General features: G+C 38.3%; 2 protein-coding genes across 3 annotated transcripts; one reads left to right on the top strand and one right to left on the bottom strand.

The window, feature by feature from the left end:
- Nucleotides 1-96: 96 nt before the first annotated feature.
- On the top strand, nt 97-1,107 carry POU4F2 (POU class 4 homeobox 2). The gene has a single exon (XM_015623782.2). The coding sequence runs from the start codon at nt 97-99 to the stop codon at nt 1,063-1,065; it is 969 nt and encodes a 322-aa protein (XP_015479268.1). The 3' UTR covers nt 1,066-1,107.
- A 15,678-nt stretch (nt 1,108-16,785) lies between these two features.
- On the bottom strand, nt 16,786-134,002 carry TTC29 (tetratricopeptide repeat domain 29). Of its 2 annotated transcripts, XM_015623585.2 has the most exons (12): nt 133,938-134,002; nt 131,047-131,143; nt 128,591-128,674; nt 114,916-115,139; nt 105,113-105,298; nt 89,391-89,603; nt 86,728-86,813; nt 71,304-71,395; nt 65,360-65,483; nt 62,115-62,349; nt 19,179-19,245; nt 16,786-18,796 (listed from the first exon to the last, which is right to left on the bottom strand). In XM_015623585.2, exons 1-11 carry the CDS (start codon nt 133,945-133,947, stop codon nt 19,208-19,210), a joined length of 1,389 nt encoding a protein of 462 aa, XP_015479071.1. In that variant the 5' UTR covers nt 133,948-134,002; the 3' UTR covers nt 16,786-18,796; nt 19,179-19,207. The 2 variants fall into 2 exon arrangements, with proteins under 2 accessions (XP_015479071.1, XP_033369737.1); XM_033513846.1 differs by lacking the exon at nt 105,113-105,298.
- Between the last annotated feature and the right edge of the window lie 2,304 nt (nt 134,003-136,306).

Genomic DNA, 136,306 nt, shown 5'->3' with positions numbered 1-136,306 from the left:
CCCCCCTCCCTTCTCCAGGATTTCTCTTTTAACATGCTGGGAAGGTTTTAGTGGCACGGCGGAGTGCGCGGGGAGGCGAATTCCCTGCTGAGCGTTATGTGTGCCTTCTATTTGCAATTGCAGAGCAATATATTCGGCGGTCTGGACGAGAGCCTGCTGGCCCGCGCCGAAGCCCTGGCAGCGGTGGACATCGTCTCCCCGAGCAAGAGCCACCACCACCACCCGCCGCACCACAGCCCCTTCAAGCCGGACGCCACGTACCACACCATGAACACCATCCCCTGCACCTCGGCCGCCTCCTCCTCCTCCGTGCCCATCTCCCACCCGTCCGCCCTGTCGGGCACCCACCACCACCATCACCACCATCACCACCACCACCACCAGCCCCACCAGGCGCTGGAGGGGGAACTCTTGGAGCACCTGACGCCGGGGCTGGCGCTGGGGGCCATGGCGGCCCCCGACGGCGCCGTGGTCTCCACGCCGGGCCACGCTCCGCACATGGCCGGCATGAACCCCATGCACCCGGCGGCGCTGGGCATGGCCCACGCCCACGGGCTGCCGGCCCACATGGGCTGCATGAGCGACGTGGACGCCGACCCCCGCGACTTGGAGGCCTTTGCCGAGCGCTTCAAGCAGCGCCGCATCAAGCTGGGGGTGACCCAGGCCGACGTGGGCTCGGCGCTGGCCAACCTGAAGATCCCGGGGGTGGGCTCCCTCAGCCAGAGCACCATCTGCCGCTTCGAGTCCCTCACCCTCTCCCACAACAACATGATCGCCCTCAAACCCATCCTGCAGGCGTGGTTGGAGGAGGCCGAGAAGTCCCACCGCGAGAAACTGGCCAAGCCCGAGCTCTTCAGCGGCGCGGAGAAGAAGCGCAAGCGGACCTCCATCGCCGCCCCCGAGAAGCGCTCGCTGGAGGCCTATTTCGCCCTGCAGCCCCGGCCTTCCTCCGAGAAGATCGCCGCCATCGCCGAGAAGCTGGACCTCAAGAAGAACGTGGTGCGCGTGTGGTTCTGCAACCAGCGCCAGAAGCAGAAGCGCATGAAGTACTCGGCGGGCATCTGAGCCGGCCGCGGAGCAGCACCGACAGCATCAGCGCCACCGTCACCGACAGAAAATTCGATAAACAACGAGAACAACAAAAAGGAAAGGAGGAAAACAACCCCAAACAACCCCAGCCCACCCCGCCGCCCGCCCAGCGCCCAACTTTCGGGGGGAACTTCCCCGCGGAGCCGCGCCAGGACCCGCCCCGGCAAGTACCGCTGGTTTTTATTCCTAACAGACCTCGCCCGGGTGGCAGCGGGGTGGCCACGATGCCATGGCTTTCTCGGGACCCAAACTTGAATCTAGAGTTGAGGCTTCGCACCGCGAGAGACGTCTCAAAAGTATTTTGATTTAAATAATAATAATAATAAATAATAATGATAATAATGATTAAAAAAACAGATGGCAGGTTTTTCTGCATTTACACTGCGTATTATAAATATATAAATATATATATATTTTTACTGTGGTTATTATCCTTTTCCTTCTCTGAAGTTATAATGCTTAGGGAAAGAGCTGATCCTGCTGTGTTCACTGGTCTTCAAAAGCTATTATTAGATTACTGCCAAACAACCCCTTGTAAATTATTAATTTATCTCTCTAGCAACTTCATTTTGTGCTCATTCTAATTAATTACACCTCTTTAATCTAAGTCTTGATAAAAGTAAAAAAAAAAAATTGTTAGTGAGAATCAAATATTTTGTGTTGGTAGGATTTATGAACGTGAGCTTTTCTTCTTCTGAATGTCCCTTTTGGCCATCTGTAAATTGTCACCTGAACCTAAGGTATTTCTCTGGCGAGTATTCTTATTCGTACGGCGTCGGCACCCTATAGTAGATGTCCTACATTATTTGTGTAGCCTGATTCACTGTCCGAGGTATTTGTTTACCGCGTTACATATTTAATGGGGATTCCCACATTGTCCCCACCACACGCTGCTCCCGAAGTGAGAAAGGACGTGGCCGCGTAGGGGGGGGTGGGGGTGGTGGGATTGTCGCTTCGGGTTTCTTGCCAGCACAATATCCGTCTTTCTCGATTTCAAAGGTCTATCGCGACGGTATTCAGCCCGGGCTCGGTTATTTATTTATCTATCTATCTATCTATCCGATTGGTTGTTTATTTATTTATTTATTTATTTGGTTATTTATTACCTTTAATCGCAATGCTTTTCCACGGAGGAATGTCCCTTTTTGGAAGTCTGTTTGTAGAAAAGCCAAATTAAAATTTGTAGGGAAGGGGAGCGAGCGAGGGAGGCTGCACTGCTTGTAAATTCACAACCGGTTTGGTACATTTCTTTTTGGAACAACAACAATAAACTGAGGGTACTCGGTTGGGTACCTGTATGTATTGTAAATATTTCATTGGCGTTGACGCACATATAGATATATTCTTACAGATTTCGCTGTATCGCTGTTCTATCCGAGACTGTTTGAAGTCTTAAGTTCTGTACATGACCCGATTTCGTTGGGTTTTGTTTGGGTTTTTGTTTTGTTATTTTTTTTAAAATTTTGTTGGTTTTGTTTTGTTAATAGGAGATTTATTTATTCTAGTAATGTACTAAGTTATTTTTAAATGTTGTTAAATCGTCTTTCATTAAAAAAAAAAGAAAACAGGATTTTTACGTTTTATTGGCAAAGCGCGTTTGCTGCTTCTTGTTTTTCCACCGCAGCCCCTGCCCGAGCTCCGCGCCGCCTCCGGGCAGGGGGGAGCGGCCCCGCTCGGGGAGCGGCCCGGGGAGCGCCGGGGCAGCGGCGGCAGCACCAGGGACAGCTCCGCTCCCGCGGCTCGGGTGTGCCCAGGGAGGGGGGACATGGGGCTGTGCGGTGTCCCAGCTCTCGGAGCCACTCTGTGCCCCCCGGCGAGGGGGAGCAGAGGGTGCCCCGCAGGCTAAGGTGCGAAAATAACCCCCAGATTTGAAGAGGGAAAAGTAATTTCCCCGCGCGTCGGTCACAAAAGCCGGGAAAAAAAACCCCGACGGCGGCGGGCGAATGGGGGAGGGAGATCATACACGAACCGCGATTAAATATTCATATTTCCGCCCAGCCACCAGCTCCAGCTGCAGCTTCAAAGCCACCCGGGCACGCCGAGGGTGCCGGCGGCTCCGCGGGCGCGGAGGCAGAGGCTGGTGTCCCGAGGTCCGGCGGGCACAGGCGCCGTGTCCTCGCCGGTGTCCGCACCCCGCCCTCCCCTGTCGCTGTCGTGACCGTGGTGGCCCCGCGGCGTCACGGCTCAGCCCCGCGGGCGCGCAGGACGGGCTGCCTGCTCCTCCATCCGCGGCCGGGGCTCGCAGCTTTTTGGGAGGGGGCGGCGCTGTCCCGCGCAGCCTGCGCGCCCCGCCGGGACCCCCCCAAGCGGGAAGTGCCTCCCTGCCCCCTCCCCCGTGGGCTGGGCTGCCGCGCAACCTCCGCGGGCGAGGGGCTCGTTCTGAAAGGTGAGGTAGGGCAGGAGGGAGCAGGGAAGGACGTCAGGGGGCCGGGGTTCGGCAGCCCGGCGGGGGCAGGGCCCGGGCGGCCCCCGAAAGCGGCAGAGCCCCCACAGACCTTGAGCAGGCGAAGGCAGCGAGCAGCGAACAGCCCCTGAACCGCCGCTGCACCCTCTTAAATGAGCCATTCACTTAAAGGCTATTACGGGCGAATTAATAAATTACACAGCGAATTATTAAATCCAGATAATTACAAGGAATAAGTAAGTAATCATTAGTTATCTCAGCTAATTACTGTGGGTCAGAGCGAGCGAGAATGTGAAATCCTCCTCGGGAATTGAAATTAACTTTGCACTGTGAGTCTCTCTGCTTGACATCCCCAGTCTGTAGGCACATGGCAGCTCCCCTGTGAGCTGGGCTTTCTATTTAACTTTGAGAGAATGGAAATAAAATTAAGTGGCGATGTGATAATAGGAAGCTGCTTAGAAAGCAAACGCGGTGGGTTTTATTTTTTACCTTTTACTGCCTGGAGATAGATCGCTCTCTAGTTTGCCAAATTAAAAACCTGGGGCAATTAGCCGACTTCTCCCAGTACATGCCGGTCCTGCACTTGCAGATGATTAACAAACGAAAAGGCACGGAAGAGCCGGGGGGCTGAGGGGTGTGTGGGGGTGCAGAGGTGCCCGGGATCCGGGAGAACCGGGCCGGGCGCCAGGCCAGCCCCTCCGCTGCCCGGGCCGAGCAGGGCTGAAGCACCAGCGCGCTTTGTTTTTGGAGACAATAAGCTGACGAGCTCTAATGAGGGTCCTCGTCTCTTCCGTTGATCTTTCGCCAGATCCTCCAGGAGCCCCCCTTCTCCCCCAACACCCATCGACAGCATCACTTCCCGGCTTTCCTTCACGTGCGTCTTTTGTAAACAACAGATCTATAGGCGGAGATGCTCACGCTGCTCTCGCCGGGCTTCGCCCGCATTAAAACAACAACAACAAAAACAATTGCTGTGCGTGCACGGCGAGGAAAAATATCTCGGCTTCTTTGCCTTTATCAATTGCAATTAGGTGGACAGTCTTCCCCCTCTTTCCTTGCTCCAGTCTGGGATGATAATTAAAATTTAATGAAGCCTGGGAGTAGCAGAGCTCTGTCTGGGGACTGTGGAATAGAATATTTTAACTGTACATTTACACCAAGTGTCTGGCTTCAAAGACGTGACTGCTTTTAATCTCGAATTAGAAAACCACAGACCTGAAATTAAATATTAGCCACCCTCGGCTCCCCTTCCTTCCCGCCACACTGTCACGCCTGTGTTTGCCAGCCTTGGCCCACTACACGCACACATCCGCGTCTCGGGTCTCCAATTACCCTCGCGTTAATAATAAATGGCTTTGCCGGGGTGCGGGTTTTCCCCTTTCTTTTCCTTTTTTTTTTTTTTTTTTTTTTTTTTAAATAGGGTTAATGCAATATTAATTGCTCGTAGCTGCTATAAGATTGCGCCGCGTTTTTTCAGGAACAAATCGATGGATCGGGGCGGCGAGCGCGGAGCAGGAGGCGCAGCCCCGGGGCCGCCCGGGTGAGTACGGCTTCCAGCGGGGCCCTCCGCGCCCGCGCAGCTCCCGCGCCCCTTTCCGCCCCGCCCCGGCCCGGCCCTCCTGAGGATGGGGGCGAGTCGTCCTTTTCCCTCCCCAAATCCTCTCTCGGGGGAAACCCCAGCGGTGCCCACTCCCGGACCAGCCCGGCTGGTTTGTGATCCCGGCGCGGTGACCGGAGTGGGGAGAATGGGGGGACAACGTTTCCCTCCCTCCTTTATGGTTGTTGTTATTTTGGCAGGTGAGACCCCCGAGCCCTTCCGGAGGAGGGAGCCCGGCGGCCAGGAGGGGAACCTGCCCCGCGGCTGCGGCTCAGCGCGCCCCGCAAAGGTAAAGAGGGGACTTGGAGGGAAGACGAAGACACCGCACATGTCAGAGGGGCGGGGGGTGGGGGATAGAAAAATAATTACAGCCCACCAGCCAAAAAAATCCCCAGGTTTCCCCAGACAGCCGGGACCCCCTTCCCGGGGCGGCGGAGTTGCTGACCTGCTGACACGGCTCCTCCGTGCGGGAGCATCCCGGAGCCCGGGCAGGGCCGGGGGTGGGCGGGCAGAAGCCGCGGCCGCTGCGCGGGGTGGGTCACGCCTTCCCTGGCCCGGGGCCGGGCCCTCAGCTAGCACTTGTTGAGGAAAAAAACAAAAAAAAGAAAAAAAATTAAAAGCGAGAAATAGAAAGAAGCCAACCAAAACGAACAAACCAAACAAAATCCTCCCCCAAAACTGGCCACGAACCCCGAACGAAAACAACAGAGGGAAAAAAGAGACGCTCGCAGGGCTCCGGACGGCAGCTGGGACATCCCGGGAGCGTGCGTGGGTGTGCGGGGTGCGGCTCCGCAGACAGGCCCCCGCCCCTGCCCAGCCCTCCGCGGGGAGCAGTGCTGCCCGGCCGGGTTGGTCCGGCCCCCCCCCGGGCGCTGGGCTCTGCTCCCCGCAGCGGCACAGCCGGCCCCTGCCCCCGCCACCAGCCCCAGCGGGACCAGCATTCGGCCTCCTCCTCCTCCCCCGGCTCCGGGAAGCGGGGCGGCCCCGGGGCATGCGGAGCGGTACCGCGGTGGCGGGGGGCGGTGCGGGCGCGGAGTTTGAGCGGCGGCGGGGCCGGGGGCTGCGAGCCCCGTCGGGCTGAGGCATCGCTCGTCGGAGCGGCGGGGCTGGGCATGGTTCTCCTCCCCGTTTATACAGAACAGGATCATTTACATAAAGTCCTTAAGGCAAATAACTGTTGGGGCTCTAATTTATATCTGATCGAAAATTAGCCGTCATTATGCGCTCCATTAGCAGCGTCTTTAATGTGCTTCTAAGCACCATTTGTCAAGCGGCTTGTTAATATCCTTCAAGTCTTTAAAGTTGAGAGCTCATTAAAGAGTGCGCTCTGTTATTGATGTAATTTAGATGAGTTTGGAGGAGCGACTGAGCCGCGGACAACCTGGATGAGTGGGGCGAGGCTGGGGCTGCCCCCGGGGCCGGGGGAGCAGCAGCCCTGCCTCGGTGGCCCCTCACGGTCGCCCCTCACGGCGGCGCCGGGCCCGGCCCGGGGCCCGCTCCGTGGCGGGGCCGGGGGAGCCTCTCTGGGCCGAGGCGGAGCAAACCCCGTTAATGATGTGCAGACATGACTCCATCGGAAGAGCATAAAGGCCAATAAATTACCTCCGCTGCTTATCTGAAAATCCATCTATCCTGTCGCCTTTTTTTCTCCTTCCCCTCCGCTGGAGGAGATCGCGTTCGTGCAACTCGCTGAAGCCGCCCCTCGAGGGCGGGCTGTGGGGCAGCGCTCTCCGGCCCCCCCGGGGCCCGGCTCGGCCCCTCCCCTCCCCAAATCCTGCCGAAACCAGGTGTTTGTAGGGGCAGCCTCGGCTGAGCTCTGTGTCCCCCCCTCCCCCGGGCAGTGCGGGGGCTGGCGGAGAGGGTCCTCCCCTGCGCGGCCGTCCCCGGGCTTCCCCCGGGCAAAAGCAATAAAGCGGGTAATTAGACTGCTAAAGACGGATGTAAATAACGGGGAGGAGGCGGCGGTGACAGGCGTGCGACGAGGCCGCTGCCCCCCGGGGATGAGGAAAGGAGCCTCGCAGTGCCCGCCCCGAGGCTCCGTGCGGGGTGCCCGCTGCCCCGGCGGCCGGAGGGCACCGGCAACTCAGGGGGGACTCACCACCCATCAGAGAGTCCCCTCGGCCCCCGGAACCCCCAGGGCGTGCAGGGCAAGAGCCAGGACGGGGGGGCTGTGGTGGGGGGACTGCTGCAGGTATCAGCTGCCTTTCAAACCCCGCTGCAGCCCGGCAAGCCCCCGCAGGGCCTCCAAGTGACCTTTCACACAGGCTTCTGTCAAAGGGGTGTCTCCTTCACCCCACGGTCCCAGGAACACAGGGACACCCTCGGTATTTTTCCTAGAAGTGTGATGTGTGAGCAGCCACGTGTCTGACCCAGCCCTGCTCAGCTCTCGGGCAGTGAGCCCAGGGGTGCTCCCCATCAGAGCAGGGTGAGGCACATCCAGCCCTGGCCCTCACATGACAGATGGCTGCTCCTGACACATCATCTGCACCTTGCCTACTCTAGCATGAGGTGTCCTAGTCCTAGAGCCTGAAGATCACCAGTCCCAGAGCCACCACTTTTATACTGGTCCCCAAAGCTCTTCCAGAGTTCTTCCTAAAGGGCAGAGGAAGAGAAAAATACCCTCAAGGCAGTGATCAAGAGCACCACCATGGGTGGGCAAAAGCATGAGGCACAAAGAGCCACCAGGCAGCCTGGTGATGAGTTGTCCTTGCAGGTGTGCCCTTAGTGATTGTCACCAGGAGCACACAGGAGCTGCAGCACAGTGGCACATTGCCCTGAGCTTGCTGGCCTCTGTTTGCTTTGTCCATCTGCGTGTGGCATTTGGAGACAGATTCCCCTCAGGGTGTGTGTGGGCACACGTGGGTGGCCTGCTGGATTTGAGGAAGGCTCGTTGCGTGATGGGAAGCCCTATCTTACCCATCTTTTCACTCACTCATAGCTCTTCTCTTGCCTGTGGCTCCACATTGTTTTGGAGGGAAAACCATGGAAGTAGGCAGGATAAACTTTGAGAATGCACATTTTTTAGGGAGGACAATTACAGGGAGATAGCTTTGTCTGTATTGAACAAAGCTGTTCCAAGCCAGGATGTCATAGACTTGCCTGTGCCAGATGGGGAGGGAAACCCATGGATGAGTCTCATGTTACGACCACGCCAACACTTTATAGCAGCAGTGGCTGCAGCTCTTACAAAAAGCAGTTCAGTTTCTTGCCATAGTTTGTGGGCAGAACTTGTGGATGTGCAGCAGCAGATGAACCATGTCCTATTCTCACCCTGGACACCCTTGTGGTGAGGCTTCTGGAAGTGACACACGTGGCAATGCCCACTGGGCAGCAGCAGGGAGCCCCCCGGGCCAAAGAAGGGTGTGATGAGCAGGGCTTGTGCAAACCTCGGCATAATAAAAGCCCCCACACCACAGGTACACACAAACATACAGACACAGAAGATGTTATGTAAAAATAGCCAAAAGGTGTCACCTTGTGAAATAAGTTTTACATCCTGAGTTGGAAAATTTCTTTCCTTGTTGCTCTTCCTTTTGGTGATACCGATTCTTTAAGAATAGTCTTAAAATGCAGTGTCTTTAAAAATGACAGTAAATGGACACATCTGGTGCTTGATACCCTCATAAATTTCTACAGCAAAAAGTGTCTCACCACCCCCTCAGTGAAAATGAGGGCATGGGATCCTCGGAGGCCACCCAGTTCAGCCCCGCTGGAGCCTGGGATAGCACCACAGGTCAGCATCTCCTGGCTGTGCCTGCACAGGGAATGCAGCAGGACAGGGCACCAGGCTGGCCACAGACAGCTCTGCCTCCCCTGTGCTGGCTGGAGCCAATGAACACCTTCCCAAGCAATGCCTGGCCATGGGCTGGGGTCAGTGTCTGCTCCAAGCAGGCTGCTCAATGGTGCTGTTTTGGGGGGAGGCAGGGGAATGGAGGAAGGGGATTTGCCGTCACGCAGTGCTGCTTGGCCCCAGGCTGGAGAATGGCTCACAGCTGGTTCTGCAGACTGGCAGGGGCGCAGCTGCCAGAGACCACCCACCACTCACTTTAGGCTTTCTCTCTTCTGTAAAGTCTCTTCCCTGCTGGGGAGGTCGGGCTGTGTTTGGTGTGGATATGAAGACCAGAGCCTCTTCCCCCACCCAACTGAGCTGCTTTGTCTCCCTGATGCAGGCAGCAGAATGTCCAACCTGTGGAACAGTCTGGATTAGAGCCAGACAGCTGATGGCTCAGCCCCCACTCAGGTTTGCCAGGCAATGGCACCACGACTTGGTGAGGTTCTGACCTCTCCAAAGACCCCACTGCCTGTCCTTTGGATGATCCCAGAGCAGCCCCCAGAGCATCCCAGTGGCCCCACACGTGTGCTGATGAACAGGGACAGGTCAGAGATGGGATAGAGCCACGGGGCTGCTCTCCCAGGCAGCCCATGGGATGGAGAACAAGGCAGTCCTGGGAAGGTGGGGAGAGGGTTTTCCTTCTTTTAGACAGCTGTTAAAATGTTTTCATTTAATCAGCCGCAGCACGCACGGCTCAGTTAAACAGCTGGCACCCAGGCTGATGCGCGGGGATGTGTAATTTTGATTCCTACCTTTCTGCTTCAAAGCTGTGTCGTTTTCAGCACTTTGATCCAGAGACTAAGCTTATTGTGGCATATTTATGTATATGACATTTTCGTTCGCTCCTTTATTTATTTATTTCTGCAAAACACAGCACTGACAAGGTTTCTAGTGCTGAGGCAGAAGTGCTTTCTGAAGGAAAACACAGTCCCAACTCCAGCGTGTGCTGCAGGAGTCCTGTTTTATACATGGCACAGGCTCCAATGGCAGGAGCCATGGCAAAGTGTGGAAGTGCTCATGCAGGAAAAGGAAAAACCAGGACGGGGGTGAGTGATGGTGTATTTAATGCTGCATTCCAATGGATTGTTTTTTAGTTTTATAAGGATGCATTTTTCTTGAGTTTTACAATTCTTTCAGGGTCGTGATGGCAACTCAGTGCTTCTGCCCCTCCTTGATAGCAGCATAATGATCCCTACAACATTCTCAGGAAGTAGGGATGTGCTGCTATCCAACCTCACAGACGAGGAAAACAGAGAAGTTCAGGATGGATGAGGAAATGGAAAGAGTTTCCCAAGTCCTAAGAGGGCTCTTAGACCTGGGACCAACACTGCCCCATCTGACAACACCCCCAAAAAACTGAACCAGTACCTCCCTTGAATCTCACTCCCAGGCAGTATGAGATACTCCACGAAATATCCATTTCTCTCAAAAGCACAGCAGTTTTTTTTTTAAAGCTCATCCTCAGATGTACTGCAGAGGGGAGGTGAAAGCTGACTTCTCTGAATTTGGGCCTTTATATTGGGTTCTCTGGTGTCAAATAAGGCACAAACTCCAGCTGATATCAGAGGATGAAGCATTAATAAATCCTCTTGCCTGGGGCTTTCAGTGCATGTGATTTTCTGTCTTTTCCCTTGTGTGGGACACACATGGGGTCTGTCACCTCTGTCGTCCACTCTGCTGCACAAAACCTGTTGGGATATACCCACAGCTAAACCCCTTCCCTATCTGTACCATTGGCCTGAAGTGGGTTTAAAACTCTTTTCAAACTGGTATGAGGCTGGGGAGGTACAAACAGAGGCACAAACAGGGACAGCCATGTGGAGTGTGGCTCCCCCAGGAAGGGAAAGTGGAACAGGGAAGCCAGGTCCCATCCATGACTGAGCCCCCTGAGGAAGAGATGCGGCTCGTGTGGACATTTCAGCACCTGGGGCACCTCCTTCACCCCTTCCTGCTTCCCAGACAGCCTCTGTTCCAACAATCTTCATCCTCCCAGTGTAGGAGCAGCCCAAATGCAGCTCTGATGGCTGAGGCTGGCATTTATTACGTGTGTCCCACTGTCCATGGACACATGTGAACACAAACTGCCCTGTTATCCACCTGGAAGCAGGAAAACTGCTTCCTGTAGAAACATTTTAAACATCCTCAGCAACAGTTTTAGTAGGTTTTGGGATTCACATTAAGAGAGCCCTGATGTGTTAGAAATTTAACCGGGAAAATGCAAAGATTAAATTAAAAAAATGAAAGTTACTCCTTGAAATTCCCAGGGAAATTGCTGGGGCTGTTTGTTTCTCAACTTTAGAAAAGACTCTTTGACTCATACACCTCCAAACTGAATTCCTGGGCAGTGCTGACACCAACTGTTCCTTCAGCCCTCCAGAGCACCTCCCTTCTTTGCCCCTATGTGTTTTTGTGAGCCAAGTCTTCTTGCCCAGAGGAAACCAGCAGCTGGCTGGTCTGCTTCCTTGGGTTTTGTGTCAGATCTCAGTGAGATCTCAACAAGGTGCACGTTTTAGGTATGACAATCTTTGAACTGTCCCTGATTGAACAGAGAAAAATCATCTTTTCTCACATAATGGTACCTTACATCTGAAAGAGAAAAACCTCCTCCTATTACAGGAGAAATATAACACTGAATATGATTCATTTTCAGTCCAGGCTTTCTAGGAAAAAGATGTTGCTCCACCTTTCCTCTCACTTCAAAACTGTAGGCCTTGCCTTGATCTGAGAAAGCACTGTGCTCAAATTACTGGCAAATACGATAAACCAACATCTCAGAACACGTGTAGTTCTTTATTTTGAGGTACCTATAGGCACTTTTGGCCGGCATTTCATCACACCTCAATCTTCTTTCTACCGAGGCAGAATCACTCAGATACACTGTAAAACAACATTGCTTGCTACCTTACACCCTAGGCAGTGAGCTGTAACTAAGATGCACGTGTGCAACCTGATATTTTTTGTGCCAAACACCTCTGCAAAGCCAGCTGCATGACAGTGTCACATATATAAGTAATTGTATTGCCCTGCTGACACCCCCTGGGTAGAAGTACCCTGCTTTTCTGAAGCTGAAAATCTTCCTGGAGTACAAAATTGCCAGAAGAATAAAAACTGTAATTACAAATCTTAACTAAATATGCAGTATTTATGTGTCCATTTCAATATTACATTTCCATGGCAAGTTTTTCCATTGTGTGTCGTTCAGTCGTGTTGGGACAATTTGTTTAATAATGTAGAGGCACTTCATCATGGAACAACATGTGAGTTGATTTACAGTTCCATCTTTTAGCAGCACACCTGTAAATTGCTATAAATAATGCTAACCCCTATTAAGGAGACATCAGGGTGCTTCCAGACAGAGGGAATTAATGGGGCAGCAGTTGTGGATAACCCTGTGTGAAAGCATTGCCAGTTGGGGTTGTTCCGATACACAGACCTGCACAGTCCACAGCCAGACCTGAAGGGGAAGTTGTGGGAGGTCCAATCAAACTGTGGAATGGCGAAGTTTGGAAGGCATTTAGCAGCAGGCTGGTGTCCAGAGATCAGTGACATTCCAGGCTTAAGCACCTTTGTTTCTCTTGGGGCTGTAATGGAATCTTTACAGGTAAGATGTTTGCAGCAAAGTTTAGTTTGAAAGAGCTCCTCATTTTTACTTCTCATCTGTGTCACATCTTCATTTAGCAGCAAGGATAAAATGAAGGAAGGCTGTGAAGCATTGGAATTGTGGAGACAGAGGGGAGACTTTGAATGAAGGTGAAGGAAAAAAATGTATCTAAGGAAAAGCGGGGAAGAAAGTGCAAATAGGGAAAGGATACAGTAGGCTCAAAAACATCAGATTAACTGTAGTTTCTATTTGTGTGTCAACGCAAAGCCTTTAAACTGGGGGATGAGAGATTCTGACTTAGTTCTGCTATGAATATCCATCATCCATTTCAATACCTGAAATTTTTTTTTTAATGATGCAATGCTGTATGTGGCAAATGATGAGAAAGGAGGATCAAGCTTCTAACCTAGGACTGGCCATGGCAAACCAGACAAAACTTGGAAAGTACTTACCCTAGATGAGTGATCATCATGCAGGGAGGTAAAAAAACAGCTCAAGATGGCAGGACCACATCAAACTATGAAATAAACCTTTTCAGCTCACAGCGCTGCTACAAACACTTGCGTTTCAAGGGTGTTGAAGATGATTTACAGGTAGAAATTCAAAAGGCCCCAGTACAGAGGCCAGGAAGCAAAGGTATGGTGACCCATAATTTGGGGCTGCCACATGCAGATTTTTACTTCAGCTTGCAATACCTGTGAAGACATTGAAGCCTTTGCTTCAGAAGTCAAGAGTTGACCTGTCCTTCTGTTACAGGGGAGCTGTTACAGGAAGGAGCTTTAGCACACACCTGGAATGATCTTCAAAGGCTCAGAAATCAGAGGGAAAAGTAGAAGAGCTTCCTCTTATCTTCCTTGAACACAGCTCTGACCTATGCCTGAGACTGGACCAAACTCACTCTGTTTTAGAGGTGCAAATGCCTCTTCCTGGCTCATGTAGTCAACACCATGACAGGCTCATGAGTCTGGGTTTGGTTCCACAGACTCTTTCAGCTGATGAAGATCATCAAATATTTCCAGCACCTTTTTCCTTCGAAAAAATAGTTAACTCCAGTCTCACAATCCTGAAGATATTTCACTTTCGTCTGATATTAAGAAAGGTACAACAGGGACTGCAGGAGTGCATCACAGCATCTGATGGTGAGATTAAACCCAGCAGCTTTCAAGGGAAAGTGCATTGTCTCACTGATGGAAATATCCCAGCTCCCTACAGTGGGACGTGGGATCCAGGAGAAACTGAGAGGGTGACTAAGGCAAGCGTACTTCTTGCAAATATATTAGTTTAGGTTTTTTTTTAATCTTTTACTTTCCTCACCTTTACAGCTTGTTCTTTTATTTACTTTGTATAAACTATGAAGTTTTGTGGCACAGTTAGTTTCAGAAAGTTATTTTCTAGGCATATTCCACTATCCTGAATTTGAAGGAGATAAAAACCCTAGAACATGAATTATATGAGTGACCCCACCAAGGAAAACTGATTAAAAATCACCTGCTCCAAGGTGGTTTGGTGGGTGTATGGAAGTGCAGTCCTGAGCAGGTGCTCATGCTTCTGCCAAAAGCAGTGCAGAACCTGAATGTGTGTGTGATGTTGCCCTCCAAGAACACAGGTTTGTAGAGGTGAAGTAAAAGAAAACCCATAATTCATCAAAATATTCTAATATCACAGAGCTCCTCTGAGACTATCAAGGCTCAGCACATGTGAAAGCTCATTGCAATTCAGAATGTTAAAGGGGCTGCTGTGAGGGAGAAGCAACCAGGAGATTTAAATCAGGTAATCCTGAACTTCCCTTATAAATAAATTTTGGCCTAATCTGTACTGCAAGCAGCCAGAAATGCCAAGGAAACCTTTTTCCTGGTATTTGTGGGGAAAGAGAGTGTCTAATTTCCTCAGCCAAGTGACACTGAGGACCTGGGAGGCAGACAACTCTTAAGAAAGCAAACAGCAAAGAATAACAGTGACCACTGACTTCAAGGAGAGCTCTTGGGAAGATGTTTTTAAAGGCATTGCTATGGTTAAGTCCAGATTTAAGTCAGTACAATTGTAAACTGTGAACTTTTGGCCAGATGGGACAATGTTTTCTGACAGTTGAGGAAGAGTAGGAGCAATACTGCCAGGGATAGAACAGCTCAGTGCAGGAGGCAGCAGCCTTTCAAAGCTGATGTACCTCTGTGTATGGGTAAGTATGTCCCAAATGAAGGGCTGGATGTGCTGGTTACAAAAGCTACCTCCCAGAGACAAGGGCTGCCTCTCATCTGCCCATCTGGTGTAGGAGATCTCAGTCCTAGCTGGGTTTGGAGCTGAGTAGGAGTCAGGAGCTACTGTCACTCCCAGACACTCCTTTTAGGATGCTCAAGTTCCCAGTTTAGTCCACATGCTACTGAAAATCTGCTGTGCACTGGTTTTCTGTCCCCTGTCTCCCATGCTGCAGGAGACCAAGTTGCAGAACAGAGCTGCAGAATGAGCAGCTGCTGGGACTACTTGAGACTTGAGGATCCTCCTCAGCTCCTGGAGACTCCAGGCCTGAATCAAAAGAGGACTCACACCTAGAAATACCCATCAACATGTTTCTCTTCAAAGACAGCACACACATTCTATTAACTTGTAAGCATTTGTGTGGCAAATATAGAGGTACTATGAAGTTATCTTTTCAAACAAGATACAAGATATTTATTTTTTATTAAAAAAATAAATAAAGTCCTCAATCTATTCTTTGTAGAGCTGTCTTCAGAAATACCTGTCTGAATCTCAGGATAAAGTCCTTGATGCACACCACTTTTGAGGGCTGAGTTCTCACCTCATGAGTAATAGCTGAACCTCACAGAACTACTCAAGACTTTAACCTATTTCTTGCATTTTTACATGTATATTATTGCTTCTTCCAGTTACAATCTACTTTTTCCTATGAGGAAACTAACATGTGGCTTTATTAATACCTATCATCCATCTTATTTATTTCATCTACTTCCAGGTAATTATGTATAGGGTATTTCTTAGTCTATATTTGGATGGTCTATTTAGAGACGAATGGATTCCTTCCAGAATGGCAATGACCTTTTTGTGACTCAAACATTAATTTTCTAAATGGCATCACAGGTGAAATACCTTATACATCATCATAATTAACAAGATACTCCCTTTTAATGGTCAGAAATCGTGTTTTTCATAATTATAAACAGAATCCTTTCTCTCAAGCAGTATCAAGGACACAACCTTCCTCTCTGCTACAAAAACTGTTAGTTAATACCATTGGATGTACACACAGCAAAACCTACTAAAGCCCTATTAAAAAACCTTAATTGTCAGCCTAACACCGTAGGCACCCACAAAATGTAGGTTTTAGAGACATCACACTTCAGAGCTATTCAGATATTCATCTGCTATAATACGTTTGACAAGTCCTGGTTTGAAATGGACTGGCATTATAGGCTAAATTGATCTGCCTGCCTTCCTAACTTTGTTGAAGTCAACTCTGCCTGTGATTTCTGAGAGCCCAGAGAAAGTGGTAAACTGCAATCCATACTCTCTAATAAGTCCTCCTTCCTCATTGCAAATTAAGGGTCAGGGGATCAGGCACTTTCTGGTAAAACTTGGAGGAAGGCTTGCAAGGATAAAGAAGAAGTCAGGGTGGAGAAGAACTGTGTTCTATAAGAGGAGCTCCTTAAAGGAATGAAAACACTTCTCCTGTAACGAGACAAAGGACAGAAGTTCCATTACACCAATGTGAGCTCTGATCCTCGCAGATGTTACGAGCAGGACTGTGTCTGCCGAGATCAGCAAAGGGAAGTGATGCTGGGAGAGCACTGCTAATTCAGAGAATGGTGATTTTTCTAGTGCAGCAGCACTGGGTCGATACTTCAGCCGAGGACAGCGAGCTTTTAGCAGTGCTGTGTGAGCTGTTCACTGGGGCTGCCGTGACCCGTGGAGCTCTGACTGCTTCCAGCAGCTGAGAGCTTTATTCCCGGATCCTGTCCAAACAATGACGTACAGAACAACGTCCTGCCTACCCTCCTGGCCCCATTAATTTGAAGGGGGAAGAGCCTTAGTTTTTCCAATGAAAAAGTCTGCAAGGGGCTGAACAACACCTGCATTCTGCCAGACTGAGAGCTACTCATCAGACAAACTACTGGCATGGGAGACAGGTAGATTTAGCACAATAAACATAATTTGCTCCCAAAGCTTCCTGACTTTCAAGAACAGAATTCACATTGCTGTAGGATGATAAATTTCCCCTTATTTTTATTAAAAGCTGCATGATGAAAAAGTGTTAAAAAGTATGGGAGCGTTGACACGGTAGGGGATTAATTCATGTCAGTTTTTCACAAGCATCTCAGAGTTATCATGTAGCAATGGGTGCAGATTGGCAAAAAATAGTGAAAATCATGGATGCTATTTAACATAATTAGATGATAACTTTTGAGACACATAAACAGAACATTCAATTCCTGCAGAAATGTACATGGGGTTAAAAGCCATTAAGAATTTAGAAACTTGCCCTTGATAATTTGATAATTTGATAATTTGTCTTTTCTAGGACACTAGTGTAGTTTATGTTATTTTATGTACTTACTTTTTTTTTTACTACGAAGGCCAAATTCAATTATGTAATTTCTTTCAACAATATTTTGATAAAAGAAATTCCAAATATATAAAATTAGCAGTCATGCTATACTTAAAGAGATTAGAAGAGCTTGTAGGTTAACAGGATTTTAAGATATTATTTGCAAAATTGTGCTGGTTTTAGAATGTTTTTCTTACTTCATATCAATATTATTAAAATATAAGGGGGAAACTTAAGTGGTAAACAATACAGATGTTGTTTACATTTAATTCAGAGTCCTGTTTCTCTTTCTGGTTTCCATAAAATGTTTACCTCCTTTTAGCACTCAGAAAAGAGATTTGCTGCCTATGTGTGTGCATAATTGCACGTGGGAATATTTCTGTACAACTTTTCAGCCTTGCAAAAGCCTTCTAAATTAACATTGTTATAATAAACATGGTGTTCAGACAATAAAGACCTATAAACAACAGAATAAAATTATTGAGCTATTTGTGTTTAAATTGCATGTATACAGCATTTTGGATCAAAAATAGTCTAATAAGAGCTGGTTAATGATACATTTTTACTATTCTTTAACAGGGAGAAACCCTGTTGTCACATGTCAACCAAATACTTGGATTACAATGCTGAAGAAAACTGTGAATTGAGTTATTACTATGGCAAAAGCTAATGCTTGCTCAAACACCACCATAAAACCTGATTATAGGTCTAATGGACCTCGCTACAAACTCTGAGTCTGCAAACCTCCATTTAAAGAAAGGAATGGTCGGCTGCTGGGAGTACTACAGCTTTGTTTAGTTTAAAAGAAAGGGTTTGTTTTCTAATATGTGAAATTATGAATCACCAATTTTCCTAAATAAAATTCAAAGGTTCCAAGTCCCATTTTTATGTGTATTTTGCAAAGTGATTTTTGTTCTCTACTTAATGCCAACAGCGATGGTAGCAGGCTCTGAGGACTCTGAGTCCTTGGAGGACTGTGAAGACCACAGATGTCAGCGGGTCATGTGTGGAACTCACTGTCAGGATTTTCATCAGCTCAAAATGGACACAATTTTTTTACAGAGTCCAAAATCAGTGCTTCAGATTATTTAACAGAAAGAACCTAAGCAGAATTTTAGTTTACCTGATGTTGTAAAGCACAGAGCCACAGAATGGGTCAGGCTGGGAGGGACCACATCTGGTTTGATTGCATCCAAATGGATTTTAAACAAATCTGGTTGTGCTTTGAGTCCAACCTGTGTTAAAGATTGGATCAAAATTGCACCATAGTGTGCCACCAGGCTGGATCAGTTCTATTTCAGCTACAGCTGAACCCCAACCATTATACATGAACTACAACCACTGCTAGCTCTATGAATAAGTTTTCTGAAAAGGATCACAATCTGGGATTTAAATAAAACTTTCCAGACACATTTGGATCTTGATCTTACAAGGCATTGAGCATCTTGGATTCCCATTCATGTTTAATATCTTAACAGGAGAATTTTGACTTTGGAAGACATTAAGCAATGGGGGCACAAAGTAAAAACTTTCTATTCTACTACTCTTTGTCTTTTTTTAATATTTATTTCAATAACAGATGCTTTTTTTTTTTTTTTGATAATAGCATTTTAATGGCAAAACCCTAGCTGAAATTCCTACTTTGTTACACTGCTCTTCAAGGATCTTCCTGCAGTCATCATACTTCAGCTTCTGAGTCAATAAGCAGGCATCCTCTAGAATAAAAAAACAGCAAATAGAAAAATATTAAAATGTCAGAAGTTTATGTATATACATTGATATCTGCATGTTTTATATTTGGGGCTGGAATCTGATTAATCAGATTTGTTTCTGTCTCAAAGGCTTATTTCTGTAAATTAAAAGTAATTACTCGATCAAAGGTAATTAAATTCTAAAACTGGGAATATGTGTAAAAAAGACTGAGGGAAGTGTGAATTCATTAATTTATGAACAGGAAAAATATAATTATTTAGACATACTAAAACTGAAATTATGTGTAATTGCCTGTCAAAATCAGGTTAAGCATTGATAGCAATAACATTTAGTAAAAATCAGCAGATTGGTATAAAGTCTGTGGATTAAGAGCAAATACTGTACCAGGAAGATCTAAAGTCTTGGACAGAGGCTCACAGAGGTTTTGAGGCACTTGTTTCCTTATGAGGGTCTGTTATTTAAAAAAAAAAAAAAATAAAAGTGCTTTAGTGTTTAAGACTTTCAACACTTTAAATGGTTAGAAGTCCTAAATGATTTAATTGAAAAACCTGACCTATGGTAAAAAGCCACAAGAGAAGGAAATCTAAAAAACACAGAGGTGGGTCAAGTAAGATATAATCCTAGAAATACAGAACTGTCAGGGGTTTCTGCTCTCATTTCTTGCACTCCTGTGCAGCAGCTGTCCAGCAGGACAGGTCTGGGTGGGACCAGCTGGGTCCAACAAGGGAGATGCATTTGGTAGAAGATGATAGCCAAGGCAGCACTGAAAGATGGCAGGCAGGAGGAACACCATGCAGGGGAGGAATTGAGCAGTGCAGGAAGCAAGAGAAGGCTGCCATCTCTCAGTGGGGTTCTCCTCATGGGATGTGATCCAGGGAACAGGTGGCTGGGAGGCTCTGGCTTGACTCTGCAGTTCTTGACAGCCAGAGTTCATTTGCTCCAGTGACGCTGTCTCATTCCTTCCTCATTCAGTTTCCACTCCAAACTTCCACCTCCTGGCTGCACTTTCTGCTCCATTCCCAGGGGTCCTCCAGCAACACACCTCCCTCTGTGTCATTCCACCTACACCACCCCTAGGGCATTCCTCCTTATTTTGGGAGCTACTGATCTGCTTCACCTCCTCAAATGAGGAAAGCGCACATATATATCTAGTCCACCCCTGACATCTATTCTCCAAGGCTTCTGAGGAAGCCTATTTCACAACATCCCTAACCTCTCTGTTTCAGTGCTTCATAGCCTTATTGCTCAGTTTCTTCCCTAATACTTAAGATAAATATTTATTGCAATTTAAACAGATTTTTCTCTTTGTTTTGAAAGATTTCTCTTGATTTTTCTCTACCTCTTGCAGACATGAAGAGCAATGGAACATGGTCTTCTTTCACAATAACTCCTTATAGCTTGAGACACTATTTTCTTTTCTCTAATCTTCCCTTTTGGAGGCTAAGCAAACATATTCTCTTCAATATTTCCATATTACATATATATCCAAGAATATATCCATATAGTATCCATATAATATATCCAAGAGAAAGGAACTCATGTTTTCTTAACTGGATCCTCCTCAATTTGTCACTACCTCTTTGTTTGTATGGCATCATAATTTAACTCATGACCAAAATAAATCATCCAGTTCTGGTGGGGGTGAAAAATAATGTCCAAAGCAGTGTCCCTGCTGGTGCAATGTCTGGGACAGATTAAAACTACTGGGCCACTGATGGCTCAATAAAATTTATGTTTTGTCATTTCATGAGTTTTTATTAAGTATAGTTGCTAACAAGCACTTTATCCATAGTTGTATGCAAGTAAGAACAGGATAAGTAAATCTATGAAGAATATCTGAGAATCAGCATTCCCATGTGGAGTTTCATTTTGTATGAGGGCAGTGTGTGTGTTAGTGGTTTACTCAGTATTTAACAATGTAGTTATTCCAGGTGACACGACCTGAAACTAGGCCTAAAGAGGGAATTCCTTTTCTAGCAGACCAAGTCTTAAATGAAAAAAAATGTAATAAAACCTGCACAGCTCAGTTTGGTTTAGGAACTCAGCCAGTGGGAAGCAGCCCAGAAGTGCTCACAGGGATCAGAACTGCACTGTCCCACTCCAGCTTCACACCAGTGCAGTGTTACTGCTCTTTCCAGTAGATGTACTTTAGTGGAACAGTGGCTCATAGTGGGTGACTCAAGCCCAGAATGTGGCTGGGTACAGAAAGGTGGGTATTTTCAGGCAAACACACAGAAAATTGTTTCTCTGATAGCTACAGACACTGACACATGCAAGAGACGGTGGGGATGTGCACATGACAGATGGGGACTTACAGCAGAAATTGCTTTTCTCAGGCACCTTTTGGCCTTTTGCCTTCACACTTGGACACCAAGCTATTATTGGCTGATTAACAGTTCTGCCCTCCCAGCACATATTAAGCATATCAAGGATAACTTATGGACTACTGAGCCATAAATGTTTTCTTGGCATTTGTTTGGCCTATGCTATTTGGAAACAATAAAAGCATCTCATATTCATAATGATAATACATATATACCACCACAGATCACACCATCAAGCATTCTCCTTCCATCTTATTGTGCAAAATGTGGCGATAACATTAATAGAATGTAAATATAATTAATCATAATAGGATGTCCCTGACAGATTATCACTGCTGTTGATAAAATATAATTAAAATAGTCTGGTCGGATTTTCAGTGCAGCTAGAATTGGCATCTCTTCCTTCTGTTTCCATGTGTCTATCTACAGAATACTACACTTCTAAAAATCTCATTATTTCATGATGTTTTGGAAGTAAACAATGCAGACCTGCAAGCCCTTTACATTATATGATTAGTGAAAAGCCATACAAAAGAAAGAAGGCCACACCCACGAAGACTGAAGCTACAACTAACTCCAGAGAGGACAGGAATTTTAGGCACCATTCTCTCAAAAGATTATAAAGAAAATGAAGCAGATGACACCTGAGATTGCATGTCCATGTGACGGGAAAGCATTCAAATCCAAGGTTTGCATTATTCAAAGACTGTTGGACTTTATTAACAAGAATTCCACTGAAAGTTCCACGAAGTGATGATGTCATAAGAGGACTGTTGTTTCAGGCAGATGAAACTAGTTTTTAAAAAAAAAAAAAGAACATTTTTTTCAGGAGAATGACAAAAGTAAGAATGAGTGTAGCATGCATGAGATGATGACCCAGAAACCATTTTTCACTGTGTTTTCTAAATTAAAAATGAAGTAGGGTCTACTGAAAGTGGGAGGTGGTGGACTTGAATGCAAAGCAGGGGCTTCTTTGTGCACCTCCTCACTGGAACTCCCTGCTGCAGGATGCTGAGGATGCAGCAGTTTTCCCTGGGTTCAAGAAGTATGATGGCAAATAGAGGGAAAGCCCATAGCTGCTCCTATTCCTCTACCATAGCTCATCTGCTTAAGCAGAATCCTCCAACACATCACCTCACACAGGATATGGTAACATGCTGTTATGCTTTCACATGGATTCAGGTGTGTGTACAAGACTCTGTTTGCAGCTCCTGCTAATGAGACTGAACTCTGACTATAGTGTACATACAGAAGTAACAATATAAGGCAACACAGCATTTTCATTACATCTGTTTTCCTTTAGCAGAATTACTTCCATGTATTCAGATCTACCACTAGCCAATACTGCATTTTTTTGTCAATTAAGGGAGAGAAAGCAAGACTGTCTCGATGTATTCCAATGTTGGTGTAACACAGCTGATGAGATATAACCCATTATTGTATTTTAAAATTTACTAGCATTTGTAAAGGTCATGCAGCTGCTTTGAGTTATATAATCTGAAGAATGATGTAACGGTGTAGGAATAGAGATAGAGCAGAAAATAATATGACTGCCAACAACATGCTCATCCCATACTTGTAGATGATCTTCCTATGTATTTTTCTGTCTTAGTAAATGAAAATTGATGCAATGCCTTTGAAAAGCATGTTGGGCCTACCTGTTTAACCATGTATCCTGACTTGATTCACTTGGAATGGAGGCAGCTGTACTTGGAGGTTTTGTTAATATGAAGATTAATGAATTTGTACAATTTGGGCATGCAAAGCATTTCTATCAGGCATATTCCATTTAGAATAAGCAGTAAACCATATATAAGGGTTGTGTCAAAGTTTACTGAATAGGGCCCTTGGTAGCTAATGTAACATTTCTCCAACAAATCAAAGGTATTGTTCTATGCTCACATGAATATACAGTAGCCATTACCTTAAATTTAAAACTCACTGTGAGCAGCAAACACACTGTGGGGATATGAAGGCCATATTGTATCAGTGGAGTCTGCAGAGATTTTCTTCATATGGCTTTGCCTGGTTGAAATATATGTTGCAGTTGAAAGCTAAAGGGATTACTTTTGAATAGTCATCACAAAGGTTGATTATATTCGTATATCATTTAGCTGGACCCTGCAGGCTATTATTCCATTAGCTGTGCTGGCCCTGCACTGTCAAAAAGTTGATCGTATAATGTAAAAAGGGTCCATGCTATGTTAAGGTATGTGGAGTAACTTGAAGCAGTAATCTTTTAAGAGCAGTACAGCTCTGTACTTGAAGGTAGATTGCATTTAAAATAAATACCCTCAAAATGGAATAAGTACAATAAACCTACCTCTGTTTCCTATTTTTCCTTCTTCGAATAAGCTGTATGAAATTTGAGCAAGTTAATTGCACCAGGTAAGATATTGGCTACGGAGTATTTTTTCATGCTCACAGCCAAAGAACTAGACCTCAAAAATAGCTGCATCTTTACATGAAAGCCTCGCAGAAATGAGGTTTCTGGTGAAATAGTTTTGCTGTTTATGCCTCCCTTGCACATGCAAACACACACACATTTTCTTTCAGTGCTTAATAAAATGGATCTTCAGACTGTTCCATTATGTGGATGCCTTAATATTATTTTATGCTAAAGCATGGACAGCGCATTAGATTGAAAGCATCTTGCTGTTGCAGGAGGCAGAGCAATCATGGACTATCCCTAGATAGCAAATGCTCCCATTGGGGAAACAACGCCAACACGGGCTAATGAATCACGGCAGTTATTAATCACAGGCATTTGGAAAAGCCACACATAATAGAGATGGACTCTCAAGATTAGGAAGGCTAGAAAGTGGGACTGAGAAAAAGACCAAAGATCATCCAATTGCATTTTAGAATAAGTTTATGGATGAGTGTTTGCTTCAGTACAGTTATGCCTGTGCTTGCCTCTGTCTTTCTAAGCAGGCAGAGAAAGCAACAATTTAGGCAGCTCGGTTCTCTCAGCTTTCAGATCCTTGAAGGACAATTTGGTGAAAATAAATAAATAATAAACATGCACATACAAAACCCTTAGGGCTTGTGGCCTAGTTGGAAGTGAGACAGTGCTTCTTTTATTAGACAAAGTTGTTTAATTTAGATTGTAAAAGCAAGAGTTGGTTCTCTTTCAGTACACCATATATATTATTCAGGGCAATGAATGAGTCTTTACGAGTACAAATGGGAGCCTTTAATGAACTACAGCAAGCACTTGAGCAGGTAGGTTTCTCTGAATAAAGGCTTCACAGGTGGGCAAGTTTATGAATGAGAAAGAGAATTTATTTTATAAGCTTTTGAAGAGCCTACTCAGACTACAGCACTATAAGGAAAGTGCAAGGCTTTTCTGATTTGGGTGAGAACACCTAACAGGAGTATAAATTTTTTCCTGACTAATAACTTCCATTATTCACTTATTCATATAACAGTTCTCAGACAAATTAATATTCCTCTCTTACATAGTTTGGGTGTGTTCTAGATGTTTGTACAACAATGAAAACCACTCTTGATCTTACATTTTTCAGTTCTGTGCATTGTTATACATTCATCTGTGATATCTTTTGCAAAAACCATTTGTTGAATATAAATTTTAAGTAACAGCTCTATCAGGCCAAATTGTTGACTGCAGAAAGAACACCAAGTATTTTTCTCAAGGCCAAAATATTACACCATGTCTTTTGTGTATCTGGAAGTTAGAGATCACAAGAATTCTACACAAATATTGGCAACACGGAAAAACAGCTTTGGAAAATTATAATCAAGAAGATCACTTCAAATACGAAGAAACCTAAACAAAATCACTGCCAGTTTTTAGCTTATAGTTTTTCCTTTACCATCAACAAATTCTACATTAAATCCAAACTCTTAGCTTAAAATTTCACTACAGCATCTTGTACAGTTAGCACAAGTTAGGCAGTACAGGCTCTACTCTGTACTTGCCATTCAGTGTCTTGACACTTTCTCAAAGTTTTCCAGCAACACAAAGCAGGTAAGCATCTGCCCAGCTGGTTAATCAAAGTTTCTACGGTGCAAAGTAGACAAACTTTACAGAGTGGAATTCCTAAATGGCCTAGAGAAGGGTTTCTTTTCTTTCAGCCCCCATCCAGATGCAGAATGATCACAACTGGAAGCTACTTGCTGTCTCCTAAAGACAGGACAAGTCCTGGGGGGACCTGCTGAGAAAGTAAACTTCAGAGCAAAGGGTGTCTGCTTACTCTTGTGGTAGAAGCCAAACTTGCATTTGGCCACCCTGAGGGGCTGGTGAGGAGAGAACACACAAGAAGTATAAAAATGCTCTATCTCTGCCAACATGAGCTATCACTAAAGATTGAGCCTGAAATCTACTCAGAAATCCATATGAAAGGAAACCCTTACCTTGCTCACAGAAGTGGCATTTTATTGTCTCAAAGAATGTCTGCCAGTATTTTTAGAGGCATTCCTATAGACTTTTACAGAAATGTCTCTATCTCAAAGATATATGTATCAAAGCTTTAACACACATCTTCAGAGTTATGAATGAAATCTACTCTCATTGCAAATGGCAAAGAAGCAGTAAGTGGGCTGATGTTTCTGACAACAGATTGGTCATAACAGAAGCGGCATACTTGTTCCTAAGTACAGGAATTTTTTTGCGTGCAGAATTATCATGGCTACTCCACTATAAAAAAAAACAAAGTCAGGTATATTGGGTGCTCAGTAAATAAATACAGTACAGTAGCTGTGAAAACACAGATTTCAGGCACAGTGGCAATTCTGACACCAATTTATAAAAAAGCCACTACACTGAAACATTTTTGTTGTCTTCCCCCAATTCATTACAGCCCTTGTACTGTAAACTGTAAATTAAAATCCTATTTCAAGTAAAAAAGTTTGAAAAACTATTTTAATTGTAAAATGAAAGACTCTACTGGAGAATCTACTTTTTGCATTTACTGTGCAACTTTTGTGTATGACTACACATAAAGCCTTTTCCTTTTTCCTTTTCTCAGACATAGTACAATTTGTCTGTTAAGTATTTGGTATAAAGGCACAATTAAAACTTGCAAGACAGCATAGTGGGATGGTTCATACCTGCCTTTTGTGAACACCACCTTCTACTCATTGAGCAAAACACTGAGGAGTTGCTCACTGGCAGTGTGTAATATTTATTTCCAAATATGCAGCTTGATGTGTGTTCAAAGGACCTGACTGTCACAGAGTGGTTAGCACCCCCTTCTCTGAAATTCAGCTTCTTCAAAGGTGTCCCAAGGGAGGAGAGCTGGAAAACAGATTACTTAAACACATCTTCTTGCTTAACTGAATGCCATGATCATGCCATGAGGTTCAAATACAGTATCAGACTACTCTGACTTAAAATATCTCTGATTTTAGCTCTTTTTGCTTTATCTCTGTATTTTGACATGAGCGTCCTGTGTAATTTTATTGAGAGTTTCTTGTTCTGCAGCTTTCATTCTTTATGTTGTGGTTTGGCTCTGCTGTTTTCTGGCCTCTAAAAGTTTACCTCTCTTCTCATAACTACATTTGTAAGAGCACTTTTTCATGGTTGAGACTCAGCATCTCCAGTGATGACTCTGCCTGGTAGCTTGACAACTGTTTGTCATCTGAGGTCTCTAGAATGCAGGATTTTTTGCCTTGCAAACTGTCTTCCAAGAGTTTAGCCAAAGGTATCACCTGGGTACAGAAGCAGAAGCCAGTGAAGCAGAGAAATCCCAGCAAGGCACCTGCTACAAGGGAAAAAGGAATGCCATGGAGATTTTTTTTCTCCTTACCTGACTTTAGCTTTACATCTTCTAAGGCACCTCAGGCATGACTGCATCCTCTCTGGCTGAGGACATGCAGGGAAGTGTCTGGAAGATGATATTCTTTAAAAAGAAGGTATGTAATCCCTTATGGAAGCATTGATTTTCTTGTGACTGAGCTTGTCTGGGGAGGATATTGCTCCCCTCTAAGACTGAAGCAAAGTGCTCCTACTTATCTTTTAAAAATAACCAACAAAACCAGCTGCTGGAAATAAAGGTTTATGCAAGGTCCTTGCAGCAACACGTGCTGACTCTCATGTGCTATGAGACATGCCTCTACCATGGGCACTTGGGAGAATCTTTGGGAGAATCAGCCTTTCTTGCTGATTTTACCAACAGATTGAGACCATACAATCAGAGATCAAACCTAATTCTCTTCACCAGGCATTGGGAACAATACCTTTGCTGGCCACAGCAACACAGGGTGTTTAGTTTCTCCCTCCTGGTTTTTGAATTTATGGCCATGTTCTTCCAGGCAACATGTGACAACTTGAAAGGCCACTACTTGTCTTTACAGATAAGTAGAGAGCTCCAGCTTCCACGCCAGTCACCCACTTCTTTTGATGAGAAATAGATTCGCATGAAAAAAAGATTACACTGAAAAATGGAAATGGATTTTCTGTTTTATTAGCAGTAGCACAAGACTTGTGAGCTACTTTAGAAAGTTACAGAACTACAGAGACTTTTAAGAAAAAGCCAGCAGAAGCTAGAATTTAAAAATAAATGCTCTGGCTAGTCTGGGCCCAATTCTCAAGGGATTCAATGCAGCTTCACTGAAGTTAGCATGGTTATGTCAGCTTTGCCAAATTGCTTCAAAACAGATCTTTTTTAGAAAACATTTGACTTCAAAAATTCTAAATTCACTTTGAATTATGCCATACCAGTCACATTGTTTTGCTATAGGAACAGCAGAGATTAGAAGCATGCAGCAGCAAGAAAAATATCTTCAAGAAGTAAAAGATGTCACCCTGCCACTCCGCTCCTTGACCACAGTGATGACAGTCACCAGCAGGTACTCCCAGTGTGGAGCTAAGTTAAGTTAAGTGGGTATTCCCACTTAACAGAGCTGAGGGGAGGCATGGACTTCTAGGTGCAAGGGAAAGAGAGCAGCAATGAGTGACCTGGCTTCTTTTGGATGTTTTTCCACAACCACAATGCACGGGGAGAAAAGGAAACAGGGTTATTTAGATGTTGCTGCTCAGCTCTGTCCCTCACAAAGGCACCAGTGGAAGTGCGGGCACACAACAGCTGCTGCTGGTTTGAAATGCTCTCCTAAGATGAGAGAAACCATACAAAGCCACCAGCTGAGAAACAGGGAAGGAATTTTTCCCCAAGACACAAGTCTGATAGGGATTCTGGCAGATATTATTTTTTTATAAACTGTTCCCACAATTGAGGAAATCTGTTATGAAATTATCTTAGATTTGAAAATATCATAGCTTCCCCAAAATCACAGTCAATGAATGAACGGTGAACTTGAGATGATTTCAGGTGTCTGAATCTATTACAGACTGGGGGACCCCTTGGCTGTGCCATTGTGCCCCTTCATGGGAGGATGTGAGAGTCTCTTTGGAAGCTGGGTAAGTTCCAAGCACTAGGTAGAAGACTCTGGGTACCAGTAATTTGGTAATTAAACATCAATCTATGCTCAGATGAATATTTGGTGCTTTGACATCAGGTCTTCCTATAAAAAACAGTAACTGGCTTAAAATCCATGCCTGGATCTGTATGTCATGATCAAACCACAGTCCTACCTCATAGCAAAGCTCACAAGGTGTAATAGACAAAATTAATTTCTATAAATTGGAATAAGACAGCTCTACTTAGAGGTTTCAGCATCTCTAGGTCACAGGCAAGCCTGCCAGGCATGGCAGTGGGTAATAGCCCTGGGAAGGTTTACTTGCCCCACTGCAAGTCTCCCTGGTGGACTGTTTGCTGTGGTTCTATTTAATTCTTAATCTCTGCATCTCTGTTTAATTCCTAGCTGCTTTAGAGACCTGTTGTAACACAGCAGTTAAAAAAATATATTCACATGTACTGCCAGGCCTCCCCAAAGAGCACTAACTTGACACGTAGGCCGTGACAGCTGGGCTTGGACTACTAAGAAATCTAATCCAGGGTTTCCATCATCTCAGTTGTTGCCTTTCTTTCATTACAGTTTGACTCAGCCCCTAATGGATTCAGCTTTATAAAATCAGAAAAAGAGGAAAAGAAAGCAATTTATTCATGTTTCACTAGAGCTCACAGAAGACATGAATTTTCTCTAAAAATGCAAATTATTTTGTGCCACACAAGTGAGACTGGGCAGCTAAAGCTCTTAGAGGAAGGGTCTTTCCCAGGGCTAATGTTTTTATACCCAGTGATTGAATAAATCGATCCCTTTTTTATCACATCTCTTCTGCTCTCCTTTTTCTTCAGAAGAATGTAACCAAAGGTGCCAAAGCACTCTTTTTAATTCTAAGAAAACTGATTATGCGTGTTAATTTTGTTTTTAATCCCAGACATATCAAAATAAACACCACAGGCATGCGTAGCAGAAATCAATATCTCTTAAGCATCAAGTTAGTAAAAACAAGGATTTAGTAAGAATCCAAGTTGTAAAAGACTAATGTACAAACTAAGCCCTTATTTATGTAATGTGTCATTATACAAGCTCAATATAAACCTGAAAGAAACTATTCCAGAAGAACAGAAATGGTTTACTTGCACTGCATCAAAAATGACCCCATAAGACCTCCTTTACTGGGCTAGCCCAGATATTTAATGTGAACATATGTTTTTAAAGGATTTCTTGTCTTATGTCCAGTCATTCTTGTTAATTCATGGGACAGCATACTGCAAATGTGCTTTTTTCTATGTTACATAAAGCAAAAATTACATTTAACAAGTGCAAGGTTGGTCATAAAAAATAAATAAAAATAGACTCTTAAAAGCTGGGAAATCACAAAGTGAAGCTATCAGTCATTCTTATTGAGAAGGGTGAGGACAATGTGAAATAAAACTTGCACATCTATGAAGAGACATTCCTAATATGCCAGTACATGCCTGTTATTTCCCATTCTCTATAGTTGCTTTCATTGGCCCAATATTTCTTCCTTTAGGGTAAGCTGCAGTGCACGTTTGATCTGGATTCCCTTTCTAGTCATTGGCTTCCATTTCAATAGTAATTAAATTAAACAGTTTGAACCTACCTGCAAATTTGTTTACTGAAAGAAGAGAGAAGTCAGTTTTTGTGTGTTCTACTTCTGGGTAAGAACCTTAAACTGCATGTTTGTTTATCAGTAGTGTTATTTGCTTATATAATTGTTTAATATGCTAATAAAATAACTTTCAGATTAGTTTTCAAATAGTAATCCAAATCTAAGTATCAATTTTTGCACCTTATCCATATGCAAAATAATCAGACCATTATGATGAGTATTTAGTTCTCTACGGTTTTAGTCCTTCCTGAATGCAGAGGTGAGAAGCAATACCACTTCAAAAAAAGGAATATTCTCTTCTTTGCTGACACTAAAAGATCTCAATCTTGCATCCATTAATTGAACTTTTCTTCCAAGAGTTGGTATAAGATAGCATTCAAAAAGAGGAATCACTCTGTCTCCTAGGATGTTGTTATTTTAGAGACCCCTAAGTTCACCTAGATCAAAAATATAGACATCTCAAATACACATTTCCTTTATATATTTACATTCAAATTATTATTATTTTTAATGGCAAAGTAGCTTCACAATTAACAATTACGTAAAAGGCAAGTTTATTATGATTTTTTTTTCTGATTTTGTAGGAACAACATGTCACAGATAAAAATAGTTACAACTCAGTTCCCCACAAGCTTTTAAGCAATGCTTTAACAAAAAAATATATTTTTATAACTTCATCTGAAGTTTAATCTCACAAATGATTTACAATTCAATAAAGACAAGAGCTTTATTGAATGCCAAACAACTGGCATCTTAAAAGTAGTTTTAGTAGAGAAGTTTAAATTATGAAATGAGAGTTTATTTTGAAGAGTTCTGGATCTGTTGATGGACAACTAAATTTAGTAAGACAATGCTAATTAGTGATTTTGTATATAATATATTTGTTAAGGACATACCTATTCATCAAAAGTAAGTGTAAACAAACAACCTAATATAAGCCAAACTGGTTCAGGTCTAGACTAAATCCTGATTGTAAAACTTTCTAAGTCACTTTCTTAACCACGGGGGGTATAATAGCAATCAAAGTTTACATTTATACCTACGTACTTTTATGTGTTTTTTTTATAAATGTATGTCTTCACTATATACAGACAGTAAACAGAAAAAAACAGCAGTCTTAGGGCACTGAAATAAAGGTTTAAAAGTTAAGCTGTTGAAAAAAGGACATTAATTTTTTTGTAATTTTTTTTCCAGACATTTAAATAAATCATGACATCTTAATTCAAGCATACATCATACACTTGTGAGAAAATATGACCTGGCAGAAATGTAAAATGCCAGCTTTGAAGATAATTTTGAAAGCCTCACACAACACACCACAGAGCACACACATTGTGTCTGCTGAAATTTCCAAAACAAGCCAGCAAGCCTAGAACCTTTCAGGACTCCTTCAAAAACTGAAGAAAAGGCAAAAATGAGCCACAAAGGATCACAAACTGAATTTTTTAATATTTCTTTCAAATCCCTGACACTACCTTTTGGGCTACTAGGTAAAACTTTCAGAACATACAACTCTTTCCATCTTTAAGTGCTGGTGCTTTCTACTGTTTCACCACATTTATGCATTCCAAACTAATTCTGTTTCTCCCTTTCCCTCAAGTACCCAAAGCCTTCCAGGACACTTTCACTGAACTATTCCCTCCATTTGTTTCCCCAAAGAGAATGTTCTTCCAATATCTAATGCAGTGCTGTTTGCCTGATTCTGCAGACAAGTTAAAGCAATATCCTTGAATAAGCCTCTCTTTCTATTCCCATTTCAGTTCGGATGTTATCTCTAAATTCAAATAATGGCACTTTGCTATCAAATCAAACTTCATCTCTAATCATTTAACCAGTGCTGTGAGAAGAGAAGAAGGAGTGAAGTCCCTATCAGGAAAGCATTGCAGGGAAAAGATGAAAGAAAACTCTGAAGACAGCAAAAATGTGAAAAGATGATGAAGGGAAAAAGAGTGGAAATGGTCATTAACAATACAGATTTTATTTTTTTTCCCCCCAAAAAACAATGAACAAGACAATACAGGGAAAACCAGTAAGTGACTAAAAGTTTAGTAACCACGTGATGTTGTATTCTGTCACAGAGTACTTGGGAAACTTCCCCTGAAATTTGAAAATGCAAGAAGGAAGGTACAGATGTCCCTAATATATAGCTCTCAATTAAAAGCAGAATCAGGGCCTCTATAGGTTGACACAACTGTCAGAAATTCTCCTGGATAGCCCAGGAGGATTGTAGCTGTTTTGCAATCACTCTGTATCCTCCTCATTTGCCACTGACACAGAAAGCTGCTCTCTGCTACACCCCACAAACATCAACTTGAACCCCTCACTGCACCTATGAACAGCTGATGACTCCCTGGCTTTAAAGTGAACTCTAATGTGAACTTTCATGGTGCCAAGATATCAGAGAGAATTTTCTAAAATACAACAGCTGGAAGTTTTCAGGGCATGGGCATACAACTTAACCCAGTGCTTTATTTTATGATGACCACACAAAAATAAGAGAGCACTGATATCAGGTATCACATCTCCACAGACTGCATTGTTTTCCTACATCTATTTGTGTTCCTAAGAATGAAATAGTGGGAAAAAGCACAATTACATATCTCTTTTTTTTTTTTTTCCCCCAGAAAAACAAACACACCACAAACAAGTTGAATGAGAACTCTAGGAATAAAAGATAACAGCAGAAAGGCAAAATGTATTCTTGGGATAGTGGTCACTAAAGAAGACTTCCAGCAGAGATCAGCATTTTTGTTATCTAGATAAGAGAGGAACAGTCCCAAACCAAAACATTGTTAGAGTAGGATTAGAACAAGCTGAGAAATCAATCAGGCAAGAAAGTAGTATTTGCTCAAGAGGTTTAAAGGACATGCAACAAAGGTATTGCTTAAAATCAGCCTCAGTAGAAAAGCGACATGAAGCGCTAAACAAGACATTAATTAGAACCAAGAATGTGCCATGGGAGGAGAGACCAGTAAAAATCTGACTTTCATACCAGGCAAATTAGCTACAACTCTAAGAAAGGATATGATCCTTAAAAGTAAATTAAAATGTTATAATGAGGAAAAGAAATCAAGATCGTTTTTCTAGAGGTCTGCTGAGGTTATTTTGAGGAATACAAGAGAACTGAATGACTATTACCTGGTTGATTAGATTCCCAGAATGCTCCAGATATCTTCCCTGGATTAACAACTTGTTAAAGGTAGAAAATAAAGATAAGAATAGATGGATTGATTTTCATTATGAGGAAACATCAGTAGTGAATTCAACAGGGATCTAAGGCAGAATTTGTACTGTAAACATTTTAAAAAAACCCCAACAACAACTCAAAATGTTAGTGAACAGGGTGACAGAACCTACTGCTGACAAAAAATTATACAGGGTGATCAAAATCAAAACTTTAAGGAACTTCAAAAAGAGTTTATGACTGGGCAATAAAACATCAGATAAAATTCAGCATTGATAAATGCAAATTGATGCACGTATGTAAAATGTCCTTTATGCACAGGGAGATTGGAAGCTTCGGCTTGATAGAAAGATGACTGACAGCAGGATATAAAGAGATGTATCTATTTTCATGAGTGCCATGGAGAAAAAGAGTGAGAAATGATAACTTATTTTCTTAGAGCAAATGTTGAGGGGTAACAACTGAAGCTGCAAAACAATGGGCTAAGGGCAGATCCAAGGAAGTTGCATTTTAGCTGCCAAATTCAATGGGGTGCTTTGGCTGCCAGTTATGTAGCAGAAACGCACTGGAGAAGTTCATGGATAAATACAGAAAAGCCTATTATATATAATGGGACCTAGACTCACCTTCTTCAAGAAGTCCCTTGTTACTGAAGATATGGAGAGAATACCACACAGAGCTCTTCCTCCCAAATTTCCTGTTTTTATATTTTTCCCTAATCTATTAGCCACTGCTGGACAGGCTCCAGGCCAATCAGGCCTTTGATCCAGCCTACTACAGTCTTTTTTCCATACATCATCTTAGTATCAGAAAAGCATAATTATGGAGATTAGAGAAGGGTTAGCATAAAAAACCTACAGAGAAACACTTCCAATTGTTCCATGTAGGAAAGAAGACTTAAATGACCTCTGCTAAACACTACCAGGGGTTTTCATCACTCTCATCTTTTGGTGACTAAAACTCATTCTATAAAACTTGATATTGTCTGAACATAAACATCTATTTCACTTTCATTCAGAAGCTACTAACGAACGATGGTTTGGGAGTGCTGATCCCTCCAAGCTATCAAAAGACTATTTTTCCTTGCAAGGATAACACTAATTCTGCCTGTGGTGCTAATGTAAAAGCATTCAGACTGTTTATCTATGCTTTTAGCAACAATAGAACATATCAGCATTGCCATGTAAAGACTGGATGCTAAACTGTCACCTCCACTCTTTACCCAAGATCTGGATCTTGTGCTGTATATACTGAAACTGGGAGCACACCAGTTGTTAAAAACCCCAAGACAAGCACTGATATTTACAAACAGGAGCACCATTTCCTAGAGTGAGAGGAGGTTGCTGGCTGGTCTTCAGCTTGCAGATCATCTGCAGCTGCCCTGTGGGAGGACAGTTTTTATAAATAAAATATTTGGGAACAGCGGTAGTTACAGCAATATTACAGAGTCCAAAAAAAGATATCAAAGGGCAGTGTTGCATGTGTTGAACAACAAGTCTGTGGGTTTTCTTTCCCCAAACAGCTGTATACTTCTATACTGTGAAAAATAGAATTTTAAGGTAGTTTAAAACACCATACAAGTCACATTTTTAAAAAACTGGTGGCATTGTTTTTGTGTACACATGGAATTAATTTTACCCATGCAATTATCTATGGTTGTTACAATTTTTATGTACTTTGCTTACATGACTTGATGCTTTTTCTAGTAACTCAGAAACTGCCTTGACTCCCCACTGATGTGGGAATAAGCCCAATTCCTATGTGTTTATGCTGAGGTGGGAAGGACTTAGGTAGGTACAGGCTTCACATTTTCTCTGCTTAAAAAAATTATAGCTTTAGGATTTGGGTAGTAATATGGCAATGAAAAACCTTCTTCCTCTGCTATTCTTTGTCATGTTGAACAGACACAATTTACTGAAACTTGTGTTTGAATGAATATGCTAAATAGTTATTGGATAACAGGTTTATGATACATTTATCCTTTACATTGAAAAAAAGTGGGATAGACCAGAAACCTGCAAAAATGTACAAAAAGAAGTTCATCAAAGCCTGAAGAAAATTCCACAACACAGAGTATCTGCCAGACACAGAGGCAGGAATACAATGTGATACACAATCTCAGTTCTTTGTAAACAGAACATTACACTGAGCTGATTGATGTGAAAGGCACAGGTGATCCCACAGCACGCTTTGGGATTAAATATTACTACCGGACCTGTAGATCATTCAGTAAAACCTGGCAGAGGTTTTAATCCTTGCAAGTATTGTTACTGCATCACTGTCCAGACTTTCAGTGAGACAAATAAAAATATCTGGATTGATCTTGCTGTTTCTTCCTATACCATGTCATTTTCTTCAATCAGAGGCTCTAAAATACAGTGAAGCCTCGATTTTGCATGATCAAGCATAACTGTGGCAGCAAGTTTTGTCAGAATTTTATGGAAAACCCTGAGATTTTTAGGATTACACACTATGCAAGTATGAGTTGTTGAAAGACAATAGTTTTGTAGGCAGGTTTGAGTCAGATTTCTCAAAGAATCTCTGGATTTCATTACACTATTGGTATCAGTATTTAAAAAAAAAAAAAAAAATCTGGTTTTCTCTGACATACTAATGTGAAAGTGTTTGGTTTGGTTCTTAACAGTTATTGTCCACAACTGAGCACAACAGCATTGGTCACAGAAGGCTTGGACATTAATCTTTTAAAATCATGCAATTTTACTTATTACAAAAATTAATATGTAATATGTAATGTAATATGTAATATGTAATTTAATTTATTACATAAAATAATATGCTCACAAAAAAAAAGGTCTCTAACAGTTTTTGGGATGAATGTGTGAGTGATAAGGTTACCCCTGTGGTTTCAGTGGTGCATTTCTGTAAAACAGAGTCACTGCTCTCTCTGTCCTTCTAGTAATCACAAAATCTTCAGAACTAACCTTTCCATCTAAGCTTCCACTGCAGATTTTGTTTCCTGCATATATTTCAGAGCTGAAATAGGAACCATACAGAACATTCCTGGATGACACTATCTAAGCTGAATGTCAAAGTCGTCTTGTATTGCTCTGGGTAGGGTGTAGGAGTCGGAGAAGACCTTAGCTAGGCATCATCCCTAAAGAGGGTTTTTGTTGTTGTTTATTTTTTTAGCAGACTTGTGCCTGTTGTTCCCCTTTCACTTATTCTATCTTTGGTGTAGTATAGTATACATAATTTAAATAACCAGGGAATCTCTCTGGGCTCAAAACCACCTGCTGGCTTATATTAGCTAATTAATGGTGATTTATCCAAGTTACTAATTTGAGTGGAGCTGATTGCCTTTAGGAATTTTGAGAACGTTGTAAGAATTTTGATTATAATTATGCTTATTTGATGGGCAGTCTACTTAAAATACTTAAAATAAAAATTGCCTGCCAGATAATTTTTAACTGTGCCAAATGAATGATTCTGTGCTGTTTTCCTACTCGAGATCATGTAATCGGGTAGTTTGTTTACTCTGATGCTCAATTTCATCTTGGTCTGACTCCCTGTGATTTTCTCTTTTCTATCAGCATTTATTTGCCTAGCTTTGAAACAATGACTGCTTGAAAAATAGTCCTGATCTTGAACCTGTGGAGCTTAATCATTTTCACAAAAACTAATATAGCAGATTCATTTTAGCCAAACTTCTCTGTCATGCTGACCCGATTCCCAGGGCCTGAAAGTGTGAATTTAATGGTGGTACAACGTCTGAGGTAAGAATATAATAGAAACCTCTCAGCAGTATATCTATTGGATCAGTGTAATTTCTTTTTTCTCTACTGGTCTCAATGTCTCTTAAGGCAATCTAGTCTGCAGACAGCAAAGGAGACCAGCCTTCTCTTTTATTGTGATCCCAATGCTACTTATACTAAACAAAGAATCAAGTCCCTCGATAAGGTAGGCAGTAGACATAAGCACATAATCCTAGAGGAAAATTTACTCTATTAAAAAACTTATTCTTTTGCTGTGAATTCAAGAGGATGCTACTTGGAGGTCTATCCTGAAGAACAGAAGACAAAGTTATTACAGCTTAGCTGTATTGCTAATTCTTTTTAACATTTTCCTTTTAAACATTAGAGATAAGGATATTTTTATCTTAATGATTTTCAGATACTAAAAATGAGAATTATACACTGTATTCTCTGGTGGTAGATATGTTGCCTTCCAGAGCACATTTGTAGATGAAAATTCAACAGAGCTAAAATACTTCCCCAAACTGAAACAACTGTTTCCAACGTAACTCAAGCATGATCAATTCTACTTCTGGTAGATTTACTGTCATAAAAATATTATTATTGTGCAAATTCCTTCTACAAAAACTTCTGTGATAAAGGAAACTTAGGATGTGATTCAGCATAAATGTGATCTCACAGGTTTTTCTTTATACAAATCTTTCTGTTAAAGCCTTGCCTGCTTGCCTTGCTTGCCTAAGGAGGTAGAGGAAATTGTAGACAACTTTCCTAAAAGTCTCATTTAATTTTATATGAGAAAGTATTTGAGAAGCTATAATTTATGGAAAGTGTCTTTAAAACTGTATTTCTCCATTTAAGCATTTAATTCCACATCTTTGACAGAAATCCAAGAAGTGCAAGATAATAAAGAACGGTCCTGGAATAATACTGCTGTTCAGAATCAGAATCAAGTGTACCTGGGTCATTTTGGTCAGACAATTTTTTAACATACACTTTCAAAACTTCAAAAATTGCACACATTTCCTTCTCTCCCTAGGCTTCTTATAAATAAAGTGTATATTTCCATTGGGAGTTCTGGGCAATCAACATCTCAAACTGCTTTAAATATTTAGGTATGCTTTTCACTGCCTAATTAAAAATAGCCAGTATTAAAGAGATATGACCTTAGGTTTCAGTGAGCTCTTTCCTTGAATAATGAAAGATTAAGAGAAGAATTAATGAATAGCTGTGCTTTTCTGTGATTATTTAAGAAACAAGAGAAAAAGATACAACAGAGAGAAAAGGTGAGTCAATATTTGCAAAGCAAATCAGTGGCATGGAATGAAATAAATTCCTATCTCAGTGCACACCCTCAGAGCCTTATCCTCTCCAGATATTACTCTCCATGTGCTTTCCTGGTAGTCTGAGTCCTTACCTGTGCTGACAAATGTTGCTTACTATGAAAATAGACTTTCATCCAATTTAGGCTGCTCTTTATTGTTGTGCTTTTCCTCTCTGAATAGTTTTCATTGAAATAAAGCAGAGTAATTTTTTTCCTGTTCATTCATAAAAATTACTGTTAAGTAAAACAGAGACAAAGGACAGAGGTGTTAAAGTTCACTTCTGCAGTTGAACTTGTTCAGCGAGATGACAGTAAAAGCTACAAGGCTTTTGTTGTCTTCCACGGCAAAATAACTACAGCTACTGTTAGCTTTTTCACACAAAAAACACACCTTTTTTGGCAGTGAAGACAAAGCCAACTCTCCCTCCAGTTCCTCTACAGTCTTTGATCTCTTAATTCCCATTTCTCCTTCCCCTTGATGTTCCAGCCTCTCTGATCTCTGTTCATCACTACCATATATGTCTGTATAATCTCCCACCCGTAATAACTTGAGGACAACCAGAACCCCATCCTTCACTTCTGGCAGACATGCATTTCTTTGGAAATAAAACACTAGGCAATCTTGCAGTTTCATTTTAGACCAGTTCATCAGTGATGTTTTGATTACAATTGCCCAGATTCAGTGAGCAAGTCAGTGAATCGTGTCTATGAACACCAGACTTCAAGATTTTATATTAATGAAAAAATATGTAAAAGAAAATTCAAGGGACTCTTTGTCACATCATTTCATATTTAAAGTATTGTCTGATTTAGCTCACTCAATTGCTGGTCACTCACAAACATGTGAGTTTTGCTTGTGTTGATAACATAATTCTCCATTTTAATTTTTGATGTGTTTATCTAATATGTGTCCAAGAAAAAAGACTAACCTTTCGGTAGCTAAATGAAGTAGCTAAGCTTGAAAAACCCATGATACAAATGAAGTGTTTGCCATAACCACATACTAAAAAAACAAATGAAAGTATAAATTACACACAGTACCCTCAAAATCTGTCGCATCCCACATTCTGAAAAGATACATGGCATTGTGATATCTAGCTAATGCATACCTGTTAATATTCCCTATTTTCAAACAAGGAGTTCTCCCAATTCCTTCACCACAAAAATGATTATGCTGATTAATCAAATTAAATATTGTTTACCTGAAGCGACACTATAGAATTAAATGATCTTCATATTACTAACCCCCTTCTTCACAACTGTGAAAACAAATAGAGCTTAAATTCAAATCTCTGAGCAAAGGATGAACCCAACTTCCCCTTTGTAGAATGTACTTTGTTTAGGCTCTATTCACATGTAAGACATCTAGGACTGCTTGGTATTTTGAACACACTGTATTTTCCACAAATTAACTGTGCAGCTTTGGATTTATTAATCATTATTTTTAAAAAGACTTTCTTGTGAAAAAATGCCCTTTAATGCCCTTTACCTCATAGGTACTGTCTTGTGCAATGTACTTATTAAAAAGAGCACATCCCTGTAGCCCAGAGGGCTGACAGCTCCCTCCAAAGCTGTACTGCTGCTCTGAGCTAATCTCCAGGGGCTACTCGAGAGTGATGCAGCCTTCATCCCCTCCTACAGAGTCTGAACAGATCATGCCTATAACAGTCTCAACCTCAGCTATCCTGAGAAATGCTTTTCCTAAGGTGGTTACTGAACTCCCCTTCTGGTAGAGAGGCAGTTTGGCTGAGCAGAAAAGGAAAAAAAAATCACCTATCATTTTCAAAAAATTTCAATTTTGTGAAAGAATAAGAGCATAGATTCAGTGCAACTGAGGGCTTTTTTCTCCTGCTCAGACACAGGTAACATTTGTTTCCATTATATCACTCATCCGTGACTTTTTATCTCACATGATGAAAATATAACAAAGAAATAAAACTGCCAAACTCTGAGCCTTATGACTGAGACAGGGAATGCTTGCAGACAGCACTGAAGAACAAAAAAGCACTGAACAAATGCAGTTCAAAAAGACTGATCATATCCTGAGGTACAGCTAGGGCTTTTTTGTTGTTGCCTGTTAAAAGTGGCATAAAATCTTTAGAGATTTTTCTCCTCCAAAGATGATATTTCTCTAGTTTACTAGATACACTGTTTTGCTTTGCATGAACACCCTCTTTGACATTAAGTTCAGCCTTCAGGCTAGCGACGCTTATCTCTGTTTCCAAAAATCCTCATATTTGACTGTCACATTTATTAAGTCAGACTCTGAAAAAACTTCCATCAATCTGCAGCTCTTTTCTCTTTCTCTTCTTCCTCCAAAAATATAAGCAAATAATTTAAATGCTAGTAGGAAACGGCTGAAATGATAGATACAGTTTAACCATAAGGCATTGCGCACAACCATTTTTCAAATAGTTGTCTGAATTTCAAATCTATAAATATTTGTGATTTCTAGTGGCCAGAAAACATGGAAAAATACTCAAATATTTAATATGTTACAACATACACCCCATGCCCCAATTTTCTATTTGCTTAGTTTCCCTTGAAAAGGTCTTTCTTGGGTTATAGATTCCTTAATATTGAGTAGAGAAGGAAAACATTACAGACCCAATAGAATTTCTGTCAAATTCATCTTACTCATTAGCTACCTATGGCTAACTTTGAGTTTACATGGAAAGATTTTTAAAGTGAAAAAAAGAAAATTATTGAACATCATACTATATTGGAAGACTTGGCAGCAAGAGAAACAATCTTGAGAGCGCACACAAAATGGTGAATGACAAAATGGATCTCTTGGCTGACCCCAGCAGGTGGGGAAACAGGCATTTCACTTGCAGCATGTAGTCATCTTTGAATGCTAATTACCAGAGGTTCTAAGACTCCAATAATGGGGAGACATGAAATAGTCCTTGGCTGGAAAGTGGAGATGAAAAAGGCTGTTTTTTTATTTTAGCCAGAGAGAAAAGAAACAGGTGATGGAAGGAGGAAAGAGTCCAAACTGCAACTGTGAGCTTTATTCCAATAAGTGGATTTCACTCTCAATTTTCATAGCCCTCCCAGACATTAAGCCTGGATAGGAAGCTGATTCCAGGCTTTCCAATAACCAGCAAAAATTAATATTGTTGCCATCAGAATCAATGGGATGGAAAAACTTGATATGTTAGTAGCCTTGGAATGGTTTCTGCAGAGAAGAGCATGGATAAGAAGAGAAGAAAGATCTGGAGAACTTCCAGAAAGGCAAGGATGAAGGGATGCACTGGGGCAGGCAAGGAGTATCTTTCAATACCCTTAAGCCAAGAAGTATTTTGGAAAGCTGCTTTACAGAAAATACCAACATCTTAAAGCTGACTTCACAGATGGGCAAACTGAGACACACAGAAATGGAATTTTACCACCCTTTTTTAGCAAATGAGTCTTTATTGCCAAATAAAATGCAGTTTTTTGTTCACAGAAAATCCTTCCTTTTTCTCATTCCTAGGCCATGACATCCTGTCAAGAGCATTTCACAGGCTTACCTCCAGAATTACAGCATGTTAGGAATGCTGCTGCCTATATTCTGCTATGAATGTCAAATACATATATAAATCACCCTCATCATAATGACAACTCATGAACCAATGAAAAAAGTTCCTACAATGTTGTAAAGTTTTTCCCAGTGGCCAATCAGAAGCATCCTTCCATTAACTGCAACTTTCCAGTCCACTACTTTTAGTTCAACCTATCATGCACTAAGAAAAAAGATCATTATTTATTTTATGCCCCTCTTCAAATTCTGCAAAGCTCAGACCTGCAATTTTGTTCTTCCCTGAGTCTCTTCTATAGACACAGGAGCTCAAATCTACCATTAAATCAATATCTTCTTTTGGTCATGATTTTTAGCTCCTTTTCATCCTTCCTGCACCTTCTCCAGCTGCTCTGCATACTCCATAAAGCATGAAACCCAGCACTGCTATGATACTAAGCTGAGACCTTATTGGTGTTGAGTGGAGTGGAAGGATTACTTGAGTAGTCATCATTTTTTAATACCCCGGGAAGATGTCTGCAGATTTCACAACAGCTCAATGCTGTTCATTCAGGTTCAGCTTGTGATTTACTGCTACTCCTGATTTTTTCCCACCCTCTACAGAACTGGTACCTGCTCCTTTTTTTGTAATTCTGCCTTTGATTACTCCTGATTATCTATACTCACACAAACACACACATAAAGCTGAAAACATTACATGTGTTAGTTTGCCAAGATCATTTAGAATTGCACCATCATGAACAGAATGCTTATGTTCCTTCCCTAGTTTGTGCTCTCTTCCAAGGTAAAGCATACTTACTATTCCAGTCTCCAGATAAGGAGTGGAAATAAAACCCATTACAGACTCATATCCTTGCAGAATAGCAAGGTAAACGGGTTTCCATTTTTAACAACAGACACAGATAGCTTTATTTGTCAGAGTTTTTTTTTAATAATCATTATTCACCCATTTGATAGTAGATTCATGCAGTTCAGGCTTCCTTTCTTGCTCATAAATGTTGCATATAACACTGTATCAAAAGCTCCAGACAGAATATATCAGATATATTCTCCTTATTTTAACTTCTTTACCTGGAAGTCCTGTTTCTTGGTAATTATTTTGGCTTGACAAAATTAGCACTAGCAAACCCATTCTGGCTGTTGCAGATTTCACTTTTTTCTTCTAGATATCTATTAAACATCTGGTTGTGGGTTCTGGTATTTTTCCAAGACTGGATCTTAAGTTGATCTAGCTGAAATTTCATGGTGGCTCCTCCTTTTTCCCCTTTCTAAAAACAGCATCAGGTTTGTCTTTTTCCACTACTCTTGGAGCCTGACTTGAACTCCATCAGTTTTCACAAATGGCTAATGACCTCGAAATTGTTCCAGCCAGTTTTTTAAGGGTTGTAGGATCAAGTTTCTGCAGCCCATCGGATCTGAAGATCTATTTCCTCTAAGTACTCTCTAGCCTACTTTCTCCTGTTGTAGCCTAGGATCTTACTGATCTGTTTCTTTTCTTGTGGCACACATAAACTCTGTTTGCCACATGATCCCAGCTGACCTTTTCAGTGAAGACTAAAGCCAAAAAAGCATTAAAGCACACTGGCCTCCCCTAGGTCATCTATTAAGAGTTTCTCCCCTCTGTTATAGGGCAGATTAATACTGTCCTTGACCTTCCACTGGCTAATAACATGCTAGTGGTTTGTTACCATTGATGGCCTTTGTTAACTGTATCTTTGCCACAGCTATTCTTATTTTATATTTTATCAGAATGTGAATCTTTTCTCTTCTGACACATATTCTACTTTTTCCATCCATTTCTTCAGTCTGTGTAATTAGAAAACTCCAAAAACTGTTATAGTGGTATATAAAAGGAGATGTACTTCTTGAATGCACCAAAACATACAGGTCTGCCTGAAAAATGTCCTGATGTTATGAATTTTTCAGTATTAGCAGGAATAGAGGTGCTATATAAACAATGCTCTAACCATTTATTGATCGATGCTTTAACAACATCTGACTCTGCTAAAATCAAAACCAGATGTCTAGAAACTCATTGTTTTATTTAAACTCGATGTTGCACCACTGCCAATATCAGACACTTGAGTTTAGGGAAAAAAACTGGTGCTGACAAACAAATTCACTGGGAAGGGAATAATATCAAAATTAAACATATCTCAGCACTGGACTTTTGGCATGCTTCTTAGTGCAGCTACTGAGAGGTGGGTAGAACAGAAGCAGTTCCCCCAGGGTCTGGCAGCAGTGAGGGCACCATCTGGGTTCTGCGGTCTCAGAAAGTGCAAGGGGAAGGGGAGGGAAAACTCAGGAAGGGGGATGAGAGGGAAATATTATGAAGGGAGATGACTGCCATGGCAAGTGAGAATAAGAGAGAGGGGGAGAACAAATGTTTTGCTTCCTTTGGGGGCCTAAAAACTCCTGGTATCTCCTTGAAATGTGAAATTTATTACTTAAATCCCATAAATTATTTTTTTTCTTCTCTAAATTGCATCTGAAAGTAAACAACAAGTAAATGAGCACTAATTAACAGTTAGCCTTTTAAATACTATTTAAATCTTATTTGAATCTTTTGACTGAACTATTTCTAAAATAAGGGTCCACATCTGACCCTCACTGCAGTGAAACTATATGGGCAGGGATTGCTTACATGAGTAAGAATCACAAATGTATTTCCTAATACACTTGCACAAAAAAAAAAAAAAAAAAAGGGTCCATTTTTCTACATGTTTAATGGATGCAATTTGAAACAATGAAGAAAAGGCTTCAAAAGTGATCTTATTTCTGTTTATCTCAAGTTGGAAAGAAAACAAATTAATAATTTGCAAAGCACCAAGAATTCAACCTTGAAATGCCTCTGGTCATCAATTGTTGCAAGAAAGGAAAAACAAAATGCAAAAGGAACATGGGGATTACATTTAAAAACCAAGAAAAGAACAGCTTCTATACAGAAGAAATGTTTGCTTTATACTTTGCACAGATGCTGTACAAGCAAAATTCTCAGTATATTAATATAAACTGTCTGAAAAAAATTCGACCTGATTCCATAAGACCAGCAAAAACAAAACAAAGGGAAGCATGACGTTTATGGGTTTTTCCTCTAGCACAACCATGCAAGCTGAGCTGTGAAACTGTGATGGAAATATTAGAGCTGTTGTTCCTGAAAAAACGCAGTGATCATTTCATTCTTCCTGTCTTTTAATGCTCCAGGGTTTTGGAGACGAATAGGAGCAATAAGTTCACTTTGCAGAATTAATGCTGTAATTCTTTATCATAAGAGCAGAGCATTACCTCAATCTGATTTTTCTACAAAATGGTTCAAAGTCTATTTTTAATGATGGCCCTAATTTGTTAACACCTTTTAAATTATTAATCCCCTTTATATTCAAGTAGTTATTGCATGTCATAACAATGTATCTATGCAGGGAAATTTAATAGTATTTTCTGCATGTCAAGAAAAGGCTTGTTCTGCAAAATGCTATTAAAACTGATAATGAGCTAAATATTTGCCATAGCAAACACTGAAATTACTATATCAATCAACTTTGGTTCTCTTATTCAATAAACAAAATTTAACCTATTAACTTTGCCTAATTTTAGGCAGGAAAAAGCTTGTTTTCAGGCATATCTTGCCCTTGACTTCATATCTTTATCATCTGATAACTACATTTTCCTGGCCAATTAAGCCATTGTTTTGAATCAAATGTAGCAATATAAGCCTTTTATTCTGTCTTGAATACAACTATATTACTGGATCCTGAATACAATTTTCTCGCAGCAAATTTAGACTACATTTTAAAGCTCACATATATAACAGGATGATGATAAGCTATGTTCCTGAAGACACCCTTCACAATAAACCAAAAAAAAAAAAAAAAGGATTTATGAGGAAGTCAAAGGGTAAAATAAAACCTTAGATTGCAAATCTCTTAACTCTTCAGCTCTCCCCAGATCTATTTATGTGGTAGGATGCTTGTGTTAATATTTTCAGAAAAAAATAACTCCAAAAATACAAAAACCTGCATGCAAGCATCACCGCTGACAGGCACGCCAAGGAGAGCATCCTCTTTCATGAGCATCTGAAGCATAAATCTGAATGCTGATTGAATATCTAACACCCCATTCAGTGACAAAAAAAAAAGAGGCATGTTCCATCTCTGCCGGGCACACACGAGCTGGAATGGTTTATTACATAAGCCGGGAGCCTCGCCTCGGCAGAGAGTGCTGCTGGGTGATGCTGCTGCTCACGCTCAAGCGGCTGCACTCACCCGCTCGTCGCTTCTGTCACTGCAAATTGTTGTGTGATCAAGAGGGATCAAAGCGCACCCTCTAGAGGCTAAACACAACCCCCGGCACCCACGCTCCCTGCCCGCAGCCGGGAGCTCTCTCTGCCCCCACCACACCTCCTGCGAACAAAATGACCACGGTCAGTCGTGACAGGGTATTAAAAATATCAACTTTGCATTGGTGTCTCGATGTAAAACGCTGGAAAGGAAGGACTGCTCTTTTGCGAGTGCACCCTGCATAACATTGCTGTCCGGGGCTGTAGGGGGGTGGAAATTTATTGCAGAATGAGAATATTTTCGTTTTTTGTTTTTACTCCTGCCTACAGTAAGGGTCATGCCTTGCTCAGGTTGGACTCCATCATGAAGCTCATCAACTTCAAGGAAATGTAAAGGAAGCAAAGTGAAGTCAAAAGACAGGATCCCTGAGTTTCATGGAAAAGGGTGGATGTACTAAATACAATAAGCAGAGTCACACAATGGTTGGGGTTGGAAGGGACCTTTAAAGGTCATCCAGAGCAGGGACTTCTCCAACCAGATCAAGCTGCTCAGAGCAGACCTGAATGAATCACCAAAACATGCATCCAACCTGACCTTGGATATTTCCAGGGACGGGGCATCCACCACCTCTCTGGGCAACTTGTCCCAGAGTCTCGCCACTTTTATTGAAAAACTGTCTTATTTATATCCACTCTAAATCTAAGCTATTTCCATTTAAAACCATTGCCACTCATCACAGCAGGTCCTGCTAAACAGATTGCCCCCACCTTTCTTAGAGGTTCCCTTCAAGTGCTGAAAGACTGCAGTAAGGTCTCCCAGGAGCCTTCTCTTTTCCAGGCTGAACAAACCCAGTTCTCCAGTCCTTCCCCAGGAGAAGTGCTCCAGCCCTCTGGTTGTGTTTGTGACCCTCATCTAGACTCCCTCCAACAGGTTCCTATCTTCCCTGTGCTGAGGACCCCAGAGCTGAAAGCAATAATCAGTGGCTCTTACTGAAAGACAATTTCTTAGTATAGAATATTTCCAATTAAATGATGGAGAGCCACAGCTGAATGGAAATTAACTGTTCCATAAGTGTCATTTAAGTAAGATAAAGCTACTTGTAAAGGCTCATGCTCCTGGACCTTTTTCTTCAGCTTACAATGAAATTACTGCTTCTTTTCTCATATTTCACATCCTGCTAAATAAAGCACCTATATGAAAGAATGCCTATTTCATTTAATTAGGGGCAAGAACAATATTAAGCTATTTTTCCTATATAAATTATTTCAAGAATTGACCTAAAAGCACCAAAATTCCCCTCAGAACAATACTGTCATGTTAAATCTCTTACACTTTGCTCTCCAACACAGAACTGTGTTCATTAAAAAACAATTTTCTATTGGAGATCTTAATTTTTATAATGATTAACAAAAATCGTGATTTTTCAAAAGAAAATCATGGATTGGTTGTAAGTACATGTTAAATTGTTTAATGATTTCCTCTGGTCATCAAGATAGACCAAGTTTTTAGTCTTTTTACTTTATATACATGAGGAACTGCAAACAAAAAAAGTTTGCAGTTCCTCATGTATATAAATGCATTGATGTAAACAAGGCTGAGCTTGTGTCAGGAATTTGTGTGTAAATGCAGTTAAATAATAACAGCAATTATCCTCCTAGTGAGCATAATAAAGCCATGAAATTCTGAATTCCCTTAAGGTTAAACTGAAAAGAATCTCCCATTTACAGAGATTGCTGTTGAAGGTTCAGAAACATTCTCAGTTTCCTTGTAGTGACATGCAATACATAAAAAATTACCATTAGTGGATGCAGTTTCAGTTAAAACTGATTTAAGGAAGGCGCTTTGTAGTATCAAGTGTTTCTGCTTACAGTGCTTCTCATATGACAGGAAAACGAGGATAAAGAGTGACTTTGCAACAGGGAAGTGTTGCTCACTTCTGTCTCACACTGTGCCAATACAGATAAGCATACACTGGAGTTACACCATGCAGAGATGTGGCACGTTATATGTATTTCATGCAGTCAGGAGATACAGGGTACAGCATTCCACCAAAATCAGCCAGTGGAGATGACTTTGGAATAAGGAAAGATCTATGAAGAGCTAGAATTAATAAAATAAATAAAAAAATATTTAATTTATTGGGGAGTGTGTCTGTGAATAACCCCTTTTAAAATACAAACTATTATTTAAAATATTAAATAAAATACAAAGTTTCAGCTAACTCCTGCAGTAACCAAACTTATCACCTGCAGACACGTCAGAATCACAATTAAAACAATGCTGATGGAGGAAAACTTTTTTATCTGTTTCCAGAAACACAAGGTAAGAGGTGCTGCAAGAGCACAATCCTTCAGTCTTCTAAGTAATGATTACTTCAAAAGCTCTTAAGCCCTTGCTTTATCCATGGAATCTGAGATTTTCAGGAACATAGGAAAACTCAGTCTAGTAAAATAAAATGCAACAACCTCCTTAATATCTAGACCACAAAGTTCTATATACACAGTATTCACAAGGTCAGGGGGAAAAGAAAAGTTTTCCCCTTAACTGAGACAGTTTACGTCAGACACGAGCAGGTCCCACAAAAGCATCCTCGGAGACAAATACTTGAAAATGTTTACAGATAGAGAGGCACTGGAGACTAAATGGTTATGAAAACTTGAGCAAGAAGCTCAAGTTTATGGAAATCAATAATGGAGAACATATCTCATTTTAAGTCTGACAATTTTCTTCTTTTTTTCCATTAAGAACACACGTCCCCAAACACAATATAACAACCAAACCAGTGTGTGTCTCTGCAGTGCATGGTGTACATGTAAGTAGGGGAGAGAAACATCCTTTTTCTCCAGAGAAGCTCCATTAATCAATCTGGAGATTTCAGAGCACAGTGAGACAACTGAAATTGGTAGAAGAAAATCAAACACACCTCTATTTCACATGGAGTGAAAAAATGTATGGAGGATCAGCTCACTGCCTGGCCATAACTATTTCCACAGGATACATTTTCTGTTCAGCTATGATGAAGCCATTTTTCTGAAGCAGAGTCTCCTTGAGCAGAATGTTTGCTGGATGCAGTTTGAGTGGGTTTTATTGATCATTTGATCTAGTTGAAGATTGATGCTTTTTGTACTCTCCTCCCTTAGTTATAACTTCTGCAAAAGACAAATACAGCCTCAGATTTTCCTTTCCATGAATGAGTCATAAGCAAACAAGAGCCTTGCCAGCTTCTAACTTAGGTTGAAGTGTCTCTGTAGGAAACTTTTTCTAATGAAGGCAGCTATTGTTAGATCTTAGTTAGGATAGAAAAAGGAGCAACATTTAGAAATTAGTTTGAGTTGAGGAATTGGAGCAAGGGAGCTGTGGCAGATAGTTTTAAAATAGATTCCAAGATGAGAAAAAAAAGAAAGCCAAACTCTTAATTAAAAGTTGCTATGGAATGGGGAAAAAAAAAATCAATGAAAAGGGAATAAAAGCATTTGACAAGGGCTCAAAAGGTAAGTTATATGGCTTGTAAATATTTTGTTTTTTCATTGCAGAAGACTGGCAAACAGTAGTTGGTGTAGTTTTTTGAGAATCCAAAGTTATGAAGGCACACAGTAGTACTATAATTATATTTTTTGAGGATATGGATTGAAATAGTAAACGCTGAAACTAGAGAAAAATTATTCTGGATTCTTGAAATATCAAAACATCCAGTCTAGAATGGATAAAGAGTTTGTTCCATTCTCCTATTTGTGCTCATAGAAAAAAACCCCAAAAACTCAATCATAAATAAGGATCTAAAATATTTTATTTAAGATCAGTTGAATCTCTAGGAAGAGTTGAAGTATGAGTGGATTAACTCAGTAAAATGAATGGAGAAATCCATCTGCTTTCCTGCTTCAGAAACTTATGTAAGGAGAAGAGTCCTGAATTATGTACGAGACTTTGAACAACAAAGCTTCACAGCACTTAGGGAGACCATTTAAGAATACACAGCATCCCTTGCCCCTGCACTGGTTTATTTCTTGGGCATGAAGCCCTGGTTCTTCCTGCCCTTTTGGAGTGGATACCAACCTACTGTGCTCAGCTGAGTGATATGGACTAGTCCTACTGGGCACTATAACTGGAAAATAAACAAAAAGGGAAACAGAACCCTTGCATCCGCTCTCTACCTCCTTCCACCAGTTGTGTTCGTAAGGAGGAACTACATTCCATCATATATAATTTATGCTTAGACTAAGTAATCCTTATAACCATTCTCTTCACTAGAAAATTTTCTTCTAAACACCAGTATGTGCCAGATAATTCCTGTCTGAGTTTACTGCAAATGTGGAAGTGATGAATTTGAAGAATAGACACAGTGTTACAATTACAGACAACTTTAGACAAATGAAAAATTTTCTGGTTTATTTCTTCTTTCTACATAATTTTATCCTTTAGAACAGATTCCTTGTGGATGCTGTGGAAAATCAATTGCCAGATTTTTCTAAGAACAGACAAGAAAAACTTTTCTTGAAAATTACAAAAATTCTTTGTATTGTTGCTCCTGTATAGGGGCTGGAGAAGATGACTTCCTATAGTCCTTTCCACTACTATTTTTCTATGATCCTATGCTTATTGTCCTGGCTCATTAAATACCACAGTTCTGGAAAAGACTGGAGATGATTCTGCCAAGGTGATATGGGCATCTTCAAATTAACCCCACAGGCTTTGGCACTGAGAAACACAAAGACTGCCAACTGCTCTCCGCTTTTTCCCTAGCCTGCCTCTGATCCTTCTAACTGGCATCAAGTCAAAGTAAGACTGAACCTGTACACTTCTGTGTTGAAAAGAATCAAAGTCCCAGAGTTTACAGAGACAAATGATAAAACAAGATTATTTTATATAGCAGATTATATCTATGTGGAAACCAAATGTAGGTTTGATTGTCTTATCCAAGTATCTCTAAGTAAAAAAAACTTCTGTCTCCATGTCTTATCATATTCAACTCCTAAGTCTGAGGCACTCGCATCTTTACAAGCAGTGAAGATACCAAATCTCTCCATCAGAAGACAATTATTTCCCCTTTACAGACCTTATTAAGGACAAATCTCTTTCTAACAGTGCCATTAAACATGTATCAAAAGAAACCTGGGGAGCATACCCAAAGAAGGTGACTGAGAGGTGCTTTACAATACTGGGAAGTTAATTAGATGAGTTAACATTGATGATAATTTAACAAATGAGCTTAAAGTATTACAATACAACTGGAAAGATGCAATGAAGTAGCAGTTTGTTGTTATTTGGCTTACAATTTCAAAAGATGCAAAACATTTGTTGTTGTGTCAGCCTTACTGACTCCACTCAGCTTTCACTGTTTTACTCGGATATAGACAGGCTGTTAAATGGTGAGAGCCACAAGCAGTAGGTTAAGTTATTTCACATACATAAAGTCTGACTCGAGGGTTCAAGGCTCAGCCTGGCAAGATAACAGCATGTTCTACAATTATGCAGATAAGAAGTACTTGAGCAAACAGCATCTGAAGAAATGCCCTGCTGAAAATGCCACAGTATCAGTATGACAATGAATAGCATCAATAGTGATGGCTGCCTCTTTTTGCAAATATCAGATGTCACAGCATGCAATTCATCTGCATCCAAAAGATGTTTTCAAACTTGCACTGTAAGGAATCTTAGTTCCTGAATTGATACTCAATTCTCTCTGAAACTGAAAGGGCTTGAGAGATGTCACGTCTTGTACTGGAACCTCCTTCCGGTACTTCCAAAAGACTGACAGTGGTGTCTTCAGTCCAACCAAGGAGGAGCATAACAGTGTCCTGCTGTTTTGATTCTGTGGTAACAAAATTGATATGAAGAAAGAATTTTACTGCAGTTTGCACAGTATTACTTTATACTGCATATTGTGCAGGGTATTATCAATTCCAGATGGCTCAGGGAACAAGGGATTTAATTTGAAAGAGAAATGTTGCAAGAATCTAAACACAGAACTTAACTATAAGGTTCTAATGATTGAAATGTAAGGCCTAGATCTATTGCACAAGGTGCTATTGCGGACCAAATTGTAAACTCTAACGTGATGCCTAGAAATCATAGAAAGACCTAAATGAAATTAGAAATAGCCTGAGTACATGTAGCCTACAAAACTAAAAATAAATAAAAATCAAGCAGCTGTAAATACAAGAAGTATTTACACATGCACACACTGTATGCACACAATGATGCGTGTATTTATATATTTTGTAGGTTTAACTGAAGAACAGAATTCAAAATGCCCGTAAAAATCCATACATCTGGGTGCAAACCCTCTAGATTTCTTTTTCAAATGAGGAACAAAAACCCACTCTGAAAATAAACTCTTATTGTCACTTCAATATAAGGTTAAAATGGATCCATTGCCGACTTCATCCATTTGCCAATTGTTGACAGCTGTCAATACAGGGATTTGATTTCTTTATCCCAGCAACAAACATTACATTTGTATCTTCAGAGAAAGATCTTGACTGTGAGCTGCAGTTTCACTGCCCCAACTCAATTACTGCATTCTTGAACTGCAATGTATTCATTTGTGGGCAGTGGGGCAGCCAGTGGGAGGGTATTGATTGGAGTATAATGTCATGTGTAGCAGCGAGAGTAAGATGAAAAGTGTTTTCTGCTTAATGGGTTGGTATTAAGTAGGTGGGAATGGCTTCTAATTAGCCAACAATTGCTGTGTTTCTCAGTTTCCCTCCCTTCCCTCCTCCTGTCGGTCACCAGCTGCCAATCTCTCTCTCCTTTTCCTTTTTTGTGTGGAGTTCATTGCTCACTGCAGTGAAAGCCTTTGTTTAAAAAAGAGGGCTCCCAGGGTCTCATCTGCCAGGGTACAGCTTGCTGCCTGCGATGAGTAGCAACTGTCAGTTTATTTTATCTCAACCTTTTCATCATTCTGCTGAAACTGGTCGAGGGAAACCACCTGAGAGACCTGAGGATTCAGTACCTACAAGTCATTAGCCAGGACTGCTCAGTCTCTCCCCACACAGCAAGTCAACTGAACACTGCTTAAAATATAGTCCACTTTAACCCCATATTTTCCTACAACGTATTAGGACTCCTCCTGCATCTTCCACATTCTACTTGCATGATCATTCCTTAAATATACTACGATTAGGGAGTAACATTTTTCAGTGTTTCCCAGCAAAAATATTCTTTAGAAATACAAAATATAACATACTAAAATACAGTTATTAGAATAGCCTCAGTCAGAGCCTCGTTCTTATTTAGGTTATGTTCTCCAGCACGAATATCATACCTAGCAACTCCCCCAGTTACTTGAACCTCTGCTTGTCTTGAAGTTTTTGATAATGTATTTTAAAGGGGCAAAATCTACTTATAGTTACAGTTGTGCGTCCATCCTCAAGAGAGTAAGCTTTTATGGCCATAAAAAGGGCAGTATTTGGTCCGCAATTTTTAACATATATGCAACATTCTCCTCTCTTTGCCATACAGTTTCTCTCTCTGTAGGTATACACGTGTAAGTTCATGTACTCCATATGCACACCCATCTTCCAAATGGCTAATGGATTGCATTACAATCATTAAAAGCTTATCAAAGTACGTGAGAGAAAGAAATGTCTTATTTTGAACTAAAACAAAATTAAATGTAACTAAATCAAATTCTGTGTCATTAGCCTGTTACAGTCATCAGTGACACTTTCAATACAGCAACCGAAGTATTATTTTTCCTTGTTCGAACAATGAGGCTTTTCAAGATCTATAAGAGATGGCAAGAACAGAAATCCAGTTATCCTTCAATATATCAGTTGATTTCTTAATGTTTGAAATTGTAAATGTTTCATCTCAATTCTCTTCTTGCTGCAGCATAAGTGCACATACTTTTATGAATATCAACAAAATGAAATTTAATTTGATTCAATACTATTCTCAGAACTGAGAACAAGCTTACTCCTGGAGAATTACACGTTTCAAGGCACTGTTTGGCAGACTGAAAGGTTCTGGAGTCAAAGAACTTGGCTCTATTAACATCCTGAAGTGACGTTTTCCAGCAGAAGCCTGAAGTGTGAGGTAAACAGAGGACTACAAGGGCTGCACCCAGGATAAGAACTCAGTGGATACTGTGTAGCATATGTTCCTCTCCCCTCCTGGTTTCTAGAAACTTGATTTCCTTGACACCTCGGGTATGGTCTGAAGTTCCTCTTTGTCAAATTCCTTGGGTGCACAACATGAGCTGAGCAAGATTACCCTAGAGCACAAGCATCCTCCATTTTTCAGCTTCAGTTTTCTATCAGCAGCAGGTGAAATGCACAGCACTAACAGATGCCCAGTTGGGATGCACACACACGGTCAGACAGCTCTGTTCACTTCTCTGTTCATGTGACCTATAAATACCAGACAGTGAAATCCACCTTCACAAGAAGGACAGGGCTTGAGTATCAGCTTTCATAGACACTGGCATTAGCAGATGAATAAACATAAGGTTTACTTATGAGGGGTGGGTGTTGGGCACTTGCAGTTCCCATTTCAAAAACTGCTGTGGAAGATTAATTCCCCACAGGAGTTGACACCAGCTACATTATGTTTGACTAATATCCATAGCAGCTCAATATCTCCAAAATTAAAAAATATGCCAGAATTTTAAGAAAAAAGGAACTAGATTAAACCACTGTAGCAAACATGGAAAAAATATGAAAAAAACTTTGAATATGAACAAATTCAAATCACCCTCTCCATATCAATTACTCTATCGGATATTTATTAATGTCAGTATAGGTACCTGTATGACACACCATGAAAAATACTGAATAATTATTTGGGTCTATGGCAAGACCTGTATGAGGCTTTCCATGGGAATGTTCGGCATTATAGATAATATTGAATGCTTAACTGAGTGAGTAGGAACAAGCAGATGAGCCTGGAGGCATGGTCATCTATTTAAGTATGCATTTGGATCTTCAAGCTAATTAATCACTCAGTTGTGTACTTAAACTTAGTCAATCCATTCCCACAGGTGATTAAGACCTATTTAAAGGCCATTTTGATACTTCACCATTTTCTATTAACCAACTTGTCAAGATACTCAATAGGAAGTGTAATTCTTTCCACTTCATTCTCTGATCCCAATGTAATAAAAACACAGAGCATGAAGAACAGTGTGAAAACAGTAGGAAACACTGAAAAAAACTCTCTAAACCTTCCTATTGATTCCACTACAAGCACAAAAGATATACCTAAGAAGACATAAGTTGCGATGGCAGCTACTGGGTATAGAGATAACTGACTGACATTCCTTAAACATTGGCATAAACATGTATAAAATTGGAATTCAGAATGAAGGTGTAGGGGAAAAAAAGGAGAAGGAATAATTTGCAGTATAAAAGTGAAAAACAGGCAAGAAAACTCAAGAGAACAGACAAGGAATGAAGAGAAACAAAAAAAATAATAAATGTTTCAAAAACAGTTCAAAAAATCACAAAATATCTCTGGTGATTACAGAAAAGAATAAAGAGAGGTGGATTTTTGGGCAAAGAAATATGGTTTCATAAATACATAAAATTGTGGAAGTACAACATATTTCAAAATACATTGGCTTATTCTAAATGTACATCATTTAAATCTTGACTATCTTCAGACCACAGAGTCTTAATACAAACAGCAATTTGCTACTTTATAAGAGGAACATAAAAGAATGTATCTAGGCAGGGAAAAGGATCTCGGAAAAAAATCTTCCAGGGATGCAGAAAAGAAAGCTGGCTTGGGAAACCCAGGAGAAGGAAGGTGTTTGATACACTCCTGAGATGACCTAAGGCTTCTGTTACAGAACATATGCACTGAACAGAGTTTCTTTGTCTTGGCTTTGATTTTCTGTGTCCAAAGATTGCTGGGGAGCTTTGGGTAAGGAAGGGTTTGGAGCAGAGAGCTGTTTTATGTTGGCCTGAGGTCTAACCTGGTTGTCATGTCTGTAGACAGCACCAATAATAATTCTTTATAATAATTCTAAACAATTCTTTATGAAGTCTAAATGACAACAACCATCTCAATATTAAATAAACACACAAAAGTCTGATCTCTGGCTCTTTATGAGGATCCATTCTCCTTCCTGAGCATCAACCCACTAGATACACCTCTGCTTGTGTATACAGCAAAGGAAAGGATGGGCACATGGAGGGGCCCTAGGGGCTAATTCAAGAGTTCCTACTTTGGCCCTGCCACCATCAGGGCACTGCCAGAATACAACTGCCAGCTGTTCCGTTTCGTGATTCTTCATCGATGCTTCAGTCAAACCTAAAACTTCTAAGTGCCTCAAATCAAGGATTTCTCCAGAAGTGGCCTCACATGGCTGGGCAAGAGATTAAATTTCTTTTTTGCACCATTAAATGTCGTGGTTTTAAACCAGTAGCTAAACCCCATGACAATTCCATAAAATCAAGCAGGACTGAACTTCTGCCCCGAGAATTTTTGCTTTTTTAACTGGAAAGGAACTTCACTTATGTAGAAGAACCAACAATGCAGTGCACAAAACTATGCTAGTTCAGTGCATAAAGCTACACTAAAGGGTCTGACAATATACTGCAGCTTGAACATCACTTCCAACTTTTTTTCCACAAGAAAGAACAATTCACCTTATTTAGGAAACCATTTTGTGCTGTTCTAAGGAGCTTGTCTGAGAAAGCACAGCTGGATGCCAACAACATTTAGCACAGGATATGTCTAAAGGAAATGTGTGGCAAGATTTAGATGCCACACATTGGTTCCATATGAAACATCAGATGGCAAAAAGCCTAGATAAGATCCAAATTCCCCTCTGGGTAAAATGTTTTTATATAATTATTGATGACAAGAACACTCACAATCACAGTCAGGGTGATAGTGATTTTTTTTAACCTATACCACTAATTAGTAATAAAAAAAGTGCCACCTCTCAGCAAGGACTAGGAGAAACTTCTAACACATTAATCCATCGTTAAACATGAAAATGTTCCATGAACCTTCCTCTTAAATAGGGTACAGAAAATCCACACACCTGACCTAGATCTGATCCTGTCTAGCAATTCCCAATTACTTATGTTGGTATTTAACATAAATCACAGTAAAACCCCCTGGATATTGCATTTGTACAAAGCATGAGAACACTGAATATCAGCACTCCTCTCTTTTCAGACAAACTTCAGCCATCAACAGAAAATAGAACAAGCTACTGCACTCCTGGCAAAACTGACACAGATATTTATACTGTGTTCTTAAGCTCTCCAGTGAGAATCTGGTGCATCAGCCACTGACCACAATCTGCTGAAAAACCTCCCTGTCACCTTCAGTTCTTCTCTTCACACTTGATTCTTTCTGTAGTCCAAGCACCAATCAGTCTCACTTGCTAAAAAAATCAGTGTATCTCTAACCACACTTAACACATATTTAAAAAACAAATCCCTACTAATAATAAATAATATAACATACATGAACCACATAAGCTGATTTTCAGAAACACACTCGTTCCATTCCATGAACATCTATACACAAGCATGGTCTATTTCAACACTTAGCTAAGACTTAGTTAAAAATTTTAGTTTTAAGAGTGTATCTAGCATTAATATAAAAAATTACTGATATTTTTAAAAGCTAAAGGTGAGAAGATAAAATTTAGAAAGTGATGAGTGCTAGGTGATGTGAATAAAGAAGAGGCAGCACAAGTTTACCAAATTTTAAAGGAAAAAAGACAGAATCATCCCTCAACTTTTTGTTTTCCTAGTAATTTTCCTAAATATATATATTTCAGAATCTTTAACCACTGTATTTTTCCAGAAGAGAGAAAATGATTCTGTTTGAGAAATGCTATCCTGTGAATTGTAGGGGAGTGAATCATTTGAACTGCTTTCAAAACAGGCTTACTAAGAAGTGAGCCTTTGTGCCTCTTGCACAGGGACAGCCTTGGAGTCTGTACTGGGTCACACACGTCCTTTATATAATTTAAAGTCCTAGTTCTTATTTACCAGTTTGAACAATAATGTCTATAATTATATACATGCTATATATAATGAACAATAATGTGTATAATTCCATTACTTAATGTTCAGTTGCATTTTCTGAGAAACCCCAAACGGTGTCTCTAAAATCCTTTCAGTTTCTCCCTGTCTCCAGACTAGCACACAGTGCACAGACTGCTGAGAGGGAGGAGGTAACATTACAAGTTTTCCTGGAATTAGTGTACTTTAGACAAATGAGACTGTAAAAAAAAAGAAGTTTATCACACTATGAAGCAGCCTGTTCTGCTGTTGCACATGATTACCAAAATGGCCCAGAAATTACACAGCTCTGGTAAGTTACAGCAGAGAAATGTTAATTGAATTTGTTTAGCATAATCCTTGATCTCATATCTCACTTCTGACTCTCCCATCCTTTATGGGTAATCCTTTTATTAATGAAAGACAAATACACATGTTCAATCTAAAATGCACCTGGTCACATTGCCGTTTTCCAAAACACTAGAAATTTTGTGCTAGCCACAACTTTTACAGAAAAATGACTTTAAAACATCTTAAAGAGCTTTCAAAATGTCAGTCAGTAGGAAGAAAATGTAATTTTTTACAAAACACAAAAAGACACAGTCACACTATGGAATGTACCATTCCTTACATCCATGAGAGGAGGCTGGAGAAATAATATTGAGGGACTACATATTTGGGAGTAAGAACAAAAGCTCATGGGATTGTATTTTCCAAGCTATAGGTTTAGCTGGTGCATGCATTTTAAATTATATTGAAGGCTGCTCAGGTGTGGAATACTAGAAATAGTCCTGATCATGCTGAAGTTGGTGGTACCAGATAATTCTGTTGATCATAATACTTCAGAATAGATGACAATATGCAGTATTTAAAGCTATCATAAAAAAACTCCAATAAAATAAACACAGGAAATCTATGGTAAAATGTGTCAATTTTGTCAAGTTCTCCAAAGTCAAGGAATATAAATCTAAATTGTTGTCAAAAGCACATACTATTGTCCAAGAAAACAACTGAAGACTTTGTAGGATGAGGACAATGCATTTTAAGTCTACTCTTGAAAGTGTTCAGATGATTTCCAGCACTCAAGGGCTCTTGCTGAGGCACAGCCCTGCCAGATGCAAAAACCTGGACTGAGAGTTATCAGACTCACAGAAAAAAATTCTGGTCAGCATTTCATGTAATCAACATGCAAAAACTGATTCAAAAATTCCCTGCCTTCAGCACCTTTAATTATTCTTCTTTCCTCTAGAAGACAGCAGATCAGGTGATTATTTATTGAAAGATCTGTGAAATGTTTTTTCATCAGACAATGTTAGGCTGTAGGCTCCTTTCTAGGATTTCATGTGGACTCACAATTCTTTTTGCCTACTGATTCTGCTGATAATCTTTTCTATCCATTTTACTAAACATAAAAAGAACAATAAAACCATATTTGTTGTTGCAGTGGCATCTCACAATAATATAAATAACTCTTTTGTAAGTGAAGTTAGGTGACTGAGTCAAAGGTAGCAGAATGAAACACATCCTCCTTTGCATTTTTAAACATTGTTTTCTGACAATCCCATCCCTTTTGTCCACGACAACTCTGGTCAAAACATCTATTTTATTAATAAATGTTGAGATAAATTGAGTAATTAATGGTTCTTCCTGCCTGGTTATTGAAATGATTGATTTAGAAAATAAGTCTTGGTTCAAAGATATAAGGTAATATGGCAGTACTTGAATTTAAATGTAATTGTTTCCCCACTAGATGAAGTATTTCTTTTGTCTGAGAATACAGAAACTACTCTTATTTTCTTGACACAGAAAAAATTTTCAGTCAGAAGAGTTAGAAATAAAAACTTACTGTCTTTCTTCTCCCTTTCATTAAATTTCCCTGCAGACTAAGAACTACCATGGTATCTTGTCTTTCTCTATTCTATCCTCAAAAAGACTGAGAAAAATCTAGTAGATTATCAACAATGAGCTGTTTGAAAGAGCTAGAAATACTGCTCTATTATCACAGCAGGAATTTCCTATGTGATGAGTTCATCATAGGATGCACAGACATTCTCCTGGAAGGTAGAATAAAGGCTGTACCTGGAACTCAAAGCCAGCAAATCCTCATCTTGACTTGGTGCCAGGTCATGTTTTGCCAGACAAAGATATTAAAAATGTAATGCCAGTACTAACGAGAGGTTTGGCACACGAAACATGAGGAATGTTACAGATTGTGCTGACAGTGTGACACTATGTTTTCCTGGATGTAATCTGGGTATCATGAGAGTAAGCTTGGAGCACTAATGAGAAGAATGATATTGAACTGGAAGAGCTGCTAAATATGCAGTAGCCACAGGGTTCCTGGAGTGAACTGGAACTGAAATGAAAACTGCAATACTGAAAGTAACAGAGGGTAAACTAGGCAGAAATACAGAAGGAAGAGACTCTCAGCAGGCAAAACTTGTTTGTGGTTCCACGCTTGCCAGGACATAAAGGGTTTTTCTAATCATACTCTGTTTATCCCTGAAGTACTGTTAAAGAGGAGCAGGATTTTTGAGCTTAAAGGGGCACATATCATTTCAGGATATAAATGAGTTTCACAACTGATTGGAAAAAGCCATGTTTAAAACTTGAACAGAAAACCTGTTTATTATCTGCAAGAACTAAAATTCATATTGGATATACAAAGTTAATTCTATATCTTTGAGATTCCTGTGGTCTTTTTGCTGTTGCCCGTGTTGATTTTTGTTTGCCTCCTATTTGTATCAGCTACAGTTAGTGATCCTTACATGAAATGTATATAATATTCTTTAATGAATTCTTTTTTTGACCATCTCTGTTGGAATTCTCAGCATTTGCACTACAGGTCTAGACAGGAGCCATGCACCCAAATAACTCTGACAGTCAACAAAATCTGTCAGTGTGCTAGATGTTCACTTATTGAGACACAAATTACAAATATAGATATGTATAGTCATTGAAGAAGCATTACCATCAAAAGAACTTTAAACAGAATGCTAGCTAATTTATCTCTTCAGTCTCCAAATGAATGTTCCATAATTCTCAGTAGCTCACAGTGTTGCCTCTGGTATCCTGGCTCCTGTTAAACTGCTAATATCTTCAATTACCACTTTATATGCAAAATTCACCACTGAAGTTATACTTAATTTTTGACTTCTATGAAAGCGTGAGATACAAAGGAAAGCAGCAGCCAGGCAGTTCTTTGTCTTTAGGAGTAGGATAATTGAGGGAATAACAAAGTAACCCTGAAGCTCATATTGTGACTGCCCCAGTTGTCATTTATTTCCACTGTACTCGATTCACACTCTTCACAGGAATGCAGAGCAGGAAGTTTTAAGGTAGAGTGGACTTATACTTCCCCCTTCCTCAGTACAATACATTTTACTACTATCAGTACTTGGAGATAATGCATAATTCAGTTTGTCTTGTATTAATATATTGTTCAAGGGAAAAAGAGCAAAGAAAACTTAGCCCATGAAGAAAGAGGTCTACTCCACACCAAGCCCTCTTTCTGAGATAAGTAAAGAAAGCAGATTTGCTTTTATTTCTTCCCTTTCCCTCTAATGTCAAGTACAAGGATACCAAAAATAAAGCAGTGTGTTTTTCTGGATTCAGAACTATGTCAAGCAGAAATTACTTCTCACTTTTAGTAACAGGAATCCTATTTTTGGATGCACTTGAAAAGTGCACTGCAGAGAGAGATTATTATTATTTTCTTTAAAGATTAAAACAGTTATGTTTTGACTAAAACATGTAAATGTGATGTTCTCATAAACAGCAGTGAAAAAATGTAAGTAAGAGCAACTACTACTATCCATTTCTCCCTGTTATATTTTATCTTAACTTCTTTAATTCAGCCTCTAAAACAAGCGCACAAAGGAGTAAACCCCAACCTCTGTTCTGTAGAAGGATTAAACCCAGGAAATAATTTAATAAAACTCTACAAGAAAAATGACTTAAGTGTTGAGGACAATGCAGCACTAATGTGTTTCATAAGCACTGCCTTACCGGCTGTAAGAGGGTCAGCGCACATGTCACTTCTGTTTTGCTTCCATGCCAGCAGGCACTGCAGGCTGAGCGGATCCGCTGCTGCTGCTACGTGGCTGTTGAACGGCACCATCAGCTGATGGGCCTTGGCGATGCCACAGTAGCTATCTGTTTCAGCCACCAAGGGCAAGTTGTTCAAAGATTTTGCTGCCTCAGAGGCCTGACAGAAATGTTCCAGAGCTTTGTTATAGTTCCCCTAGTAAAGAAGAGGGGAAAAAAAGGAAAATAACATTAAAAACTACTTGTAGTCAACTGTTATTTTACCTTGACATTAGAGCCTCGTCCTCTCGTGCCTCAGAGATGTGGCAGCCCACAGAATGACCCATGGCAGGGCATTAAGGAAATCACACTCCCTTGCTGTTTTCTTACCTCTAAAATACAGATAATACTGCTATAAATACTATCTTTGAATTGAATAGTTTTTTTGTTATCTCTGTAGCATTTTGAGTGCAAAATCCAAGTATATTGATGCTAAGTATTAATAAAGATTGCAGTCAGACAATTTAGAAATTATTGCTATTCATGAAATTATTTCATTGCATTCAACATTTTTGTGGGAAGAAAGGTCCTAATTTATGGTGGTATTAAATTTTAAAAAAACAAATCCTAAAAATGGAAAAAGGAAGGATAAGGATAATGAAGTGATAGACTCACAGCACAGAAAATAACTGAAATTAAACCTTACTCATTTATGGGGGAAGAAAGGGGTCTACAAAAACCCAGGGATATTCCTAATCACAAAAAGAGAAACAGTAGGAGAAATGTAGTCCAAATGTTGCTGAATAGAAAACTCAAATAATTTATCTCTCTGTTCTACTATTGGAGTGGAATTCTGCTGCCCTGACGGCAGAAACTTCCTGACTGAAAACATTTTCAGAGCTATCTTATCCTTTCACCTTGATTTAGTAAGACTGAAATTCCCTTCTGGACAGAGCTTGGGAAGAGAGATTCCAACTGGTACCAGTTTCACTTGATACCACTTTTTGGGATGAAAATTCCTATAACTGCTAAAATATGCAAATGATTAAAAAAAGGAAAAAAAGAGTAATAGAAATGGCAGTAGTCTTTTAGCTCTGTTTAATACAGCAGAAGAGCAGAACCAGGCCTGTAAGGACACATCAATGAATAAAGAATGATAAACTGTAATATAACAAAAAGCAGAAACACCTACTTACCATACTCATGAGAACTATAGCAGCTTAAGTGATGCAATTAATGAGAGGAATGCAGCAAATCAGACTAAGAAGCTCAGAAAAAGTGAAATCAGAAATGACAGAGTGTATCATGCATATTTCAGAGTGTACATAATAAGTAAGCAATCTGTTTAACAAACTAGGAGAAATGAGACCTAATAGTCCTGCATAACACAAACCCAGGCATTTTAGGAAACAAGAAACATCTGTGTAAAACCATCATGACTAGAAAGAAAACTGTGTGTACAGCATTACAAAAAGACAGTGTTGGTGAGGGAATAGTGAGATGAGAGAGCTGGAAAGATACAGCAACAGTATGGACAGACCAAAGTGAATTTGGTCAAAATGATTTGTGTTTGGAGAAAAGGAAGAGTTATATCCCTGGTTTATTAAAGGTCCCCACGGATAGATCTGGATATAAACAGAGATATCTTTAATTTGATGGACAGTACTACTGCAAATTTTATCACTGGGTACAGAGTTGAATAAAAAGACCCTAATAATGACTTAACTTAGAGAATACTGGTGATGACAGCTGACACCAGCAGGCAGTTATCCAAAAGAAGAAATGTTAATTCACGCTCAGTTTTGGTAAACATTGCTGACCTTGCAGAAAAAAAAATTATATAGAAAATGGGGAATTGCAAACTTTAAGATTTTTTTATTTATATTTTAACTAAATATTTTATATATATTAATATTATTAAGTTACTGCACTTGTGCCCTTCTACACTACTGCCCCAGCACAAGGCAGAAAATTCTGAACTGAGAAAGAGAATTTAAAGAATAATCAAATAGAGATTAGTTCTTAAAATACCTGTTCTATTGAATTGATTATTAGCAATGGTGGAAGAAGGGATGAAATACAGAAACAGTTAAACAGAATTTGTTTAATTATTTTTCAGATTTGGAGAAGACTAATTCAGCATAGTGTCATATCACCCTGCTTCCTTCTAAGTTTCAGATCAATTTTACAGTTACTTCATCAAGTTGTCAAAGAATTAAAAACTGAATTTTCAATGAGAAATTCAGCATTTATGTTAAGAACACAGGTAAACATAAAACTCTCAGGCTAATTTAGAGATTATAGAGTAAAAAAAGTTTCGACTGCTTATGAACTAAAAACAAGACAAACAGAAGAGCAATTTTGGTAGTGGGAGTTCTCTGTAAGAGGAACCCAGGAAAATAAAAGCGGCATTTAGAGATAGAGTAAGTGAAAAGGGGAAAGAGCTCTATGCAATATATTACACACAGAACTTATGACAAAAAATATACAACAGAAGATATTTTATTATATTATTATTTTATTCATAGTGAAAGTGTTTCCTAAGTTCCATATTATCCAGTATACAGAACAAATTTTTCTTTTACTTATTGTATCTAAATAATTTTGCGTAGCAATTCATCTCTAAAATAGGTGTTAAAGCATGAATCTTTCACTTTTGCAGCAATGTCTTTAACCCTTTTGGTTTCAAAACCCAAGTGCTCCTGTAGTGCAAGTGGAGTGAGAAGAGAAAGTCCTTCCACTGCTAACAGACCTTTGACAAACTACTTGCTGCGAGAACCTATTTCACAAATTTGGCTGAGAGGATGTAGAGAAAAAATGTAGCTAAGATTATAAACAGCTCATTGGTATGCAGTGCAGTATGCATTCATGTATACTGCAATAAAATTTCATTTGCATTAACCGATGACTCTTTATGGCCATATATGGCCCCAATGGTGATTTGGATGCAGATTTTTCACAACATGTAAAGTTTGTCCTGATCTGAATTTGGAGTTTTATATTCATCTATTTTAGAACAATACCCTGTATGTTAAATATGATGTGAAACTTTCACCTTTCCCAGAAAATTAAGGCACATTTCATTTAATCACACAGTGACTTCTCCTTGGGTAATTCCTGCAAGATGCAACACCTGGAGCAAATCCTCCTGCATCATCTCATAAACAAAACCAGATTTTACCAAGAAGTAAATCAAGTTTGAGATCATTACTACAAACAGTACTTACTCTTTCATTGTGAACTTTTCCAAGTAGGACATTTGCATCCACCAGGCTTTGGCTTAGATTAGCGCTCTCAGCATTCTTCATAAATTCTCCCAAGTACTTCACAGCCTCATTTGATTTTCCCTGACTGAAGCAAAGGACAGGGACAAAATGAAATATTTACTCAGATAGCTTCTTCAAATGCTGAAGATCTGCCCCCTTGTTCTGAAGCAACTTTACTTTGTGATGACTCATCCATGACTGGGTTTTATTTCCAAATGGCCTCCAGCGCTACCTGTGCTGAACTCAATAAAACTACTTCCAAACAGAATGTCTGAGGGCAAAGCTGGATCCTTTCAGCAAAATAGAACAAAACATTCTTTCAGAATATTGTGCCATATTTTAAGGCCAAGAATGAAAACAGGTGACTGATATAACAGGGTTTTTAGACCTTCCATTATTTTTTATTTTTTTTTTTCCATACTAAGCTGCTGATAATATCTTCAATTCAGCTGGACCTCACATCCTGACAAAATAGGGGAAGGAGGTATGAAGGTGTTTTTTTCAGTAAGGTCTTCTGTCATTCAGAGCTGCTCTAGAAGCTGGTGGTGCAAGTAGCAGCTCCATAAAAGTATTGTATCTTAATTCTGGGGTGACAGCCTTTCCCTGTAACACAATACTGCCCTGTGGCTGGGTGGATCAAAGGTGGCCAGGGTCACACAGGCAAACCTATAAACTGTGGATTGCAGGTGCCACCCCCAAATCCCAGTGAGTTCAGAGCAACCTGAGGTCACAGTTGCATCTAACTTGAAAATTGGCTAATGTACCTTGACAATAACATTTGCAGATTTCCTTATTTTTTTATTTTTTTTTTAATAAAGCCAGTCATATTAACAATATAAGACCTCAGCAGTGTGATTGCAAGATATAAGACAGACATCTGAGCTTGCTTGTGAATAAGGCACGGTGCCCTTTCTCCCTTTAAGGCTGGAGTGTTACTCCAGCTGACCTCAATATCAGCCATGAACTTGAGTCACTAATGTAGGAGTGTAACATGCTAAATGTCAATGCACCAAGCAAGACACAAAATCCAGACTTAATTAAGAAATTCACATAAATAGGAGTTTCTGTAAGTGATAAAGAATTGTGATCTATTTTCTCACCATCTTAAACCACCTTCAAGTTATATTCCTGCAGAAAATGATGGCCTAGCATTTATTTGCAATACAGTTTTTATTATAAACTATATTAGGGATGTGCGCTTTCAAAAAAAATCTGGCAGAACTCTGAATTTCCCTTTTTTATGCTATTGGAGTAATTATAACAGCCTGCCACGAAAGAGGAAACACAGCAAAGCTTAGCTGCAAATTTACAATATTGCAGTGATTATCTGTATGTGACTGAGAGGGCAAAATTCCTACAAAAGGATGCTAAATCACTGCAAACTAACATTCTTGAAATGTTCAAGTATATGTTACTGTAAAGCTTAGTGGTCAATTAGCAGACTTGGATTTACTAAACTTTCCTGATTTAAGTATTTTATTACCATGAGAATATGAAACATATCAGACTGTAAACATTTACCAAACGTCAAAAGGCTGCTAAATTTTAAAATTAGAAACACATATTTTTTTAACCTGTTTATTTTTTCCAAAGAAAAAAAATCAAATGTTTCCCTACAGAAACACAGCATATGATTTATATAAGTTAAAAGACAAGGTTAAAGTGTTAGACAAATATTAATTCCAATTTTTCTAGTTTTCTATATGCAGTGCACAGGTGCAACTTGAAGAGCATATTATATGGTATAATCATTAAATCCATTCAACCAGACCTTTGAGAGTTAAAAACATATATTCTGAGGAAAAGGACTCCTTGGTCCAAGGAATGAGAATGAAACAGTGCAGAATATTTGTGTATCAAGGTGATTCCACTTTCCAATTGGGAAAACAGGACTGTTAACACCCACATCCCCTGACAACTGTCCAATTATGTATATCACACTTGGCCTACTGTTTGCAGTAGAAGTAATCAATAAAGGATGTGGTTGAGTGAACATAGATTTTGGTTGAACCAATGCATGAAAACTTAATCATTTACTCAGAGTGGAGAAATCAAATAGAGCAGAGATGAAACAGCCACTAAGGGGTTTTTTGATTGTGCCACCAAGTTTGTGGGCTAGAGGCTGAAAGTAATAAAGCAAATGGAATCAGTGACAGGAGAAAATGTAAAAAGGTTTTCTTAATTTCATGAATTAATAGAAATGTTTTGATGCATTTTTGGCCATTTTTTATTTTTCACATCAAAACTTCTGCTCCACATATAGAAAATATGAAAATTGCTAGCCTATATAACCTCTTTGAGGAAAACAGGAACCAATTTGCTACATATCAGAAAGATATTTCTCACTGTTAGAACTTCACTTATGCCAGGTAGCAATCAGTTGGTACAGGTTAACAATTTTTCAAAGGAAGTATTTTTAAAAGCACTACAGCTTGAGATATTTAAAGTATGCTAGAAGGATTATTGAAACACTTTATTCTGCACAAGACCTGATAACATGATAAACAGGTCTTTTCTACTCAAAGGGCTAATATTTTATAGTTCCTTCAAAAATCTACATGTTATTTTATACAGCCATATACTTTCTATCTCCTTAGACATCACCTTCCTAAATGCATAAAATGCAATTTCCTAAAGATGTAGTCATTCATGATCCCACAGAACAGTTATGATGACTTCAGCAGAAGAGATTACACATCTACAGCAACTCATTTTCCAGTTTCATGCTAAAATGCCCTATGAGATTTTTACCCCTATTAGACTTTTATGAAAATATGCACCTTTTATAGGATTGCTCATGTGATGGAATTGGATGTATAAATCATGTGTCCACAAGAAGTCATTACCATGGTGGACACTGGCAGAATAAGTCAAGAACATGATGCTATTATGTCAGATCCTTTCCCCTGGAAAATGACATGACTAAATGTACATGACAAAGATTTTCAGTTTCCCATGGTCTCTGGAAACATCTGCAGCAAAGATTTCACAAAATATTCCAAAGCCATAGACAGGTTCTGAGCCATTCAGGAGGACTCGGGCACTTTCTCCAATCTATCACAAGGAAATAAGTGCAAATTCTCACAGACATTATGGTTGTAATGCATTATTTTTGGGAAACAGTAATCTTCTTGTGAAGATCTTACCCATCAAACTTAGAATAATTTACACAAATCTAGCCCAGACCAGGTAACAATACAAGTAAAGGCAAACCGAACAAGCTGAATATGGGGATTCTGTCACCAGCAGTGATTATTGGTGCATTTATCCAAAATGTTCTGTGTCCAGCTCTGGCATCCTCACCACAGGATGGATATGGACCTGTTGGATTGGGTGCAGAGGAGGCCACCAGGATTCTCAGAGGGCTGGAGCACCTCTCCTATGAAGACAGCTGAGAGAGCTGAGGTTTTTTCAGCCTGCAGAAGTCACCAGGGAGAACTTACAGTATCTAAAGTGAGCTTATCATAAAGATGGGGACAAATTGTTGAGCAGGGCTTGCTGCAACAGGACAAGGGGCAAGGGTTCTAAACTGAAGGAGGGTCGATTTAGATTAGATATAGGAAGAAATGTTTTACAACAACTGTGGCTAAACTGGAACAGGTTGCCCAGAGAGGTGGTTGGTGCCCTCTCCCTGAATATGTTCAAGGCCAGCCAGGATGGGACTTTGAGCAACTTGGTCTGGTTGAAGATGTCCCTACTCACTGCAGGGGGGTGTGGATTAGCTGACCTGTAAAGATCCCTTCCAACCCAAACTATTTTGATTCATGCATGATTCATAGGTGCCCAGACTTTTCCCTATATAAGTTTCTCAAACAACTGGAAGTTGCTGAGTGTCGCCCTAAAAATCAGGCATTTCAATACTATTTTCATAATTTCTAGCCATTTCCCCAAGAAAGTAACTATAAACATAGGTGTTTATACATTCCATTAAAGATATGCTTTTTGATAGACATCTCTCACAGCCAGTGAAGTAGGGAAGGTGTTAACCTGACTATCCAATCCCTGGTCATAATTGAAAACCTGTAAATAACCTGAAAGAACAAATAAATGTCTCTTCTTTCACCACACCAAGAGCTGTGTCCGTGTGAATCATTTCGTGTCCAACAGTGACAGCTGAGAACCATCATGATGCTTTACAGGGTTGAAGAGTAAATCCGTATCACGTACCCAAAGCTCTTCAAAGCAGGTACATATGTAAGGTGTTTAATTTGGTAAATGCTTTCATGGCAAAACTAGCAGATGGGTTTTATCTGTTGTAGTCAACAGCCATTTTCAAAAGAAAGGGTTTTTGGCTGGGTCTTCACCAGGAAGACCCAATGTATTCTCTAATCTGCTCTTCAACAGATTAAATCCCTGATCCTACACATGGGATTAAACTCCTCCTTCACGTCAATGAATCAGAATATTCCTCTTCTAGAAGAAGGCCTTAAATACTAAACTGAGGAGTCTTACCACTCTTAGTATCTGCTCCCACTGCTCCTCATCTACTGTTTTCCTTCTCTTCCAAATTGCAACAACTGGAAAGCAGTGGGGCCGTCCATTCATGGACAGCTATAGAATGTTCACAGAAGGTGTGGAATACAGCTTTGATGCAGAAGAAAATCACTAGCCACTCTGTCTTTTGGTCTGCTTTTAAGAAAATAATTGCACTGGCATGGTCTTTCAGATGAAAGGTTTAACAAACTGACTTCAGAAAGGTCTCAAAATCTGCAACTTCTTGAGTAAATAAATGCATGTGCCCTCATTCCAGAATGCCTAAATCACAGAAAGGAAATTAATATACATAGTTTACCAGGGATGTTCTCTTGACTATCTTAACCCAGCCTCTACCCAGACTGCTACTTTTTGAGAATACAAGGAGCTCAGGAATGCTACTGAGAGCTCAGAAAACTTTGTACTCATTGCAAAGCCACTCATTGTAACAGCTGGTGTTTTTCTACTTAATCTTTCTTGGTTAGGCTTTAAGAGAGTTTTAAAACTTGGATCTGGTACTCTTAGTGTGTTCTGTGTCTTTTTGAATATCTTTCCTCATGTTCTTATTTAGGATGCTCAGAATACATGTAGACATGAATTATGCATCAGAGAGCTGAAGAGTACTGGGGTTGTGGCTGATCCGTGTGTGCTTGGATAAGGCCAAGAAATAAGGGATCTGACTCAAAGAGGAGAATTTGCTCTGCATGCTGAAATAAACCTGGTGACAAGTCCCTCTCCATATTGCCAAGGTCCATCATGCATCATATGCACTGAGGTCTTCAAACATAGGATAAATCAAGAATAAGCTACAACCTTCACTTTAATATTTTTTTCCCTATCTCATATGGTAATTTCATTATTATATTTCATTCATATTTTATGTCAAAATTTGTACCTGAACTAATTCACCTGGAGGAAGATTTTAATGACAGATACTGAAACAAAAATATTGAACATAAGCATCGTATTTGCAACAAATCTGTACCTAGTTACACATGCACAAAACAGAAGTGAGTGCAATAAATGGAAACTTACAGTTCAGAAAATATTACACTGAGACACCTACTGAAGTTTGCTACATTCTTCCAGGTTTCCTCTCTTTCTTAACCTGGAAAATAGGTCTGCATTTCTATTTTCCAGTAAGGTAAGGTCCCCCCACAAACCAAAAAAAAAAAAACCCAACACTTAAAAAGCCTTCAAAAAGTGGAAGAAAAAGGATAGGTTTACAGGCAAAGAAAAACTAGAACTATACATTTTAAAAAATGTGTAACAGTTTAAAATAACTTTCCATGAAAGGGTCACTTACTGCAAGAAGGGCACTGCTTAAAATTTAAGCAGTCAGTAATGGGAAGCGACAGACCTCTTAACAATTTAAGTCTTTCACAGCTGAGTGAATCTGCACTGACAGTCAGACAAGGATGTGTTAACCTACCTTGCCAGGATCTGGGCTACAGCTGCATATGCTCTGCCCAGGCCAGCAGAATCACAAAGGGTTGTGAAGATTTCTACAGAGGTGTTCAAAACCTGCGAAACAGGAAGATAAAAACAGTAAATAGTGTTTTAGGAATAGTAGGAATTCCCACTTTTTCTTCCCCTCCCAATCTCTCTGTCCACACAGAACACAAAATTAAAGCTTTCCCACTTCTACAGCTGTTCTCTACTTAGCCATAATGGGACTAGAGTTTTGATCATTATTTATAGTTGTTTGAAACTATTATGTAATTACAAATCAAAAAGACACAACTTGCAATTATGTCTCTGTATTTTGGCAATTTGCAAAAAACCAGGTTTTTTTACTGATTTGCAGTATAAATTTTATTATCCATTGTTTAAAGGATTTTAAGAGCCTGTGCTTTTATTGAGTTTCTGAAAATCAGTAACTTAAGATGGTGTCCTTTGCATTCATACTGTTTTAGAATGATATGCTGACATACAACTCAGTATTAGTTTTCTTTCTTTAATCTGTCACAAGTTATCTTAGTACAATTCAGATGCCCCAAAACTGAATCAATTACAGGTTATACATTTAATCTATGTTGTCTTAAAATACTGTAGATAGCGCTGCTATTTTTCTAATTAATTATTCACTCACAAGAAGTTTATTAACATTAGCTTGGAATCTACTCTATTATTATCAACCCCTCCATAACTGAAGGCTTAAAGCTGCTGCATAAAAATATATGATCTTAATTTAACACTGACATCACCTGTATTGCAGAATTTATCTTTTCATCCTTTTTTTTTTTTTCAATGGCGATGACAGGAGAGTGCATATAAAATTAAATCTTATTCTTTCATCCCTCCTCTTTGTTGCTTGACCCAATCTATTACACACATGAGAAAACAGGAAATCTCCAAAGACTCTCTATGGAAATCCTTTTTGCACATTTCCAAGAAAGGAGTAGTGAATGTCATTTACCAGCTCTGAAGGGGGATGGGAGATGCCCAGAGACATATGACAGTATCCTGCATGCCCCATGATGCCCAATGATACTGAGGGAAAAGACTGGGCATTTTCCACTAAGAGCGCATCCCCTGTCACTGGCAAAGTGCATGGCTCAGGAGAAGACAACCTGTGTGTGCTAATGCTGTGAGTGTCACCATTTCCATTACTGTTTCCACCACTCAGATTTCCTAGTTTTTGGGGTTTTACTACATGCAGCAGCATCCCTGGACATGGGTCTTATTCTTTAGCTGCACAAGCTCTGTGTGCACCAGAAGTAGCATTGATTAATGTGCACTGCCCTATTTATCATCCCTCAAGTACTTTCTTATCAGTAGTGTTCTAATGTTGCATCCTATCCTTGCAGGTCACTGCCAATTGAGTTATCAATGCATTAAGTGTGACAGAAAGAGTACAAAGGCACTCCAGTTAGGAAGTTGTCACATCAGTTCAGAACTCTCCCTAAACTGAATACATACATGATGTTGTTAGTGCCTGCAGTACATCCTTCTAATGATCCAGGATGATCAGAAACACACAGGTGTCCAAGAAATAATTCTTGGTATTGCATTTAACTCAGGGGACTGCAGCATTTGTTGTAATAATCGTGCCCATATTAGAAAACTTGCTATCAGAGTATCAGGAGGTGTCACAAATGTTATCTGCTGGACTGAAATCATTCCTACTTTAAACTGGCCTCTACAATATTAAACTTGGACATAGGGCCTGCAGTCATTACTATGTGGTGCAGGAAGGTTACTTAGGAACTTAAGGATTTGGCTACTGTATATTTTTTTCTATTAAAGATATCAAAAAGCCTGAAAAGTACAGCTAAACCCAAGGAAAAATCATACACAGCACAGCTGAAGTAAAAAGTTGTTTCCTTGCATCGCTGCAACAGCTGTGAGAAAGACAGAAGTAAATAAATAAAGCCACTCATTCATACTGATTAAAAATGCTCATTTTGGTCTCAGGTTACCACTATTCTATACAAATCATTCTATTGTACTTCATTCTAAATAATGAGGAAATGACATAAATTGAATCATCTTCATGAAAGGGAGGAAATCTTGATAAATTACCATAGAAAATATACTCTTTGTTTGTATTTCAAATGACTCCTCCCGCTTCAGGTAACACATAGGGACACAGAAAGGGACACAGCAGCTTGATGGAAAGGAGCTGTGTAATGCCCCTGGATGCCACAGCTGCCCAGTATCCATTTATGTGAAAGAAGTGAAGAGGGTTCTCTTCTGTGATGTATGCCCAACCTTCAACCCTCAGGATAGAAACACTTCAGGATAGAAAAAGAGGAACAGATCAAACAGGTTGAAGTGACAGTTAAACACATAAGCATTATAGGATTTCACCCTAAGTCTCTTGAAATTACAGCACTTTTTATTTTTTTTCAATCAAAACAAAAAAAATATAAAATTTACATGCTGGAAAATCAACTGGAACCAGCACAGTGATGCCTGCCAGAATCTGTAAAAAGCCTAAAACCAGCAAATGGGCATGAAAACTTTCCTGATTATTTTTATGGGATAGGAACAACCAATCCATGTAACCGGCTTGCTGTGGATACCACATAGAAGAAGACATGCATGTGGCTAGAGTGGCCAGAGGGTATTGTCTTGGCAGGGCTCTGCCAGTCATTATTTGGATCTAATGGAATTTATAGGTTCCCAATGAAAGTTTGCCTTTAGACAGAAGAATAACCAGAAAATAGCATTTTTTATATATATATATATATATATATATATATGTGCCATTCTGTGCAGGGGAAAATTACATCCAAGGAAGAGGTGGATTAATTAATGCTGAAAACTCCTACACAAATGTGCAATTTTACTGCATGGGAAAAATTCAGACAACAAAAGAAAAACCTTCATATTAATGTAAGATGCTTCTGCTGCAGTATTCTATAGCAAATACAGTGCTTGAAAATGTCATCTTGGTAATTTTCTTTAAAATTATTTGTTCATTTATTTATTAATAAAAATATATAACAATATGTAAATAGATATTGAATGGGACTATGCAAGAATCTATACTGGTAATGTATACTAAAACCAGTTTGGGTATTACACACATTAAGCTAAATTTCCTCCTCAAAAGCTAGACAAAGTTTCCAGAGATTTACTTATTGAAGGGGTAAAACGTCTATTTTTCCTTTATATTTTGTTTTGTTTGTTAGTTTTTTTAGAATTAAAAATTCTAAAAAAAATTTTTTGTAAAAAGAGTTCTGAGGAAGGAAGCTGTTAAAATAGATTTATCTTGATCATACTAGACTCCATTCTAAAATTATAAAATTTCCATATTGTTTCAAAGACATTTTGATACTCCTAGCAACTAGTTGTATATGAGGTTGAACAGATTAATGTACAGTTCTTTCTACTATATATACATATATATATATATACACTATATATACTACACTATATAAAAAATGTAACCTAAGTTTAACAATATAGCAATTATAAAAACCACACTGATTCTGGTCACAGATTAGTTTTTGGATCAATATGACCAAGCATCCTGACTATCTCAAAAGTTTTACTTCTGTGGGTCTGTGGAAAAAGTAGCTTAAAAAACCCAAATAACATGAAAGTCAATGTCTAATACAGTGGGTTTCAAGCACTTTTTCTTCTTCATGCAGGATAGGAAGGTAGAAGTTGAAGGTGGATTTCAACTCCCACATAACAGATCACAGGATAGCTCCTGTGCAAGCATCCATTCACAAAATCAACTCTCGTTCTGTGTCTTTGTAAGTCTGTTGTGTCCACAATTACAGTGTAAAAATAAAGTATTAAGCTCTGCTTAAATCCACAAACTAGAGCCTGTTTGTGGTAACTAATTCACACTAATTCTCTAGCTAGTGGTAAATTTCATGTTTAGCTCCTTTTCCAAGAAAAATATTCGTGAGCTCTCAGGCAGAGATTTACTTCAGTTATCTTGGCATTATGCCAGGCTGAGCCTCCAGGCCTTATTCCATTAATATAAAAGAGATACAGGAGCTCCTCCCCCAAGAAATCCCTTCATCCAAAATCCCACCCTTTATTTTTCATTGTTTTCATACCTGTAATTCTTTTTTATGTGCACAAAAACATGCATGCACACCCCATTAGCATATGCAGGACTCAGACAAAAGCACAGAGGCTGTGGAACACTGATACATCTGGGGATAATGGACAAAAGAGCAAATATTGAAAGTATGAATTTATGTTGAATAAAGAACATCTATCCAACTCAACATAAGATTAATGCTCCTACCAGCATTTCACAGTTTTGGTAAAATACATTTCTCTCACATGCACATGATGAGATAACATTGATTTATAATACTGTAACTTTAAAAAACACAAAAACATAGTTCTGCTCTCAACTTTAGATTTGATATTGCTGCCAAACTTTGTTGGAAATACATTTGTTTTGATTTCTGCGAATCTAGCTGTGTTTAGCCATTTCACAGCTGGTGAGCAGGAAAGATGCTTCTGCCTCATTTACAGATCTTGAACATGAATCAGACAATCAACTGGACCATTAGTCAAAGAGATCAGTAGCTAATGATTCCTGACAGGCACTGCAGTGGCAGGCTAAGGCCCAGCCTGGCTAGCAGCATCTGACAGTATTTTTCTGAAGCTAACAATAGGTGTTGGTAGACAGACCATGCAGTCAAGTGAGACTACAGGACTCATACCACCTTGTACCTCTTAAATACTTTCAGAAAAAATCACATAGTTCTGAAAGTTGCCAAATAATAATTTTGATACAGTCCAGTGAAAATAAGAGACAATAGAATTGCATGCATAGGCACACTGCAATTCAATGAACTCTGACCAGTAGCTGCCCCAGAAATGCTTATTTAAAAATTACAAAATGGGCAGTCTTTATTACCATAATTTGAGTGGTTACACACCTGTGGCCATGCCGAATAAGATTAAAGAAAAGTTTCACAATACAAACCCAGATATAATCCTTTTTGCCAAAGCACAGCATGGGAGAGGTAGGACAGCAAAAGAAAATTGTATTGCTGATGAAATGTATTGATCATAATGAGCCGAGCTCATTGATCCCAGGAATATTACACATCAGTATCAACTGAATGGCAGGCCACACCTTGCTCAGTGCTAAATGTGCTCAGGCATAGCGAGCATCCAGGGTAGAAGCTGCACATATTCCATCTGCATGCTCGCAGTTCAGGGGTACAGAAACTGGGTGCCACATCCAGGAAAGAGGCAGCACTCTCTGATTTGACTGAACTGTTACTTTTCCCTCTTTACTCACAGCTAAAATTCACCAACTCAGTCATGTGAATGTTAACTCCTTGCCCTTAGCCACATGCACTTACACTGGCTGTAGTTTTGGATAAATTACCAGAAATCCACAAATGTTGTCAATCTTCTTACAGAGACAGAAAGAATTTGGCTGGAATTGGTCTGGTCTGTTCCAGAACTCCTATTCCAGGGACTTTACTTGGATAATGCATAGCATAAGCATACATCTCGGAGCAAGGGGATCAGGGAGAGGGGAGGGAAGTAGAAGTCTGTCCAAGTCAAAGGTCAAAGGGGAACACTCTTGTTGAAGACTTTCTGGAGCTAGGACCCAGTGATATGGCTATCACTGAGGTGCTGCTTGGCTCCGTTCTCCCTGTGGGTAACTAATCCAGTTGACACTCCTCCTCCACTGATCTACTGGGCTATCAAGTGCAGTATTTACCCTCATGCTCTACAAACACTCAGCAACACATGCTTCAGGTTACTTGTGTGTGCATCTGCTTGAAGGATTAAGGGAAGGAAGACAAACATTTCACTCATTCCTTCACAGTCTATCAAGATCAGACCTAAGGCTCTTTGCTTGTATCATCTTGTCTGCTTCACATAATACTCAGGACATGTACATCTTGCTTTGATTCCGAATGGATGATATGTAAATATAAGTAACTAATTGAAAAAGTTCCTTTCCCCAGAGTAATTTCAAACTTCTATTGGTGTCTACAAGGTCAGCAGTTCATCCTGTATGCTTCATTTTGCTGCACAGAAAGCTTAAAGAGATGAAATGTACAGATGATTGAATAAACTTTAATTTTTGTTTCTGCCTTACTGTCCATAATTCTGGCCTTCTGTGCCACCAATAATTATGTTAATTCTGATTCTTTACACAAAAACTTTGCAGGAATGAAGTAATGATTTTCTTATTTCCTATACATCATAAAGGGTTTTATTATTCATTCATATTTGAAAAGTTTTTAAAATGTCATCCAGGTCCTTCAGAGCAAAAAACTATGCAAACATCAAATCCAAGTATTTTCATTTACTGTTACTGTGCAGTTTGAAATTTCCACTGCAAAAGACATTGCCCTAGTAAAGGTTACTGCAATCTATATTTAGGACAGGAATGTAATGTTTTCCAAGCCAGCCATTGCTGACATATTTCTTCAAAATGAAGCATGGCTTAACCGTCTGGAGTGAAGAAGCTTCATCTGTTACCCTTTAACAGCAACATAAGAGGAAAAACCAGTTTATGTATCCTTTCCATCCTGACAGATGTGACAATAGCTGGAAACACTGTGCCTGCCAAGAGCTTTTATCAAGTATGTTATAACAACTAGTAATAAGTGTAAATAATAAATGGCTACGATCTTATGGGAAACGGTGGCAATACTAAACAATTTTGGTGCTTGCTGATGGGAGTCTGCTAGTCCTGGAATTCCCTGGCTTCCCAGTAGAGTTTTGGCCTGACAATAAACAACAGTTTAATACTTTATCTAATCCCAGCCAGGAGGTAAGTTCAACAGCAAGCTTTTGCAGATGTTCACATCCAATAATCTATTCATAATTGATGAAACAGGGAGGTCAGATGTAATGGTTGCTACTATTCCAGCAACAAATAAATGGTTATTGACAAAACAAGGCAGTGTGGCGCTGAGTGCCGAGCAGTGACAAGCACGAAACAGTGCTGAGACAGAAGTAGTGATGTGAATACAGCCCTTCATCTTGAGAATTCCTCTATGTGATGTGTGGCACCAGGGCCACTCTGACACATAAGCAGATGGAGGTGACTTGTAAAGGAAAAATGAGATTCTGCAAGTACATAAAAGACAAAGGCAGAGCCGGGGAAAGAAACAAGGAGAAAAGGGTGGACAGGACTGGAAACTGGGGTAAGTGCAATAATGCAAATTGTTAAGAAATGTTTTTGTACAGCAGCACTGTGATCCAGATGTTTGAACTGCTTTTATTAGATTGATGTGTACATTCTACATGAATGTACCTGGCTGTCAGATCACTCTAGCCTGCTAAGACAATAGTATCATAATACATATATCTGCATGCTTAAATGTCCATTATTTCTTAGACAAAGCACCTATAAATATTCTGCTTCATGCTTACTAATTAATATTTTGAACAGATATTTTTAACTACGCAAAGTTTTCCTAGCTAAGAGCAAGCAAGCAAGCAAGCAAAGTTTAAATTTGCATAACAATGGTAAAAACTGCTGAGAGAAACTAGGAAAGTATAAAGCCAATTTAAATTAGATAATGTAGTTACTTTTCTGCAAACCAATCTAGAAGTTAAGGAAGGCATCTCATTCAGCTGAGAACCTTATATTCTTCAAGTTCTAACCCATGTAACACAGAAAAAGGATTAATAGACTATTCTTATTGACTGAATAAAACTTGAGTCATTTAGGTGCAAAAAGACACTTGAGATTTTTTGTATCCATTTCAGTGCAAAAAGACAGTATTTCTACAATGTTTACTGTGTAATATACTAGTATGAAAAACAGCTGAATGAAATAGGGACCTTTACTGGTATATGCAGTCATAAAAAGATTTCAGACAGAAATATTTTAAATATTAATATTACTAAAATCATTTAAAGCACCAAGGAATGTGAAATCGATTTCTTTAGAAGTACAATTTATTTCACACTTTGCTACCAATTCTTTTGATCAGCTCTGAAATAATACATAAGCTGAAAGCAAAACAGCAAAACAAATTGCTTCTAGCAAGGAGGCACCAAGCTCTCAGTTTTACACAGGCACGCCTCAGTGTTTTAACTTCTCAGGTTATTTATCTATCAAAGGATAAATTTTAAATTCCTCAAGATCTAATGCCTGAATCAAGACCTTTTCTCCAATTTAGCCATCAATGATTCTGATCAAGCAAAGTTGTTAAGCATTTGCTAATACCTGAATATATGACTTGTCACCCCAAAGTCATTGAGAATAACTGAACTGAAATTTAAACATACATTTAATAAGTGAATTGCTGTAGCTTGAACTGTACCAATGAGAAACCAATCTAATTTTAAAAGCCTTACTTTACAGAATTTTTTTTTATAATCTGTTCATTAGAATTAACTGTACAATGGAAAACAAAACCTCCAAGATTATGACTATATTTGTGCTTAAGTACTGAAATTTCTGAATTTGTACAGTGTGGGTACAAATGTTTCCTTTCTCATGACACATTAAGAGTCTGACTTCTGTAAGTAGATTATCTAACAGAATTAGAAAATTTCTCTTGCAGTTCCTCAGCCATTTGCTACATCCCTGGGTATAGAATGTGCAGTTTCACTAATGGAAGTGCACTAATGGGCTGGCAGTTCCTAAGATCTTGTATGTTATTGTTATCAGATAACATAAACTATGGACATAGACATGCTGTAGCTATCCCTTTCCCTCAATTATGTACAGCACACCTAAGATAGAAATCCAATAGAAATTAAATAGGATGAAATGAGGGGAAACTTTACATTGGCAGGTGTTTAAGAGAAGAAAAAGAGTGGGGGAGTTAAAAAAGAAGCAAATTTTATTAGGTACTCTAAAAAAAGTTTCAATAGAGTCCAGAGAAAATGCCTAAATCACATCCTGTATCTGACAGAAGACAGTTAGTGGAGTTTCAGAAACCTCAGTCAGGACAAACTAACCTTTTTTCCCAGATTAGTAGACAGTAGACCCTGTCTAGCTGTGTCCCCTGTCTGGCTGCCAACCTGCCTGGGAATGCACAGGGAAGAGCCACCTGCACTGGCCACACCAGCAGAGACCACGCAGAGGCTGCTCCATCCCAGCAGCAGCACCAAAAAAGCGAGACCTGAGCTGAGGCTCCATGATTGCCAAGTGCTCTGCCCTCCATGCCTTGGGAAAACCAGATGTAAAGATATCTTTATTCCCTAGCAGAGCAGGTTAAGGAATCTTTATGGCTTTGTTCTCAATTTTTCAAGATATTAGAGCTGAGCAAACCCCCAATAAGGGCAGTTTGCCTCTTTTGAGTTCAAACATAACAGTTAGGAAAAATTTCTTGGAAATAATTCAGAGCTATACAAAGAATTCTCTTGATCTTAGAATATCTCTTATGATGTAAATATACTTTTACTAGTGCTGCACTGCACTCCCCTCCAGTTCTTTTAGATACTAATACAGGAAGTGTGTCTGTGTGTTTAACTGCCTGCACGTGTGTGTAGCAATAGTAAAACAATAAATAAAATGTTACAATTTATCATTTTTGAGTAAAACTATTACTAAAAATAGATTTTGAAGTTTGGCAAACCATATTTGATATGTTAAATAGCAGAACTTCTAAATGCAGGATGTTTAGTATATATTTTAAGCAAGGCTATGGAATCTTGTAAATATACATAAATATATGTAAATAATCTTGTAAATGGATATAAATGAAGAAACTTTCATACTGTTTCAGACGTAGAAACAAAGAAAACAATGTCCTCCAGGCACAGCCCTCAAAATTGAGGTTTTAAACTCTTAGTCACCAACCTGTATTCAGATTCTTGAGAACACCAGTGGTCAGATAATTCTAACATTCTGAAAAGGTGCTATAGATTTATCTAATGGATTGTGCACGCAAACTTTCAACTTACTGCAGTAGTCCTACTCTTTTGGGATGTATGAATGAGTAAATTGAAAACTGTAATGGATAAGATGGAAATCCAGCCATTCATGATGTTTTGGTAGCCATTCTTATGGGGCATGAGACTCTTAAAGAATAGGGTTGTAGAGAAACATTTTAACAGAGTAAAAACATGATATTTTAGTAAAAGCTGGGCTGCACAACCCAGCTTTTAATCCAGGTGACAATATTAAAGGCAGTGTTCTTGAAACTCTCCTTGTACAGCGAGAATAAAGAAAAACAATGGCATTGTGTTCTGGGGAAAGAATGTAAAACAATATGTATTAACCAACAGTAGCTTGCTAAGCCCACGGACCCTGTCAGACCCTATAAAAGTGTGCTAAAGATAGAAATAAATGATGTTCACCATACTTCTGTGAAGACTCAGTGAATAGTCTGAGCGGTTTTCCAAAATAGGGCAAATATCAACAAGTTGCTAGAACATTTATTTTCATTGTTGCTGTGGGTAAACATGGAATTGTGATTTTTCTTATAATCAGGTAATAGATTTTTTATGTACTTAGTATTTTTTTTCTCACGTTCTACAGTTTTTGTGTAACTACACTACTGTAATTCTGCAGCAGGACTGCATTTAAGAGTGTTTTATTACAGAGGATGTTCTTGTGGCACATTTATCTTGAAAAAAATCCACATTACTGAAGGGAGTTTTTGTGCTGCCATTAACCAAGCAAAATGCAATCTGAACCACAGACTGAAAAGGAAAATGACACCATGTTTCAAGGCAAGTGTAGTGGACTCCATTAACATCAAGGTGCAAAACTGTTTAGTGTATGGAAAAGTATTGAAGGAAAGTAGCATTGCTGCATCCCAGACATAATCAGAACCCTTTTCACCCCAGGTTTTCAAGAAACTGGTTACAATAGGAAAAATCTTATTAACTTTAGATCAACAGAAGAAATCCTTCCTTCACTAAGAGACTGTTAGCTTTCATGTCCAAAAAAAAAGTTAGAACTGTCCTTCACTTTAACGATTAAATGCTAAATTAACAACAAAAAAATTAGTTGAATGATCAGACATGTATCTCTTTCCTGAGGTTCTAGGTCTTCTTTAGTATTGTCAACACAATTTTTCATTTCTTAATTCCCTCAGCATTAGAGTCAGTATATTTTGTCAGGACAAAGTTCACTTGCAATATTAATTCTCACATAATTTTGTTTGTATCATCTTCATCAGTGTCTAGCAGCAGTGGGACCCTTCAGGAACATGAAATATAATCAGTTTCAAAACTGGGCCACTCCTTTCTCTGTACACAATCTATTGTCAGTGTTAAGATGAATTCTTCTACAAAGGCTCAAAGTTTTGGGGTTTTATTCCTCAGATATGAAAACCACTAAATTCCTATAAAAATACAGTTTAAAGGTTGTGTCAATGGAAGTGGAGGCTCTAGCAATGATGAGACTTCTTATCATTGATGGTATGCTAAGATGTTTTTCCAAGCACATGATGTCATTTGCTAAGCTGAAAATGTTACATTTCATTACTAATGGCTAAATATCACTTAGAGATGAATAAAGGACAGTATGGCTGATTTAAAATGAGGAGGTTTGAAATAATTTCCTTTAAAGAGTATCTTTGGATGTGTATTGTGAATCCCCATTCAAGAGGGTTTTTTTTGGTGGTAACAATAAGGAAAGCTTAAATGCAAACTCGGTGGTCTACTCAGACACCACTGACTTGAAGTGCAGCCTTCTAACTTCACACACTCATTCTTCTCAACAACCTTACTCAGTATTTGGGAGAAAAGAGAATAACATTCACTCTGCATTTTTTCTTTTACTTGCTAAGATCCTACCAAATCCATCCATCCAGATGGGCATAATCCATATAATGAGATATAATAGATATAATCAGATAAAATATACTGTACATACCAAATTCAGAATATCTGCACCCCACTCATACTCTCCCCAGCTGCATGAGAGAAGACAAAATTCCCAGTTGTTTTGACACAGACTTCTACAGAAATTAAGTTTATGGCCATTAATCACCTCTGATTGCTTTAACAGGGTCATTTTGAATGTGAAGATATCTTCGCAAGTTCATAAATTTTCTTGATAATTTTATGCCTGTGGCTTGTGTATTGTAATTCTGACAATTCATGAAGATAGCATTATGTCATAAATTATCACATTTAGCTTGGCACGAGTCTCAGTACTCATGAACACTGCCTCTATTATTTAAATGTGTAACATACCTGAAGCAAAGAATTCAATATCCAAAATAAAGGAACACTTGGAAAAACCCCTAACACTTAGATGAGGAACAAGGACTGGATTTTTTGTAGTGATTTGGGACGCAACTCTAATTGGAAGAGAAAAAACCCATGATACCTGCACTTCAAAGAATTCTTGAAAGCTCAGTCTAAGAAAAAAACACAAAAATGCCCCCATCAAGCATTAGATTATAATACCTTATGCAAGATTTCTAATGACACAGAAATGTTTCACTTAAAACTTTGCTTGTATAATGAGTCTGAGGAAAAAATAAGTAAACAGTAACTTTTATTTTATAATTAGCCTAGATGGAGAACCCTCGATGACAAAATCTATAATGTTTAAGATGCAATCTATATAATGTGAGCTATTAATATTTTGTGGAAAAACCATTAGGCTTGATTATAAACCAGGAAATATGAAAAATATTATGAACATATCTGCTATTGAAGGTAATTAGTTCTTGGGCTTTTAAACTTGCACACATTTATATTTTTACATCTGAGTAGCTCCACTGAAATCAATCATATATATCAAATCAAATTAAACTAATTTATACAGATTATACACCAAATCAAATAATGTTAAACACTAAGTCCCTAGCAAATAAAAAACCTTCTCTAACAAAACCAGCCCATTTGATACAAAGTGACTGCATTTTTTTATAGGCTGCAACTTAATAATTTCAGTCTTTAATTACGGCATCAGATAATGACTATTTTGAACATATGCTTCTCTGCCCTGCTAGAAGACATGAATGAAAGAGAAACAAGTTCATATGCATGATCCTGTGTGTGCATGTTGGGGGAGGGAGGCTAAAGAGCAAAAGGAACCAAGTGGCAACAATTGGAGGAAATGGTGCCTGTAACAGCTGCTCCTTTCAGATTCCCCTAGAAGGAGACTGCCTGAGGTGGACCACGGCACAAAGGGATAAAGAAGATGAAAACTGATGCAAAGCAGGGAAATAACTGCTGAGACCCCAGAGTCTACATCCGAATAGTCCCAAGCTGTGTGGCAAGACCTCTTTAGCATGCTACAGAAGCTGGTGATGAACTACATATTACCATGAGGCAAACTGGCTCCTAGCAGTATTGTCTGCATGTTATGGGTAATGATAACCAGTGGGCCCCTGGGAACAGGAGGCAATGATTTCATCTCTGTAAGCATCTGAGCTCCCCTTGGATACAGAGACCATTAAACTGAGAGCAGAAGGGGAAATTTTAGGCAATGATTTCCAACTGGAGACTGAAGACAACTTCTGCTCAACAGTACTGTCAACCACTGATATTTTACTGCTGTCTATACTGATCACTGCAAATGACAAAAGGAGCTAAAACTGTACCCTTTTTTCTTCATCCTATAGAACACAGTGTATTTTTTGAACAAAAGTACTTAAAAAGCTTTTCATGTAATATTATTGGTAATGCCATTATATTAGAAAATGTCACTGTATTATTACCACTGAAAAGTGTTTGTAGTTCCATTACTGTTAAAATAACATTTTATATTCTTAACATGATGTATAACTTGTTTTTGTACTACCAAGACCCTCCCCTTTTACATTGCTTTCCTTAACTGCCAGGTATTTTGGTAAGACTAAAACATTAGGTACTACCTATTGATTATATATTTAAAATGAGCAATAGTACATTAAAAAAAATAGAGTTTCAGAAGCTTCCTTAAAAAAAGAATTGTGCATGCAACAAAATGAAATGCAACTTCCAAATGATTGCTGTAACTTTTTGACAGGAGACATGGAGGAACAATGAAGGGAAAGGAATAGCTATAAAACGTAGTTAGAATTTATTCTGAGGAAACAATGCCAGGACAAATAATATTTTTTACACTTTCAAGTTTGATCCTTTATTTATTCTGGAGAGATTAAAATGCAGGATTTTTTATTTAGCACATTTGCTTGCTGTTCTTCAGAATTCACACAGTATGTGTGAAACAAAAAGTTAACTTTCTGAGAGTCTGAGAAAAGTTGCTCAGGTAAGAAAGCTAGCATATTTGTCAGGCAAAAAACAATTGCTGGTAAACAAGTACAAAAAATTCTAGTCTAATCTATCATCCTGTTTTCTTGTAAGAGATCAAATATTCTTGCTGCTGTTGCAACTATTAAATACAATCTTATAAAATTATACGTAGCTTTTTAGTTTTGAAATATTTTTACATTCAGCTACAGGTTTAACTGGAATTCACTGAGAACAGGCTCCCCCTTTCCAGCATTCAACTGATTTATGCAGAAGATAGAACTTTCAGCATTGAAGAATAATGTCTAAAGGTGGTCAATAACTTCTAAAAAAAGTGCAACAAAAATTAAATCAGACAGAAATCTAAAACACCTCCTACTGCAAGAGCCAAGCAAGTAATATTGATACACATGCTGAATTTGTTCAGGGATTTCTTTTGGTCTGCTTCTGAGAAAAACAAACAAAACAAAAAACATCACAACACAATGAATGACTGCTATAAAACAAGTTCATTAATAGAATACCGAGACATTCTGAAGTTACAAGAACAAACAGAAAGAGTACTTATCCACCTGATTAATTGCAATAATCATGAACAAAATATTCAAATTTATTTTCTACAGAACATTTTTAAGAGGATCATGGAGGACTGTGACTGATGACTGGCACAAAAGAATCAAGTTGCTGCTTATCTTTCACACTGACCTATGAGGAGGCAGGGAAACCCTCCTTCTAGACTAGAATTCCACATGCAGAGCTCTCACTGTCTTAGAATTATTAAGGCTCAAGGGAAACATCAGAAGCTGAGTTTGAACTCAAGTCTCCACAGCAGGAATTGCATCAGCATTACAGCTTTTCAAAAGCAATTCATATTTCTTCTAAATTACTGATGTTCTAACAATCTCAGTGTGTGAACTGATGTATTTTTCATTGTTGCTCACAAATACACTGTACCAGACTAATTTGCAAAACTGGTGTTTTATAGAAAAACCTGACTAAATAGAGACGGTTTGAAATTTGCATATATACAGGAAAAGGAAGGCTAATCACATATAACCCAAACTGTCAATTTATATTATTTCTACAGATCCAAGCATGGAAACCTGGACTCCATCAGTTCTGGAATTTACTGGAACCACAGACGCTTGAGCCACATGGATCCCTGCCTACAGAACTAGATAAAGTTATGAAAGGCTCATGAGCCAAGTCTCTCCAAGTTTTTTCCATTCTGCAAATGCCAAGCATGCTGAGGAGGGAGAGGAAGGCATTGTGAAAGCTAAAGCAAAGAACAAACTTACTGCTAATGCTGTCTCATGTTCTCCAGAAAAATGATATGCTAGACTTAAGCAATAGGCTGCTTCTCCATGCATCTTTATATCACCTCCTACAGGAAGGGTTAAAAGTAGAGTTACCAGCATGATCTGAAAAAAATGAAATTGGTACAGACAGACCTTGCAGGTTCTTAAATAACACAGAGATGTTAAAATACTGCAGTAAATTTTTCCCTTTCCTTACCCCCACCACATATCTCTTTCTAAAAACATACAGCGGTAATTGAAAATAGAGGCTATGGAGTTCACCAAGGAAGTTCAGCAAAATCAGAGAAAATATCTTCCAGTAATAAAGTACAATCAAATTAACATGTGTAATGTTCTTTGTCATGAATTGTTTAATCACGGGTCTAGTGTCTTCACAAATTAGAAAATTATAGTAGTCTCTCTCTATATACTCAATATAATAGAAAAGTGGCTACAGATAGGTAATAAACCTTACTATACAGACACAAAATATATCTTGACCTACACCTTTTGCTAAGGTGAATCTTAGTGAAACAACAAGAGAGAACCACCAGTTGATGAGTTTCATCTTATTCCCCTCTCTGTTTTACTAGCTACTGTAGTGTAAAATAGCTAAAAAATGGGTAACTTACACTTGCAAGTAGTTCTTATAGAAAATTCTGGGGTATGGCTAAGGCACATCCCACCTTTCCATGCCAGGTTTTATTTCACTTATACTGGTCTAAGAAACACTGCTGGTCCTTTTGCATGGCTCCCTCAAGAGAAAACAATCTATTTCATACCAAAATTAATAGAAAAAAAATTATGTAGTTCTTAAAGTATCACACTATATTCAAAAATTTCCCTCTGGAATATGAGCAGCCATATAAAACTCTGTAGATGAAATTACATTAAAAATAGTCAAAAATCCAGTTTTTCTCTTGCTCAATATCCATCTTCTCCAACACAATAAATGATGAAAAATCAACCCGAAGAATACATGCATATCAAGGTATTTTGTAAAATGCATAAATATATATAGTTACAATGAAAAGGGAGATTGTCTGCTTACAGTTGTAGACTCTTTCTGTCCAAACACACAGAAGCCTATACCTAGTTCTGAAACTCTCTGAATGATAATAATTGATGAGACCATAGCAGTGCTCTATCTATAGCACTTAATAGGTTACTTACCACTATTAAAAGCCTGTAACTCAAAAACCTGATGGTCTTTTCAAATATTCAATACCCCTTAAAAGGCATAATAAGAGAAAAGGATACAGAAATACAGTTTCACAGAAGAATAGTAAGTTAAAAGTTCCTAGGGACATAAAGAACTTCCTTCCTTGCTTAAGAGGACTTGGCAGTCTGAAGAGGGTAATATCTAATCCTAATTCCTAAAATACATAAATACAGATGGTCCAGAAAGGCAGAATGGATATTACAGGTAACATCCACTAGCCAGTATGGGTCTGGAATGAGGAGTGAAGAAATCCTCAGAAAGAAGTTCCTAAAGCTTAAATTTAGCACATACACTCTGCATAGTGATATGTGATATTTGCTTCAGGAAGCTGTGAAAGTGATTGATTTGAAATTTGAAATAAGGTAACCAGAGTATCTACTTGATCAAAATAAGTTTTGGAAAGACATCAGATCCATTTTGACAATCACTTAATATCCAGCAGTTTTCACTAGTAATAAGAAGGCATCCATAGGGAATCTCATCACCAGTCCTTCTACTTACTACAGATAATATTAAGAAGAGGAGTTTAACTGTAGCTGTAATTTAAGCATATATTATAGACAACAGCTATAGAAAACACTGCCAGCTTGTATTATGACCTATACAGTTATAATGTAACTGATCACAGAACTCATTTTAAAATTTGGAAAATATTTTCATTTTTAGCCATTTTTGACAGTTTATCTATTCCAACTACTAATCAAAGACTGGGTCACAGACTAAAGGTTTGGCATACATTATTAAATTAAAAAAACCTAATGGATCTACTGATAAATATTGAATTAATATGTATTTAAACAAAAACCTTCTTCATTGTGAGGGTAACAGTGGTAAATCTTTTCCAGAGTGGTTATGGAGGCTCCACTGTGGAAATATCAAAACCTGACTGGATGTAGTTCTGAACTGCCTGCTCAGGATACCCTTATGATTTCCAGAGCTTTCTCTTCCTACCTCTGCTGTTCTGCGATTCTGTAATTTCTTACTTTAGGTTTAAAAGTATTTATGTATATTAAGATAGAAAATTTTGTTTGCTTATGACAAAAACATGTTTTTTTTCAAGAATTAAGTAATTATGTAGAGCGAAAAGGTAACTTTTCCAGCAGATAATATCAGTCAAAAACTGCCAAACAATGACTAGCCAATCAAAATCACCCCACCCTTCCATCAGTGACCTCACTTTCTGATTATGGGTTCACAGTTTGACATTATTGTTCCCACAATGTTGTCAGGTTTTTTGGAGAGGAACCTAAAAGTTTCTTTGTTGTCAGCAAGAAGGCATTTCTCCTTTAGTGAGATCTGCAAGTGTATTGATTGCATTTGTCTTTGAGTTTCATAGGAAATAATCATCCAGTCAAATTGTTGACACTTTCTACTTTACTCGCGGGAAAATCATGGCCTGCACATCAAATGAAGGTATGAGAAAGCATTATTTACCACCTACCTTCTTTTGCCATCCTTAAAGCTTTTATTAGTGTTTTGATGGCCTCTTGGTGATCTTTATTTTCCAGCATTTTGTCTGCTAGCAATGTATAAATTCTCCAGAGATGCTGACATGCCAGTGAAGCATAAGTGCGGCCTGTCTCGTCCTTCCATGATGAGCCCTCTGTTAGCTGATAAAACGCTTCAAAATGCTCAGCAGCCTTCGTGACATGACCTGAAAAACGTCATTCATAATTAAAATCAGTGCAATCAACAAAAATTGTTGAAGTTCATAGTCTATAATAATTTTATCATTAAAAGTAAGTTGTAGATAAACATTCCACAGATTTTTCAAGATTCCAACACGTAACTCACAGATTGCTGGAAAATATGGTCAAATTTCACAGTAACGCTCTAATTTAAATTTACCACATTTTTAATTAGCTTTCTTTTGTATATTCCTAATGTTGAAGGGGTGTGATTCCAGGCATGTAAAGTCAGGATATTCTAAAAAATAAATTTATTCTAGATTCATAAAGCCATTGTGGCTCTCATATACCAAAATCACATCTATGCATAAACAATCACAATGGAGACCATTCCTCAAGTTTCTTTTTCCATAAAGAAAACCTGTGCTGAAAGATTTGAAGTGTAGATCATAAAGGTACCAAAACTGTGTGGAAAACCCAAAAATCTTAATTCAAACAAATTAAATCAATGAGAAAAAGAATTATCATGCAAAGCATTTATTCAACAGTTATTGCAAGGCCAACTTTGATGAGTTTATCTAGTAAATTTACTGCAAGAGCATTAACCATTGATAGATTAATTATTGAGCCTGAAGTAATATACTCCAAGGTCTTCAAATGCAAGTTACTCAAACATCTTTAAGGCAAAGGAAACTTTGAAGATAGAATTCAATTCATTTTCACATTCAAGTAGTTTTTCCTCTATCTTCAGCTGGATTTACCTCTGTGCATAAAATTCAATATAGATTTCCATACCTGCTGGACACTGAAAATTCAAAGGTCTTGGAAAGAACAGATAAGCTTTTTTTCATACATAATGGGTATTGCTGGGAAGATGACTAAATTAAAAATAATTTTAAAGAAAGCATTCTGGTCACAATATCTTGTTTAGCAAAGACTTTTCTTTAGCAGGGAGAATGGTGAATGTGACCCTGCCTTCATAAGTTTGTGTGTGTATGATGGAGGAATCTTGTCCCTTAGATCATCAGTATATCAACTGTATTGATATTAACAGCTGAAACAAACCACAAAGTATGTTAATTTAGATGTTTGTAGCTTACACCTCTTCTGAGATGTGATTTACAAGGAACTATTGCTGCTTTGCAGTCTTTTTTTACAGTATTGAATTCAAGATGCAAAAAGAACCAGGGAGGAGAAAAGTTGTTTCCCAGTTATTGGAAAGGAAGGGAGAAAAGCTTGGAGAATGATCTTTTTCAAGCATTCCTAGAGAAAATGAGGTTTTCTTCCCAGGCCTCCAGCCAACCTAGAGGCTGCAGAACAGCTATGACAGATTTCTCTTATTAACTCAATTTAGATTTGTCTTTTGCATATGTTACCCCTTTATAACCATGCTTTCAACTCTGCAATATAAAACATAACTCATCTTTATTAGAATTGAATTTATTTTCATATTAAGTTTCTCTGATGATTAAAACAAGTTCAGCTAAAACCGACAAGCACAAGAAACTCCTCTTTCAAAGATGCAATGAATTAAATGAGTGCCATAGACAAATAATTTTATGGTTCTACAGCCTACAATTCGTGTAGGAATACCAGAGGAGACAATAGGTGCTGAAGAGTGCAGTGCCAGGTGAAAGGGGAGACAGCAGGCTTTATTCATTTCCATTCCAGCTAGGGACAGGTATTGGAGAGATGGCCCAAAACACTGGGAAAACAGGAAAAGTTCTATACATTCTTTCCAAAACATCACATGCTTGACATCAGACTGCACACATAGAAAGACAAAGGCAAATTACAACAACCAGTTACAAGCTGTTCCCTGATAGTAGATGTAACAAAAAATAGAGATGTATATTTGCTCAAGTTAGATGAAAACCTCAAGAGGCTTCCAATCTGAGTCTTTGTCTATCCTGTTCAGCTAACTTCCTAGGGCACAGTCAACGCAGAAGTCAACAGAATTCCAGTTACCCAAGTTGCTAAAGGCAGATTTAAGATATTGAAGAGGCACATGTTGGGCTTTGTGACAAATGATTGAAAGTTGAGTTAAAATCTAATGTTAATCTCTAGGCCAGCATTTTGTTCACTTGGTTTCTCATAAGCACATACAGACTCTTCCTTGGAATTCTCCCCCAAGTTCATTAATAAATAGTTTGTTATTTTGAAAGGGTATTATAATACAATTGAGTCATTGGGATACACTACATATGTAATGGATTCTTTAATAGAATTTGATTCATGCGTTACTCAAAACCTTTTAGTAAGAATGGGAAGCAGCAAACAAACAAGTGGTATCACCACGCAGCTGAACAGTATCTGAGTTTCTCCTGACACTGTTAACATGATCACCTAACAGGACACATTGTTTAGGTAAATAAAACTTGCAATCTTAAGGACTATTTTCAGGTTGTTGGAACTGTAGGTGTGGTGATTCTTACCCCAGCTCCCTCTCGTGCAGAATCCCCTTGTGAAAGTTTCTATCAGACTAGAAATGGAACTCCTACATTGCATGCACCCCAGAGTTCTCAAGAGTTGACCTAAGCCTAAGAGCTGTGACCTGACACTCCTTTTGCCAGATCTCAGTGAAACTTCTTTGGAAACAATCCATCTACACCAAGCTTCAAAATTATAATGTAATATGATTCTTTTTTGGTAATATTTAAAGGGATCTATATTACATTTGGCTTCACTGAATTACCAAGAAAGGTTACGCAGCAAAACGTAAAAGAATCTGCTCACAGAAATACTAAAAACAAAGTGATGTACAGAAAGCCAAAATACCTGCTAGTTTCCTAGACAAGGAAGAGGTGGAATTCCTGACATGAAAGCCCTTACATGGCTGAGAATTTGCTTACAGAAGACTCTTTCAAATAAAATGAGCTATTTGGAGACTTCTCAAATTTGTGGAAGGTAAAATGTTTTAGACTTTGGAATTTATTCTTCCATGAATATAAACTGAAATCCCTTGCTGCCATTGGCAAATGACACATCAACCTATTTATTTATTCCATAATGTTTCTGTGAAACTCAAATGTTGTGGGAAAATCATCTTTTCAGGGGGCTGGTGAGTTTAGTCCCTGTCATGAGTTAGTTCAGCTGGAACTGATCAGGCCAGTGCATTCTAATTTTTAAATACTGAACTGCTGCAAGTGTAGGCTGCAGACATACATAGAACACCATCAGAAAATCTTGAAAAACATTTGAAAAAAACAATTAGCCAATTACAGACCATTTCTGAGGATAAGAGCATGTTTATCTCACTTAGGCAATGGCAAGTCAGAGTTTTAAATTACTTTTATTATGAATTGGAAAAAAAAAAAAGACCAAAAAAAGCAAAATGAGAGGAAAAATAATGGAGTAAGAAAATCTCTTGAAACAGTTTATAGAAATGTATTTTTATAGGTCTAGGAATTCAAAGATAAAATCAACAAGGTGTTTCTAGGAAATCCATGTTTGAAAAATCTATCTGCAGAATGTTAAACAAAGCAGTAAAGCTATTTTCAGTTGGCAACATTAATAGCAATTGCATATTTATTCTCACACCACCGTGCAGAATTTATCTCAGTGGATACCAAATGGAGTTGGAGAATCTCTGATGTCTCTATTCTTATAAAAGGAATCAAAAACCAGAATGGTAACTCTTACAACATATGTACTACCACTATAAAATTTTACACTTCTGTAGTTTTTTATAGTTTAATATAACTCAGGGCATAACAAAGGAGATCCCATCAGCAATAGCTTAATCTTAAATATGAGAGGCTAACATTGTCACAATAGAAATTTGAGAGTAGAAAATCAGTTTAAAACAATTATATATGACTGACAAAGATTTATATTTTGCTACAGTTTTCACTGCATTGCTTCTAAGAAAAAAACTAAATCTATTCATTCAAGCAAAACAATTCAATATAATTTTGTAAATATGGAAGAGAAATGTTTTTAGATCATCTAAAAGTTTGTATCTAATTCTCCTTAAAACCCAATCCAAAAATACAGATTTGCTATATCAAAATAGATACCAAACCAAAACCAATATGGAGACTACTATTTTGCCCTTTTTTTTTTAAGTAGAAAGATTGACTAGATATTAACACAAATGGGTTTAAATGTGAAGCTGCCATAAAAGCAGGCACATAAATGTAATTCTCCCAGCCGCTATTTTGATGCACATTTTTGATTCCATGAATATTTTATGAAATGGCCCAAACTAAAGCCATATAACATTCCTGCATTACTGATGCTTGCGCCCGTAAGCTACAAACATTAGAGGCATGATTGAGTGCATTAAAATGAACTCATTCAGCAGCGCATTGATTACTTGAAGGAGGAAAAAAAAAAAAGTTACTCCCACTTAAGAAAACAGCACACAAACCTGAAGTTTTCAACACTGAAATTAGAGACTCAAATCTGAATAATGTGGTATTTAATAAATAAAGGCAGTGCAAAACTATCTAGAATTCTCTACATATGTTCCTGACTTTAATTAGGTGAGATGTTAATTAGGTCCACAGATTGTTTCCAGTAGTGTACAGGTAATTTAAAATGTCACAATCTGCAAAATGCAGTGACTGACCTGCTCTAGCTCCATGCCTCAGCAATACTGAGAGCACCTAATGATTTCCTTTTCTATCATGTTGTATATTTGCCAATGAAAATAATGCCAGAGAAACAACTGCACAAGAAAAGTGACAGGTCTGTTAGGTAACCTGCCCCAGCAGCACCACTAGAAGCAGGAAGCACATTTAATTCTAAATTGCAAACAGTTGTTGAGGGCTTCAGAAAATTTTCCACTGTAGGTTAAAACAACTTGAAGGAAAAATAAACTTTGAGTATATTATAGTGCATTTAAATCTAGAGCATCTTGTGTTATCAGTTATTTCACTACAATGAGAACACAAAATCTGATTGAAGCATCAGTTAATGGAAATGAAAACCAAAAATGCTATTATCTTTCAAAATATATATGCTTACATTTCAGTCTAACAGCTTGAACTACCTGTTCTATGCTCAGTTTCTACGTTCAATTATGACAGCACTACTCATGCTGAAATACTTAAGTCTGCCACAGAGATTGTTACAAAAGTGTTTAACAGAGAAACGTAAGTGTTCACAAGAAACATAAAACCAAGGTTCTCATTCAGCAAACACCTCTCATTCAGTTAAACCACCTCGCACTCCTGAGGTGCAAAGAAGTGTAACGAAGTCACTGGGACAGCTCTCACATACAATAACCTGAATTCATGTGCCGGCTGAAAAAACAAACAAAAATTGTGGAAGGGATTTAAGATAAAATTTTGTGGTTTCATAACTCTCCAACATTCATCTCAAACATAAAAAATTATCAGCCAACAATCAAAGTGAGCATTTTTAAGAAAACGAATAAAACCTTATGTTAATTTACTTTGGAGCAGCTGATTTTTTTTCTTTTTCAGAAAGATTCCACCATGAGCTTTAGCAAAATGATGTAGGCAGTTCATAAGAATATTGCAATGACCATGCTGGCTCATCATGGGGTATTCTGACCATTCCTCCAGTTTGACAATACACCACTGGATCCTACCTGGAGTCCAAGTTGCCTGAGGCCAGCTTAAGTCATGCCTGAGAAGTAGAGCACTTGAGCACAGAAAGGAGAAAGGAAGCAGGAAAAGGAAAGTTTCAACAGCCCAAGATGTAGCATTGGTGGACTGACTGCAGTGCAAAAGGCCAGTATTTTATCTTCCCTTCTCTGGGTAAAAGACTGCCAGGCTAATCCTAGGTACTGCACTGCAGAGGATGATACATTATTTCTATTTACATTACTTAAACAAATGTGTGTTTTCTGTAAAGAAAATCATAACTGTAGTAATCCAGTAAGCATTAGAGCATATGTAGTCTTGTCCTCTGAGGACCTATATTACTTGCCTTAAAGCTCAAGCACTCAAAATACACCTACAAAAACCTAGAGGGCAGTGCAGACTGCAGAACCCACAGCAGGACAGTTCACAGATGCTGTATCACACCACCAGCACACTGGGATATCACACCTGTTCTAAAATGGGCTTGCTTAAAGGGTTCTCCAAGAGACACCTCACAAGACAGGGATAATGATGGCTTTTCTGGTTGCCTGGCTGCTCTCTAATCCCTTCCCCTTCTGCTGCCAGCACTCCTGAGCTGCAAACAGGAGGGTTTTCCCACAGGCAGCTGAAATGACATCTGCTTTGGGAATGGTGTACTGTGGACCAGCAAAGGGAAAAAAAATGACAACCAAACAGGTCCCAAATGAAAATTCCACTAACTTGTCTGTCTTACATTCATATTCAAATGAACTAGCATGCAAAATACTGGTTTACAATTAAAATTCCTTTATCTTTTTAGGTTAACACATTTTGTGAAAGCAGCATTTGTCAGATGCTGCTTTTTGATTTGTTTGATTATATATAAACACTTTTTGATATATATCAATTTTAATCTGGAGAAGAACATTGCAAACAATGTTGAACATTAGCTGAATGATCACACATGCAATTTGGAGAGAACGGAATTCTTGGTTCACAGTATTATTCAAGCCTTCTTTCATGCTTGCAGTGCATGAAAGTGCTTTAAATATACAAAGGCTACCCAAAGATGCAAAATGTATTCAGGAAGCTCACACTGTAAGGCTCCAGGCTCTGGGTAAGAGCAGGCCCACAATCAGTGGGATGCTCCCATTTCAGGTTTCACAAATGTTTCAATGTCTATGGGTGGATAACTAAATGCAGAAAGGGAAGGGAGCAGAAAACTCAGGGATGTGTGGCATATACTTTGCAATTCTGTTTTTCAGTTCTCAAGAGTTTTTAAAGTTCAATAGAAATAATGAAAACAAGTTATATTAGCATTTAACCTCAAAGATTAATATGATCATTATCCATTAAAGAAAGTGACACTGAAGCAGATTAGTTTCACTAAATTATGTTTTTTGCTAAGTCATGTCAAACACGTGCCTTGGTTTAAATACTTTTTGGGCAGTGTTTACATTTTATTCAGATTCCATCCAGTTTCCCTTATTTTTCATAGCTTCCAATAACAGATTCATTATCAGATGCAGCACTCCAGCATCAGAGCTCTTCTGTGGTGCAATGATTTACTCCAGAAGTGCAGTTGGATTAATGACCTGCTAAGATCCCAGCCAACCTGAATGATTCTCTGAAGAATAAGATATATTTTTATTAGCAGCTTCATGCTTGCTTTACCCATGGCTTCTCCAAGTTTATTGTTAATGGCTGAAGACATGCAACCCTGGCAGCTCTCAGTGACACTGGAAAGGCACCTCTGGAAACAGCTTCCTTTATCAATTACTGAAAGGAAAAACTGCCTCCAGGAAAGTTTATGATGACAACTGCTGGTCCAGCTACAGTATTCCAAGACCTCTCAAAGCTTTGAAGCAAAGAAAAAAAAATCCTGTAAGTGAGCGGGCAGCTTCATCTCAGTACTAGTCATTAAGCAGTAAATAATTAAAGTACCCTGGAAAAGACAGGTAAAATACAAGCAGCAATGTCAGTAATAGACATGAAAGAGAAGAGAGGGAAAAAGAATTTAAAAAAGCAAAGAAATAATTCATTTGAAGTTTTAATAAAGTTTCATTTGCAGTCTTGTTTAAAGATATATCAGACTTTAGGGATGTAACCTAATTACATTTTTATTCTAAGTTCTATTCAAATATCTTGGACTTTGAATCTTTAACACAGATCAAACACAGTATAATTTACTCATGGCTATCAATACTTTAAAAAGATCTCTTCATTAAATGTCATGGTCTTATGAACATGCACATAAAGCAAACAGAGCAATATTGGATACCAAAAATATTTAGAATATGATTCGGACAGAAGTATCTATACAAACAGTTCACCTCAGTGCAACATATTATATTCAAGCACACATCAAATGTTTTTTCTAAAATATTCCTGATACATCCTTCATAGTTCAAGTAAACAGCCATAGCTTTTCTACATGACTTGAAAATGAACTTTACAATCACTGAACACGTAGGAAAGGAAACTAATTTAGGATCTCTTTTTCATATGTCAAAACTTTTAATGACAACACAAATGACTGAGTTTAGAATCAGCACCTGAGAACTGCTGTGAATATTTTGAAGAGTTTATTAGAAAGCAAGAATACAGACCTGTCCCCAGGTGTTATAGCAGAACTAAAAGATTCCCCATTTGAAGAGTTAATCCAGGAAAATGGGAGTGACCATGAAAGGATTAAGGAACCTTACTTCTTCTTAGTGTAAAGAATATTATTACTTCCCCATGCTTAATAATAAATCTTGATTTAAATCAACTAACATAGAAAGTATTACATTTTCACAGGATTTTGTGTCAGAAGTAGGAGCACTACAGAATTCTCGAGTTCTCTTATTCAAAATATCTTTATTACCCACCAAAACCTTTTAAAAATAAGAATAAAAAATAATTTTATGAAAAATATTTTTATGAACTTAACAGGCAGACCCCTCTTGCTTTCACGTTGCATGTTCAGAAGCTTTTTTCAGACTTTCTTAAGACTGCTAATTTGAACTGAAAATATTCCTAATTTCTATAACATCAATTCAAGACAGTACTTGTCAATACCAGTTCAATAACAGTAACAACCCTGTTATTTACTTATTTACTAGTAAGTTTACTTAAACATCTACTAAGACATTATTTACTGGGGAACTACTTTGTGCACTTGCAGGAGAATGAGCTCAATTATTTAATAAACCTGTTCAATTTGTCCTCCCAAGAATCCAGAAGGATTTATGGCTGCTTCTGACTGATAGAAAAAAGTAGAATATCCAAAGATTAACTCCTAGCAATTTGCTGCTTAAATTTTTTAAATTATGCTCTACAATCAAGTTTTTCCCAGCTAACATTTTTCAATTCTTAAGCAATCAGAAAACAATAAAATTGCATTGTGAGATACAGGAAGTGAAGAATAACAAAGGAGAATTAGCTTCAGTTGATATGGTGAAAATCAATGACTAGAAGTAGCTTAAATGGTCAAATTTGGTATGGAGAATTTAATGTCCTATTAATGGAAGGCTTCTTTCTGTCTTTAAAGTGGAGACTCTAAGTGTATGAACTTCAAATTTAGCAACAGGTTTATGTAGTCAAAGACAAGGGATTTGGAAACAAGCAAGTATGTTCCTGGGTCCAAACTATTCCTACATGTTTTTTTCTGAATAAGCTGTTTGGAAAAAAAATAAAAAATATCATTAGTAGGAATAAATCTGATAAGTTTGTAGTTTGAGATATGAAACCTGAGGCAAGGAGAGGGGGATATCATGATAAACCAATGGTATTTGGTTACTACTGTTATATAAATATGTATTTTCTCTCCAGACAGTGAACAGTACAAAAAGACACTTCTAGGGTAGTCTCTGCAGGGAACAAATCCATATGATCATCCTGTTCTTCAATTACTTTTGGAGTGAGTTTCAACAAAATTTGGTAAGAAGTCAATAGGACAGTAAGTTCCCACCACTTTTTTAGAAAATTAATACCTTAAGGATAGACACTGATCCAAATGCCAGACAGAAAGAAAGGCAGAACTTGCTGTACGTGTTGAGACAGCAGCACTCTGCTTGGCCAGGGAGCAGCATATTCTCATCTCGCTTTAGTTTATCACAATTTAGTTTTATCACTAAAACTCACCAAGTACAAGTACTGTAGAAGGAAAAGGTATTGTATAAATGCAGAACAAACCTGTGGTTCCCATCTGAAAGGATAGAAAAATCTCTAAATCTCTAGAACTGTGACTCTCCTTTAGGACACTGTCATGTTTTAACTAACACACAAGCTTCATATAAAAAGAAATTACATAGGAATTTATATCTTTAAATACTTTCTCTCTTTTTGGTCTACACAATGAAAAAAATCTCATTATAAAGATAATGATGAGCTTGATGTTTTCTCAAAAATCACAAATGTAACTGGGTATCACTTTAAACCAAAACAAGCTGCTTACAGAATGCAATCTCCAACACAAAAGGATGGACAAAATCTCTTTTAGCTGATAACTTGACTTGTGTTTGTTCCTGAACAAAGAGGTGGGATTCATTTTAGGTTGCCTTCTTCCAGTGTCTAAGCTAGACTTGTGGATACAACGGTGTGGAGATCTCAGATACCAGGCATACACCTTATGGTGGAAACGTAACAGAGTTAAAGAGACAGGCTGGATTGTTCAAATGCAGCAATTCTGCTATCAGAGACAGCTCTGCACTCCACAGGTAGCAAGGAAGAAATTAATCTCTTCTCACAAATGCTGTCCCCCTGGTTTGTTTTATTTACCAGCTGTTTGCAATTATGCAATCAGATTGTAAAGCAGAATGTTTCTACACTATACTATGGAGGATTTGCTATTTAAGTGGGCTTGGCAGACTTGCAGCACAGATAACAACATAAATCTCTATTAATGTAGAAGGTGCATGTGGGCCACCCATCCCACTGGTGAATTTTATTCTGGCTATACTTAGAAATCTCCTAAAAAGAAATTATATTTTTATGTAATTAAAATAAAGTTGCAAATTGCGCACACACAAAAGCATATGAAATTTCATTAGCAATTTTAACTTTTGCCTTTTTAAACCTTTTTAGTACTTCATTTTGCAATATTAACATTCTCTTTTTTATATCTGAATATAAATTATTTCTGCCTGAAGGCAAACCAATTGGGGAAATTCTGCTTAAATGTGCATATTTCCTCTGCATAGATACTCATGAATTTATGCCGAGTTTCTCTCAATTATTTATACATTACAGTTTTCAATTAAAAAACACTTGCCATAAACAATTCAAAATACAAAATCAATAATTTCTTAGTAAGAATGGATTCTTAGCAAGAATTTATTGACTAAGAACAAGAAAATAAACAGTTTGGATTTTTTATGTGCCAAAACTAAAAGATGTCATGAACCATCTTTAAGTTGTTGTTCAGCAAATACATCCAGTAATTAATAGTTAAGCTTCATAACTCAAAGCTATCCTGTGCAACCTGTTTCAGGTGTACCTGCTTTAGCAGGGCAATCGGACTAGGTGATCTTCAGAGGCTCCTTCCAATAAACCCACTCTGTGAAATTCCCCTTAAACATAATCAGAATATTTTCCATCAATTTCCACAATGCCTTGATAAAAACTTAAATTTCAATACAATGGCAAAGTAATAGGGAAAATCCTACAACACAGTCTCAACTGAGATTGTTAAAATCTGCAAGAATTCTGTGCTGGCTTTTTCCCCAACAAATTAATTAAACTTCTAAGTCCCTCCTGTTCAGTAGGTCTTTCAACCAGAAAAGTTTCTGTCAAATTCCAACATATGAAATAGACTGTATTTTTACCATGATTGCAGATAAAACAATTGCACCTTTTCAAATAAATCAAGTGCAATTAATTAATATTTTTGGGATAGGTGCAAAGTGATCAACTCTGGCATAACATCACTCTGAAAAGTAATCAGACCTTAACATTGTTTATAATCAAGGCAGAGTTGTATTAGGACTGAACACTTAGAAACCATTAATTTGCAGAATAGGGCAAATTTTTGAAGTGCCTAAGCTGTTTTAGAAAGGACTAAAGGAATTCCTCGTCAAGGTCTCCTAAGACTCACAATCTAAAAAAACACACACAGATGGACAAAACTGGGTTTCTGAATTAGTTGTATGTTGTGGGAATCAGCTCTGAGATTCCCAACATTGCTATTTGCTTTGCACTTGCTCCTTTTCTCTCACTGGTTCTGCCTGCCTTTAATATTTTCATCCAGTAAAGATTTCAGATAAAGTATTACTTCCACTTTTGTTAATCCTTATGTGATAGCAGAATATAAATCTGATGACCAATTCAAAGTCACCACTGCCTTGAGACTAATGGCATCATTTGCACACATCTTACAGCTCTCATAGCAGGGAGATCCAGGTTCTGACATGGCACTGATATACATTTGTAATTAATTTTGAAAGTTTTATTCACTGGACTCTACTGTGATACTTATAGGCTTTTTCAAACAGTTATTTAAATGTATCCAGAAATGTTCCCAAGCACTGCAACTGACAGGTACCCTAATTTCAGATGTCTGGTTGTGCTATGTTTTTGAATAATATAGGAATTTATCTGGTTTTGTTGCAAGATATTTGAAGCAAAAAGCTCCTACAAGTACAAATTCCCTGTTTTCCCCCAGACTGCTCTTTTTACTGATGTAAGGTGTCTTAAACTTTGGGATGCATATATTTAAGGTGTATATCACTTCATGCATGATAGGTGGTAAGCACTTGGCAGAAAACAGAAAGCACTCAAATATTGCAATGATGTAAGAACCTACAGAAAGCAATACTAGACGTTTTCAGAGCACTCCAACTGTTTCTTCTGCAAGATACAACCGTGTAAACCTCAAGTTCACAATTAACTTCAGCAGAAAGCACACTAATATAATCTACCATAATCTATTATTATATTCTTACTCTCTGATAAGGAGAACATTGCAAACATTTATAATGCCTGATATTACTTCTGGAAACACATCGAAAACACAGAAAGAAAAGCAGCTTTTTAAAACTCCCATTTCTTACAAAAGATTCTATCATGAAGCCTGTGCTTTCTTGGACAACAAGTAATTTTGGATTTAAAGTGAGAAAAACATGTTACATCATTGCATTTTCAGTGTAAAGTTACATCAGCACATTAATAAGCTATATGAAAAAATAAGTAATAAATGAGTAACTAAAGTAAAATAATGAGTAAAATAATGACTTATTATCAGCCCTCTGAGGAAAGACAAAATAGGATGGTAGCACAGCTAATTGAACAGTATCAAAATCTGAACAGTCCTACAATAATCAATAAATGCTTCAGACCTTATTTTACAGGTAGAGTATTTTAGGGAAGAGGTTAAAAATCTCATTCTGTACAGAAATGCCATTAAAATCATGTTTGCTCCAAGCAGAACATTCCATTTGTGTCTGTAGCAGGCTACTCACTTATCATTGTTTTCTTTCCCTTACTGGCAGCTACCAGTGGCTTGCATCCAAATATCATGACTGAAGTCTACATCACCGACACCTCAAATATTTAGCTTTGAAGATTAATGAACATCAGGTTATATCCAGCCTTTAGGACAGAGACCAGGCTGAAAGTCAAAGAACTTTAAATTTGATTACACAAAAATTACCCAGCAAATTTATTGATTTTCTTCCAAGGCAAACAGCAATCTTTACAAGTCTGTGTTTAACTTTATACTCCCAAGCAATCAGTCCTAAGCATATATAGACAGCTTCCTTTCCCAAGTAATGAAAAATACACTATTGGATGAGAGAACTGAAAATAACTGGGACCAGGTGTTTACATTTATTCCTGGAGATACACCCCCAGAGAAGTGGGAACCTGACTAATTTGGTTCACAAATTGATTACCCAATTATGAATAACTGAACAAAAAAAAAATATAAAATAGCAGAAATAAAATTTTACTTATAACACTATTCAAACTGATGCAATATTCTACAATGGCCCCCCAAAATCTCTTCTTATGTTTTTTCTCCAATCAGAACTTTCCCTTGAATCAATTTTTCACCCTTGGAAATACACAGTGCATGGAATGTATCTGCTGTCTTTTTTACTCTGTGGTCCCTCAAAGCAAATCCTGCGCTTACTCTCTCAGCTTTTTAATTTTTTTTACCTGTCTCTCTCTCTCTCTCTGGAAAGAAAATACTTGCAACAGACAGAGCCCACAGATTAAGTGGATCTTTACCCTGGGCACTAAAAATCCACTTTGCTTTATCTCTCTTTACTAAGGTTAATAAGAAGCTTCTCTTCTTAAAGTTTCTAATATTCTTCAGCAGGAAAAGAAAGTTTCTGCTCCTCTGATCATCTCAGGCTATTTCATAACTTTCCTTATGTGCTTTTGTAATGGGCCTCAAGATATTTAAGTATTCAATAACTTTTGCTTAAGACATCATAAAAGTAGAAAACATTAAATTTTTGTTTTAGGCAGTGCTTGGGTAACAGCAGTGAGTCACATTCAGTAACAGCCTTTGAAGTTACAAGTAAATATAAATGTTTGCTTGTCTGCACCTTCTTAAAATTTTATTTTTTAGTAACTAAAAGACCAAGTGAAAAGGTTACAAAAAAATTAAAACCAACAATTTTAATGTAATTTTATTCTACTGAGTAAGAGATAGATAACCTACCTAAGCATTTTTCATTCAAAATGAAAATGACTTGGTTGTGACTGGATAGGCTTTAAGCAATTGCTATCTTATCAGCTGGGAAACTGGATGATACCATGTGTAAGGAAAGTAATCTTTCCACTTTACTAATTATTGGTAAGTGCTCAAATTTTAAAACTGAATCCAGGTCTGGATTCTTTAAAACTGAATCTGCAGGCAAGAAAGATAAGGCAACAGTTCACAGGAAAACAGTGTGAATGACCATCAGCCTAGAAAGATGTGAGGAAATACAAAAAAACGTGTCATGTCAGCTGTAAGAGAACAAGAGGTAAATTGGACAACATCCTTTTAATTTAAAAAAATAAAAAAAAGAAAAAAGGCTGCAGACTTTTTGTCTTATGTGCAGGCTTTTGCTGGGAAATTTAGCATTTCAAAACACACACCTTCTGTCAGACATTTAATGGAATTAGACTATTTCCACAAAGTATTTCAGCTTCTATCAGTCCTCTTTTTTTTTTTTTTTGTTTTCAGAGAAGTCACTTTATACGAGAAATCAGCCACAAGTTGAGTTCAGAGCTGAAATTGTTTCAACCCACAGTCAAATTTAGAAACAAAATAATAGAGGCTACACAAATCATATATTTTTAGCAATAGTTCGGCATGCAGTACACTTACAAATTAGAACTGGAAGACAGGCTTTATTTGATTACTTGAGGCTCACTTATTGCATGTCTTTCCACACCATAAAGGGATTTTATGCAGAGGAAAACACCATTTTTATACTCAGACTGCTGTCCACAGACAAACCCCTCTGCCATGAAAGGTAATATATGCTTTTAAATACAGAAACAAGGTTCACCTTGGTATAAGAAAGCAGTATTGTTTACAGTGAGAACAACTGTTCACTGCAACAGGCTCCCCAGGGACGTGGTAGAGTCCCCATCACTGGAGGTTTTTAAGATGCAATTGACAGGATGCTAAAATAAACTCACTTAGCCTCCCCTTCCCATGAAACTTTGGATTAGATGAGCTGTCAAGGTCCCTTAGAGCCTCAGCTGTTCTGTGATTCTAGTTACTTCTATTAATGTCTTCTAATTTCAGAGACCTGCAGTTTAAGGATGTGGATGGAGAAATGGAGCTTGTCTGATGCAAACACCAATGTGGCAGTCATGTATGAATAAAGAGGGTGTCACTTGCAGTCAAGAAAACCAGAATGTCATTTTAAAAAGAACAAAAATAAAGACTGTTCATCTAAGTGTAAGTTGGAAGCAGGACTAAACATTACAGAATTACATGTCCACAGCTCTTTTAATTCAGCCCAGTAAGAGTAACTACAGATGCCATCCAAAGCAGTGTTGTGATGTCAGTGCCTTACCTTCTTCCTCTTCGATGAGGCCCATGTTTACACATGCTTGTGCCTTTCTCTTTCCACCATCAATTTCTACTAACTGAGCAGTGTTATAGCTTTGCTCATAAAAGTAGTTACTTAACCATTTGTCCTCAGGGTCACTGAAAAAGCAGGCCAAGCTAAGCTGGTTATCATACACCTTCTCATAGTGCCCTTTAAAAACAAAAATCACAATAAAAATGTTACATTATCATCAGTGTTCAGAAATTTTGCATGTTATAGCAATAATATGAATAATCATAATGAAATTTAAGAGCTATTTATATTTCCACCATTCAAATGCCATCAAGTTCTGCTATGTGTTCATTTGGAGAAATATAAGTGGAAAATTATAACCTTACAAGTCAGGCACAATTAAAAACATATTTTTGTTCTCATTTCTGTGTGCAAAACCAAAATTCTGTTCAATAAAACACACAGAACCTGGATAAAACACTGGCTAGTCAAAAGAAAAGTCAGAGTGAGACTGGGGAAGCATTTGTCTGAGCCTCTGGGCCCTGAAAAGGCCTGAGAGTTTTCCAAACCTTGGACCTCAAAGGTAGCGACTGTGTTGATGGAGATAAAGAACCAAAAAGAACACTGCAAACACAATCTATTGATTCATGTAATTTTAAATGTTCAAAGTATGATTTACAAGAGAGGCTTTGAGTTTTCACATATATCCCATGTTTAGTACCTTAGCACTCTTAGAAATGGAAGAGAAATTGCACCCATTTCCCTAGGACCTGCCCTCCATCCCCTGCACCCCCCAATTCACCAAGGAATTGTTCTCAGAACAAATGTGGAAAGCAGGGAAGACTCAAAGTCACAGATATTCTCTATGGCCTGAAGTTTGAATCCTACTCTTTATCATCTCAGACAGCTGAATGAACACACAATATCCCTAAAATTTACAAAAAACCTGCAAGTCCTAAATCTAAGTAGCAATACAAAATTATCCACAAATATATTATCCACAATTTAAAGTCACAGAATAGCAGCTTATTTCCCTTGGAAAAGCACCTAAAAAAAAAAAAATCCACAAGATATCATCCTTGAATTATTTCAAAACTTTACTAATTTGGAGTAGAAATCTAAAACATTCCTGACAAATCTTATCATACCGTTCCTCCCTAAAGTGAATTTGAAAGCTCTATTTCTTATATGATGCTGAAAAATCAGAGATAATAAAGTACAGTATGAAGCTATATGTTTCATGGCCAATAGAAATTAATTTTCTGTGCAAACTCTACTCATGCCAGAAGTGAAATTGAATAATTAGCTAAAACTCCATTGCAATTTTGGTGGGCTACTTAGTGTGTTTGTGGCTGTTAAGGAATTTCCATGTATTTGAGTTAAGAAGGAGTTAAGAGCAGGAGTTACGACTGCTTGGTTAAGCTGGATGTGTGAACAGAACTGCTTTGTTTTTGGGAGTTCTGCAATTTGTAAGCTTTGCTCAAAAAGGAGAGAAAAGGGAGAAAAGAAAAACCCCTCTTAATTTTGGGCATGGAGCGTCACACGAAAATCAACTGGGAAAAAATAAAACTTTTCAGCATAGGCAAGATCTCAAAGATCAGATCTTTCCTAAGTGTTTTGAAACTGTGATAACCATATTAAAACACTTTAATCAAAAGATGCAGTTAAATTCTCTTATGTTGCCTACATGAGAAATTGGGGGAAATCCAACTTGCAAAAGAATGAGTTTAATGACTGTAAATTGCACCACCTATGTACGTCACTTGCACTCTTTGGAACACACAGCAGCAATAACTCAAACAAGTACTTTAAATTCATCACTAAACCACATGAGGGTTTTGTCAGCCTTATCTCTAGCATGTTCTGTCTCAAAATTACAAATGATATATGACCTTGTTGAAGAAACAAATCTCTCATTCTCTCTGTTGAGATTCTATTTGACTTCAGAATATCTTGATAAAGTTCTTCAGTGTGTTGAACAACACACTGGACTTTGGTCTTTAGAGAAAAAGGTCTACCACCTAATCATGTCTGCAGTCTTCATGATGTTCATCTACTCCTTGTTTCTCCTCCCTTTTTCTTCATCTTGGTCATTTCAGAGAACATTGTCTGAATTCTTCCTGCTTAAAGTTTTTTGAAATCAAGCTGAAACCTTCTCCCCATTCTTGAACATGCTTTTTATATTTTGATTTAAAAATTAATTCCTCTAATGATAAACAACACTTTTTTATTGCTTGTTATTTTATTTATTATTTTGCTTTCTTTTTTATTTTCTCAGAATTTTCCCTTCCATGAAGCTGTAACCTCAGACTTTTACCTTTTTAATAATTCCCACTAAAATATATAAAATTATGATTTTGAAGCAATGTGGGTTATATAAATTTCTATTTCTAGGATTTTAAAAGAGATAACATCCTTCCAAGAAACAAGTGATTCACAATCTCTTTAAGATCACCAAAAATGAAACAGCTCAGAAATTACATTCAGATTATCATCTCATCTTCTGGATCTAAGATTTTAAACCAAAACATAAGCTTAAGTTTCAAAATTCAGCTTTGAGAGGAGTAATAATCAATATCCAGACTTTATGTATTCCTAATCTGAATATCCTTCGTGGCTGTGAGATTTCATGCCTTGTGGTTCTTCTCAGGGCTGAAAAAGCACCTCTTGGGTGCCTCTTTTTCAGAATATCCTGTAGTCTACATCATATAAAACATATTTATACATTAGAAATTAAGACTACTTTGGTACAACAGCCTCATAAAAATCTCATCAAATGATTCTGGAACGGAAATAACAAAACTGGGTTGGGTTTAATATATTTGCCTGTGTGCATGCACATACACACATATATGCCTGTGTTTGTATATAACAGATATATTTATACATCTATACATTGTTATCTATCACACATATCAACATTATACTGAATCTGAGACACTACACTCTACCAGCTACCAAGAAGAAAATTAATTCTATCCTAGCAAAAACCAGGACAACACACACAGATATGTCTATCAAGACCCAGCTGGGATCCATCCAAATGAACCAATTTAGATACAGCTAGGAGTTACCTAGGATCCCTTTCCTCTCACTGAAGAAAAGCAGATATTTCTCGGCTGAGATTTATCATCTCATCCTAACCTGAGCAATGCTTGCAGCCAAGGGAATGCTTTTAGAGATTATCTCAGAAGTAGAGGTAGAGCTTCCCACAATCACAAGCACACAACCATATGAGCAGCGAAATACAAGACAACCATAGCCACTAACATAAAGATAACGATACACATTATGTACAGAGCACAGCAGAGTGAAAATGAACTCAAAAGATACCAGGGAATGCATACAAATGGTTGCAATAACCCAGAAAGAGAAGAGATAATTGGATGGATCATCATTAGCTACAGACACACTGGATACGGACTTGTTCCTCTGAAATCATTGCTACAAAGTATCAAGGCACTTATGCGACATAAAATTACGCAAATAACTTCAAGTAGTGCCCTGAAAATCCCAAGGGATGGAAGTGACCTGAGGCGGACTCCAGCTACTGCCACGGCTTTGATTGAATGAACTTTAATGTGACCCTCTGATGGCGATCCTGCTGGTGCATAACAATGAGATGTGCACAAAGACAACCATTTCTCTGGCATTGTCTTGGACAGTGGCTGAACAGATATGCTGGCCATAAAACAAACTCCCAAACTACAGATTTTTAAAGTCATATTGTCTTCTGGATTCAAAGTCTAAGTTACCAATCAGTAATACAGTTAATTGATGTTATTTTGACAGTGGCAAAGCTCGTGCGTCAGACTTAGTGAAAGTGAACTTTTACATCCCCAGGAGAGGAATAGGAAAATACTCTCTTGTATAAGATCTCCAAGAAGCAGTTCATATACTAAAACTTTGAGCTCTCTGATTTTGTAGAATAGGTTCTCTACCACTGATTATAAAATACATGTAGACAAGTCATCTTTAGGTATCTGTTGATCAAAACAATGAAAAACTCCCTGAGTGTTTATTTACAAAAGCATAATTGTCCTATCAAACCTTCCTGAGATCTTCCTGTTAAGCAGAGATTAAAAAAAAACCAAAACAACCTTCAGCTAAAGCTTGAACATTAAACCCCATGTATTAAACACACAGGGTATTTCATGCTCTGTATCGGGATCTCTTTAGGTGCACCTCAGTTGTCAACAAGTGTCTCCCTTCACTGTGTTCAAGCTGTAGACCCTGATCAGCCCACAGAAGAACACCTTTGCTCCTGGGCTCTTCTTAGGAACTGTTCCCTTGGCAAGCAAGGCTGTGTATGGAACAGAGGAACACTCAAATCCACGTCTGCATGTTTGCTGTGCTCAGCTAGACAATTACTAAGTAGTGCAATGCAAGGGGTAGTGAGGTGCAGTTTGAGTGTGAGAACTCCAACATGGCTAAAATGAGAAAAAAGAAACCTACAGAAGGTTAGCAAGCCATGCTAGTGCAACTCAAACACAACTTGCTGCTACATCTCTATGATCTTCTTGACAGGATGCAGTGGAATAAAGGAAGTACAGGAATTGTCTTTAAAGAACATATGAAAACATCATGAAGAGATCCTGGCTTGGTGCTTCCCCTGAAGAATAAAAGAGGCAGCTGTTCAATTTTCTATTAACAAGAACTTACACTCATTTTTAAACAATAGGTAACAAAGAAATTTTTCAACATCCAGTTATGACTCAGTATTTTCCACTCAAAAAGCCACCAGTCAGTCCTTTGTTCCTGCCACACAAAGGCCATACAGAAACTTTCCAACAGGCGTTAACTGAAGTGGGGGATGAGTGTTATCTGTTTAAAGTTTGTATGACTGGATTATGACTGACACTCCACTCTTGAAGCCACATAAAGAAGTGGCCTAAGGTCAATTAAGTCACTAGGAGTAATTTTTTATGTCAGAATGAGACACTATTAATGCCGGAAGTTTCATTTTTCTTTTTCCGGAGAGATCAAAATCAGTGATTTAGTAGACAGCTGATGCTGTGAAGAATTCACACACAGAAATATCCAGGATGGAAGTCATTGAGTCAAGAAGAGGCATAAACTGCAGCTGAATACAATGCTGCAATCAGTTATTCCCACCTGCATCTATACATGGCAAAGAATCAATCCCTTTGGCTTGTTCAGAAAAAGGATGCCTCTACATCTACAGGTAGAGGACTCCTCAATATTCCAGAAAGTTTATTCATAAATGGATAATTTTTTTCCCAAAAGTTTAGCCATAAGTCCATAAATGAAGAAAGTGAAAATATGAGTTGAGAGCATGATGACACCAAGTTTCAGGGAGAGTTTGTTTCCTAGAGTGCACACAGAGCACACCACTCCCAACATCTCCAGGTACATAAAGGGAAAATGCTTAACAAATGTACAGTCTATACAGAAATGCTACAGATATGACCAGGGTATAATTTTAGAGGATAAAGCCATCTAATGATAATAATATGAGGCAATTAATTGGTAACCTGGAATGCTAAAAGGGGACTCCAAGCTATTACAGTGAAAACATACTACAGAAATTTTCTAAAAAGTGCTGCTTATCAGTGGTAGTTCTACAAGTGGCAGTACTTTGAGATGGCTTGGCTTCTTTCCTGGATCACTTCAGCTTTTTGTAAGGTAACTACAAAAATAATAAAATTCTCCACTGGTCTCCAGCAACTGCTGCATTTTTTTCCTGTGATAAAATATTAAGTAGGGAATGACAAACTTGCTTAGAAAATAACAGTGTTCCCTTGCCCAGCCCCTCAAAAGCAAACAAAACTATGCCTCATCCAAGAAAATATTAAAAGAGGGTTTGTATTATTTTTTTTCTTTTAATGCATAACCCCTTTCCATATTTTTTTTTAAAATAGCATGGGCAATATGTTTATTGCTATGCTTCTTGCACAGGCCTAAGGCGTAAGTGCAAAATCTTACAGAAAAGCTGCCTACTGTAAAATGCTAAACTCTGTTTTCAACCTTGAGTATACTGAATAAAGATTTTCCAATGCAAACACATCAAAGACACATGCTTTCTTCATATACTTTATAAAAAGACATCTTTTACAACAAAAACTAATGATAACTCATACTGTCAAAATTTTTCTCGATACTGAAGTGAGGGACAGAAAGACAAGATGTCTCTTCTTTCTAATTGTGTGTGTCTGGTACTGTCTAGAACAAGGGTCAGCAGCCTGCAGCACATGCACAGAGATTCAGCATTTAGCACACAGCACAGCACAAAGGTTGAGTGGGGTCAGGAACCAGGAGCAGGTGGAATCTTAGAAAGGCAGCAGCTCCCAGGTTTTAACTCCTGGTATCCAGCAGCTGCTCCAGTGATCAGCTAATAAGCAGTGTCTTGACCTTTTGAAGACTTGTTCATACCTCAGGATTCCATCCTCTGGATTTGCCATGGCAATCTGCCACTACAGTGCTGAGTTCCCAACACATGTTGCAGCCACTGAACTGTAGCATTTTCCCTGGTTTTACATTCCTGCTCTGGCAAAGCAGAGTTAACAACTGGGACATCTCTTCCTTTAATTGTTCTTGAGCTGGAACGTGCTTTGCATTACTTTAAACATCTACAAGCAAACCAGCTCACTCTAACAAGTACTGATAAATAGTAAATATAACATGTCTTTTGAAGGAACCCCCAGTATTTCCATACACATGCCAAGAAATCACTGTATACATCAAATGCTGAACTGTGCAGATCCATTACTCTGGCATTTATCCTGCATTCTTCTGTAAAAAGCCCTACAACTATACATATTTAAACAGCCCAATTGCCTCCTTTTTTTTTTTTTTTCCTAAGTTCCTGAAACCAGAACTAGTAAAAAAAGAGGTTAGTCCAGGATAAAGGAACATCAGAAAACAATTAAAGCTCCCTCAATTTTGAAGTCAGAAATATTTACTTTACTTGCATAAAGAAGGCAAGATATAAACATAGTCAAGCGTCACCAATATTTCTGCTAGTGCTTTTAGAATAATGCTGAACTCAGGGAAAAATGAATCCATCAGTCACTTTTCTGAGAAGCTAGTGGGATTAAAGTTTCCTCTCTATTTTTTAAATACTTGGGAGATACTCAAATGCAACAAAAATGAGCTTAAGCTGGACTGGAAAAAAGATGCTTTCTTTGCACACAAATATTGGTAATAGTCAATTAAAAAAAAAAAAGAAAAAGACAACTCTTGTATGATTTGAAGTTCAGCCAAAATACTCTATTAAAAATGAAAAGCCAGAGAACCTTTACTGATGTGTGTAAAGGCAATTAGTCTGTGCAGTGTAATGCTGGTAAACAAAATGTTACTATTTTCAAACCCAGCAGCAAAGAACGTAATTGCTCTTTGATATCAGCCTGCACATTGTGGTGGATGGCTCTGATTCAGTTCAAACAAATAATTTACGCCCAGCATTGTACTGTCCTAGAACTATAAACTGTATAAACCATTACAATACTAACATTTTCTACCAACAAGTATGAAAATGGAATGTGTACATAGCTTGTTCTGTACACTATGGTAAGTACCATAAAACTCTAAAATTAGAAGTTCTAAATTATATTCAAAATTAAGGCAGTGTAGTGGGTTCAGTACAAAACCAGCACAGACAGTAATATTCTGTGATCCAAAAATATCAGATAAAAAAATTAAATAACAAGTAAGAAAATTATTTACTGACCAAATCAGTGTTTTGTTTTCTACATACCACTCCAGGTTCAAACCCCAATGTTTCAAGAAGTTTCAGTTCACCAAGAAACTTACAAGTCATGAATTTTTTATGGTCATTGTTTGTAACTGCTATTTTTTTTTTTCCCAGCATAATTGTTACCTGAGGTATGTACAATTTCAGTCAACCTAATATTAGCAACATCAACCATGCCATAAAACTCTCACCATTTGCTGACCCAACTATTTCTTTCACCCTTTTAAACTTGAACTGTGGCAGCTGAAGAGCAAATGCAGGTCAGCTGCTGTTGTGGCTGCTACATCATGGTAAGTTCCAGCTGAGGTGAACTGCTGAATGATTCTTAAATGGTGTCAACTGGAGTTGTCAGGAGATCATAAGCCAGAGCCCCAAGCAATTTGATTAGAATCAGAGAGTAACTGGATTAGCAGAACTACTGAATTAGTGTTTGATGAGCTGCACAATTCATGTGAATCTTCACAGCACTGCTGGCTCTCAGACCGGCAGCAGGAATTACCATCCACCCTTTTATATGCCAGGCAACTCAAACCTCATTTTATACAAACAAGATATTTGTGCAAAGGTTTGCATTGAAACTGGTAAAAAAAAAAAAAAAATCAAAACAAACTGTGCTCTAATCTAGCAATTCAATAACAATACTTGCCAACTCCTAATTATTTTTTTCTTCTTCCATTTTAATCAACAGGCAAAGTTGGGAGATAGTCTCTCCCAGAGGCAAGGTGCAATCAGGCAGCTGGTGGTGGTACCTTGTCTCTGGGGAAGGTGAAAACCTTACAGAGCCCAGCACACAAGAAATGCCAGGTTCAGTGAGAGAAGGGTAGGAACTGCACATTCAGCAATGCCTTGGCTCTCTGGGAGCCTGTTTGCCACCTCTGTTGTCATACATCAGCCTGTACCACTGAAAAATATCATGTACTGAAGGCAGGCAAACTGTTCTCCTCAAGTGGATACAGGGAGCAGGTCCACTGAGATAAGCTATGTCTAGTACTTTTTAACCATCAAATATTGGCAGGATGCTTCTGTCAGGGCAGTCCAACCTCCAAACTTCTCTGATATTCTGCAAGATACTGGGGTGCCAATTCAAGTTTTAGTCATACTCCAGGAAAAGCTGAAGATTCCTTCTAGTTATGGCTAGCTGGGCTTCCTGTCAAGAATTATAGTGAATTAAATGAAAAAAAACCCACAAGTTTTTGCTTTCATGGCAAACATAAAATAAACATTTAAAATTAATGTTTTTTTGAAGTGCCAAAAGGGTTTCTTTTTTGAAATTAAGTTGCCCATCTCTAAATTTCAGAAAAAATGCTTAGATTCCAAACTCACAGGCTTTACTGTAGGTTTTTATATTTGTAATGATCAAAATGCAACCTGAAACAAGACAGCTACAGTGAATCAACTCAGCTATGAAACAGGATTGCAGACAGAGCTTTATCTGCCTCCATCCCTAAAATTATTCCAATGGAGAAAAATGAAGTCAGTTATGTTACTATTTATAGTAAAAGGAAACGATAAATATGAGTGCTTAGTAAATAGAAGGCAATAGAGAAAATACAGTAATTTGGAGTTATGTCTTCACTAATATCTAGTAATTCACAGGTGGCATGTTACATCTGTGTGCTGTATTTTATTTGACACGTTCACAATCCTTTTTAAGTCAGTCACAAATCCAAACACAGTTAGCAGACGGTATTTAATAAAATCAGATTTATAAAACTATTACTGTGTGAAACAACATTTCACCTGTTAATTTTTTTAATACAAAACCAACTACTTAGGTCTATAGAGAAAGAAAAACAATAAATAATGAAACTATGAGAAAATAATTGAGATGTTATCAAAGCTATAAATACATCAAACATTTCTGATGATATCAAAATGCAGTCTACATGTTTTTCCTTCTTTTTTCTTCTTTCACAAAACCTCTCCTGATATCTGCAGTTGCTAATCATTTATTCTATAAATACAGCTCAGTTGACTAAGGCTGCAATGTGCTAAGATGCAGTAGCGTTTCAAATTCATACATGAAACAATTTGGAAGCTTCCCCCAGGCACTGGCGGCTGCGGCTCCCGCTGCTCCGCTACCCACAATCCCCCCATTTACCTGCTCGCTGGGCTGCCTCAGCCCCGGTCAGGAAGTGGTAAAGCTGATCCAGCTTATCAGGCTGCTCCTCCAGGGACTTCTCATGCCATATGGCTGACCCAGGCCCTGCAGCCTCCCTCAAGGCATTCCACTTCTGGATCAGAGTGAAGAGCTCAGAGAAGGACTTGTGATAACCCTGGCGCAGCATGTCTATGCAGATGTTCTTCTTGTATGAATTCCTGTAACTGGGAATAAGAAAGGGAGATTTTAAGCCTTTAAACCTGTATTCTGTTCTTCACCTTACCAAATAAGTGCTGATAACTGCAACAGCTTTCAGGAAGAGACCTCTGCAGTTCAGCAGCAGGGAGTGGGTATTATTTCCCCTGCTCAAAAAGAGATCTGCTAAAATCTGATTGCGAATGCCATACCCTAGGGAAGCAAACACGGCAATAATAAATACCAATATATACATTGAAAACACGGTAAAAAATTACACTGGTATTCTTTAGCTGGTACTTGGTAAAAAAGGCTGACTGATGGGAACCCCTCCCCCTATGTTCACATTAGTTCATGAAAACACAATGAACCCTTAGTTTGCTTTAAGACAGTGCACAGGGAACACTCAGGCACATGTCAAAACAACATATATGTTGCTATACGTAACACTGTTATTACATGTTATATATATATTTCTTTATGTTATATGTATATGTTGTTATATATATATATATATATACACATATACATGGAATAGTTTTGCTGTAGGACAGGATGGCTTGGTTTAAAAATGTCAAACGTTATGCCAGAAACATAATTGTTAGATACAATTTTCCTTCCATTTAGCATATAACTTCAGCTGGTTTAGTGATGCAAAAGTTTGGTAGTTTCTCCCTAAATTTACAATCAAATGATGCTATGATGAATTTTTATTGAAGTTAGCGCCTCCATAAACTCTGATAAGATGTACATATCAAAAAGTTGTGGAATCAAATATTCTCAAGTGGTAATACACCTTTGGGGGTATTATTTATGGAAATAATAAAAATATTTCTTTTATATGGCATGAAACAATCATTGTGTCCTATTCTGGAGAAAACCATGAATCTAATGGGACTGCAACACAAAAGTACAGATGGAAAGGCTTGCAGGGATGGTTGTCCAGTCTGGGAAAACCAACCTTCACCCCTGTAAAATGGCAAGGACCCAGAAGCATTACCTTTATCTTGTATATTCCATTAAGTTCCCAAACTGTTTTCAAGACTGTCCTTTAAGATTAAAATCCATTTAAATCAAATTATCTCAACTTCAAAATAAATATAGAATTCTGAAAAATGAGATTTATAGTATAGATATTAAATTCAGATGTAATAAATAATTGCCCAATGAGACTAATACTTTGATCTTAAAAAGGCCTACTGCAATTCTTTAACAATGTTCAAAAAACGGAAGTGATGCAAAAAATTTCTTAGCTAGACATCAATTAAATAGACACCAATGTACAATGCAGGAAGCAAATAATCTCCATTATTTCATAATAGACATAATTAAAATGAAATCTCTTACTACACAGATGCACATTAATCCCTTACTTGTATTTTTTGCATTTCAGTTGCAGAACTGAGAGTAAAAATATTAAGTAATCCTGACACGATTTAGACCAGATAATATTGAATTTGTGTTTAACATATAAACAGATGGTTTTTGAGACTGAAAATCACACATTGCTCACACATATTCTATTCTATTCTATTCTATTCTATTCTATTCTATTCTATTCTATTCTATTCTATTCTATTCTATTCTATTCTATTCTATTCNTTCTATTCTATTCTATTCTATTCTATTCTATTCTATTCTATTCTATTCTATTCTATTCTATTCTATTCTATTCTATTCTATTCCATTCCATTCCATTCCATTCCATTCCATTCCATTCCATTCCATTCCATTCCATTCCATAAAAATTTGCAACATTTATCTTATAATAGTATATGAGAAATATGTTTAAACATTTAAATTTTAATTTGCTAGAGTATGCTATATTTGACATATACCAAATGTATAGTATATAGCCTCAAAATACTGTAAAGATACTATGCTAATACCATGCAATGTATTCTCTATTTTTTTTATATGGAATACCTTTTTCGTTCCTGTTTGAAAATTCTATGTAATAAATAAAAAAAAACCAAAACACAACTCTGAAGAGCACAGGTAAAAAATTCCTCCCAACTTCCAAAGGCCAAGGACTGAATCCTACTTGTAATATTACTCAGAGAAGTGGAATAACACTCTGCATAGCAGGCACACACATGCCTGTTTATTTGTAATGGTAAACAAGGAAGTGGTGATAAAAGATCTCAGTAGTCACTACCCAAAATATCCTTCAGGTGATTTTTAACATACAGTGCACACTTACTGATCACAGAACCGATATTCATACAAATAAAAAAACTGTGTGCATATAACATTTTATTTTCTATAGAAAGATGTATTTTACTTCAAGCCAAAGCATATTTTCCCCATAAGAAAGCATTATTAGCAAACTAGTAGAGGAAAACAAAGCATATAGTAAAATGTAATTTTTAAAAAACAGTGTCAAGGGTGTTTTAATAAATCCCATCCCAATTAATTAAGAAATTAAAATAATGCTGAGGTAATACTACTGTGCAGAGCACATTTTTTCTGTGGCAAAGAGGACTGATTTTGGCACACAAGCAATGAAGCTATCTACTGTAAAACCCTTCAAATTTAGTGGCATAAAAATAAATGTAATACCAGTTACAATGCACAAAGCACACAATAATACTACTATTTTTTCCTCAAGTTTCTGTAATATATAAGCCATGAGTGACTGATCACACACAAACAATAAAACTGGGCAAGAGATTAATGATATTATGGGGATAAATGGTATTTGTAGCACCTAAAAGAGCCTGACGCTGCAATGAAATCTAAAATAGTTACAGTTATCAGTGTTTCCAGATGAAAATTCCAAGGTCCTTTTTTAACCCAACAAACACTTCTTTTGAACAGAGGCGTGGTGTAGGTGAGAGCAGTAAACTTTTCATGATACCTTGAAATAAACTATAAATCCTCAATCTCCAAACACTTTCCATCCTGCTTTTTCCGTCATGCAGCATGTAAAATCTGAGGCTGAGCAGAACAACTCATGTTTTAGATAACTAAAGATTACTTAATTTCTAATATCAATATCAAATAAGATACCTAAGATTCCTTCCAACTCAGGATATTCTGTGATTCTGTGATTTATTTTACAAAATCCCACTGTTAGCATTAGTGTAGTATGTTTCTACATTAATACCTTACACTAAACACTTTTGAACCTTGCTACCTGATCTATTACGATTTATTGTTAAACAAGCGACTTTGTTTTCTTGCATTCGTCCGCGCCGACTTGAGGTTTCCTTTGAACAATCATGTTCCTTCCAGGAGCGAAATGAGGGAAGACTGACCGCCCTTTGCTTTGCTCGGAGCGGAGCCGTTCCCGGGGTTTAATGGTCTCTGGGGGCATCTACTGGAAATGTGGGGAACTGCAGGCAGGATGAGCGGATCCCGGCGCAGAACAAAGGGATTGTCCCGGCACAGGGCACAGGGCCACCACCGAGGCGCTCGCTTGGCTCGCCCGGGCCCCTGCGAGCCGTGGAACGTGTCGGAGCAGAGCGAGCAGACAGCTCTGGAAGGTCTCATTTTAAAACTGAATGTGATGTGACTGCAAACCTAAAGGCCTCCCTCCCCTAGGGCCATCATGAGATCGTGCCAAAGAAAAAGGTTTCAGACGCATTTTTTTAAAAGCAAACTATTTTAAAATGAAATTTGGGGCTATGTATTTATGTATTTACGGTTAAAACAAAGATACCAATTAATCTGATTTTAATTTAAAGCAGGTTTGGGTTTTTTCATCCACGAAACTCAACAGATGAGAACCTCAGCACCCACCACAAAGCCAAGATGCTAAGAATCCCCCGATCCTCTGCCTGTGTACTCATTTCAGCTATTGCTTTATGTTTATTTATGTTGCTTTATGTTTATTTACACAGGCTGGGCAGGGAGCTCCAGGTGGATCTGGTCCTACACCAGCAGTTACTGCGATGCACTGTTCCATCAGAAAGTGCTGAAAAATTCGGTGAGCTTCTGAGAGTCTCTGTCATGATGGGGGTTGCATGTCACAAGAGTTTTCAGCACCAAATAAATAAAATAAATAACCAAAAGTGAAAGGTGCCATTTTAGTGGCACCTTGGTACAGGTGACAATTTTGTGCCATATAATATCACACAGGTGGAAGGAGCTACTTTTTGAATGTGAATCTGTGAACTTACAAAGACACTGCTGTTGTTAACACTGTGCTTAATTTAAGCGTACCCAGATATAGCTACAGACATTTTAATTTTTTCCAAAGCTATACAGCTACTTAAGTAATTTTTTATATGAATTTCTTTTTGCATTATCATTGCTACTACAAAACAATATAGAGTCATGCTGAGAAATCATGGCAACCTGATTCTAATCTGCCTTTACCAGTGCAAGAATAATAAATAGTAAATGTTCAGTGATATTAATGAAATTACATTGTTGTTCCAGTCTCAAGGACTTTCCTATACTATGGTATTGCACTTCTACAAGACCCTTAAGCAATGATGGGAAATCAGCCCAGCACCATGCAACATTCCCTTCAACTTAAAATCCTCCACAATAAGGCTATTTGCATTCTACCCTTTACACTGAAAGAGAAGACAGAAAACGGAGATTAAGAGGTCAAGAGGCAGGAAGTGGTGTTAGAAATCATCAAAATAGTCAGTATAACATAACAGAATCATTTATCAGAAGCTTAATTCTCCATTCCTCCTGTCTGATGTGGTCAATTACAGGCATGCAAAATATTTCCAGAAGACTACTATTTTCAGATGGCAGATATATCTATATAAAGATATATAAATATAATATTAGGTTTCATATATTTAGATTTTGTAAGGCTTAATTAGTACTTCCAGCTAATTCCTGATTGCTGATTACAATACAAGTAGTTGTACTCTACTGTAGCAATCCCATTTTGTAAAGTACAAAATGGCATGGATTAAACAACTATAGTATATAAAATATTAAAATGTACTCCCAGTGTAAAATAATTACTCTACCAATTATTATAATGTTTAAAAACTGTATTCAAATAGGTTTCATTCACTTGGGATTTCCTTCTGCAGTTGGCAAGCCAATGACTGATATAAAATGCCTTAGATAAGCATCACAAAATTATGAAAAAATAATAAAGATATTTTTGCTTAAGTTTATTTAAACAAATTTATTTTACTTCCCCATTTCCTGTCTATGATTCTACAAGAAAATTCAAATTACATTAAGTATGTGAATACTTAGCTACTTTTTACTTAACCGAGATGCAAAAAACCACATCATAAACACAGGAATATCAAAATTTCCTCCCAAAAATTTGAAAAATATATGCATTAAGTAAAAATAAATATACTACATAAAACACAAAAAAGCAAAATATACTGTAAGAATTTATAATTTCAGGCTGCTCTGCCTAAAAATTGAAAGAGGAATTATTATTTAATTATAGCTGGACAGCCAAAAAACAAGAACAGTTTTGCAACACCATTGGTGACCCATGCCCAGAATGAGTTAAAGTTTGTGCAGGGAATTGTTGAATGCCGAAAATGCTCATGCAAACACTCGGCAAATATGGAAGGTGAGGATTTGCCTTTAGCACCCAGGTTCCAGTGTCTACACTGCCACGACCCTGGGCTGCAACCCACCAAAGGTAGGCACACAGCTAACTTAAAAATACATCCAAGTCCTGTGCTATCCCAGGTCTCTGTGAAAATTTATCCACATAAGTATTTTGGTAAGTTAAGCCCTTGGATGGTCCAGGCACTCAGCACATTTCAGTACCACGTACTGCTACTGATACAAAGCTATTTAACTGCATCTGGGCACAGCCTCTTTAATCCTGCTTTAAAGACTGTCCATTTAAATACTTCTCTTTTAATGAAATATTTACTGGATGGTAATATGTTAAATTGTAGACTATAGTAATCTCATTAAAAAAAGATATGACAGTACAGTAAATGCCATTAAGCAGTAATAGACAGTTAGCTTACACTTCAGAATATTTTACTACTAAGGCTGAGTGTTAAATTACATTGGGGTGGGGGAGCCTGCTTTTTAATTCCAAATTACAAGCTTGAAACAGCTAATAACCTATTACAAAGTAAGAATAAAATCCACAAACCCCAAACTTTATAAAAAGGATTCTCTATTCTAATTATAAATTAAATGAAATTGCACAACAATTTGTACACATTGTGGGAGGGAAAAATGTCACTTGGAATTGGCCTGTAACAATATAGTTTTTTTAAAGAAGAAAAGCTTTGTGGAGCTATGTATCCAAACTATTAATAGAAAGATGAAAATAAAGCACATATATATATATATATATATAAAAGAGATGTAGGTACTTTATACAATATACATGTATATGTACAAGAACTTTCAGCTTTAGCAATGCAGTGTTTTTCATCTGCTGCCTCAGTCACTGGGTTGTTGTCAAACCACACTTTAACCTAAATCATGCAATCAAAGGGGGAAGCACACCCTGCCAGTAGGATCCCACAAAGAACACATATATTGAACTCACTTCCTTTTGTTCAAAGCTACATAAAATGAAAAATTAATCAATTATAAACATCAAAGGGTGACACAGAAAATATATTTTAAAATGAATGTAAGCACTGTAATAATTAAGAATTCTCATTAACCCAGAAAATGGAAATATAAATTTAGCAATTAACTTTTAAAACATTCTAATGCCACTAAACATAAAAGCTAAGAAAACACTAAAAATCAAGATAAATGTTCTACCTTTATAAAAATGTTCATCTTACAAAAGTACACACACCTGTGATTATTTCCAGCATAATAAAAAAAACACATTATCGTTATTAATCTTTCCGCTTTTCTTTTTAAATTAACAATGTTCCTTAACCAAAATTATTTTAGGGACTACTAGATATCAAAATGAAGTATTTCTTAACTTCCCTCTTTTATGTGAGAGCTGACCTGATGGACTGAGAGCTAGAAACGTGTGAGTTTGAAATCCTTTCCATTTGACTTGATATCAAAGCAGTTGTTAAATTTTTCTGCAAGTTTCTTTTACATGTTAAATTTCTCTGCAAGTTTCTTTCTGGGTGCAAGACAGATAAACATAATTGTTTACTTTCTGTAAGCTTTTGAGCTGCTGTTATGAAATATCATAGAATCCTATACAAGGCTCTGCATTCATTGCAGGATTCGTATGAACAATTCCCACAGTATTTTTGCTTTTGTTTAGGAGATCTCTTATTCAAGTCCCCACCTGAATTTACTCAGTAGGATAAGGACAAATAGACCACACAGAGATTGAGCAGAAAGGAAAAGATAGGATTTTACAGAATGTGGGATTTACTGTGAAAATTATTAGGAAGTCATGACTGTACCAAGGCAGATTAGACAATCTTTTTTTATCTCAGCCTCTTTTTGTGTGCTAGAGATGCTTCACCTTTATGGAGTGTTTTAAACATAGAAGTCAGCTGTGTACTGCTTGTACATTATCTTCAGTAGTAAATATTGTTAAACTATTGTGAAATGAAAGCACTAAAAAACCGTAAGACCAAACTTAGTAAAAACAACAAGTTACATAAAAAAGAAAAACTTCAGCTCACTGTGTTCTTCTTTATTAAAGTATGTCATGTATTTTATCTTTGCAAGAGTTTGATGAGTTTTTGCAAGTAAAATTCTGTTTCCTCTATACTTGCTAATAGTCATGAGAATCTGTAGTTTGCACCTTCCCATTAAAAATGTATTGTATTTTTTGAAATTATTCACCCCGCCTTTTATCCAGATCATGTCTTTGAAAGGAGGAAGTAGATAATAAATGGAATAATTCATGATTTCCCATTAAATATGAAACTTTCTTTTGCAGAGTTTAGAAAATGAAGTTCTACATAATGTACAGAAGTTGATTAGAACTTTTTTTAACCTTTTCAAGAAAAATCTTTCACATTACACAAATGCACAGAGAAGTTTCTTTAAGAAAGGCAAACCATTCGCTTCCTACACAGTTCTGTTCTTCAGATTGGTGCCTAATTACACTAAATAATATGCTTATCAGCCCCAAAATTCACATAGATCATTCATTTGACCAAAAAGAATGTGTGCCTCTAAGTTCTAAAATCTCTTTTTGAAAGTTGTTTAATAAACATTGAATCCTGGTCATGGCAAGCGAGATTGTTAGGAATTATTCAGACTGCAAAAAAATACATATTTAAATAATATTGTGAAAGGAATTTAAAATTTATCATCTAGCTCACTAAGTGACTTGTGCCATCTCCCTTCCCACAACCAGCAGGGAGTTTGGGACAGAGTGCCTTAATTTAAAATTTCTTTTACCATGAAAGGATACATTTCTTTGGTTCTGATTTACCCTCTTCCATAGTTTTTAGTATCTAAAAGTGAAGAAATACCCTCATAAAATGCAATTGAGTTTACACAACATTCCACTAGTTTTCAACCAGAGTAATGTGAACAAAGAGGGCCATAAGGTGCTCACAGGTCCTGTCCAAAGACTGACATCAGGAACTACAGCAAAGTCTTCCTAGGACTGAATATGAAAGGAAAGAAGTTTACTTTTTTCTCTGTCTACAGCTATGTCCTTGAGCTTGCCTCCCTTCTTCTGTCTCCACAGAGTTGTACACAGAAGAAATGGAGTCAGCTCACAGAAGTGCATGCATCACTGCTACCAAATACTGTGCACTCAAGGGAAAAGCAGAATCTGCATCTACACATGATCTGTCTGCATCCCAAATTGCCTTTTGCAAGCTTGCTAGCAATAGTAGATGCACCTCCTCCTTCCTTGCCTTAATTCCATACCAACAAGGTATTTTTCCTTACCTATTTTCTTGGAAGTGCCCCTCTTCTGTCCCTCTTATTAACAGAAATGGTCAAAAATGGTCAAATCCACCCTACAACACAAAATCCCCATGCCTAAATGAAGCCACTTCAAATTGGGAAGCCACAGTAAAAAATTCAGGTTGTGAAAAAGAAAACATGTCAATATGATGTCAATGAAAAAAAGGTCCCCATCTATTTTTTGAGTAACCTAAGAAGTCACCTAACTAATTTTTGTGGTAGAGGTGACAGATACTAAAAGTGTGGGTTAATCAAATCCCCAATCAGCTATTTGAGTTCCATTTCCTTAAAGCACTGGTCTTTCAAAGCAAAAAAAACCCAGAATACAGACAAATAAAGAAGCAAATAAATCAGAAACTGAGTACTGAAACTCTCATTATTTAAATAACTCACAAACAAAGGACAAGAAAAATCTAGTCCATCATGGCTATTAAACACAAAGCAAACCTTAAACTAAGTCTTCTCTCCATCAGCTCACAAATCCCACTTTTCTCCCTCAGTGAACTCTCCAGATCATCCTGGCCTCTAGTCAGGTAAGGAAGTTTCTCCCTCTTTAGTCCTGGAGGACAGATAGGGCTGAATATTCAGAGATCACAGGCAGAAGATGTACGGATGTAGGAAAGAAATAATTTATTTCCACAAACTCCTCTAATACTTAATCCCTCATAAGTTTTTCCACATCTTTTTCCCTTAAATCTACCTAGCTGATGCTGACACTGAAAAGAGCAGAAACTTGGGGAGGCTAGTAAATAATTTGTCTCTGACTGAAATATGGAAAAATAATCTTTCCAACAGAAAATGGCACCAACAGAAGTTTCAAAATGGATGCCAGGTCACTTCTGTTCTACAGTTGACAGCTTCCTGTAAAGATGGTATCTCAGGAATCAGTCTTTAAGACCTCTACCCTCAGCCTTTTTACAGCTTTCAAAATTCCATAGTTCTGCAGCGTGGGATAGAGTGCTAAATTATGTCTACATCTGAGCTTGTCACCCTATGATCTATCTAGAAGTGATGGAGGGAAACAGGTTCTTCAAAAGTATGATTCACCTTATTCTAAAGCACTTACCTGGATCCTGAAAGATGGGGCTCAACTAATCACACAGCTGGGGTTATTAACCTGGGTTAGTTAAACTTGGGTGAAAGCCACTCCGCTCTTTTTGCAGGGAGTTTACAGAAGTTATACTTCACTATATTTGTTGTTCATCACTGCTAGAGCAGAAATTTTATGTTTCATTTTGCAGTCAACAATCTGAAAAGTAGTTTAATGATCCACCTTTCCAGTATTGACAGAGATGGCCAACAACTGCTGTAGGGGACACAGTACACCTGAGAATTAAAGCTTTTGCCTTTTTCTGTTTCAGCTAATCCTAAAGTGGGCCAGCCATTGGAGAATTCTAAGCAGAACAGCCCACTCTATCTCAAAAACATCTGACAGAATGCATGTAAGAGAATGTTGTCTGCTGCCTGAAAAAGTAATCTTAGAGCCTGTCTTTACTGACACAGATTTATCAAGCAAGCTTTCCATAATACACTGTTCCACCACACACGAGACACAAAACACAAATATAATTTTTTTGCAAACCTAGGTAAGCCTTTACCATTTCTGTATAATAATTTGGATTTCATTTGATCAATAGAGTCTTGAGGACAGTGGTACTTCATCATTCAACTCAAATGTATTTAAAATACATGTAGTAACATCACTAATGTAATTATTTTTTTGGTTTACAGCTAAGCAAAGCTATTCCTCTCATCAAATACATTTCAAAGTTTCTCTTTCTAGTCTTCAACTCTTTCTTGATGACATGGTCCTCTTTTGAGGAGGACCTTAAATAACAGACTTCATTTTTATGGAGTGGAGAAAACTGCTACTTGATCTTTCTGGCCCTGACAAAAAAGATCAGGAAACAAGAACGACAATATCAAATTCTAGCCCATTTTAGGCTCTAAAATAATTTGAAGAGTCAATCCTGGAATCAATCTCTTGATGAAAAATGCTTTACTTCACAGTTCATAGTGAACTTCTTGACTCTTCGTTCAGTCATATGAACTATTTTTAATTTTTACTGCAATCTGATTTTGAGCTTTTAATGACTTGGTGATTCAGGACTAAGAACAGAAAGTATCAAGGAAAGCATACTGAAGGCCATGGGAGTCAGCCAACCTCCTCATACAAAAGCCTGATTCTGTGGCAAGAAAGCACTCACATTCTGCATTAATGAACTTCTACTTTTTTCCCATTTCCAGATCCTTGCACCACATTCACTTCTTATTTCAAGTTAAAGTCTTTGAGAAGGAAGCAAAGCAAAATCAATGAAAAAACAAAGCAATATCCAGTTTTAATATAAGTAAAGTACTACCTTTCTTAAGCACTATTTTTTCTCCATGATCTGGCATATCAACTTGGGACAAAAAATTATTACAAAAAAAAAATAATAAAAACATCTCCTCATTTATTCACAGGACAAAACGAGATTATATGATGAACACAATTAATGGTATTCTTCTCTCTGCAGTCTGAAACACAGGAAAATATTTTACAATGCAAGAATAACTGCAACCTTTTTCCTTCAATAGTTCATCTCAATTTTAAGGAATATTGTGAAGGACAGAATTTAAGGGAAAAAATTTTAAAGAATATTGCTTTTTTCCATAAATGTGATACCACCTATACCCTCCTTTATTTAGAAGATAATAAATTTGTTGTTTGCCTAATGCACACTTTAAAAAAAAAGGTTGTTTAATATTAAGCAGGAATGTGGCTACAAGAATTTTTCTTGATGAAATAATCACTGGCATATTAAGTTAACCTCCATATTAAACAGAAGTACAGATATTTATATGTCAGAGGAAGGCAATTCAATCCCTCTATCAAGAAGTTTAATAATCTGTCTCTGGAATGGAAACAATATTGAAAAACTATGCAGCATTATTACAAGCCATCTCTCATTTTTAAAATAATAACACCCGTTGCCTGCTGAGACATACCAAGCATTACACTGATTTCAGTAAGATCATTTACAGACATGGCATTACCTTAGTTAATAAACTGGTTTTAGATTACATTTTATGCTTTTAGTTTTTTCTAATTAGATTAGCATAGTACTAATACAACTGTGTAGTAAGATTGTTACATTTTGTTTGCTCTCAAATGATTTTATCAAGGTTACGGAAGAGCTTTAGTAAATTATATATAGAGACAGAAATTTCATAACTGCTGATTTATTATCAAAAGCTAAAATTCCAAGAAGTATTAAATTCACAGAACATGAATGTAACTTTTTAAAGTAGGTACTTTAAAAATCTCCATAGAAATAAAGCAGAATACATATGGTATTTCAGTTTAATCTTCTAAGAGGCTTTGCTAACTTTGGAACTCTTACAAAACTGTAAGGGAACTCCACTTTGTATAGGTATGGCAGAACAGATGATAAAATTCTTACTTCATTGTGGATGTCCTCGCTGGTTCCCTTTTCCACAACATTCAGACTCGGGGTTTGGATATAAAAACATCATTTAGGAGGATTTTTTGCACTGTGTTTTCTTGTTTGCTTTTAAAATGCTCTTTGAAGCCCCAAGGCCCTCCTAAAATAGTGATTTCCTGTGTAATCACCTTAGAAGGAAAACTTGTGTCCCTGGCATGGTGCGTGGAAATCCACTGGGGCTAAGGATTGAAAGAGCTCCCTGGGAAGGCAACTCAGCCTGTGACAATTGTTGGAGTATAATGAGCAGAGTAACCAGTTCCACAGTTCTGGCATGGAACCAGAGGGACAGTAAGGGAAAGGTACTTAGTTTTATGCTTGCCCCCTGACATCTGATCCTTCCAGTAATTTTCTAGATTTCAACGTGGAAGTTTTTAGGGAAGGTTTGCAGGCACATTCTTAGGCTAGGAAGGAGAAAAAAAGCATGTTTTCCAAGAAACTAGCTGGTGGAATTCCTGTCTGACTGATAGAATGTTTTTATGCTGCAAGGGTGATCTTGCAATATTCATTGTTAAGGTGCCAAGAGCCCTTGTATATGCATCTTTTTATTATTTAAATATTGAAATAAATAAATCAGCTCACTTAAGCAACCAGCAACTCAGTTTGTTAGAATTCTTTCATTAATTTTGATGGTGCTGAACCCCAGATCTGTTAAAAGACTCCAGAAGAATAAGTCAGTCATAGTCTCTTGTAACTTCTAAATGTAAATACCTCAGCTGTAAGAAATCAAAAGTTATCTAGATTTCTTTCATTCAGTGGGTTTTTAAATAACTAATGGGGTATTAAATGCTTTACCACAGAAGTCAGCACTTGGGCTTGGCTAAATAGTAATTCAAAATTACAAGAACGTGTATGTCGGTACACTAAGCTCCCACCCCAAAGGAGATATTTCACAAAGGCTCAGAAAAAAATGAGAAGGAGAAAGGAAAAAAGAAAAAATAGGCAGCATAATATAATAATTATTGACACAATCTTAACAATAATGTTACAAATCTGATGTAATTGGTAAACATACAAATTAGTAAAACCAAGGCAATAAATGCTTTGATATATTTAACATCAGGAGAAATGAAACATCATTATTTAATATCAACTTCAATTTTTAAATGCCAAGTTCCACTAAAAAGGGTAGGGCCTAGGGAACTTTAAATTTAAATTACTATGATGACTAGAAACAAAGGAAACAATAAACTTATAGATGTTAAAATGCCTTGAAAAAGCCAACTTACGCAGCAGCTTCTTGTTTTGACACCCCTTTGATATTCTTCGCCAAATAATCATCTATGGCATCTTTGTCTTTGATCAAATGAATCCTAAATTTAAATGAAAAAAATTAAAAGAAATACTGTAAGGTGCTTACATAGACTTCTGCAGCATGTATAATATATTGTCATTGCCAAGTAGAGCTGAACAATGAAATATTGACAAAGTAATATATCAGACATTCTATAAGCACATACAAATGTCTTTTTAATTTTTTGGTCTGTAGCTAGTTCAAATCTTTATTCCTGAAAGAAAACAGAGGTGATATTAGCTTTCAGGGATCTGGTTATCTGCTATTTCTGTCTAAACTAGAAGAAATTGTGTATTAGCTAAATCAGTAATAATTGATTAAGCTATCCATATTTAAACTGTTTCCTCAATCAGAACCATTACATTTTTGTGTTGTTGGACCAGAGTGGTCCAATCTATTTCATATTTAGCTTCTTCAAAATTAAAAACAAAGGCAAATCAAGAAAAAAATTCCCAAATCCAACTCAAAATGTTTTCCTTGGTGCAATGCAATCTTTTAAAACTGCTCCTGGCTTTCCACAGTTTGAGCAGCATAGTGCAAAAGGTGCTCCACTGAGGGGATAATCTGTAGGTCATTAAGATAAAGAGCAAATTTCAGGATGCATGGAGGCAGGTTTAAAATTTGAACTGTGCACCATTCACCTTTCACTTCAGCCACCATATCTTTGCATCTCCACCGTTAAACACACAATATGCCTGGAAAATTTATTATGCACTTACTGACCATAAGGTGTATGTAAATAGAATCTGATATCCCAGCTGTACAAGATGTTATCTTTCTAAAAGTAATGTGAATTTATTCTTCTGAGAAAGAGCACAAAGATTGTCTGGTTAATCACTCAAAGATAAAAGAAATTCAGCATTAGTGTTCCACATAAATCCATTACTTTTCTCTTTCTCTGCCTGTATTACACTGCTGTCTCTCATTACAGTGATGAGAATAAACTCTTTTCATAATGTTAGCTAATATAAGTGTCACGCTCCTTATTGCTCTAAGAATACCAAAGACACTTCACCAAGTTCACTTAAATGAAAACAAAATAGCTAAGTAAAGCAGAGATATTTTGACATATCTGTATTTAAAAAAATGTAACAGTGAAAACTTCCCTCACAAATAGTGCCTTTAAATTTTTTCCAGAATTTGCTGCTGCTGAGTGGCACCAGCGGAGGCTTGTGCTTTGAGGCTGCACTTAACACAATCCATAGGAGTTGCTGCTGATCTGGCTAAATGTACACCTTATGGATATTGCCATGAAAATGCACTTATAATCAACACCAAAGCATATTCAATATAAAAATTTTCACACCAGAATAATCAAAATTTAGATCTTTGGAAGTAGGGAGAGAAAGTCAAAACCCCCAAACTAAAACAGTGAACTACAACAGGCAAATTACTATCAGCTTGCTGCAATTTAATCCACACTTTTTAACTGCAGTTAAAAAGCATCTCAAAATGAAACAAAAGAAAGCCTGATGCCTTTCCATTGTCCTTACAAAGGAATCTTAATAAATAATTTTTTTAAAAAATCAGGGGCAAAACTCTTAGAATCACATACAATTTTAAATGCCACCAGCCTTATAGCCAGATATGACTTTCTGGCTTCTGATTGGTAATACCCTCAAACTTAAAGAAAACTACAGCCAAGGGGAAAAAAGAAACATAAGCAAAAACTTTTTACATAAGTTCTGAAATAACCTGTATTGGACTGATGCAAGTACAGACAAGGTCATCCATCATAAAGAGCTGAGCTTAATAGAAATAACAAATACTCATCTTACGCTGTTATTATCAATGATGCTAGTGTAGCAATAACACAGAAAAGATGGGCAGGTGATACAGAGGAAAAAATACAGTAGGAAATTCCATGAACTCAAGAAAATCATTATAGCTTCCTATATGCAATGAGAATGAAAAACATTAAAATTAATTAATTAATTAATCAATGTGATGAAAAGAGACTGTGACTTAGAATGGGCATTGTTTCTTTTTACAGAATTGAGATGAGGATGGCATTTGCCAAAAAGCACTGTTTCTTTTATTCCAGAGGTAGTGACTTGCCTTTTCCAAGCTTCTTTTTCCTTATTTCTCTAGTGTTTCAGTAATGACTCACTATACTTCGTAAAGTGTACAGAAAGAGTCTACTTCACCTGTAAGTTGGCTCCTATTTAATTTTAAATCACTCAGATATTAACAAGAAATGCTTTTTAATCAAATGGACACCTTCTTTTTTGTTCTCTTTTAATTGTGGAACTTTCCTAAGAGAGAATTTCCTTGCCTATGATGTTTGTATTTTAAATATTGTGAAAGAGCAAACATAATTTGTCACCCTGGCACAGCTGATTGAAGCTGTTCACAGCAAAAGTGGTGCTTTGAAAGAGAAGAGGTACCTACCTTGCAAACTCTAATGGGGGGCAAAGAGGCTGCTCTATAAACTTGGGATGTTCCCCTGGGCTTTGGAGGACCGCCTGAGGCAACACGTTCAGTTTAACTAAAACAAACAAATAAAATCAACGTCCCTTGAAATAATCCTTTCACAGCAATGCAGCTTCTTTTCCTTCTTGTGCTGCTTCCCAGCCCACTCTCTGCTATTTCCAGTGCTTTAAAGCCTAACTCCAGTTCCACACAAATTGCAGCATTGCTTCAGTAGGACATAGCACAAAGGAATGGTCATTAATTAACTTTCCAGGGATTTCTCTCTTTCACTGAGGTGCTTTTGATTTCCATAGGGACAGCTGATTCAGGAACCATACCTGCATGGGATTCCCTGTGCTTTTTCAAGCTAAGTCCAAGTATTGATAATATTTTAAGTTAATACACAATGTGGACAAATAGGATGAAGAGCAACAACAGGTACTGTGTTAGTGTTCAAAATTCTACATAATCACAATAGAAACAAGCTTTTGAAGGAAAAAAAAAGTAAGTAATGCTATACTTACAACATAGGGCTTTATTTAAAACAAAAGCCAAAAGCCCCACAGTTATTTAGAATCATCTAGCATGTCATTTTGAAGTACATAAATGCTAATAGGACTTTTTTGTCATATAGAGCTACTGTGTTTTTTCCCCAAGTATTCAGTCTACACTTCCTACCATTAAAGTTTCAGCTGCCAGTTCCTTCATTTTGCATGTCTGTGATCTGAGGACGTTAGCAGCAGGAGCACCCTTACTTTTAAATTTGGTTTAATGTAGGTATTGCATGCCCTGCTGGTAGGCCTGAAGGCATAAACTTTTAATAGGGATGGAAAAACAGAATATAATAAAAAGGGGGGCAAAGAATTTAACTATTTGCTACATTTAGTGAAATGAAATTTATTTTTTGGGAAACAAGTATTAGATATGAATCAATTTGTTACTGAATGATCAGCACCAGACTAGTAGATATTTTATATATTAGCTTTTCTGGGATCAAAAGCCATTTCATTGATGCAGTATTTTGCTGTGGTTATAGTGATATAATTTTTTAAATTATGTTACTTAGAACTGAGTAATGAGGAGAATTATAGTTTGAAAAGATGACAGGATAGGATATTTCTCCTAAGTAATTTTTCTGGGGCCTCATACTAATGATAACATTTTTTACAGAAAGAAAAGAGATATTATTTATATATAATATAATTTACATATATATTAAAGAGATATTTATATTTATATATTTAAACTGGTCTGCAATTACAGGCAGCAAAATTTAACAGATGTGTGTACTAGAAAATAAAAAATCAATAGAACAACAAACATATGGGTAATTCACCACTATAAAAGAGCCACCACCACTTCTAACAGAGAATGACAGGTTTGTATACAAAAACTATATACAAAGGAAAACCCCTTTTTCGGAAGATGTTATGTGAGAAATAGTAATTAAACTTTGAAACAGCAATACTGAAGCCCAGAGAAGATGCAAAGCTTTCTACAAGCTTCTTTGTTGTGAGGTATCAGGTTGGAAAATGAACATAGCCATGCCTTAGTGGAGGCTGATGAATTTGGCAAGGCAGGGGGGCTGACTGCAACTATGGGGCAGAAAAGGAGAAGCAGCTGAAAGGAGCTGCTCCCATATAGTCCCCATATAGCCATTGCAGCCATGGAAAGCTATTGATTTGGGGACTGCCACAAAGCACCTGGCTGGAGCACACGACAAGTCCTTGCTGGCTCACATGCCCCACGTTCCCAATCCACAGAAATCAAGTCTATGGGAAAAGAGGGTATCAGGCATACACGTCTCACATGAGGCAAATATGCAGACATTTTTCTTAGCATGTTTCTGCCTCACAAGGACTAAAATACAACCCTGGCTCCTATTTCAAACTCAAAGCTCGGGAGTGGAAAAAAAATGAAAACCCAAACTGCTTCATAATAATGCCAAATGAACTTTTACTTTAGATGTGGGAGATTGTTTTCACAGTGAAATGGAGAGTGTCTTTCCCTCATTTCCAGGGCAACTGATCCTTACAGGTAAATTACAACCACAGACACATGACAGAAGGCACCAGCAACACATCCTTCTGAAACCAATGCTATTCCAGTCATGTAAATTTCATTGCTGGTCATTTAAAGATCACTTTACCTCTTGCCTCTTTATTATCAAGACCAAGCCACTTCTCATTTTCTTAATCAAACACCCACAGAATTCAGCAAAAGATGGGGTGGCGCAGTTTGTTTCTCAAGAAGTGCTTCACTTAGTCCCATAATGGAGGGACTCTCCCCAAGGACTGTAAGTGCTCCAAGGTGCACTGAAGGCGAGGGTAAAACACCAGCTGATAACAATGGTGCCTTTCCCAGCACCTTTTGGGAAACCTGTTGGCTGCCTCTTCCTACACATTTTCTGAGGTATTAACTGGAGGCTGAGGATTTCCCAGGGAGGGAAGGAGGTGAGGAAGCAGGGATGGATACAACACAAGGCTGTCTTTGTGGGCATATCTGCTGCTACTTGGCAACTCGCAAGATAAAAGGACATCAGAATGTGACAGGACAGACTGCCACACTGCTTTATTACACTGAGTAAATACAAAAATAGAAACTAATAATAAAATGTTGAAATCTACAGCCAGCGTGATAGATGCTCTTTGTTCCAAGTGACCTGGACGAGGTCACGGCCCCAGCCCGACCCGTATCCTCAATGCCCTCCCGTCCCTGCGGCTCTGGGAATTACAGCCGCCCTCCGCTGCTGCCTGGCTGTCACCAACCACCGCCCAGGGACGCTTCACCTGTCCCGCTACACACCCTGACCCTTGGCTGCGGTACGGATAAAATCAGCCCCACCAGCCGCAGTTCCCCGGGGCACAGACCTGGGCCCATGGCGCGGCCGCAGGACGAGCTCTCCGCCGGCCCGGCCCCTCACGGGACGCCGCGGCCTTGCCATGGCGACGGGGGCGGGCGGCGCTGGGGCCGGGCGGCGCTGAGGGCCGGGCTCCCGGAACCCTCAGGGACCATCCCAGCCCTCCCCGGCGGGCTTGGGGAGGCTCCGAGGCCGGGTTAGACCCTAGGGAATACGGGGGCTGTGGGAAATCGTCACGGCCCGAAGTGTTGGTGTGCTTTTCAGGAGCTCCGAACGAGCTGTCTCAAATGGGAGCGTCTCTCAATGCTGAGTGAGTTTCTGAAGCTGTCAAGCAAAGAGCCAGGATCGTATGGACACCTTTGGAAGTGTGGACAATCTCTCATGATAAATGGATACCTGCAGTGAGCAGGTTTTCTTCTTTCACAGAATCACAGAATCACAGAATGGTTAGGGTTGGAAGGGACCACAGTGGGTCAGCTGGTCCAACCTCCCTGCCTAAGCTGAGTTGTCCCAGAGTGCATGGCACAGGATTGTTCCCATGGTCCATGAATATATATCTCAGTGAGGGAGGCCACAATCTTTCTGGACTATCTGTTTCAGTGTGTGGTCACTGCACAGTAAAGAAGTTCTTCCTCATATTCCAGTGGAAATTGCTGTGCATCAGTTTCTGCCATTGCCTCTTGTCCTATTGCTCAGCACCACCAAGCAGAGCCTGGATCCATCCTCTTGACATCCCTACTACAGATACAGACAGACCTTCATGAGGTCCCCTCCCGGTTGTCTCAAGACTGAACAGATCCAGCTCCCTCAGGCTTTACTTGTAAGACCAATGTTTCGGTCCCTGAATCACCTTTGTTTCCTTCCATCCTTCCAGGACCTGTGAGCCCCACTGATGTCCTTCAGGACTTCTGAGCAAGGGGAAAGACCAAGTAGAAAAAACATTAGAATGAATCTCTGAGTGAGTGACAATGTGAAGGCATTTGGTTTGTGGAAAATATCCTCACTTTCTGTTGAGGAGAGTTTGCTGCCTAATTTACTCTCACAAAGGAATTATTCTAAAGGGCTAGCCTGCTTGGGTGTCTGGGGGCTGGTCAGGAATGGAAACATTGAGAAGGAATCAATGAGCTTCTGTTAAGTGCAAATGAAAACTGTAAGAGAAACCCAACTGGGATGTTATAGAACATAAAGAGCAGAGATTTTTCAGTGACTTCTCTTTTCGTGTTGGAAACGACACCAGCAGGAGATCATTTTTTTAGCACAGATTTGACCTAGTTTTTATTGCTACAACTGTTTGGAAAACAGGAATGTCAGAATCAATTGCTATAATCTATTTTGGAAGGATCAAGTGGACAGAAAGCACTTAAAAAATGTCATTACCTGTTTCTGAGTTGATGGCAATTGGAAACAAAGGATCTTAAATGTTTATGGGTCAGTGTTCTAGTGGATAAGTCAGAAGCTGACAGGGTACTTAGCTGATATCAAATCACACTAGAGAACAGCATGACCTATGCCTTACCCACATACAACACACAGGGAAAGCACTGCTGTACTGAGTGAATTTCAGTCTGAGTGACATATGCTGAAGGTCTCATGCTGCCAGTGTTAAAATGTACTTGGAATTTCAAAATATTTAAAATGTCAATTTCCTAACTCAAAAAATGTTGTATCCAACACAGAGGAATTCTATATTAGACCTCTTCTTGTCAGATGAAAAGGAATTGATCACAGAACTAAAAATTAGCCATAGCTTAGGTATAACTGATAATGATTTGATCACATTTGATATCTGCAAACAGAATTACGTCCAAGCCAATAAGATATATATACTTAATCCTTTGGAAGTGCTAATAGTATAAAGGTGAATACTTTTGTAAGGTAAGTCTGTTGGGAGAAGAAATTTAATCTGAAGTGGGAGAATAGTAATTGGAAGTGGTTTAAGGGTGGTAGAACAGATATCCACTCATCCAGAAAGGCACAACTAAGGAATATGTTTGCTGAAAAGCCAGGGTGGTTTACAAGGCAAACATCTGCAAAATTGGAGGAAGAATGTGGTGGCATTCGTGTACACTGAAAGGAAGGAATTGTAGAAAATTGCTGTGGCAAGTAAAAGGTTTTGAGGGAAATATACATATGGTCATCTGAGCTAAAATGAGGAAATTGGAGGGGTTTTGCAAGTATAAAATACAGAAAACAATCTGAATGGCAAGAATACCCTATTAAGACCTGAAGATGAGATCTTAAACTTTAATCAATGACAAACTTCAAATGCTCAAGATACTCATATTTGGGAAGATGACAGTTGATGTAATTATGTTGTTAGTTTTGAAGAGTTGTTTGCTGTTCAAAGATGAGGGAGAGTGGTTCAGTTACTGAAAGAAA

Source organism: Parus major, chromosome 4 (genome assembly GCF_001522545.3).
Source record: "Parus major isolate Abel chromosome 4, Parus_major1.1, whole genome shotgun sequence".
NCBI lineage: Eukaryota > Metazoa > Chordata > Aves > Passeriformes > Paridae > Parus > Parus major.
The sequence above is the reverse complement of the archived record's forward strand: the minus strand, read 5'-3'. Positions and strand labels throughout refer to the sequence as shown.

What these genes read in the sequence shown, in the direction of transcription:
- POU4F2 (XM_015623782.2), top strand. Translation starts at nt 97, where the DNA reads ATGTGTGCCTTCTATTTGCAATTGCAGAGCAATATATTCGGCGGTCTG.
- TTC29 (XM_015623585.2), bottom strand. An exon ending in TCAAAACAAGAAGCTGCTGC is followed by an intron (nt 115,140 to 128,590) that starts GTAAGTTGGCTT and finishes TCTTATTCCCAG; the next exon opens with TTACAGGAATTCATACAAGA. An exon ending in CCTCATCGAAGAGGAAGAAG is followed by an intron (nt 89,604 to 105,112) that starts GTAAGGCACTGA and finishes GACGTTTTTCAG; the next exon opens with GTCATGTCACGAAGGCTGCT.